At 39.8% G+C, this 131,436-nt stretch overlaps 1 protein-coding gene across 1 annotated transcript; it reads right to left on the bottom strand.

The window, feature by feature from the left end:
* Positions 1–10,359: 10,359 nt before the first annotated feature.
* Positions 10,360–95,552, bottom strand: per2 (period circadian clock 2). Its single transcript, XM_060834238.1, has 24 exons — positions 95,465–95,552; positions 90,265–90,526; positions 88,502–88,606; positions 84,734–84,832; positions 83,101–83,255; positions 82,191–82,312; positions 75,972–76,173; positions 72,992–73,043; positions 60,150–60,292; positions 57,709–57,787; positions 56,927–57,033; positions 55,126–55,279; positions 48,450–48,558; positions 48,223–48,354; positions 45,344–45,452; positions 38,516–38,684; positions 30,846–30,949; positions 30,031–30,222; positions 27,846–28,112; positions 23,130–23,950; positions 20,719–20,902; positions 17,773–17,962; positions 13,335–13,485; positions 10,360–10,617 (listed from the first exon to the last, which is right to left on the bottom strand). The coding sequence occupies exons 2-24, from the start codon at positions 90,510–90,512 to the stop codon at positions 10,405–10,407; spliced, it is 4,107 nt and encodes a 1,368-aa protein (XP_060690221.1). The 5' UTR covers positions 90,513–90,526; positions 95,465–95,552; the 3' UTR covers positions 10,360–10,404.
* Between the last annotated feature and the right edge of the window lie 35,884 nt (positions 95,553–131,436).

Raw genomic sequence — 131,436 nt, 5'->3', positions numbered from 1 at the left:
GTCTGTGTCGGGCTTGTCCATAGGGAATGGCTGTTTCAATATGTTTCGGGTGGAAGCTGGAGGACTGTAGCATCATGAGATTATCTGTGGGTTTGCAGTAGAGTAAGTTGCTGACGTGCCCATCCTTGATGGGGGTGTGCCCGTCCAAGAATGAGACAGATAGTAAAGAGCAGTCCATGGTGAGTTTGATGGTGGGATGAAACATGTTGATATCACTGTGTAGTTGTTTCAGTGACTCCTCGCCATGGGTCCAGAGAGAGAAAATGTCATCAATATACCTGGTGTGTAGTGTTGGTTGGACGTTCTGTGGAGAGAAGACGTCTTGTTCAAACCTGTGCATGAAAATGTTGGCATTTTGGGATGCAAATTTGGTCCCCATTGCTGTTCCATGTGTCTGGATAAAGATCTGGTTGTCAAAGGTGAAGACGTTGTGTTGGAGGATAAAGCTGATGAGTTGTAGGACGGTGCTTGGAGATTGGCACTATATACACACACACAGAGACACACACACACACTCAGACCCTCTCTCATATACTCATACATATACTTAATTTCAGTTATATCACACTGCAAGCTTTTGTTATAAATTCTGTGTCTTACAGTCTCATATTCCATAACCACCTGATGAAGGAGCAGCGCTCCAAAAGATAGTGCTTCCAATTAAACCTGTTGGACTACAGCCTGGTGTTGTGTGATTTTTAACTTTGTACACCCCAGTCCAACATCGGCATCTCCATATCTTGATTTTCCTTGTGAGTCATATTTGCTGATGAATTTAAATATTATCAACCTGCCTGGGGACCAACTGTCTGATTGCCAAGAAAGGCATGTAATTAGCTCTGATCTCCTGTCACCAGGTATATTGCCTTAAAACCAACCCTATCTCCAAGAAAATCCTGTTGATAGCTTCCTTTAAAAGATAGTCAAGTGATAATCTGAAAACAATGAATACAATTGTCCTCTTACTTTCATGGTGGTGAACAAGGATTCTCCTAATTATCCATTGTAAAACTTCAGATGACAGGTGGACCACTGGAAATGGAGCACAGTGTCATTTGCGAAGCTCTTCAGCTAAAAGTTATTGATTATGATTAGGAGAAGGCCTGAGTAAATTCAGCTTTGAGATGTCCATCTTAGCTCTGGTAGAAGAGCTGTACAAAACTTGGAAAAGCACCATAAGTACTGTTTATAGTGGAGAACGTGAGTAAATCCCTGAAGAGTGATCTTATTATCCGAAACAAGAAAACAATACATGAAGACTAAAAATCACATTGAAATCATGTCGCTTAAATTCAAAGACCAGATATTAATGATAAGATATATTATTCTTTAATTGTAACAACATTAGAATTCTCAGTTCATCTATCCCCTTGGCCAACTATTTCATCCTGGGTCACTTGAGGTAGGAGTTTGAGGCTGTCAGGGATACTTACAGTAGCTTTGTCTTGGCTGGCTCCTTTGTTGGAAAAATGATGATACAGTATGCTTTCAAACATGAAAGCTGAGAGTTTTGCTAGTCCTGTTCAGCTTTTAGAACATTTATTTCAAAAGATCCCATCTTACAGACATGTTTACGCCTCCTCATTGCTGTTTTGTTAATAACCAGGATTTAACAAATTCCTGTCGACTCAAGCGATTGTTTCTTCACCACTTGTGTCAGGAGTCTCACTTTCTCTCAAAGAACTGGAAAAGGGGAAAATTTCACAAGAGGCAAAGTGAATTAATTCATAAGACAGTTAAAGATACTCGACTGTTCTTATCTAAATAAAAGGTCTTGGAAGCCTTTGAAGAAAACATTTTTTTCAAAGAAAAGATAAACTTTTTTGATCGTTAATTGTAACACGTTTGTTAAAATTACATTTGTTACAGATAATAAAATGCCTGGCTGATAAAACCCTCATTTTGTACCAGTATCTACTGCAGTTTCAGGTATGTTGTTGATCAAGTTAATGATTAATCCAGTTAATACTTCGTTGGAATGCAGGTTAAATAATTACAATTCTGTGAGATTGCAATATGCTTTAAATATTGTGGGTAAAATTATATTGTCACAAATATACGAGTTGCCCTATGTGGAAATTGTGATTTGTGCTGTTGCATGACTTTTCCCTATGCTTGTATTACAGCATGGATTATTCTTACACAAGATGTAAAAGACACTTATCTTTTTCAGTTCTCTCCCAGTGGCAATTATTTGCTGAAACACAGTTGAGTACTATGGTTGTTTCTAAACCAAAGATAGGGTGAGGTAAGAAGCCAGACCTGAGTCCATTTCAGCCAGAACAGGGATTGAACCCCAGGCTGATGGTGTTAATCATGCGGAGCCAAACAACACCACCAATCCTTTTGCAGAGTATTTATATGGACTCTTTATTATTGATTTGTGTTAAAGTATAAAATCCAATTCAAAAGCTATTAATGCACCACAATTGGGGGTGCTACATTCTGAAATTCAGATTAACTCAAGTAAGATACACCAGCATCGCAAAATGCAGCAATCTGTTAAACAGCTATAAAAGCAGAGTTCATGGATCCCATTTTGTTTCCAATTTCATGTTTAAAAATGCTATAAAAGACACAACATATTAACTTTATACTCCAGCATTACAACAAGTGCTCCTTGTTAAATAAAGTATATATCCCTTAAAGCTGCTTTCCCCTGTGAAATTGATTTTTGCATTTGTTACATTTATTGAAATACTGTAACACAATGTACAAAAATGCATTCTTAATATCATTCCATCAATCATATTCATAAGAAATTATATCATTTTGAATATATTATCTACTGAAAAATAAATTCTTTCAAAGAATACACTAATTTTTAGAAACCGAAAAGCAGCCCACAAAGACCATTCTCTTCTGTATAGATGGCAGTGACTTGCTGAACATTTGAAGGCTTTTGACTTATTGATCCATGACAGTTCTGAAGAGCGAGTAACAAAGATGCTGACATCAGCCTAATGAGAAAAACCTGATCGTTTGGCTAATTGCCACATTAATCAGAAAAGAAGTACCAGGAGAAAGACACCCTATTCACACTGAAATCAGACTAAAGACGTCTGTTATAAAAATTTATGGAAGTCTGCACACATAGCCAATCTTATTATCCAGTCAAATGCTTAATGCTCAGTGCCACCAAGCTGTATTGATAGTCTTAATATTATACCCATCCCTAAGTGGAAAATAGTTTATTCATGTTTTCTTGAAGATCAAAATTAATTATGTAATGAATCAAAACAAACAAAAACAGCTTCAATATATTTAGGGTTATTCAAATTCTGTTATATTATTAAACTATGGACTACATAATTGTCTATCATTATGATCTATCATGATAATAATTGAATTTATCTATAATGTGAAATTATGTATAAAACCATATGGAAATTTAACCCTATAATTTTTCAGACTGAATTAAAATCCAGAGCTATACCTGCGATCCAAATTAACACTGTTTATCATGGTCAGTGGAACTTGTTTTGGAGGAAAGTCAGCATTGCCTAAGGAAATGACATGTCATAAAACACAAATAAATCTAATGAAGACTCATAAAAGTTGTGATGATGCTGAAAGGCACTTGAGTCTTAACTGAATACTTTGTCCAGGGTCATGACAGTTTATTAGGTGGTTCTCATCAACTCCTGCAAGACTGCTTTGTTGCAGGAATTGAGGCTGCTTTTTTTCTCGAGTTCATCACAACAAATTTCCTCTAAGGGTCCCCCATCTTAATTCTGCGCTTGCACCTTTCTCCAGACTCTCTCCTCTGCTTGTTTCTTATCACCTTATCCACAAGAGTCATATTTCTACTTCCTTGATCCAATTTCGATGAGGTTGCTAACTAACCAACTTCTCTACTTGGCCCATCTTAGCTGACATTGTCAACAGTACCCTCAGGTCAGGTACTGACACTTCCCCTTTCAATCTGTCAATGGTGCTGGTTAGTGAAACAACTTGTGACTCCTCTGTCTTTGCAAACTATGGCCCCAACAAGAGCCTCCCCTTCTTTACTAAAATCCTTGAACATGCGGTTGCCTGAATTTTTGGAATTCTTTATTGCATTAAGTTATGGATGCTTGGTTAGGCTGAATTCAACAGATTTCTGACCCTAAGGGTCCTAGGAAAAATGGAGCCTTAATGTGGAATTGATATTGAGGCCAAGGTTCACCTTTATTAAGTAGCTGAGCATACTTGACAGTCTATTTGGCTGACTCCTGCTCCAATTCATCCAACTGAGTACAGACAGCAAATGAGGTATGTTCACAAATAAGGGATATATACTTTATTTAACAAGGAGCACTTGTTGTAATGCTGGAGAATAAAGTTAATATGTTGTGTCTTTTATAGCATTTTTAAACATGAAATTGGAAACAAAATGGGATCCATGAACTCTGCTTTTATAGCTGTTTTACAGATTGCTGCTTTGGTTGTAGTCATGCTGCCAACATTCTGCAACAGTCTGCTGTGTCAAATGCACTTGGACCAGCACAGCTAAAATGAAGAGTGCCAACTGTGACAAGGCCTATCTTTTATTGACAAAGCACAAAACTCAATCATGCAACTCATACACAACTGCATGGCATGCACACATAGAAAAACCATGTTATCAAGTATCAGACCCTCATGTCCACCATGCAACAAATTATTACTAATCTTGACATCATCTTTGCTAGTATTACAGAAACCTTTCATAGTGGTGCAAGCAATCCAAGCCATGCTACCATACAAAGTATGATATATCAGATGATTGCTGTTGAAGAAGCACTTCAGCTGCCTGGACTACTCTGGAAGAATCCTGCAATATTTAGCAGAGATTATGGCAAACTTCATAGTAGCTTGTTGCATGGTAGACCTGAGGGCACAGTACATGTCACCAGATATTTGGAAATTAGTTGAGAAGCTGTAATATGAAGGAGAGGACAAAGGTGTTATCCTTGTTTCCTGCCTTGGCTGGAACACACTCTTTGGCCAGTGTCTCACCACTTCCCACATCCCATGTCAATGCTTCCTTTTGTGTAAAGCTTGTGGCTCTGGGCTGATGCTTGCTGGTGTAAAATGAAAGTTCATGTGTCATTATCCTTACTTTTTGCTGTTCCTCTAGTGACTGGACAAATTGCAATCCTTGTACATCTGAAAGGGGGAATGTGTAAGATTTTGAAAGGCAAAGAAAATGAGAGGTTTATGCTTAAAATCAGTAGCTTAAATCAGAAGACATTACTGGAAGTAGGATGAAATAAGATGAATTAGATGGTAACAATGAGGATGAGAAAGGTGCAATTGTTATAAACAAAGGCTCAATAATTCCCAAATAATGGAAGGGAACATGAACCCATGCACGTGAGGTCTTGGAATGGTACGGATGATTGAAGGCACCTTATTTTCAATAGTGTTTGCCAACTATTGGTGGAAAATATTTAAAGGTTTAGGCATTGACTTATGGCATCTGCAATATTTCTGAAACGGCATGATGCAGAAAGATCTGGGAAGTCTTAAGTACAACTCTTCATAGTCTTGCAATATAGCTTGTTTGCTCTTATGATATCTTCATAATTGGTACAAAGTGCTCAGTGAACAGAAATATATTATATACAGGAGGACCAGAACTGGGTCACTGATTTATGTGACTGTTAATAAAGTGGACCATATAACAAATATAACCAATGATTCATCTTGCCAGCTGAAAATGAGATAAACTCTTACCATAGAGTGGTTTCTTCAGATAACAAAAGGAATGACTAAACCATGGATTGAAGTATTTCCTAAAGCCATTTTGAAATAATGAACAGTTGCCACCATAGACATTCATGGAACCACCTGATAAAAATTGGTTTTCAATCTGAATATTAAGTTGAAAGTTCAGTACATTCAGTTTTTAAATACTCCAACTGTGTCACAATGCAGAATTGTGTCCATAACTAGTCCTTACAGGCTTGTTTTCTCAATTTTGTTTTACAACTACTTTTGTGGCTCTATAAATTGTAAGTGGAAACTATACAAGAAAGGTAACCAAAATTAGATTTTTTAGACAACCACCTGATGAAGGAGTGTGCTTTCAATTAAACTGTTGGACTATAACCTGGTGGTGTGAGATTTTTAACTTTGTACACCCCAATCCAACACCAGCATCTCCAAATCATAGATTTTTTAGATTAGATTTGATTCCCTACAGTGTGCAAACAGACCCTTTGGCCCAACAAGTCTACACCGACCCTGCGAAGAACAATCCACCTCCCCTCTAGCTAATGCACCTAACATTATGGACAAGTTAACAGGGCCAATTCACCTAACCTGCACATCTTTGGATTGTGGGAGGAAACCGGAGCACCTGGAGGAAACCCACGCAGACACAGGGAGAATGTGCAAATGCCACACAGTCACCAAAGGCTGGAATTGAACCTAGGATCCTGGTATTGTGAGGCAGCAGTGCTATTCACTGAGCCACCATGCCACCCCACCTACCTTAAAAGTGTCACAAAAGGTGCACAGACAAATCATTGCTTTTGATGTACTCTTCATTACTGACATTTTTACCTTTTAATCTTAATATATATATATATATATATTATGATAATAGGGCTTTTATTTTGCTTAAAGTCTCAACTCAAGGAATATACCCCAAGGAAAAAGTTACATTGACTTTAGGTGGTTTCTTTGGAGATAAGTCAAAAAGAATTGTACAGAATAGTCACTGAGTATTTGGGAATATTGTTCCATTGTAAAAGAACAGTGTGTGCAGAAGAATTAATAATACTTTTCACTGCAGTTTTGGGCTCAGCGTAGAGTGAAGATGTAAATGATATTGATCACAGGCCTTTGATTAAAGAACAGGTTTCCTTTCACAGCTTTCCTAAAGCTTCATCAAACAAAATAACTATCACCATTAACTACTGTTGACATCTCGAACTCTGAAGTGTGTTAACAATATGATGAACATTTACGAATTGTTAAAAAAAATAAAAACAGACAAGGATAATGAGACAAGGGTTGAAAGACACAACTATTAAGTTAATGACAAAACACCGCTTGTTAAATTATTTAGTTGCTAGGAAATCACTGTGCAAGACCTGCTGAAAGCTGTCTAGTTTGCATGTACAATGTTTTCATGTTTGTAGGCATTCCAAATGATATTTCGACACTATCATACCTTAAAATAAAAATACAGCAGTTTAAAATTGAACTGTAATAGTTTATTTGTTTTAAAAAATCTCAGTCAAGTATTTTCAACATAAAAGAACGAACATAAAGGTGCAACACAAATGGTAACCGTTAGTGTATTAAAAAGCGACCAAATATATATTTTTTCAACTTTTAATTGAATTCTCAACAGATTGAGGGGCTTGGTGCTACAGGTTTAGATGGCAGTAACCAATGCAGTCGGTCAATTTTCACAGATTTAGGAGTTTTTTTTTAAATCACCCTCCATTTTATGTGAAGAGCTATAAATTTTAAAGATCCCAACAGAAAAGGAAGCCAGTAGCAGAATTAAAGAATGCTACTAGGAAATTATTTGATTCATTTCTGAGATCCCAAAGATTAAGGGTAACAACAGTGTAAATTAAATATTTCTGATCTTTCTCCTTCAAAAAGAAAACAAGTTTACTGTAGAATTTAATTGAAGATGCATTCACGTCCAAGTTATAATATTAAAGACTTCTTCCTTACTTAAAGAGAAGCAAATTAATTATAAAACATACTTGTGATATCTTATGAGTAACTTATGTTAAACAGTGGGCTGATTATACTCTATGGGAATTTTTATTTATTGACTTGGACCAGCTATGCCATAGACTATTTACATTGTTGATGATAACTCTTGGGTGAATGGCCAACCCTCATGATGTCAAAGCTATTTTGTATTGTCGAGTTCAGCCAACATTACAATAAAGCCATCAGCACACATTCTGCAATCATTTATTCAGCAATAACAATTCGTGTGCAGGTGACATCCCACATAGAAATAAAAAAATTGAGCATTTTAAAAATAAAACTGGGCTCTTGCAGAAGACCTGTTACACAATCGATATTGACAAGATTAGGTTACTGTTTTTCCACAAGCCCAAAGAAATCTGGTCACTGTTAGCCATTAATAGGAAGGTGGCACAGTGTTAACATCACAATATAAACCTTCAATTAAGTTGTGCTAACAAATCTTTAAAATAGAGTAAATTTTTAATAAGCAGATTCATTTCTGTATTTCAGAAACTTGTGGACAGACCAATGATGCTTGAAATGAATCAAATGTGATACAGTAATGTGTTGGACCTAGGTTTATGGCTATGATTCTCAACACCTGTATACGCTTCTGATCATTAAAAGCTCAGGAGAGACTCCAGACAGAAATAAGGCACTGCTACATAACAGGCAGGCTATGACCTATGACAGATACAGAAGAGAAAGCCAAATTGCAGCTTTTTATTGATCAACATTTGCAAAGCTGGGAAACAGCTTTTAGTCCGGGAAAGATGTTGCAACCATATCAATTATTGAGCAACATGTGGCATACGAAACAAAATCAATGATATTCTAACAGGCAAAGTTGCTGGTTTGGACTGTGGGACATCATGTAGCTCTAAAGTTTCAAAACCAAAACATTCTGTAGAAGAAAATAAGAATGACTTGTATTCCCAAATCTTACACTTGCTGCACAACATGCTCCTTCACAGTAATATTATCTTTCTCCTTCACAGATAGACAAAGAGAGAAAGGAAAGGGGGGAAAAAATATACACTTTCTTTAATTTAGTTCGGCCAATTTATAAAGTAACTGGAGCTGAGATTTATTTCATGAAACAATTTGACTGGTGAGCCATGCTTTACCAATGCCTCTAAATATCACTCTGCAGAATTAAACTTATTCTCATCTTTTGCATCACAGACCCACCATTATTTTTTTGTGGGGCCACTGAAAATAACAGAGGAACTTCTAACTTGAGAATTCTGGGCAAAATAAGTTTCTCAATGAAAAAAAATCACATGGAAGGCAGGGGAGAAAAGTGAAGTCAGTAAACTGACCACAAGGATTATAGCAGCTAATAAAATAGTAGTAGTGCGTAATTCACATTCCTGTGTTTTGGTTATGTGACCAAGAGATAAAGCCCACACGACAGTAAAACTTCTAGCTTTATTGGACACCAGAAATCCTACAGATCACTACTCTGTGGAATTCTACCTTATATCAGCATTCCTACCTGGAAATCCCAATAAGGAGTATATAAATTTGAAACCAATATCTTAGTTTGCTACCCAGTGTCAAATAAGGCAAATAGTAGACACTATCATAAAATTATCACACTTCACATCACATTAAACATTATTTGAGAGAACCTTTAAAATATCTAGCATCAATGGATAACTTGTACATAAAGTTTAAATTTCCATAAGGAAAGCTGACAATTAGGATGTTTTATGAAAACAGGACTTCTTCAAAAAAAGTTTAAAAGTTTATAAATTGGTGAAATGTTGTCTACCTCTTGTATGTGATACTGCCAAGTAAATCCTGTATCACACATTCTCAAAAACATAACTCAAGAAAACTGTTAGTCTTTCACAACAGCTACAACACGGTACTGAGGAGAGAACGTAATGAAGCACTGGTCTGTCCCACGTTATATCGTTTCAAAGACTGGATAAGTTACATATACATTTCAATGTGGTTTACTTCAGCCTTTCTTGAGCACATTGTTTAATTCTTTGGTCCAGAGTTGGAATATGCTGTTGTAGTTTCACTTCTCCAAATAATTGTTGTATACTTTGACAGTCTACTTCAATGAGGTTCAATGTCAAAAATACCACCTTGCTGCATATTCCAATCAACATTCAGAAATTAGGATGACTCCATTTAAGGCTACAGTTGAACATCCATGTACACAGATCTGTTTGAATACTAACAGAGACTACAATTACTCTATAGGTCATCACCAAGTTACTAGTCTTTGTAGTGTTTCCAATCACTGGAATATTGTTAAAATATTTGAATTCATAGAACAAAGCTCCTTGCATACCACTATAAAATTTATACAGCTAGATAGCATGTTTGTAAAGGGATTACAAAATTCCACAAAGATATTTATCCATGATGACATTAGTACATAAAGTACAACTGACTGTCAAATCAGATTTATGATTAGAACAGCAAAAAACTGGATACATTCAGAAATCCTAATGTCATATTAACAATACACATATTTAAAGGTCTAACAAATACAACAAAACCAGACTCCATGAATACATGTTAAAAAGTGCAGATACATTTAGAAATCAGCTTGAAGCGACAATTTATGATATTAAATACACCCATTTAAAAAATAGTTCCATAAAATCCTTAATTTTTCTTGAAAACTCCAAAAAGGAGTTCTATGCATTCATAACTATTCAGTAGAAGTTTGTTTACAAAGTCAAAACACTTTCAACTTGCAGAGTTTCCAAATGTGGTTGTTGCTACTGCTAGATTAGAGGTTGCTATTTCTGCACGTTTTTGCTCTTCAATTGGAAAGTTCAAGGGTGGATAGCCAACATTGTGGCTTGGTTCCATCAACCCATTCAATTCTAGATTATGGATTTCCGCATCGAATATTGTTGAGTTGCTTTGTGATGCATTTTTCCCCCAGCAAGCCAAATCCTAAATTAACAAGAGTTAGAATCAATGTAAAACCAAAATCAGACTGGTGCAATTCCATATTCTGTAACCTCCAACACCAATCTAAACCATATTATGAAATAATAGATTACCAGCAAATCCCTTCAAAATGCTTTGTCTTCTTTGCCCCTCCTCCCACTGGGTACCCCCAGTCATTGCTCATTTTCTAATGCTTCAAAGAGAACATGCTTCCTAAAATTTGATAAGATCTGGCAGTTTTTTTTAAAAAACAAAACCCCAAATTAGTTCCATAATCAGGATTCCTGATTCCAAAATGCCTGTTGACACCAAGTTTACAGTCAATTTGAAAACAAACCCTTTATGGCCTTGCTGATAATTCATTTTCTTGTCTGTTTTCAAAAGCTGGAGAGCTGGTTGTTTATGCTTACCAGCTGTGTGGTGTTAGATTGAATCTAACAGCTAAATGCTAAAAGGATTCAACAGGAAAAGTGGATGGCTGTATCTCAAACAATGCAGTAAAATCCTATGTCTGTCTGAACCACATGAAGTTCTATTCGATCAGCACCATTCTTTTTCTGTAGATAGGTAAAATAACCTCTTTAGTATTCTGATATTCCATTATTTGTCATCATCCAACACAGTTGGTTTTAGAATCAATCTACTTTAATTATCAATATGCATTTCGTCCCCTTGATTTCTATCAGAAGCAGATCTAATTCTGAAAGTGAAGTTATTTTTATGCACTCAAACTACCTGAAATATGACCAGTTGCACTCAAAAAATAAATTGGGTGAAACTACAATTTTATTGCATTTTTGATTGAATTTCCTATAAAAACAAAATGGAGGATTTACTTTAGACCTATCTTTTTATTTATTTATTCACAGGATCAGGGTTTTCCATGGCTTAATCAGCATTTCCTGCTTCTTTAATTTCCCATTCAGAAGCTGATGGCCAGACACTTTCTTTAACTGCTGTAGCCCACAGGGTGAAAACAATCTCAAAGTGTGGTTAATGAGGGTCTTCAAGGACTTGGTCCAGTGACAATGAAGAAGGATTCATAAATAATCTTGTAAAATCTTAAATTCTTTTGAAAAAGGTAAGGCCTTTTAAGATCTTTCTTACATAAAAGAAATCTGAATGTTGCTGAAATCCTGCCACACAAAAGTGGAGCTAGGCCTGCAGCATCTTTATCAATGAAGATGGCCATAATTTGGGGATTAAAGAGTCTGTTTCAATGTTGTATAACTAAGTCATATTGTGCAACAACTTTAAATTTTAAAAACTGATCTTTATTTTCAACATTAAATCCCAACTAGAATTTTTCATCTGAATCCTTTCAGTCACATATAGTCTGTTAGGTGATCTGTTATTATTTTTCACTGGTGCTTTCTTTTCAAAAAAGGAAGTCGCAAAAGATGGCAAATTTTAATCTGAATCAGTAACCAAGTGGCAAAAACTACCAGTCAGTGCTTGGAAACTTCAGATTATTCTTTCTTTCAAGTTATTTTTAACAAAGTATGTTTATACTCTATTTAAGGCTCAATGTTTTTGGTGATAAAACAGCATTTTAGATTAAAGGCTTGTACTTCAAAGGCTAACCTTCAGCTTGGCAAGACCGAGAAGGGAAGCTTTATCAACAACTGAATTTAAAACATATTTGTCCACAAACCCAAGTACAGCTACCAAACTGGAGCACTGTCATAAAATAATGTCCATTAAAGAAAGTACAATTCGGCTTGTAGGCATTTTAGGAGGGCGGCACGGTGGCTCAGTGGTTAGCACTACTGCCTCACAGTGCCAGAGACCCAGGATCAATTCCCACCTCAGGCAACTGTCTGTGTGGAGTTTGCACATTCTCCCCAAGTCTGCGTGGGTTTCGTCTGGGTTCTCCGGTTTCCTTCCACTGTCCAAAAATGCGCATGAGGTGAATTGGCCTGCTAAATTGCCCCTAGTTTTAGGTGAAGGGGTAAGTGTAGGGGAATGGGTCTGGGTGAGTTGCGCTTCAGCGGATCGGTGTGGACTTGTTGGGCCGAAGGGCCTGTTTCCAAACTATAAGTAATCTAATCATTTTCTTCAGCACTCAATTTGATAGGAAATAAAATGGATACAACTGCTGCAGTCATATTTTCAATGGAACTTTTAAAAATGTGTCACAGGTCTCTCAAACCTGTTCAGGTGAAGCAGTTTTCAAATCTGTTGCTTATTATCACAACCGTGACTGAAAGTTTCTGGTACACAAATGGCATCCACATGAGCACTGTTCTAGCACTAGGCACCATGCTGGAAGGAGCTAGAAGTCTGCACCTGCCATTTTCAGGGCCTCTGGCTGCAAGGTGCCTGTAGAGTTATGAAGCAGCGTTTTGTAACCTTTGGTTTTCTTTTGGATACATTTTACTTCTGCATCTAAATTTAGCCCTAAAACTGAGAATCTAACAATTGTTTCAAACCGACATCCAAAACCTCAACCCGAGCTACAAATCTTCTCAAAACTTGCTAATTATTTCAATAATAAGGTAGCCTAATAATGTAGTGAATGATTGGATCTTGTGTGTTTGGATTTAAAATATATAATTGGGACAGGAAAGAGGGAATCATACTGAAATGATGGCGTACTATGCTTTATCTGAGCATACAGACTACAGACAGGTAAGAAAATGGATGAGGACATAATTTACTCCTGGTGCCAGGAGAGGAAATTTGGATGTGGAAAACTTGGAAAACTGTGCAATACTCACTGTGTTATCAAAGGTTTTTAGCAGTATATTTGTCTTAAACCAAGGGAAAACCTCGTAGAGTTCTTTTTTTTGATCCTCTGTGAATTTCGGTTGATTTCTCTGCATCATTTTCAGCTTTTCTCGGTCTTCTTTTAAAACAGTTTCAATGTCCCTAAAGTTGGAACAATTATGATTAGCAAGCTAATTGCATTTCTGAATAAAACTGCATAACAAAGTACTGAAATTAAACCCATTAGAGACAATTATACTTAACATACAAATCAAAGCACTCTCAACAAGATGACCAATAGAAATTTGCATATGTCAACAGAGGGGAAGTGGAAGTCACAATCCATTGCTTTAATTGCCATATTCAATCCTCATGAGTGATGCTTCATTTATTAGTTTATAACCCAGCCTTTCAGGGGAAAAAAAATTAGATGGGAACATTAACTTTTCATTAACTAATAATACTAATCAGTGTTGCAATGCTGAAGCATTTTTTGTAAGCGTACCTGAACCCATCCACCTTTGATGTTGTACTTTGTTATTTACTTCCCAATACCTGAAACAACTGAGGGTGAGGTGAAACTATACATGTATTTTATGGGTTGATTTTTATAGACGATTGGTAGGTTAGTGGAAATGATTATGGTGCATTAGGCAGTGTTTACTACTATTTCTGGCATTCCTATAAACCACTTGCTTTGATCTAATGCAATCTTTAACTTTTTGTTTGAATCATCTTTCCCTTTGCGTGTTTGTGCCGTAGAGAAATGTACATCTATTGCAGGCCTTTATGGGGAAGAAGCAGGAACAGAGTACTAAGTTGGATGATCAGCCATGATCATTCTGAACGATTGAGCAGGCTGTAAGGGCTGAATGGCCTACTCCTGCTCCTATGTCCTACATTTAAACGCTAGTCATTGCCAGTCCTTTCATGTATTTTCCTTACCTAACATGCCCAACTTGCCACTTGTAGTCTCATCTTCCTTAGCTAAACTTCAGACCCTAAATTCAGAATAAACTTTGTTGCTAGGTTGCTCTCTCAAGCTAGCAATATAAATAAGGCACACTATTTAAAAAAAGTATACACTAAAACAGAATGTACCTATATTCAATATGGATTATCTCCACAACACTTGGCATAATTAGCAAATTCCTTATCTTTATGTACAAGAATTATTTGATAACATGGAGGACAAATCAACAGTACAACTCTAACCACTTATGTAGGCACAAAAGCAGATCATAAATCAGGAACCCTTTGTATATAAAACATTTTACTGATACCAGGGAATGATTGAAAAATTACTCTCTTGTCGCAGAGGGAGGTCAGAGATTTATAAAATACTCAATGTGGTGCTGCCTTTTTGATATAACCTGAAACCCAAAATTAGACTATTGTACTGTCTCACACTCACCACCAGGTAACTTTTATTCTTTGGAGAAATGCATTCAGGAAACAATTATTTAACCATTGCCAGGAACACACTGCCCTAACAGATTAATACTGATTTAATCCCTAGTACAGAATCTGTTATCTCACCCAAAAGATTGGAGCACCAGAAAAAGAGCTCACCAGCTAAAGGCTTGGAATGGTGAGAGGGGAAAATAGTTTTTAAAAAAATCAGCTTGGAGTTACACCTCATAATTTCGATGTGGGGAGTCTGACACGTAGACATGTTGAGTGATGAGATCACTTGTGTCTGATGTCACCACTATTAACAAATTAAACTGTGACTTAAACAGTACCTAGTCAACACTAATGACCATTTTGAAGAATTAACAAAATTGCCCATAACTTTTAAATTACACTGCTGCATGAGTTCCCACCAACAATGAAAAAGAGAAATTTAAGAGAAAGCACAGGAATATAAACTACATTGCTTAGTGTTGTATTATGGAGACCACATTATAAAAAAAAAACCCATCCAGCATACACGGGCAATTCCAACTTTTTACACCCTAAGGACGAAAATGGATTTCGCTGCCACTTTTCCTTCTAATACGGTAATGTTTTGGAACACTGAGGTGACCCTGTTACAGTCAAGAGACAATGGCCAGACTTTCAATTTGTCAGCCCAGTGTGAAGCTGGCCTCGTGGACTAGCTGCCTGTTATGGAGACCACCTGATTTTTATTTTGAGGAAATCAACTGTAATAAGCACAGGGTGTTTCTCAGAAGCATTGAAAATTTGTTAGCAGTCTTTTCAGATCTTATGTTGTAAATCTACCTCAACCATGCAAAAGAAAATGGAATCAAACATATGTTAGGTTAATCCATTTCTTATGCCTTCAGTACAGGAATTAGCCTTCTTGTGAATGTTCTCTGCAACAGAGTACAGCTGCTTCAGGTTCTGATTTCTGCTTATAAGTTTCAGAAATTACCTTATTCCTTGCAGGTCCAATGCAGGTGTGTGTCTTTCACAAAGGAAATGTGTGCTGACATATTACACATGTGCAATATATGGTTGATGTGTAAAAATTCAACTTTTAAGTTTTGTCCTCTTCACAGATGTACATTGTCATGAATGGTTTTGAGCTTTTAGGCGTCTGTTGGATGTTTAACATTCTTTATTACTATTTTATTCCAGAGATTTTACTGTTACTGTGAATACTGCTGAGTGTTGGCAAATGCAGCTTTTCAAAAAAAGGTTCATCTTTACAGGCTGGAGGCAGGAAGTATTAACCAAGATAATTGGTCAACTGTATACCAATGAATGGTCAATATGCTAATTGGTTATAAAGAGGTGTTGTTTATTTATTCCTTAGCTATGTTTCTTAACAAGCTACTGGCCAAAGGCAGCTTGTTAATAAACAAGTGGAATCACTTCTGATGTATTTTAATTAAGTAGAATATTGCACAGAAGCCATCATTCCTCTCAGTGTGTCAATGCACAGACTTTCTGATGATCACAGCAGAATTTTGATACCAGCCAATATCATTCAATCTGATGCAAGGCAGTGGCCAAACAGAATTAAAGTCACAAGATACAGTAACATTGAAAAACATATGGATTAGTGTAACAACAATCATAATCCAATCAAGCAGAATCATCATGGTTTTATGAAAGGGAAATCATGTATGACTAGTTTATTATAAGTCTTTTGAGGAAGACTCAACCAGAGTGGATAGAGGGGAACCAGTAGATGTTTTGTATTTGAATTTCCAGAAGGTGTTCTACAAAATATCTCACAAAAGGCTAAGTTATAAGAACCCAAGATGTCAGAAATACCAAATTGGCATGGGTAGAGAATTGGCACATGGGCAAGAAACAATGAGTGGAGATAAGGGGTGCTTTTTCAGGTTGGTGACCTGTGGCTGGTGGGATTCCACAGGGATCAATGCTGGGACCACAACTGTTTACAATATATATTAATGGCGTGCAGAAAGGAGGCTATATACGGTTGCCAAATTTGCATATGACACAAAAATAGCTGGAATGGCAGATTGCAAGATGGACACATGATAGGTTAAGTTAGTGGACAAAAAGTTGGCAAATGGAGTAAAATATGGGAAAACGTGAATTGGTTTATTTTGGAAGGGAGAACAAAAGAAGAGGATATTATTTAAATGAAGAAAAGCTGCGACACAAAGGGTCTTGGGGGTATTTGTACATTTAGAAAAAAAGCTAACACATAGGTGCAGCCTGTAGTCAGGAAGACTAATGGAATGCTGGTCCTTATTTCAAGGGGCCTGGAATATAAGAGTATGGAAGTCTTACTGCAACTGTACAAGGTGCTGGTGAGATCACCTCCGAAGTTATGCGAACAGTTTTGGTCCCCTTAAGGAAAGATATCATTTCATTGGAAGCAGTTCAGAGAAGGTTAACGAGAATGATCCCTGACACAGAGGGATTATCTTATGAGCAAAGGTTACACAGGTGGGACTCCACTCACTAGAGCTTAGAAGAATGAGAGCTGAACTCATTAAAACATATGATTCTTAAGGAACCTCACAGGATAAATGCTGGGAGGGTGCTTCCTCCCATGAGAAAGTATGGAGCTATAAGAAAAAGGCTCAAAATAAAGAAATGTCAGACATGCTCTTTTGTGGCACAATAATAGTGTTCTTACCCCTGAACTAGAAGACGTGGGTTCAAGTCCCAAGGGTGTGTAATAACATCTCTGAACAGAGTTGATTAGGAATATAGTTTAAAGTGGCATTAATTTATTTCTCTCAGAGGATTAAATAGTTTTGGAATTCCTTCTCATTGAGAACTGTGAAGCGGAGTCCTTGTGTATCTTTAAAGGTGAGATCCATAGATTCTTGGTCAGTCAGTGAAATTGAGAGTTATGGGCAAAGCACGGGAAAGTGGATATGAGGAATGTTGGATCAGCCATGAGCCTACTGAATGGCGAAGCAGGCTTGACAGGCTGAAAGGCCTATTCCTGTTCCTATTTCTTAGGGTCTTTAATCCACAAATAAATTCTCCTGCTGGAGTTTCAGTACTCACCTGGATGGAAGTTGGTAGGTCATCATTGTTCTTTCATCTATATTTGCCATTGAGAGCCAGACTGGGTCCTGGAGTACACAATTAGCGAGGTGGTCAGTCTTCTTGGAGTTTCCGAGTTTTGACTTGTGATCATTCTCCGAGGAATCAATGCTTCCAAAATATTTACTGGTGTTGCTTAGATGACTGCTTCCTAATAATGATTTTTTAAAAAGTCTCAATTTAGTGAAGGAAAATAGTGAGAGGGTTAGACTAAAAAAAAAGAAACATGGTAGAAATCTGAGATAAAAACTGAAAATACCAGAAATACTCAGCAATTTAACATCTGTGGAAAGAGACATGTTAGAAATGCAATCGGTCTTCCACACAAGTGAAACAGGAGATGGGACAAAAGGGGGATGGCTGTGGTCAGGTGAAAGATGGGAGACATTAAATGACAAAAACATTAGTTGTCTATAGCCAAAAGACAAGTAAATAAACAAAAAAAGAGTATTCAGAGAAGATGCGAATAGCAGATGAAATGAACAAGAAGGAAAAGCAAGATTTAGATTGCACTATGCAAAGAAAGAGAGACAAGAGTGGATTTGAAATTGGTGAATTCAACATAGAGTCCAGAAGTCTGTGGAGTGCCTAACTGAACTGATGAGTCAAACTAATGATGAACTTCATTGAAACAGTGAATATTCCAAAAACAGAGAGGGCAGCAAATGAACAAGGTAGAGAATTAAATAGGTCAGTGGATACTTGGGTCGACGCTTGCAGATTGAGCAGAGATGGTTCACAAAGTGGTCGCCCAATTTCATCTCCCCAAATGTAAAGCAGGCCACATTGTTAGTGGTGAACATAGCAAATTGAAAGAAAACTGCATATGAATCCTAGTTTCACTTGTCAAGCGGATCTAGCACAATGAACGGTAAGGAGATCAAAGGTAAAAAGACAAATGCTGCATATCTTGCACTTTGCAGAATCACATTCTGTATTCTTCACCCAACCTGGTGAAAACTGGAGGCTCTGGGAATGGAAGCAGGAATCCCAGAATATATCCAGGCAGTCACCCCGAATGCCCAGACTGAGGTTTTCACACAAAAACGTTTCAACAGTTATGTCCAAGTTTCTCTATAACAGAATAAACAGCACTCTTTTCACCCATAAGTTTTAAAGAAAACTTGCATATCTATGTAAATGTTTTAAACTACAGGGAAGCCCAAAATATATTACAGATTTGAGGTGTCTTTGAAGTCTTGGATTATGCTATATAAAAACTTATTATGAATTTACTGGTTGAGTTTTTAAAAAGCATAAACCCACTTTCAAACAATTTGACATCACAACCAAGATGGTCAAACATTTGCCACACTGTGCTTTCAAGTTCCAAAGCCACCAAATGGAAACACCCTGACATTAAAGCCTAACTAAGAACGGTTACCTTGAAGAAGTATGAATGGGGCTATCTCCTATTCCATTAGGAAAACATCCAGATAATCACTTGCATAATCAACTAGATGCAAACCATTAGACATAAATCACTTAGAAACCAGGGCTCAGCTGTGAAAGGAATTTCTCCAGACATCATCTAACCATGTAAACTGTGCAAATGAAATCCACTATACTACAACCATATTTGGGATAATTTGGTCAGTTGGAGGAAGTATATATACCAAGCCACCTAACCCTCTAAGTACAGCACAAACAAATGAAGCAGTAAAGACGAAAGATCCTTATGTGGGTCAAATAAAAGCAAAATACTGTGGATGCTAAAAAGCTAAAGCAAGCACAGAAAATGCTGGAGAAACTCAGCAGGTCTGGCAGTATCTGCGAAGAAAGCAAAATAAATAATGTTAATTCTGCTTTTCTCTCCACAGATGCTGTCAGATCTGCTGAGTTTCTCCAGCATTTTCTGGTTGCCTTACATGGGTCCTTCTCTCTCTCTACATCCAATTTGCAAGCCTGTGGCATAAAAAACTCAACCCAGCAACTACTGACACCCCTGTCGAACAGCTAAATAGACCACACCGATGTCAAACTCAGAAAGATAATCAAGTCTGCAGCAAGACAAGACATCAAACTTCAATAGCGGGATTTGGTTAAACTGACAAGACTTTAACATGCTTAATCTATCCTCCCATTCCAAATTTGGGTGGCTTAAACTTCAAGGGTGCACGCTCCTTCAACCAGGTAAAGTACATATATATGATTATGTTAAATTTTTTAAAAGTAAAATCATGTTTCTGTGTCACAGCACACTGATATTCAGTGAACTGCCAAACCAAACTTTTGGAATTTAAAAAAAAAGGTTATACTCGAACGAGGTGTTGGAAAAGAGGGGAGCCATACTACCTCACATCCCTTACCATAACCAAAGCCACTGTTGTAATTTAGAGATAAAAAACAAAATTGGCAAAGACTGGAATCTATTTTTCAATGTATAATTTCAGTTACATCACACTGTAAATTTTTGCTATAAATTCTACGTGTTAGGATTGAGCCCTCCACTACCACCTGATGAAGGGGCGATGCTCCGAACGCTAGTGTGCTTCCATTAAACCTGTTGGACTATAACCTGGTGTTGTGTGATTTTTAACTAGAATCTAAGATAGACAAGATTGCTGGAAGAACACAGCAAGCGAGGAAGCATCAGGTAGTGGAGAAGGCAATGTTTCAGATGTAACCCGTCTTCAGTTCTAAAGAAGGGTTACACCAGAAACATCGGCTTCTCCATATCCTGATGCTGCCCAGCCTGCTGTGTTCTTCCAGCCTCCGGCCTGTCTTCTATTGTAATTTAGTCCATCAAATTAAATGTACTAGTGAATTGACACATGTTTGTATTACTTTTGACTTTTAGTCAGGCAGATTGGGAAGGAACATTGTTGGTAGTTATTCCTAATCTTTGATTGAAGAAAACGGATGTAAAAACTCTGCTAGAAGTGGAACCAATTACTTCTTTAATACCTGTGTCAGTTCCTGACATTCCACACCCATTCGAAGGAGAGCCTGAAGAGCCTGAGGCTGTTGATCTGGCACTCCCCGAGCCTGCAGATCCAGTGCCTGATAGTGAATCCTGAAGTAATAGATCCAAAAGATCAGTGGAAGTGGAGTGAGCATCACTGTTCTGAGGTTCATCAGGTGATACAGCCTTCAGAAAACAAAACACAAAAAATTCATTCATAAATATTGAGCCTCTTGGAGCCATTCATTTTATGAATAACATTTCAAACCGCAGCAACAGCCACAGTATTCAGTGGAATGTATTTCACACTGAATGCACACTGTTGTACAGCATGTGACCCACATGCTTACACTACAAAAATGGGCATACATTTAAAAACCCACATTTTAAATTCTGCAATCTGGTTTTGCTATCTTGTAAGTTATTAGCCCTGAACACAGTGTTCACAGAGGTCTAGACTTAGCCAACTCAAAAGACTGGCATTTCCCCAAAACCAACGGAATAGAAAAGTTTTAGTCAAGACCCGAATACACAAAAAGGCTTGGACGTGTTCAGATCTGTGACCAACGCTAGCATACAGGGCAAATACTGCTGTACTTTCAGATCCAGTAGCAGCTGCAAAGACTACTACAATGCTATAGAATTGGAATACACTCCCCTCCTTTGCATATTTCAGGAATATAGCGTTTTTCAGGAAGAGTACGTTCTTCACTTCTTTCGAATTTAAGGAGCAAAATTATTAATTTTAAAAGGACAGTAACATCATGAAAAACCCCCCCAAAACAACTAACCATTAATCAAATAAAACATAAGATTCTTCACCAATTTGTATATAGTAATGTAAGTCACTGCATTCTTCTTGTCCCCAAAATGTCCAATGTATCATTGCAACTCAGCACTGATGGGGTATTTTATAGAATAGTTCCTTGCACCCAACTGGTGCTGTCTCAATTCCTTCTTAAATCTCATCATCAACCCAATCTCAATCATCACTTGCAAAGCATCCTATGCACGGATAAAATTAATGTTCCCTTGGAAAGTGTTAACTTCTTCCTTTCCACTTTTAGTACTAATTTTAACTTTATATTTATCCATTTCAATAGACATTAGGATATTAATTTAAACCCAAATTGTCATCTCAATGTATAACAGTTTCTAAGTTTCCCTCCTTCAAGAGTTCTGCAACAATGAATAAAGTCCTCATTTTTCCAAGCCTCTCGGGTTTGCAAGGCGGTGATAGAGAAAGTTGAGTGCAGTTGTTAAAGGAAAAAATACCAATAGGCAGGATGTAATGATTGGTGTTCACCAGAGATCTAGACTAAGACCTCAGATTGCTATCAAATAAAATCAGTGTCTTTGTTAAAGAAAAGGGTTCTAAGTTTGCAGATGACACAAAGTTAGGAGGCACAGTGCATTGTTGCAAATTAAGTGAGTGGACCAACAGGGGAAAGCAAAATTTCAAAGTTTGAAAGTGCAGGTTTTTCTACTTTGGTTTGATATGAAATGTAAAATATGAAAGTTTTTTAAAAATGGCAACAAAGCTAACTCTAAAATGTCAAGTGGCAAATCTCTTTCTTCCCCTACCTCACAGAAATGTAAAACATAAATTTTGTCATTACGAAATTGTAAATCTTCCTAAGCATTTTTAAATGAAACTGCAATTCATTTGCTCACATTTGTTCCCACTGACTTATTTTAGATGATTTATATTCAAACAGGGAATGACAATGACATTGCCAGGAAGTTCCAGAATGTTGGATTACATTAAGACAAGCATGGTAACAGGACTGAATTGAAGGAAAAGTCAAAGCCGAAGGAATGTGTTTATTAATAACAAATACTTAGTCTACACTCAGGTCTATTGAATAGAAGAGGGTGTATCCAAAACTTCCTGTGGGGATTGTCAAATACAAACATTTCACATAATACTTTCATTTTTCTTTGAATTTCTGTAAACCAATTAAGAATTGGAGTGAAAAAAACCTAAGAATTATCTGATCATACATTGCCATATCCTTTCCAGTTTTCAGAATCAGCACTTTTAGAATAAATAACTGACTAAGATCTTAAGATTCAGAGTGTTTTTCACCTTTTTATTTTCTCTCATCCAAAGGCAACAGATATCTTTGGGTCAATGTGACCTTTGGCTGATTGAACCAGTTTCTATTTTTCTTGCCTCCTCTATTCTACTTTAAATAAAAATTCTGCCACAAGAAAGAATTTTGCACATTAGGTTCGGCTGACTGTTTAATGTATTCAGCATTTCCTTTAAAATTTGGAACTCAGACCGCAAAATATTGATATCAACAAGAAGAAAAACGTTTTGAGATATTTATGCCTTTAAAACAAAACTCTCAAAAATCCACACTGTTAATGAAATATCTTTTATGTTTTCAACCTATAAGTCATTTACCAGTTCTGCTTCATCTTTTACAATGTCCACATTCGCAATATTGGGAGTATTGTTCATCCCTCCTCCATCAACCATTGATCCACTTCCACCTACAAGTCCAACAACTGCAATTCCTTCTGATGATTTGGGCATTTCTTCCAGCTGCAGCAGATTTAGCTGTAAAGGCGAACTGCACCTGGACTGGAATAATGGAGGGGAACTGTGGCCTTGAGGGCCTACTGACTGTGGAGTACAGCAACACGATGGGGCACCTCGAGATTCTGGTGCAGCTGCCTTCTCACCTTCTCCTGGTGGATCATAATGTTGTGATGCAAACTGTGGCTGAGACTGGAATGAAGTCTGTGCAGGAAATGGCGTCTGTGGTAAAAAGGCAGATTGTGAAGGGAATGGTGCCTGACTTGCAAAGAAGGGCTGGTGCACACTGTCATTCATCTGAGGCAGCATGTAATTAGGAAGCACAAATGCTACCATAGGGGTTACCAGGGGTGCAGAGTATGCTGGAGGCTGTGTGGTACAGTGAACACCCTGGGCATTTTCAAAACTGGACAGAGAAGGGTCAGTGGTAGGAGGCATTCCTCCACGGGGAGAAAATACTGGCAGCTGACAGGGTGGCAAAACTGTTGTAAATGGTAAAGCTGAATATCTACTCTGAGAGACAGTGGACGGGGACCAGGAAGATGGTGTATGATGGTTGGTGTGAGACGGAGCACTGTCAGACAATTCTTGCTGTTTGATTCGTTTCGATTTCAGCTTCTTATTCTTTCCGCCTTTTTTGTACACAGGTTCAGCATGATTCCATCCAGGTTTGAATCCTTGAGAGCCTGTACAAAGAGGGAACAGTTACATACAGGTCACATGTGCTCAATTTTAAATTATGGTTTTGAGACAAATATTCTTACAGTCGAAAATAAGCAATTGAGGTAGGACCAAAGGATTGAAGCACATATTGATTGTATAACTGATGACAATGGTAATTTAAAAAAAAACAACCCCATAACACTTTCCTTAAAAAGTTAGTTAAAATTGTCAGAGATAGGTGTCCAACAGATCTCAGTAGCTATTTTGTCAGTGTATTGTGCTACACTTTATTGGAAGATCTGCCCTGACAGATGATACAGATATCTTTATTGGAAGGTTTTAATAAAAGAAAAATAACTTGTCAAATTAAGTGATTCAGCAATCCGTCTTACCCCCGGATTACAAAAGCAAATGGTACCATCCATACAAATATACCTTCTTTCTGGTTACTCATTTTGACTACTGGGATTGTTATTTAATGTTCAATATTTTGCTCAAAGGATGAGATTCTGATAAAAATTGGTAAAAAAAAATTGTCTCCAGATATGTCAGGCATGAAAAGGCCAAGATGGCATCGCAAGATGAAAGAAAAGCCTCTGACAACATTTAGTGAAAGACATGATCTAAGACAAGGAGCTGAACCTAATGCTCCACAAGGTTGAATTATGATAATCAGCAATTGGGTCCAAAATTGTTGCTTTTTAAAATATATCTTTACTAAAAATTGATTTTTAAATATTACAACAAATAAAAAATAATAGAATTCAAAACAAAACAAATGTAAAAAAACCCAAACTGCTCTCATGTACAAATGTATAAATATAAAAAACCCCAGATACTTAACTAAATAAATAATAACTAACAACAAACTAATAAATAACAATAATACACCTCAGCCAAACAAAACACTAACTCTCGAATATCAAGAACATTAATTTTCACCTATTCATACATTTGCAGGTCCCCAACTCTGGATATTGGACTCTTAAAGCACAATTGTTATTGTGCTTTATAATGCTAAATAAAAGCCCGTATTAGTGTGGCAGACAAATCTGTGTCCAGATATTCCAAAAAGGGCCATGTGAGGTATACCATACTTGTGAGAGAATCCAAGGCAGTATGCCGCCAACCCGACAGAGGACGAGGACGAGGACGGGATACTCAACCCAACAACATATTCTTTCTTGTGCAGAAAGTGAGGATGTTGAAAAGTTGTTTCCTTTCGTGCATCTACAGGGAATATACTGGGCAGGCCAAGAAGAAGAGAAGTTGGGCCCTTTTCCATCTTAACACCCAAAATGCCTCCACTGCACCCGCCACAGCGCTCAAGTATGTTTGAAGCCTATCACAGGACCAGAGACAATGGGTAAGAGTGCCTGTATCAACTTTACACCTGGGATGTGTCTAGATTTTGACAAACTGTCCAGAGCCAAGTAGACCCTGTGAAGAATCTTCTACTGTAAAGCATGGGTCCAATTGAGAACTGACATCCCAGAACCCAATTTCCCATACCACTGCCAATACTGCAGCCAGGGCATTTAAATACCTGAACCAGGCACAAATTGCCCGTAGGTTGGCATCTAGGCATCCCAACCAGATCTCTCCTCCTATCTAGAGCCGCACCGCAAACACAAGCAGAAAAGAAAGAAAATACACCTTGAAGTAACAATGTGAACAAAGTATATTTGGGAAAAAAAAAGGGTAAGTGCCCCATGCTTCCTTTGGTATAACTTAGAAATTGAAAGTGCACATCCCAACCGCCCCCGACCATAGTTTAGACCAGATTATTACCAATAAAAAAAAGAAAGCCCCGACCAGACTTCCTCTTTTTTTTAAAAAAGGAAAAACACAGACATAACCAAACAACACTACTATTTGTACATATTAAATTGTTCAGATTAAGTTAATTTGTCCACAAAGTCTCTTCCCTTCTCCAACATGTCAAACAGATGTACAGATCCATCTAAGGTGATGCGATGCACCACCAGATACCTCAGGATACTGGATCCTGAGCTCCCTCAGTCATCCCTAGACGCTGTCATAGGATTTTCTTTTCTGGATCACCGCCACTGAGAAGTCCTGGAAGAACATGATATTAGTGCCCTCATAAACTAGGGCCTTTGGATCCTTCCCCAGGATTCTGGAAACTTCCATGATTTCCTCCTCATCTCTATAGTGATGAAACCACACCAAGATAGCATGACGATGTTGGTCCAGACCTGACCTCTGCGCCATGACCCGGTGAACCCTCTCAATCTTCAAGCCTCTCATTCCAGTCTCCAAGTTAAGGAATTTTGGCAACCAGTCCTCAATAAATTCCACTTAGCTTCCTTACCCTCTGGCAGAGGGACGATCCAAATATTTTTTCTCTTGCCCCAGTCCTGGAGATATTCAACCTGGTCAAGCAAATTACACACCTGTTTCTCCAGGGCCTGGATCCTATCCTTGGAGGAACCAGTATCAGCTTCCACCACTGTGACTCTGTGTTCTACCTCATCTATCCTCTTTTCCAGGTCTCTCAGCTGCTGTTCATGTTTCTGCAGCATGATAGAGATCGGGGCCAGCTTCTCCTCTGTCTGCTTGCCCAACATCTCATGAAATTTTGCAAGTTCCTTCACCCAGGCCTGGTAAGAAATCGAGTCAGAGGATCCTGCAAACTGTGCCGTGGGCCCTGCCTTGGACATACCTCCTCCCCTCTTTGGCATCCTTGGATGGCGAAAACCAAGATAAGATGCTCTCTGACAGTTTCCTGGGACTGCATGACCTTTCCAGAGTCCCAGGACATCACAGTGGTCCAGGTAGACTTGTCCCGCTTGCGATGTGGTGCGGAGCTCTGCAAAGCAACCTTTATGGATTGCTACCATCTTGGATTCCCCCTCCCTACCCAAAAAATTGTTATTTTTTAATCAACCTCTTTAGAGATGTTATGGCACAGTTGTGGAGCAGATGCGACTTAAAACCAGGCCTCCAGCCTCAGAGGTAGGGAAACTACCACTCCAGCAGAATAGCCTCTGGGGTCCAAAATTGAATGCTAGGACCAGACTTTTATACAGGTGTATTTTATTATTAAATCACACAATTAGCACCTTTTTTTTGTTTCCCAGAAGGCCCAGGTTCAAATCCCACTTGCTTTAGAGGTATGTAATAACATTGCTGAACAGGTTAATGAAATTTCAAAAAAAATTTAGCAATTGTTTCCATCTTTAGTGACCTGGGAGCCCTGAGATACCAATCCATTCAACTCAAATTGCATAACAGTTTCATGGAGAAAAGAAATCAGTAAATAAAACAATAATACAGGGCAAACTGAAGTTCCAGTTTTAACTGTACTAGTTGGTTCATTTAGGACTGGGTTGAGAAGGAACTTCTTCACCCAGAGGGTTGTGAATCTACGGGATTCAACCAGTGGTTGAGACTTCCTCAGTAAATGTTTTCAAAGCTATGATAATACCTTTACTGTTCAAAAAATGATTTAAGGCCTATGGTGAGAGGGCAGGAGAGTGGAGCTGAGTCCACAAAAATATCTTATTGAATGGTGGAGCAGGCTCGAAGGGCGAAATGGCCTACTCCTGCTCCTCGTACTTATGTGTCTTTGCAGGTTTTACTGTTTTTCCATTCTGGAATACCAAATATGATATTACAATATAAGCTGCCATTGACTACAGGGCAATTTCCACCCATTAATCCATGTTCTGCTGTTTGTTACACTCATTGCATCCTTAAAAGTTGGTGTGTAAATGAAAGGTGTATTTTGTATTTAACAATATACTGCGTTTTAGCATACAAAAAATCCAACGGGCCATCAATCCACACTCTTTCCCATCTCACATGTCACGTCATTTGCAATAGATCTTATATCATATCACAATTTGGCTCTTGCAACTGAGGGGAGGAAGTTAAAAGTTTGTAGGTTCTTACCACAATCTCCTGAACAACCTTTGTACTGATCTTCTAAGTAGGATTTGCAGGAAGTCTCTATTGTTTTTAGTTTGCTTAGCTCCTTGAACTTGCTCAAAAATATCTGTTCTTCCTTTTGAGTGTGAGCAGCCAAAACCTCTTTGGTGAGGCCAAGTTTCTTGTATGGTTCCTTTTCCTGGCTCACAGAAGGCACAGCGGTGACCAATGTAGTAGATGTCATGTTCTCCGCAGAGTCAGTAGTACCAAGCCCATCCTCCAACAAGATTTCTATCAAATTTACAGTTGTAGTTTTAAGAAAGCACAACATTTTAGAACATTAAATGCATCAAAAAATAGATTTATAAATTCATTCATGGGATGAGGATGTCGCTACCTATGCCAACATTTATTGCCCATCTGGAATTGCCCGGAGGGCAGTTAAGAGTCAACCACATTGTTGTGGATCTGGAGTCACATGTAGGACTGACCAAGCAAAAATGGTAATTTCCTTCCCTAAGGGACATTAGTGAACCTGATAAGTTTTTCTCGCCAATGGATTCATGGTCATCATTAGATTCTTAATTCCAGATTTTTACTGAACTCAAATTCCACCATCTGTCATGGCGGATTTGAATCCAGGTCCCCAGATTATTACCTGGGTCTCTGGACTAACAGCTCACTATGTCCTTGCCTCCCCGACAGCTCGATCACTGTCAGTGGACAAAGACTAGGTTGCTGCGAACTCACATTAGGTTTTGTGTGATGTTTTCACTATTCTGTTAGATGTTGTTAGTCAGGATTGCAACAATTAAATCAGCTGGGCTGGGTGCAGAGGAAGAAGAAACATCTTTGTTACATATTGTGCATGTGTGTGGATATGATTATGTAACAACATAGCTATGGTGGCTTTTAATAGCTAAAAGCTTCAGTACTACGTGATGTATAACAGTTTTCAACATGAGTAGAACTGCTGAGAAAGAATTTATGCTTTTAGAAGGGGAAGCAAATGAAAGACAAATAAGCTTAATATTACAATAAAAACTTGCATTTGCCTAACAGAGTAAAGGATTCAGAAAGATATTTTTCAAAAAAATGATTATCAATTAAATCAAGAAATTGTTAAACTGATGATTGCTCGTGTATCACACCATAGAACCAAAATGTTTTCTAGAAAAATGATGCTTAACAAGTTGAGGCTGCATTTTTTAAGTTGATAAGAGTTGAAACAGTTTTAAAGAACCTTGTTTAATAAGAAGTAATATATTTTAATTAAGATTCACAGTTAGGTATAGTTAAATTGTCACCTCTAGAGTTTAAAGGACGTTACACCTTTTTTTCCATGTTTTGAACTTTGTTTACTGAATATGGTGGTGGTTAAGGTGATTAGGGTGGGGTGGGGAGTAAACAGCTGACATTTAAGTATCGTCATTAATGTAGTAAACCACAGAATTTCATAGACGTATTACAAAAATTTAATACTGAGTCATGTAGGGGTATTAAGACAGACGATCCAAAACATTCTCAAAGTTTTACATTGCACTTTAAAGGAAGGATTGGAGGATGTGAAGAAAAGGAGAGAATATGCAAGCATTTTAAAATTTGAGGCCACACTAACTAAAAAAAAACTTGCTGCTGATGGTGGAGCAATGAAACAAAAGGGAATGCACAAAATGATCAAACGGAGATCACAGAGGGCTGTTGGACTGAGTATAAGGAGAGCTGAGTCCACGTAGGAGTTAGCAAGGCTGAGCTAACATAGCTATTTAACATGAAACATCTGAAATAGGTTGTTAAATGCATCTCTAATAATGCTGAATTAATGTAGTGCATGCTTAGCAATTCTGAGAGATAGATGCACAAGGTTATACATTTCAGTTTAAGGAAGAAGGCATTCTTTACGTTCAGATCAAACAGTTTAAAAATAAAACAGTTTTAACATTACATGATTAGACAACTTTCTACACAGTGGGGTTAATTATGGCTTGGATTGATAAAGAGGCAACAGCTTCACAGCATACAACTGTCCTTGATTTTCATTCCACTGAACTCAGAAGTATAAATGCTGACTGATCGGAGGTCACACAAATCAAATGTATTTCCTCATATGCTCAGAATGTTCTTCCATATAAATATAAAAAAAACTAAACATTACTTTGGAAGCATATTATCCAAGCAATCATTTTATAATTCTACTGATATAAAATACCTGCATCTGCTTGTAGTTTCTTGTCTCCCACGTGGACAATAGTACTGCTGTAACTGCACTGGCTGGTGACACTTGCTGCCTTTCTTGGTAAGGAGAGTGGTGTTAAGGAAGTGCCAACAACCGTTCCAGTGGAGACCTCCTTTGCAACTTTAAAAGGAACTCGGACAGACTGTTGCGGTAACGGTGGTGCCTCTGTCAAATGAGCAAGAGAATTCATTATATTCCTGATGAAGGGATTTTGCCCAAAACATCAATTTTCCTGCTCCTCGGATGCTGCCTGACCTGCTGTGCTTTTCCAGCACTACTCTAATCCTGAATTCATGATGTACATATTCATCATTATAATGTTATTTATTCCTATTTGTCATCTACACTACAGGACAAAACCACGGTGAAGTATTCAACAGCTTAAGTTTCTAAATGTGCATCTTTCTAATTACAATTTTACATTAAGAATGCACAATTTGCATTGTTGTTTCCAGTAGCTAATAATTTCAAGGAAATTACTTCTCCGGTCAAGTAATTATATTTTGCTTGTGACTGATTACCATTGTGGAATAAACTCTTTATTTTACTGCTGTGAAAGGAATCATGAAAGTAAGGACTTGTTGTACAGAAAGCAAAACAAAATGATGGGTATCTACAGTAATTATGCACACAGAGACTTCATGTACAGTCAATCATCCTTGCTTATTAAACTGTTTACTGTTCAGTCAGAAATATTAACTTGTGCTACAACTTCTCCATTTTGTTGGGTTATTTTCAGAAAAACATTTCAAAGTCCCGTTTGTCAAAGTCAAAATAGCATGAAATACCTTTAGAAACCTGTATGTTATTTTTTTCTTTATCATCATCAGATGCTGATGAAGATTCACATTTCCTTTTCACAGAGCTTGGAATATTGTAGCTGTCCAAATACCTGCAAAATACCAGAGGCAGAAATTATAGGAAGTAAAAAGGATCATTATGATTTATATTGGACTCCACAGGCCCATCTTGAAAATAATCTGTTAATACCATATGACTGTCCACAAAATAAAGTGTATGACGATTACTGTGAAATTTCATAGGACTGCTTGATCGATGACGGAACAACTACATTTTAATAGGTTTTCAAGCATGATTCCATCTCTTGAACATAATCTGTGCTTAGCTCTGAAGAATGCAGCACTGTCAGAAATGATGTCTTTCAGATGAAATAATAAAAGAAATAGAAGTACAGAAGATGGAAATATTTAACAAGTCAGATAGCATTGGAGACAAAGACACCAAACAGGTGCTACATGACCTACAAAGTACTTCCAGCATTCTATGTTCTTATTATACATTTCCAGCCACCTGCAGCAATTCACTTTTGTGTTAATGTTAAATGGAACTCCAAAGAACAGAGAAATCTTCCAGTGTTCCTGTAGGCCATTATTCCTTAGCCAACACCAACAAATCAAAACAAATGGAGAGATGACAGTGCTCACTGCTGCCAGGACATTGCAACGTCCACACGGCTGGCACCAATTATTAACCATCAGCTGCACAGCACATCACACAGTAGTCTTGTCTACTATCCCAAAGGAAATGACAGTGAGAGAAGCCAGTTCGATCAGAGACATGGAGCAGCTACTTGATTAGGTCTGGAAATAAGGAAGACGGTATCAGGGCCATAAGGCTCCTCACCCCACATGAAGATATTGGATTTGGCAAAAGGAGAGCTCAACTGCTTATTGCAGTCACGGACACCTCAGGTAAGCTTTAGTAAGCTGTGCTGCACTACTTTCTTGTTAACTTCAAAGTTCACTCATTCTTAAACTGAATATGTTTAGTAGTCTCTTACACAACTATTTCCTTCCATCCTCTTATGTAGGTACAAGCAACAGTGAACCTCTGCCCCAGGGAGGTCAGCACCAGACATCTCAGCCCTACCTTTACCTCCGCCTCTCAAGTGGCAGGTCTTCAACCTTCAGAAGATGCATGAGCAAGACTTTCACCTATATCCTGTACCAGCTCAGAGGTTTCCACCTACTGACAGTCTACCTAGATTAGACTTGGGAACACAATCAGGTGAGTACATGACTGACCGGTCTCCACTGCTAGTTAAGAAAGAAACACTCCAGTCCCCTACACTCAAGAGGATTGCTGGAGATAGACACTTGCTCAGTTCTATGGGAAAGACGATACTGTGGTCTTGGCCACTAACTACTTTATCAAAATGCATAAGCAGGTATAGGGACAGCGGCAGTTGGGTAAACTGGATCAAAGGAGTGTACCAACTGACTCTAGATTGCATGTGTCTGGCTGCCTACTGCAATAGAGATCCAGACCCTCTGGGTCACACTTGGCATTTACCAGATATGCAGACAGACCTACACTCTATCACTCCAATCATAGGTGCTAAGCATCAATGACAAGGCTACAGAGTGATGGGGGAATTTAAATTCACTTGAAGATGCCCCTTTCTCTCAGGGAGACAGTACGGTATCAGTGGACACTCATTGGGAGGGGGAACCATATACAGCTTCCTCTCAGGATGCTCTCAGAGGTGCCCAACTCCTCCATCACTCCTTGCTGTGATGTTGAGGAGGGTGAGTCTGTGTCTGGCAGGGCACTCCCGGCAGACATAAACCACATAAAGTTAAAAATCACACAACACCAGGTTATAGTCCAACAGGTTTAACTGGAAGCACTAGCTTTTAGAGCGTCACTCCTTCATCAGATGGTTGTGGACAACCAACTGATGAAGGAGCGCCACTCCGAAAGCTAGTGCTTCCAGTTAAACCTGTTGGACTATAACCTGGTGTTGTGTGATTTTTAACTTTGTACACCCCAGTCCAACACTGGCATCTCCAAATCATAAACCACACAAAAGTCTTTCATGCTGCAAAGCTGGTCCCTTCCACTTTAGCTGTGGATGCTGGCACTGTCTCGTGGGAAGGAAAAAAAGAAAAAGCACCTTCAGGAATCCTAAGGATTAAAAGGTGTTTCACTGCAGATATAATTAGACTTTACGATTCTTGAACTGTGCCATTGCTGTCAGAGGAGGAGCACCTAGGGACAAGTTATCATAATGCTATTCGCTTAAGTAGGTATGGAAAAGGATAGAACTGATCAAAAAGTTAGAGTTCAAATTAGAATAAGGCCAATTTTGATGGTATTAGGTAAGAACTTTCAAAAGTTGATTGGGAGAGGCTATTCTCAGATAAAAAGACAATTGGGAAGAGAGACGAAAATGAGATGAGAATTCAGAGACAGTATGTTCCTGTTAGGGTGAAGAGCAAGGTTGGTAGGTGTAGGAAATGCTGGACATCTAGAAAAATTGAGGATCTGATCAAGAAAATGGTGTAGACAGCTGGGATCAGGTGAATCCCTAGAGAAGTATAAGAGCAGTAGGAGTATACTTAAGAAGGAAATCAGGAGGGCAAAAAGGGGACATGAGATAGCTTTCGCAAATAGAGTTAAGTAGAATCCAAAGAGATTTTCTAAATACCCAATGGGCAAAAGAGTAACTACACAGAGAATAAAGATCAATTTGGCTGACTATGTGTGGAACGTGAGATATCAAACAAATATGCCACACCAGTATTTACTGTGGAGAAGGACATGGATGCTAGGGAACTTGGAGAAATAAACAGTGATGTCTTGAGTTCATATTACAGAACAGGAGGGGCTGGAACTCCTAAAATGTATAAATCCACAGGACCTCATTAGGTGTTTCCCAGATCTTTGTGGAAAGTTGGTGAAGAGACTAACTTGATTGAGTTTTTTGACAAGATGACAATGAAGATTGATGAAGGCAAAGTGGTAATCATTGCCTATATGAACTTCAGCAGCATTCATCAAGGTTTTGTATGGTAGACTGGTTAGTAAGGTCAGGTCACATGATATCCAGGGAGATCTAGCCAATTGGATACAAAATTGGTTTGAAAATAGGAGACAGTGTGGTGGTCGAGGGTTGCCTTTCAGAATGAAGACCTGTGACCAGCAGTTTGCCACTAGGATCAGTGCTGTGTCCACTGCTTTTCACAATTTATATAAATGAGTTGGATGTGAATATGGTTATGAAGTTTGCAGATGATACCTAAATAGATGGTGTCGTGGACAATGAAGAACATTACCTCAGAGTACAATGCGACCTTGATCAGATGGGCCAAGGAGTGGCAGATAGACTTTAATTTAGAGGAATGTGAGGTGTTACATTTTGGTAAGGCAAACCAGGGCAAGACTTATGCACTTAATGGTAGGGCCCTGGGGAGTGTTTCCAAAGAGATCTCATAGGTGCTTGAAAGTAGATTTGCAGGTAGACTGGGTGGTGATGATGATGTTTGGCATCCTTGCCTTCATTAGTTAGAACACTGAGCATATGGTAGGAATGTTGTGTTGCAGCTGTACAAGACACCGATGAGGCCACTTTTAGTACACAATTATGGTTATCCTTCTATTGTAAGGATGGTGTTAAACTTGAGAGGGTGCAGGCAAGATTTAAAAAGGTGTTGCCAGTACTGGAGGGCTTGAGTTATGGGGAGAGATTGCATAGGCTGGGACTTTTTCCTTGAGAGAGTTAGAGGCTGAGGGGTTATCTTAAGGAAGTTTATAAAATCATTAGGGGCATGGATACGGTAAATAGCCAAGGTCTTTTTCCTAGGATGGGGGAATCTAAAACTGGAAAGTATAGTTTTAAGGTGAGAGGAGAAAGATTTGAAAAGGATCTGAGGGTTAACCTTTCATGCAGAGGGTGGTGCATCAATGGAACGAGCTGCCAGAGGAATTGGTGGGGACGGGTACAATTACAACATTTGAAAGGGACCTGGGTGGGTATATGAATAGGAAAGGTTTAGAAGGATATGGGCCAAATGCTGGAAAATGGGACTAAATCAGATTGGGGTGTCTGATCAGAGGGGATGAGTTGGACCAAAGGGTCTGTTTCCATGCTGTATGACTCAATATTGGCTGCAGCCAAGGTATTGCATTTTAAAGCGGAAAACTGTGAGGCTAAAGCAATGTTTAGGGATTGTGCTTGGGCCTGGCCCCTACACAAATTTTCCACATTAGTGCCCACCTTCTGAGTGAATGTGTGGAATCAGCAATGATTCCACATGTTTCTGGAGCTATCAAGGGAATGCACTGTCATTCATGGGTGGCAGGTATACAATATGCTGATCACACGTCCACATTCCCTCACAGCACAATGTCTGTTGAGAAAAGTTGCATAAACTGCTGCTTCTTTCATGGTAACTGCCATCCCACATTTCAGGTCAATTTAGTTGGCTACACAAATTCTGAAACATTGAAGGCTAACCAATCACGCAAGGGTCAAGAGGCAGTGCCTCAGGGTTGCTTTCAATCTGCTGCTCAGCACAAGTATGAACATCTGAAGATTTCTGCTGACTCCCTATTTTGACTGCATCCTGTATGTCCCCTCTTGTTTTTTACTAAATCCCCAGTCTTGAAGGGAACAGTATGGCACAATAATGCAGGACCTTTCTAGGGTATACTGCAAGGTTCTGCCAAAACAGTTCTGGCAACGAAGCTCCATCTTGAGGACGGTCTGGTCTAAAATAGTGTATGTGTGGGCAGCATTATGTCCTCATTCTGTATCAGTTGCAGGGCTTCGTGAAGGTGTCACAAGGCATATTTGGAGGGGATAGCCTTTGTCTCCTAGAACAAATAGCCCCAGGATCATGGAAGGAGGTAGGAAGCTAAAGATTTCACCCGTATGCATATATCGTTGCAACTCCTGGTGCAGACATCCAAAATCTGGAATCGATGATCACAGATAAATTTGAACATTAATGGATTGGAAACCATTTCTGTTGACAAACTCTGCAGGCTGGTAACAGGTGGGCTGGTAACAGGTGCTCTCGAAGCAGTAGCCATTGGGTGTTCCTGTGAGAAAGGCAACACCATTTCAATACTGAGCTCCCACATCAATCACAATGGAGTGTCATTTTATTCCCTGACACAGTATGCCATGGAGGTTTCCCAAAGAGGCCAATGTCAAGACTTGGTGAAAGAGCTCTGAAGTATGTCACCGTATCCACATGTATTTCATGAACCCAAGTGTTCACAAACACTGGGGGAAATAAAATTTAGGTATAAATCCACTGTGATATCTGATAACCCCTTCTCCAAAAAGCCAACTTTGACCATCTTAGTCCAGGTCCTTGCACATTTACAGTTCAATGTGCAAATGTGGAAGTTCCAAAGTATTTTCTTACAGTGTCAGGTATAAAAAGTGAATCTCAAATGGCAAACCCAGGTGAGACATTTAAGTTAGCATTTGAATAGATTTGCTTATCTGACATGATAAGGAGTCTATTAGTGCGAATGATGTCATTGTCATGATTGCTCGAGCTCATAATTTTTATGTTTGTTGTTGGAAGACGAATTACTTGCCAGTTAACTGTAATTTGAAGCCAGATGGGTGGCACTACTGAATCATTGAGGACACGATTAGTAAAATTGTCTACAGCAGGGCTACAGAATATTATACTCCATTTATGAAGAGGCAAACAGTAGCTTGTAACTTATTCGTACCTCTTAAGTCTCATTATAGTGCCATTAACTGGATTGAAGGCAGCAAGGTTTCAACTTTGGTGTCCTCGTGAGCGATTTCCAGACTCTACCTAAGATACCCAATTCCTTCCTGTTGCCATCTTAGTATTCCTGATAACGTTTCAGCCTCCTAACTTTTCTGATCATCCCTTTATAAAATTGATAAGGTTCCAAGTTTATCCTCCAGCCCATGGCTTTGTGAATTGCCATGTCCTTATTGTCTGTAATGCTCCTGAAGCAGAGTCCAGAGTGATTGTGACACATAAAACATCCAACTCCTGGAGCTCCCTCGCTCCATGAAATCACACCCTTCTATCTTGAATTGCTCTCTTTCAATGTATTCAGTCCCTCAGCAACGCAGCTGAATGAACCCCACCTTAAAACATGAGCTTCACACTTTCCTCAAACATCCATTGGCTGCCCCTCTGGTAAGCCTCCTGGCTATTAAAGTCCAAATCCTCAGGACCCTCGGCCTTCTGCCAAGTGACGTGGCAGGACGCTCTGATTGATCATGGTCCAGTCCTCAGACCAAAGTCTCCGCAACAGCCGAATGACTCAACTCTAATTCCACGATTGGTTGCACTTGGCCTACACGACTGGCCTACATGCAACTCTGGTAGATCAAACACTTGATCAATAATGGGCAACTTCCTGGAGTGCAATCATACAAGACCCTTGACCATCAGTAGAAGCACTCGCTGACTGACCAAGGTCCTACTCCCCTTTTTACCATGTGCTTGAAGCATATGCTGTGTATTTGTCACATAAGCAGCTGGCACATACTGCCGGTGTGATATTGCATGGTGCCATACAGTGGCATGCTCAACCCTTGAGTATTAAGCCTTCCACATTGTGATAGGCTGCCGGCCTCTTGCTCCACACTAAAAAACAACGCAAGCCATAGAGGTTGACAGCCTGCAACTTTGCACTGAAGAGCTTATGTGCTGAAAAACACGCAAGCCAGAGAACCTCAAAGTAAGTGCAAAGCAAGAGAGTATTTAAGTCAAGTCCTAAAATGCATCTTGTTTAGATGCATGAAATGTGTGCCCCCCTGCACAGAGCAACCTAGCAGAAACGTGCAAGTCAGTCACAGTTGTTCTGGAGTGAAGTTCTGAATGGTCGAAATGGAGTGAGAGTTGGTCCAAATGCACCCATGACAACATAGTGTGGCTGCTGGTTTGCTAGGATGTCAATGTGGACAGAGGGTGTTGGAGGACACTGTTCATGGAGTATGCAGCAATATTGTGGCGGAGACAAAGTTGGAAGAAGTCCTGAGAAGCAAATGATGAGCTGCTGTTGCTGCCAGGTATCTTTGACTTTCATGTAAGAAATTTCTCAGGGAAGAAGAGAATTGGAAGCTGCATAGAAATAGAGAGAGTTCAGTTAATAAAGAGATGCAAATGCATGGAAATAATATAGCCACCATTCATTTCCAAGATTCTAACTTTGCCATTTATGGGGAAAATCAGTCAAACCTTTCTTGATTTTGATGTTCTGAATTTTGTATTTTCACCATATTTTGTCAACTTCTTTGCTACTGGTCAAACCAATCACGGGAGCAGAAGACCTACTCATTGAAAATTTGACTCATAACACATTATTACAGCAAAACACTACTTTTTTAAAGAATGAAGACAGTACGCTTAGAATGAAATTAAACCACATCATCGACAGATTTTTAACGTATTCTTTTGTCAGTAATGTTCCATGATATAAAATTACTTTGTTTACATTTGTGACGATTTTATCATATGTAATTGATCATTTAATGATATCCAGGATTTGTTATTGCATTTCTCTGCAACTTGCACAGCATAGGTTTGTTTGACTTGTCCATTTCTAACAGTGTGTTTCTTCAAAGCACAACAATCAGCTACAATAGCCCTCCAAAAAGGAGCCAGGACCTGCATTACTGTGGGAGCAAAAGCAGGATCTCACTCACCTTATTACACTGTCCAAGCAGTTTATTTGCTGATAACAATATACTGGCTGTTCCTTGCATCTTGTATCATCCGACAGCATGTTTTTTACTGCATTGCTGGGTGCAGCACCCTTGGATGAGCTGGCTTTAAAGTCTTTGCTCTGGCCACAAGTTTCTTTTTGTTGTGTTACTGCAAAATATATGTACTTTTAAGAGTTAGAACAAGCTATTTCCAACATGCAGTTTAAAATAAACTTTAAAATAACCACACAGTCACTGACCTAAAAGTGATTATCATCCTAGAAACTGGATCTTAACATAATTGGATTGTTTCTAACATTACTGGGTTTAGTTTCAGCAAAATACTCAAAGGAAAAAAAAAGCGACACGATTTAAGAGGTTTTAAATAAATGAGTTAACAAATATGATATAAATCTCTTTATGCTTCTGCAAGTTAAAAACTGCACTTAAAAACTGTGTTTGAAGATGCTCACTAGCACTTTCACAATACAGTTGATATGTGATATGCAAACATTTGCGATGTTTCCAAGTATAAACACAAGAATAAGGAGCAGGACTGGGCCACTGACTCTTACGTCTGCTGTTATACAAAGCTGGTCCCTTTTTTTTGAAAAAATCTGTTTCTTTTCTCAAGGATACTGTGTCTTTAGTTTTTTTCAGAAGGGTCATAAATATCTCTTGGCTCAGAGATGACTAGTTTGGTACAGAAATGAAAGGATTTTGAGAGACCTTTTGTTTATATGCATACAGATGAGACTTCAGGCCAAAGTGATCATGATTAGAAGTGACTTGTATAATGAAAGGGGAGCGGTCAGCTCTCAAGCTGAGTGATTCAGTCCAGAACTAGTTAGGAGTTCAGCTGTGTAGAAATAGGCTCTCTCTCTCTCTCTCCCCTTCTGCCCTTCTAACTTCAACCTGTAAGCATCTGTTCTATTTTTACTGTTTTTTTTAAAAAAGGGGGTTTGCTTATTGGGACTGTTATGTATACTCAGAACAATATAATTAAGTCTAGTTTGGATAGACTGAATTCTATAGGGGCTCTTTATTCTGTTCTTAGTGTTTCATTGCATAATTTTGAGAATACATTTTTGTCTGTTTTAAAACCTAGTAGTCAGCCTTGCTAACTTAGAATAATTTTCACTGTACACTTACCAAAACAAATTGCAAAGTTATGGTCTGAGCTGCCTGCTTTAAGAATGTTTTGAGTGGTCTGGCCTATTCCGTAACAGACTGGGGGCTCGCCCATGATTTTAAACAGCGAGTGGTAGGTGCTAGTGTCTTTATTTTGGATGTTAGTTTAGTTGGGTAAACAAAACTTGGGATAGTAATGTCACCAAACGTTTTCTGGAAGTGGATGTGGTGACTTTGGAAGGATTTCAAAAGTGAATAAGACCAAGCTGCAGGAAATAGCAGATCAACTGGGATTGGAAATGCCTGCTTCTGTGAGGACAGGAGAGATAATTACAGCAGTACGTTAAGATTTAAACTTGCCGGAAAAATCATCAGAATCTATAGAGATGGCAAGAATTCAATTGCAAATGAAGCAGCTTGAGTTTGAGGTGAGAGATAAGGAAAGGGCAGCAGAAATGAAACAGTCCGAGTTATGATTAAAAGCAGAAGAGAGAGAAAAAGAGCAGCAGAAGATAAAGAAAATGACAGAGTGTGTTTGAACTTCAAAAACTGACATTTAAAAAGGAAAGTCGGCTCAAAAGGCTGGAGGTAAAGGCTGAAGGTAACCTTAGCGAGGAAGTATGTGAACTCATGTGGAAGAGCAGAGTAAAAATGGCAAGGTCAGCAGCTGAAGTGGCTGATGATAATGAGCTGGTCCATGAAACTCAGTTTGGCTTCCAGAATCAATTTCAGTCCATGAGGTAGAGAAATTGGGGCAAAGAGAAATCCTCATGTGGAAAGGAAAAGGTAGATCTCAGGGAAGGTCATAAGGATAACTCACCACAGGATAAAAATGAAACCCTTGACGTGGAACAAAGAAATTAAAAGGCCTGATGTTTTCATTGCAATAAAGTGGGCCACATGAAATCAGTGTCGGTATGCTAGGAGAAAGCCAAATGTAGGAAAACTGGACAAGCCTGGAAATTTTGGTGGACAAGTAACAAAAGCACAAGGGATGATTAAGGAGGAAATGCCAGATCTGCTTAAAAAATATAAATGCAAGGGCAAAGTTCACATAGGCCTGGAGTAATAGGCAAAGAGATTACAATATTGAGGAACACAGGATCCTCTCAGTCGGTAATGCTGGGAGATGAGGAGATATGTACTCCTGAGGGACTATTGCCAGAAAAGGTACTGGTAACAGGAATTCATGGTGAGAGAAAAAGCGCTCAATTATGTAAAGTGAGGCTAGAGAGGCCAGAGAAGAGTGGAGCATTTGTGGTAGGAGTACTGGGCAAACTCTCAGCTCCAGGAATACAATTTGTCCTTGTAAATGATAGAGCTGATTCACTGGTAGGTGTGCTGCCTACTCTAGTTGAAAAGCCAGTGAAGACACAGGCAACTGAAGAAATGAAGGATGTTTATCCATGAATTTTCTTGTGTGATCACAAGATCACAGAGGCAACAATTTGAAGCAACAGCAATCAAAAGACACAGATAATGAAGCTGACATAGTGTTATCTGAGACTTCTTTTGATCAGGTAAGTGGGACAGAGCAGGAGCAAATAGGTAAACATGCAAGTATCTTTAGCTCTGCTAAGCTGATCGAGTTATAGCAGAAAGATGAGAATTTAAAACAGTTCTATCAAAAGGCATATACAGAAGAGGAGAGTGACTGCATCCCTGTGTGTTATTACTTAACAAATGATATCTTCATGAAGAAATGGGGACCATCGCACATTCAAGCCGATGAGAAATGGTCAGAGATTGTTTTGTCAGTAGGGTACAGAAATGGCCTCACTTGGCGTATTGTGCACCATTCTGGTCACCCCATTACAGGAAAGATGTGGAAGCATTGGAAAAGGTGCAAGGAAGATTTACCAGGATGTTGCCTGGTCTGAAGCGAAGGTCTTATGAGAAAAGGCAGAAGGACTTGGGTCTGTTCTCATTGGAGAGAAGAAGGCTAAGAGGTGATTTAATAGAGACATACAAGATGATCAGAGAATTAGATAGGGTGGACAGTGAAAGTCTTTTTCCTAGGATGATGACCTCTGCATCTATGAGGGGGCAGAGTTGCAAATTGAGTGGTGATAGATTTAAAACAGATGTTAGAGGCAGATTCTTCACTCAGAGTGGTCAGGGCTTGGAATTCCCTGTCTGCCAATGCAGTCAACCCATTTCAACAGTCCTTGGATAAGCATATGGATGATGATGGGATAGTGTAGGGTAATGAGCGTACATTAGTTCACAGATCTGCACAACACCGGGGGCCAAAGAGCCTGTTCTGCGCTATATTGTTCTATGATCTTACTTCATGCCCAAATATTAATTCAAATGGATTGAATTTGGTCGATTTATTTGGTGCATCACTAAATCACAAAAAGTGTAATAGAACTCCATTATCCCAATCATCTGGATAATCTTGACCATAAGCCTTCAACATGGCCTTTAGTGTTCGATGCTATCTCTTTAGCGCTCCCTGTGATTCTGAATGGTACTCAATAGATTTGAATGGCTTTATTCCCAAGTGATCCATAAACTCCTTGAATAGTTTGGATGTGAAGTTTGATCCTTGATCCAATTGATAGTCCATCTCTAGTAAAAAAAATTAAGCAATTCTTCTACAAGGCTTTAACTGTGATGTTGCATAATGAGATTGCCTCTGGAAATCTAGTTGACACATCCATTATGGTTAATAAGTACTTATTCCCATTTTTTTTGTTTGAGGTAGGAGACCTTCACAATCAATTAAGACTTGTGTGAAAGGTTCCTCAAATGATAGAATAGATACTAAACATGCAGGTTTTATAACTGCCTTTGTGGCAAAATTCAACTTCATCCTTGTGTAGTCCAGGCCAGTAAAACTGTCTTTGTAACATAGCCTGTGTTTCCCTCACCCCTAAATGACCTCCAATTGGTAGCTCATGTGCCACTCACAGCAACTCATTTCTATATCCTATTGGCAAAACAATTTGATGATTCTCTGACCATTACTCATCGGCTTGAACGTGTGGTGGTCTCCATTTCTTCATGACGACATCATTTGTTAAGTAATAACACACAGTTTTACAACTGTTTTAAGTTATCTTTCTGCTATAACTTGATCAGCTTAGCAAATGTTTACCTATTTGCTCCTGCTCTGTGCCACTTACCTGACCAAAAAAAGTCTCAGATAAAGCTCTGTCAGCTTCCTTATTTGTGCCTTTTGATTTCTCCTGCTTCAGCTTGTGCCTCTGATCTTGTGATCACACAATCAGAGAAAATTCATGGATAAACATCCTTCATTTCTTCAGCTGCCTGTGTCTCCACTGGCTTTTCAAATAGAGTAGGCAGCACACCTACCGGTGAATCAGCTCTATCATTTACAAGGACAAATTGTATTCCTGGAGCTGAGAGTTTGTCCAGTACTCCTACCACAAACTCTCCACTCTTCTGTGGACTCTCTAGCCTCACTTTACATAATTGAGCACATTTTCTCTCACCATGAATTCCTGTTACCAGTACCTTTTCAGGCAATAGTCCCTCAGGAGTACATATCTCCTCATCCCTCAGCAGTACAGACTGAGAGAATTCAGTGTCCCTTAATACTGTAACCTCTTTACCTGCTACTCTTGACTATGTGAATAAACTTTACCCTTGCATTTATATTTTTTAAGCAGATCTGGCATTTCCTCCATAATTAATCTCTGATCATCTTGTACACTCTGAGGCAGTTGTCTAACTTCCCTTGTGCTTTTTGTTACTTGCCCAACAAAATTTCCAGGCTTGTCCAGTTTTCTTACATTTAGCTTTCCCCTAGCTCACCAACACTGATTTTGTGTGGCCTACTTTACTACAATGAAAACACCAGAGCTTTTTAACTTCTTTTAACCTCCATTACATTCATAATGTTAAGTCAGAACAACACGATGTAGCAATTTAAAATGAGGACATACTTAAAAGTTGATTTAAAACCCAACTAAAGTCACAGGAACAGACATTCAATGCCACTGGGGTGAAATGATCTATAAGTTGCAATAGAGGTCAAACATAGAGTGATTTTCTTCATTAATGTTACCACTGCTATCACTGGAAGAGACTACACTCATGAACTGTGTATGGGATCCATTACTTCCCAAACTTCCATATCAACTGGAACCATTACTGTACACTTACTGAAACAAATTGCAAAGTCATAGTCTGGGCTGCCTGCTTCAGAATGTTTTGAGTGGTCTAGTCTAGTCCATAGCGACTACACCATTCAATTATTTTATTGTTGATCTGACTATGACCTCAATACACTTTCTAAGGTAACCCTCTTACCTTCCGACTCCCTTTCTTGTGAAGAATCATGCTTCATGTGTGAATAGTTCAGCACAATCATTTCAAAATGACAAAAAGCCAAGTAATTACTTAGTTTACAAATTCAGGCTTTTGAATTATGGTAACTTATGTTACAAAGAATAGATGGTGACTTGTATTAGGCTTTGATTATCATATTGTTGACTATCTTTCAGTGTCTTAAAAAGAATGACCATTGCTCCAGCTTAGTCAGTGAGCACTGGCAGACGTATAATTCAACCATTACACATAGTGGAGGACCTAATCAAAAACCTAACTCCGTCTTAAAGGCACTCAATGACTTGGCCTCAGCAACCTTCCGCAGGAATGTGTCCCACAGATTCACCACCTTCTGGCTGAAGAAATTCCTCCTCATCTCAGTTCTAAGAGTCATCCCTTTTCTAAGGCAGTGTCCTCTTGTCCTAGTCTCTCCTACTGGTGGAATCTTTTCTATATCCACCCCTATCCAGGTCTCAGTATTCTGTAAATTTCAATGAGCCCCTCCCCCCCCACCCCCACCAGCCTCTTAAATGCTATCAAGTGCAGACCCAGAGTCCTCACCTGCTCCTCATATGACAAGCAAAAAAAAAGAAATAACATCAAAGGTTCGAACTGAACCCACAACAAATTAGCCACTGGCAAACTGGCACCATTGCAAAGCCATCATCTACACCACTATGCTATCATCTCTTGTGGTAGAGATTAAGATGTATGTTTACAATTTGAAAATGTTCTGCTTTTAAATAATTGAGTACTATGTGAGATCTGGCTAACATTCTATTAACAGTGTGCATTCGGCGGTCAGCACATGCACCTACTTTTGAAATGGTACTCACATTTTCACAGATTTTAAGAACTTGCACAATAAACTTTATATTTTTGTTATGGAAACATGTTGAGAGGTGAGGAGAAATCAAAAATCATTTTACATGTTTTAAAATATAAATTCAGATTTCCTCTTTAAAATGACTGCCTTTCAAATATGTGCCATCAAAATGTAGTCCCTCACGTTGCCAATTATACTTCCTTCCTCCCATTCTTCTTTTATGTTTGTACTTAGCCAGAATCAAATAACAGGAAATGAATGTTTATACACAAGATATTTACTTTGCACTGAGGTAGAACTATATTTCTGGAGCATTTAAAAATAAACTGCAGTCTTTTAAGTTGTTGCTTTTACAGTGACTAAACAAGTGATCCTCAAACTATTGCAACCTTTCTGCAGAATAACGTCACTCTGCGTAAACTACTACCATTATTACTAGAAATGAATAGCTACAACTCATAACAGATGTATTTGAGCTTGATACATGCACGAAGTCAAGGAAGTCAAAATTATTTCAAGTCAATTCATCACTCGTGTCTAGATAATGAAAGAAATTTAATTAAGCCTATTACCGCTTTTGTGTCTGCGTTTTGATTCACTCTTTCCTCTGTTCTCAATGAACATGGCTTGTCCTTGATTTTTGACCAAATGCACATCCTTACAAATTTTCTGAAACGTCATCTGAAAGAAACAAATGATTGAAGGCTGAAATTTTACAGACTGTTTTGTCTAGCTGCCAGAATCTGTTTTGGGACTTGACAAAACCAAATAGAGAATGAAACAAAAGGCTTTTCAAAATTCGGCAAACAACCCAAAAGAAAAAATACTTTGAAGGCACACAGTCATTAAATCATTAAAGCACACTTAATTACTTTACATTATTTGAATTCAACGTGCTAATATTTTTAACTAGAATATTTGATCAATGCAGCCAAGAATGAACTACTGTCTCGTCAATAACATTCTCAACTCAGCCAGAAGGTTGTGGGTTCCAGTTTCAGTCCAAAAATGGATTCCACAGGTAATACTTTGGATATGCTTAATTGTCATTGCTGATTCACAAGTTCTTTATAAGGCTATCCTGATCACAATCAGACATTTTCCAGTTTTTCAGAGTTTCATCCGAATTATTTCCATTTTCACTTAATCTGCATTTAATTAACTGGTTTTCAGTTTTATATGCTTAAAGTACAAAAGTTTAAGACTTGGAGATGGATAATGTCACCAACCTTTTAAACTGACTGGAGGTATTTGCAATCCATTAGTAACCATTCAGGTCCCACAAAAATAGAAATAATAGCAGCTTCTAATTAGAAGATGCCAATTTGCATAGGTGGTGTAAGTGAGGAATAAGATACAAGCATTCACTTATAAGTTCTTCTTCAGCTCGTTCACAATTGCATGGGAGATTGTGTCTCAAAAACTTGGTTGAGTTTTTAAAGGAGGAGACCAAGAATGTTGATGAGGGCAGGGCAGTAGATGTTGTCTATATGGACTTTAGCAAGGCATTTGACAAGATTCTGCATGATGGACTAATTAGTCAATTTAGATCACACGGGATTCAGGGACAGCTTGCCAAGTAGATACAAAATTGGCTTGATGGTAGAGACACAGGATGGTGGTAGAGGATTGTGTTCTGGTCTGGGGCCTGCGACCAGCAGTGTTCCGCAGAGATTGGTGCGGGGTTCCCTGTTGTTTATCATTTATATAAATGATAATATAGGAAGCATAGTTAACAAATTTGCAGATGACATCAAAATTGGCGGTATAATATACGGGGAAGAAGAGTATTTAAGAGTTCAAAGGGATCATTGATCAACTGGGCCTACAGGCCGAGAAGTGGCAGATGGAGTTTAATTTAGATAAATGTGAGGTGTTGCATTTTGGTAAGATGGACAAGGGTAGGGCTTACACAGTTAATGGGAGGGCCCTGGGGAATGTTGTCAAACAGAGACTTAGGGGTTCAAGTGCATAGTTCCTTAAAAGTTGCATCACAGGGTAGACAGGATGGTGAAGAAGGCATTTGGCATGTTTGTCTTCATTGCTCAGACCACTGATTATAAGGATTGGAAGTCATGTTGTGATTGTACAGAATGTTGGTTTGGCCACTTTTGGAATACTATGTACAGTTCTGGTCACCTTTCTACAGGAAGAACATTGTTAATTTTGAAAGGGTGCAGAAAAAGTTTACAAGGATGTTGCTGGGACAGGAGGGTCTGAGTTATAAGGAGAGGCTGGATAAGCTGGGACTTTTTTTTTCACTTGGAGCATGGGAGGTTGATGGGTGACCTTACAGAGGTTTATAAAATTATGAGAGGCACAGATCAGGTGAATAGCAAAGGTCTTCACCTAGCGTAGGGTAATTCAAAACTAGAGGACACAGGTTTAAGGTGAGATGGGAAAGATTTAAATGGGAAACGAGTGGCAGTTAATTTCTACACAGAGGGTTGTTCGTATGCGGAATGAATTGCCAGAGGAAGTGGTAGATGCAGGAACAGTGAAAATATTTAAAAGGTTTTCTCCCACAGCACCAAAAATGTGCAGGTTAGGTGAATTGACCATGCTAAATTGCCCTGTAGTGTTAGGGGGAGGGTAAATGTAGGGGAATGGGTCTGGGTGGGTTGCGCTTCGGCGGGTTGGTGTGGACTTATTGGGCTGAAGGGCCTGCTTCCACACTGTAAGTAATCTAATCTAATCTAACCTAACATCTGGACAGGTACATGAATAAGAAAGGTTAGAGAGAGATATGGGCCAAATGCAGGCAGGTGAGACTAGTTTAGGTTTGTAAAACTGGTTGGCATGGACACCTTGGTCTGAAGGGAGTGTTTCTGTGCTGTATGACATTTTGACTCTATGGCTCTAAATCAAAGTTCTGATTTAGCCCTAAACCATAGCTAAATTAGCAATCTCAGCTAGGTAGTAACATTCTCTCAATTAGCTTCAAATGATTTGGAACAAGTGGAGTTACGAGTGAGAGAGCTGGGTGGGAAAGTGGCGAGGAGGGAAACCACAATTGGTACAGAAGTAGGAAGCAAGACAATTGGAGAGCAGTGATTGAAGGGAATTGTGAGCAGGCCTCACGAAAGTCAAGTAAAGGATGCAAAATGAATAAATATTCCTTACAAAAAGAAGCTACAGCATTTTTAAAATAAGCGACTATGTTTTGAAAAGCAATCAAACAGAACTCCTCACACTAGATCTAAAATGGCACCAATTGCATCATATAACGCCAAATTGGTAGCCCTGATTTTAAGTATGTCGACTGCCTCCATTACATCCACAATGTTAAGTCAGAACAACACTGAATGTGGCATTTTAGAATGAGGACTTACTTAAAAGTTGAATTGAAACCCAACTAAAGTCACAGGGATAGACATTCAATGTCACTGGGGAACTGGCCCAACTTCAATTTGTATTACATTCAATAAGTTACAACAGAGATCAAACTTACAGGCTTATTCCAGTGACTTTCTTCATTAATGTTACCACTGCTATCACTGGAAGAGGCTACACTCATGAACTGTGCATGGGATCCATTACTTCCCAAACTTCCATATCCACTGGAACCATTATTGTAAACTGGCTAAAATGGAAAAGATAGAACAGTTTTAATAAGCAATGTGCTAACCAAATTATGTTTATATTAAAATACACAATGAAAATATCAATTAGCTTTACCTGTAGCAAAAGCTGACGAATTTGCTCAGTGATTGTCTGGATTTCAGGACTGAGCGTCTTTGTTTCAGTAATTCCCGGATTAGCAAATACATCTTCATTCAATGGTCCCCTGTAAGGATTGAGGGTTAAGTGAGAATTTTGTACATCTTTTCTATGTGATTACAATCACTTCTGTAAATTTTGACATTCTGTCAATGTTATTTTGAATATTTAATATTTTATAGGTTGTTATCATCATTTTATTTTAAGTATTCAAAAGATACATCGCAGCTAATTTGGTTTCATGGATAGTTGATGGCAACTTGGGTCAGAGTAACAGGACGTAGAGACAGCAATCATGATGAGTTTGGTCCCTAACCTAATCCCAAATGCATGGACCATCAATCAAGTATACAAACTATACTCCAAGAAGTTCACTTATTTTAGTGAGTTAGATTATCAAAGTTTTTTTTAAACTAACAGTTCAAATAGTTGATTATTCATTCTAGACATTCTGGAAATAGATGCAATTTTCCTTTCACTATGTCTAATTTCACCTTGTACTTATCTACAGTTTAGAATTTCTGCAATATGTGCAGCATGTGACCGACATACATACATGTGTTACAAAATTGCTAATGACTGAGCTGTAAACAACAAAGCAGCTGAGATGCTACATTGGTCAGGGAATCAAAAGCTGCCCAGGAGGTACAGATGAGGTAGATGTTATGTACCATTGATTTTAGACCAATACAGCTAATTTTGAGCTTGTCATTCCAGCTGACATTCTCACACACGCTCAGTTGAACAGCTATTCAGGAGTACAAAAGACTCCCCCACTACGGCTGTCTAAAGTGCTACCAATACTATCAAGTTAGCCACTGATGAATTTCTTTTGGCTCAGTTTGAGCTCGTGGAACTGCTTGGTGCTTTGAAGAATCAGATTAAGTTGAAGTCATAGAGTCACAGAGATGTAAAGCACGGAAACAGACTCTTCGGTCCAACTCATCCATGCTGACCAGATATCCTAAATAAATCAAAGACCCACTTGCCAGCATTTGTTCCAAATCCCTCTACCCCTTCCTATTCATAGACCCAGCTAGACGCCCTTTAATTGTTGTAATTGTACCAGCCTCTACCACTTCCTCTGGCATTGCATAAACGCACCACCCTCTGCTTGGTAAAGTTGCCCCTTAGGTCCCTTTTAAAACTTTTCTCCTCTCATCTTAAACCTATGCCCTCTACTTTTAGACTTCCCCTTCCTGAGGAAAAGACTTCGTTAGCAATTTTTGAGAAGATTTGCAGGTCAGGTTAATGATAAATATATAAGTTAGCTTGCTAAGCTTGAAGGTTTGTTTTCAGATGCTTCGTCACCATGCTAGGTAACATCATCAGGGAGAGTCTCTGGTGAAGCGCTGTTGGTATGTCCCACCTCTCTATTTATAGGTCTTGGTTTCTTAAGGTGGGTAATGTCATTTCTAGTTTTCAAGGGGAGGTAGACAGGATCTAAATCGATGTTTATTGATGGAATTCTTGTTAGAATGTCATGCACCTAAGAATTCTCATGCAGGGCTTTGTTTTGCCTGTCCTAGGATGTGTGTTTTGCCAATCAAAGTGGTATCCTTCTTTGTCTGTATGTATGGTAACTAGTGATAGTGGGTCGTGTCTTTTGGTGGCCAGTTGGTGTTCATGTATCCCAGTGGCAAGTTTCCTGCTAGTTTGTCCGATGTAGTGTTTTTTTACAATTCTCACATGGTACTTTGTAAATGACATTAGTTTAACTGGTAGTATCTAATGGATCCTTTAGGTTCATTAGTTGCTGTTTAAGTGTGTTGGTAGGTTTGTGGGCTACCATAATGCCAAGGGTCTGAGTAGTCTGGAAGTCATCTCTGATATGCTTTTGATGTAAGATAATGTGGCTATAGATTTTGTTGCGTTGTGTTTGCTAGTTTGGGTTTGTTTCTGAGGAATCGGCGGATTGTGTTTATTGGGTACCCTTCTATATATTTGTCTATTTACCATATCCATGTCCCTCATGATTTTATAAACCTCTATGAGGTCACCCTTTAGGCTCCGACATTCCAGGGAAAATAGCCCCATCCTATTCAGTCTCTCCCTATTACTCAAACCAGTCAACCCTGGCAACCTTGTCAAGTCAATAAGAAGTGGTTCCTGACATGGAGAATACCTTCTATGACTGTAACAGTTCTGGTCAGATCACTTTATCCCGTTCATAACATGTTACAGTTGCAATTCCCTTTGAGCTACAATGAGAGAGCAAAAACGAAGAGGCAGCAAAATAGATGTGTGGATGAATACTCAGTAGGAGGTTTTACCCACCATTAGTCCTCCAGGAATATTTCACTTGGAGCAGTGTTGACTTATCTACACTTCAGGAAGGAATTACCCACATAATCTGCAGCATCAGAGCAAGGCACGTTGTTACAAAAAGGTGGTTATGATCTGGAGTTCAAATGCCTCTCTCCTGCAGGAAGGTGACAAATGCACTTTGTGCAAGGAAAGGGGTGTTCACTGTGTTCTCTCTCTATACCAAAAGGCAAACAACATGTGCATGACTTTGTAGAGGTGATGAGATTTCCCAAGAACGCTCATGAGTGTGACATCTAAAATATGAAGAAGTACTATAACCATAATCATGTGCTGAATGTGCAATTAAATGAAACCATTTATGAAGGGAATGCTCACTGTGCTGACAACAGTCACAATGCTCTCATTCAGTCTTTCAGTCACCGTCACAAATCAGAGCGTGGTTCAAGGGAACAAAGGAAATCTTTAATTATGGCTAATGACTCGACATCAAAAGCTATCCCACACATGGTCAGCATATATAAAAAGGAAAGCTATGCTGCCATTCAAACAGCAGAGCAGACCACTGAGCCACTAAAGTAAAAGAAACAAAGAACTGTGGATGCCGGAAATGAGATAAAAAAAGCAAAAACAAAAACTGCTGGAAAAACTCAGCTGGTCTGACAGCATCAATGGACAGAAAGCAGAGTAAATGTTTTGGGTCCCATCATCCTTCTACAGAACAGGACTTTAAAGTAACTGCCCCGCTGACTGGACGACTCTGGAGAAGCTCACTGGAGCCTATGTTCTGCTACATTCTCCACAATGTGGTCATGATGTAGGCATAGCTCTGGTCAATAGGAATAACACAAAAAACTCAAGAGAAGCAGCAGCTGACACATCTCCTTAATAACTAGCCTGTCTGCGAGTGCTCATTCAACTACATTCCTCTCTACCTGCAACTCCACTTTCAAGGAGCTATGAATCTGTACTCCATGTTCTTTTCCACAGTAAATACTGATGCAAAATATTAATTTAGTATCTCCCCCATTTTCTGTGGTTCCATACAAAGGCCGCCTTGCTGATCTTGGAGGGGCCCTATTCTTTCCCTAGTTACCCTTTTGTCCTTCATGTATTTGTAAAAACCTTCTGGATTCTCCTTAATGCTATTTGCCAAAGCTAACTCATGTCCCCTTTTTGCCTACTGCCTTTATACTCTTCTAAAGGATTCACTCGATCTATCCTGCATAGACCTGACATATGCTTCCTTGTTTTTCTTAACCAAACCCTCAATTTCTTTATTCACCCAGCATTCCCTATACCTACCAGCCTTTGCTTCCCCCTCACAGGAATATACTGTCCCAGGACCCTCAATATCTAATTTCTGAAGACTTCGCATTTTTGCGAACATCTGCCCCCCACTCAGCTTTTGAAAGTTCTTGCCTCATGCTGTGAAAATTGGTCTTTCTCCAATTTAGAACTTCAACTTTTAGATCCGGTCTATCCTTTTCCATCACTATTTTAAAACGAATAGAATAATGGTCGCTGGTCCCAAAGTGTTCCCCCACTGATACCACAGTAACCTGCCCTGCCTTATTTCCAAACAGGAGGTCAAGTTTTGCACCTTCTCTAGTAGGTACATCCACATACTGAATCAGAAAATTGTCTTGTATACACTTAACAAATTCCTCTCCATCTAAACCCTTAACACTATGACAGTCCCAGTTAGTGTTTGGAAAGTTAAAATCCCCTACCATAACCACTCTACTATTCTTACAGACAAATGAAATCTCCTTACAAATATGTTTCTCTATTTCCCTGACTATTAGGGGTCTATAATACAATCCCAATAAAGGTGATCATCCCTTTCCTTTTTCTCAATTCCACCCAAATAACTCCCTGGATGTATTTCTGGGAATACCCTCCCTCAGTACAGCTGGAATGCTATCCCTTGTCAAAAACACCACTCCCCCTCCTCTCCTGCCTCCCTTTCTATCCTTCCTGTAGCATTTATATCCTGGAATATTAAGCTGCCAGTTCTGTCCATCCCTGAGCCACATTTCTGTAATTGCTGTGATATTCCAGTCCCATGTTCCTAACCATGTCCTGAGTTCATCTGCCTTCCCTGTTAGGCCTCTTGCATTGAAATAAATGCAGTTTAAACTTATTAGTCCTACCTTGTTCTCTGCTTTGTCCCTGCCTGCCCTGACTGTTTGACTTGCTTCTGTTCTCATCTGTACCAGTCATAGAGTGATCTCTTTCCTCACTAGCTCCTGGGGTACTCCCCTCCCCACCTTACTAGTTTAAATCCTGCCGAGTATCTCTAGCAAATCTCCCTGCCAGTATATTAGTCTCCTTCCAATTTAGGTGCAATACATCCTTCTTGTACAGGTCACTTCTAGTTCGAAAGAGATTCCAATGATCCAAAAATGTGAATCCTTCTCCCATACACCAGCTTCTCAGCTATGCATTCATCTACTCTATCCTCCTATTCCTGCCCTTACTAGCTCATAACACTGGGAGTAATCCAGATATTACTACTCTCGAGGACCTCCTTTTTAAATTCCTGCCTAACTCTCTCTATTCTCTATTTAGAATCTCAGCCTTTTCCCTTACTCTGTCATTGGTTCCAATGTGTACAATGACCTCCTGCTGTCCCCTCTTCCCCTTGAAAACATTCTGCATCCTCTCTGAGACATCCTTGATCCTGGCACCAGAAACGTCTGTCTATACCTCAGACTAGAGAGTCCCTTAACACAATTGATCTCTTGGAACCCGACACACCCCTCATTGCATTAGAGCAAGTCTCAATACTAGAAAGTTGGCTGTTCATGCTACATTCCCCTGAGAATCAAATCACCCATTTCAAAACAGTATACTTGTTTGAAATGGGGATAGCCACAGAAGACTCCTGCATTACCTGCCTACCTCTCTTACCTTTCCTGGAGTTAACCCATCAATGTGACTGTATCTGCGATATTTCCCCCTTTCCTAAAACTGCCAGCCATCATATCCCCTCGCTCTTGTAAATTCCTCATTACCTCTGTTTCTCCAACTGATCCATTTGATCTGATACGATTTGCAACCAATGGCATTTATTGCAGATATAATTCTCAGTAACACATAAACTCTCCCTTAACTCCCACATCTACATCACACTACTAAAGGCCATTTTTGCTTCTTTCAATCTACAGACCCAGAAAATAACACTGTCTTACTCCTCCACAAAACTGCTCCAGTTAAATTAATACTATTGGCTTATATTTTTCATTTTAACCAAGAGACATATCTCAGTATAATATATAATCAAGAAAGAACCCAATCTACAAACACCAAAGGCAGTAACTATGCAGGTTCAGTGCTATGTCAGTTAGCAGTGTGGGTCTCTTTTTCTGTCTCTCTCTCTCTCTCACACACACTGACCTCACCATGTGCTTTCTTTGTCTGTTCCTCTCCCTTTTAAAAGTGCTGTTGTTTTGACTTTGTTTTCGCCAAAGTTCCAAAACAATGCAACAGCTTATAAAACTGTAATTGCTGCTCCTGGAATTCGCAGAAATCACCTCCAATACCTAAAATATCTAAAAAAAAAGGAGTAGGCTGTTACAGCCAGAATTTTCCCCTTCCTCCCTCTTGGATTATCTAGAATCCACATGAAATCTTCAGCAGCGCCAAGTCTGCTTGACTGCACTGAAGCTATGAACATGAGGTATGACAGACATCATTAATAAGTAAGTGACGTGGATGTGGTGAATGCAGCAATGCATAAGCTTGTAGAGCAGTGAGTGGGAAACAGAATGTGAAGATGCATTTAGGTTTCAGCTACTATCATTAACCACAATGGTCATCGTCAACTCCAAATGTTTTCATAATATCACTCCTGATGGTATCCTGATCTCCTGCTGATTGAAGACATCTCAGCTCTGGTTAACTTCTAATGCTGCAGAGAACTGTGGAACATGCTCTAAACCTATTGTACTATTTCAATTCTTCTGTATTCTTACAGAGTCTTTGTGAACCAGCCCCAGCAAATAAACCAGCTGAAATGCACCTTACTGTTAATGAAGGTTGACTTGATGAAGCTCATTTGATGCTTTAAGTGCAGCTAGTCTTATGTGCATCTGGACCCCTTCCTTAGGCATGCACCAACTCTACATCATGTTAGGTATTGGCTACGCCCAAGATCAAGTAAATTAACAGGTTGCATGATATTTGCATGCTGCCTGCACCATTTTGAATAGGCACAGTTGCTTTGTGCATCATAATTCATGGGCTGATTACTGGTCAAATCTAGTTTACTTATCCTCAGATTAAATTTAACATTTAAAAAAAAATCATGTTCAAATTTCAAGTCTAATCAAATCAAACACTTTTACAAAAAAAAATTACTTACGTTCTGACTTTGTGCCTTCCAATTATGAAGGACACTTTTCTGCTCCATGGATTAACAAAGCTTGACCAACTGGTATCAATGGTGATGTATTCACCATTCTGAGAGCAGAATCGGAGAGGTGAATGTTCAAATGGTTGTCCAGCGTGTTTCAGTACTGAAATTTAAGAAAAGCCATGTTTAAAATTTTTAAAAAAAAGCTTTACCTGGTAACTCAATAACAACAATCCAATAAACATATGAACTATAATGCACAAAACATGGAATAATTGTATTCTATTACAGCATTAAAGACGCCATGAATTTAACAAGTCAATTCTTAGTGAAGCTACTACCTTAAACAATTATTAAAAATTTACAATTAAAAAAAAATCACAAATGGTTAATGAAGATTTGACAATTTCTGTACAAGCTGCACAAATGTAAAGACTATAATGGAGAATTTAGTCTGTCTACCCATTCCTTTTTTCTAAAATGCTGAATTTATGATCACTCATATGATTGGGAATAGCAACAACAGCAGGACATTCCGTTCCCTGAATTTCTTCTACCCATTAATAGGTCATGGCCGACAATCTGAACTGAAATAAAACTGGAATTTTACTTCCTTATATTTCATCTCCTTATGGAATTCAAGTTATCAATTCTCACAATTAGAGGAATTGATAAAACATGGAGCTGGAGAATGCACAACAGGTCAAGCAGCATCAGAAGACGAGGAGAGTTGACACTTTGGGCAGGACCCTTCATCAGGACTGGGGATGGGGAAGAAAGCTTTGAAATAAATAAAGGTGGGGTGGGACCGGGGTAAAGGTGGGTGCGATGGTGACAGGTGGATGCAGGTAGGAGGTGAATGGGATTGGTCAGTGGGAAGTGTGGAGCAGATAGATGGGAAGTAAGATGGATAGGTTAGGTCAGAAGAGGGAGGGCTGGACCTGGGATGAGGTGGGGATGGGGGAGATTTGGAAGCTGGTCAATTCTATGTTAAGGCCGTAAGGTTGTCAGCTCCTCAGGCAAAAGATGAGGTGTTCTTCCTCCAGTTTACATGTGGCCTTATTGTGACGCTGGAGAAGGCCCAGGAGGGACATGTCATTGGGAGAGTGGAAGGGGAGTTGAAATGGCTAGCAACCAGGAGGTGGGATTGATTGGCACGTGTGGACCACAGATGTTTCCTGAACTGATCCTGGTGTTTGCATTCAGTCTCTCTGATGTAGAGGAGACCACATCAAGAGCAATGGATGCAGTAAACCAGATGAGAGGAAATTATTTGGAGGACTGGCATTTCTGCTGGTAGCAAATGGCTGGAGGTGCTTAGTAATCATAAGGAATTGGAAAGAATGAAACAATCATTTTTCATGCTTCTTTGTGGACATAGATGTTTCCAGCAGTGATACAACCTCTAGCTTCTGATTGCAACAAACCGTAATGACATTAGAGTGAATAAAAAGTCATCACCACTCCTTCCAAAACAAGAAGAGGTTACCCAATGCAGCTCACTGGCCATTTTTAGGAACCCTCAGCTGAGATCTGAAGAATGTGAAATCTAGTTTATCTACCCCCAAGGTTGTTAAAGTTGGCATTTTGTTCCTTCGGTTATACTACTTCAGTTTTTCTTCACGCCGAGAAAAAAGATCAACATCTGACCAGATTAAAATAAAATAAAAATGTGGCTCATGCTGCAGTAGGCATCTATGATCTGTTCCTTCGGAAGCACAGCTGACATCCATAGCAGATAGTTAAACAAAGCATAGGGAAAAATCACATTGGACATTACAATAAAACGAGTTAGCATCAACAAACTTACTTTTCTTATGAATGCCTAGCATCAAAGGTTGATCATCTGGATGCAGATGCATCAGCACAGGCATTCCAATTAGATCTTGAGGCAAGTAACCCAACAAAGGAACAGCCCTTTGACAGAAAAATTGAAGATTCTGATGTTCTGCACAATAAAGTACATATCTACAATATTCTTAAAACTATGAAGTCCATGCTTTGCTGTACAAATAATGAACAAAAAGCACAAAAGACACACACACAGAACTGTAATCAAGAATATAGTAAGTGTAGATTGAAACAAAGGAAACACAAATTTGGTTTCCATGCCAATATTTTGTTTCCCTGTTTGGAATACTATACACCCCATTTTGCATCCTTCAAAATATATGCAACCACCTGTTTGCCCTTCATGATGTACTTTGTCATAAAACTTAAAGTAGGAGTATTCAACTGTTTGGGTAAGGAAAAGGAGAGGAATGTGGGAGAAACAATTAAATAAATTTTTCTTTGGAAATGATGGATAATTACATCTAAATTACTCAAGTTGATACCATTGTTATTAAAAATGCAAACACCCCAGATACACCATTTGGCCTGTAGGGGGCATCTCTCCCACAGACAGAGGTTTTCAGAGAGTGTTTTGGCAGGAGACCTATTTATTGGGAACTGCATTTCAAACAGTCTGGTAGGACTACAAAAATTTGGAATTTTCAGTTTTAACAAAAAAGCACTAGGCTCTCAAATTGCTGCAAACATTCTTTTTTACACAGGCATATTGTTTAGAAAACCAAAGTAGTGGACTCATACCTCTCATCAACATCCTGGAATACGCAGCTGGGAGTGTGTGTCGTGGTAAAAACTCTCTTATCATGAGGAATTCTTGGTGCTGAAAATAAATTACTTCTTCAGAGAGATTGGCAGGCATAACAAAGTCACTAATATTAAAATAAGTTTTATCTTGTAAAGTCCACTTGGCTAAATTAGCCTGGAATCAGAACTCTATGAATGTAATCTGCTTCCAAATGGCATTACTTAAAAACATACTTAATCCAGTAATTCACGTATCCATGGTTTTACACAAATATCTGGAAGGCATGTTAACAGACATGTCAATAGAGCATCTATATAAAACAACTTCTATAAGATTTTAGATCAGATCCCACTAAAACAACTTTGAACCTAAAATAATAATAATAATTTTAGAGAGCAAGTTAATGAACTGACAATATTGATGAAGTACAGAATGTAATACATCAATATTTGACAGAATATGACTAATAACAGGTACGTTTTCATTATACAGTCTTGTTAATAAGAAACTGTGTGACACTGAAAATGTTTTGGATGCTAAACTCTGCATACTAATTGTCCTTAGACAAAAAATAACTACTGAATTTACTCAGATATACCAAAGCAAAACTTCAAATTAAAGAGATACTTGTAGTTCACACATCTCTGCCGACCAGCTTCTTAGCCGATTCTATTTTCCTGGAGAATCTAACAGGACTTCCAACTATTTCAAATTGCTGCATATATTTGCACTCTATGTAAAAGTGATCCAGCTCAGAGTTCTGTGGGATTTCCCCCATAAACCCTTTCCCATGCTGCTACTCTCCAACTTCTGGTCTGGTATTTACAGACTCGCTGATGAAATGGTCAATGTAGGAGTCAGAACAGTTAGCAGGGATCTTCTATGTCAAGAGGGTCATTAAAAGGAAAGTCATGGTCCCAGTAAGAGCCATTTAAAAGAGGCTTTTTAAAATCAATATGGGACTAATGAGGTGTATAAGAATGTAGGAGACATAGCCCCATCAATTTACTATTGGAATTGCTGGGGACTTTAATATATTACAGCCACCACAGTAGATGCACTTTGATGTAAATCGAGATGGCTTTCCATCAGGGTCTGCATGCTGTTAACAAGGCTATGAATATTCAAATTAAACATGTGGTACAGAGCTAGAAACAAGTTAATGAATATAAAAGTAAAAAACAAGTAAAGTTGCCGAAGTCTTACCAGATGATATGGCTGCTCTATCATTACAGAGACACACCTGGTGGTAGTTAAACCCAATGGTCACCACACCTCAGACAAGGTGAGCAACTGTGAAGCAGAGTCTTTCATGGTGATTTCAGCCAGTGTAGGAACAGTACTGAAACTGAAAGAGAAAATGCTGGAAAATCTCAGCAGGTCTGGCAGCATCTGTAAGGAGAGTAAAGAAATGACGTTTTGAGTCTAACTGACCCTTTGTCAAAGCTTTGACAAAGGGTCAGTTAGAATTGAAACATCAGCTCTTTTCTCTCCTTACAGGTGCTACCAGACCTGCTGAGATTTTCTAGCATTTTCTCTCTTGGTTTCAGATTCCAACATCTGCAGTAATTTGCTTTTATTATTTTAGGAACAGCACTGGTTAGGTCAGTTGGTTTGATAGCTGGTAGGAACTCTGCAGAGAGACACAGTAGTTCTTGTTGAAGTTCGTCCTGAGCAGATCCATGACGCAGGACTCTGTGCTCTACAGTCTGTTCCCTGGGATGTACACCAAGACAAATATCGAATGCACCTGAAGGGCCATCAACCTAGTGGAAGATACTCTTTGGTCTACCTGAAACTTGTTGGTCTTCCAGAGCAAGGAGTTGACCTCAGTGTTGCAGACTGGCAAGGTCCAGAACTATGTGCTGAGGGGCACGTTAAAGCTTGGGAAAGCTGCCACCAAGGCTCATTGGGGAAATGCCACCATCTAAGATCTTTCGGCCAAAGTATAATGGGGAGGTGTTCATTTATTGAACTCTTCTGGTGCTTCAAAATATACGCAAGTAGTATCTTGCATAAGTTAGAAATGCCTTTGTGTTTGCTAGAACGGTCGGGAAACTTAACTCCAAATGTTTGTTTGTTCTCCATGTGCAAAGACTGCACAGAACTGAACTGCTTTAGTGGCTATGTATATGAAGAATTTTTATGAATAAAAGTATATTTTTAAAATAAAAGCTGGATGGCTGGTTTGAAATGCTAATGAATGGTCAAATGCAGTATGACACGTACGCCTTGTGCGCTTAGTTACGCGCATGCCATATGAAAAGTAATTGGTCCAAGTTGAGCAAAATAAGTTGGAAAATGTAATCTGTTCACTATTAAAATAATCAATGATTAATTAGGAAATTAATTAGGGGGGAGGAATCTGGCTCAGTGAGATGAACGAACCTGTCTCTTTTTATGTGCAGTATGTTATATAGAATCAGAAAGCTCTTACCTTCATAGCCTGAATGCACTCTTTCAGCAAGCAACAGACAGCAGAGTTGGTCATCATCATCTTCAGATAACCGCACCTTTGTGAGGTAAGTTGTCATACGAAAGGGATAGTAATGGATGCTGTGACCTCGCTGTCGATCTCCACTGTGAAACAAATACCAGTAAAAATATGAAGTGGACAACCAATAGAAGATGTAATAAAAAGTAAGAAATTTGTCAATGCTGTAACATTTTGTTTAGTTGTAGCTACTGTCGACTAAGACGAGGGGCAAATTTTTTTTTTTAAAAAAACACAGTGGGTCATGTTGGTCAACAGTGAGCTTCAGAACCAAAATATTACCAAATTAGTAAGACACGTTAAAAAAAAGGGGCTCAAAGTTCCAGAACAAAAGCAAACCCACAAATTTCTGTGTATATTTATTTATAACAAGGGGGTAAATAATATGTCAAACAAAGTCCAAGTGGTTTGTGATCTTAACTACAAAAGATTGCTGTTTCAATTTTCATTCCAACTCTATTGTATGTACAGTACTATATCAATGCTAAAAAGTCAACATAATTAGCAGTTTTACTTAATTTACAATGACGTTGAATGTCATCTAGTTACTCATCATCATTGCATAACATCACTAAACAAACATTGTTTCTGCACAGACAGCTACAACACTGGCATTCACCCAGCAATGTGGAACATCCTCCAGGTAAACCCTGTTTACAAAACTAAAAGGACAAATCTGCTCAGGGTAAATGCACCCGTTTACTTTCAATCACCAGTACTGGAACTGAATGTGTAATCGGATATAAAACACATTTGTTCAACAATTACATTAATATGGTTCTGCCAGGGTCACTCAACTCCAGACCTCATCATCCAGCCTTGGTCCAAACATGGTTTGAAGACCTGAATTCCACAAGGCGATGGGAGAATGGGAGCAGCACCTGAATGTTGCCCGCAAAACCATACAATCCTTACTTGGAATTACATCACCACTCCTTCATAGTAGTTAGGTAACAATACTTGACCATTCTCTCTATTACCATACACATGGACTGCGGTGACTAATGCAGTGACTGAATACCATCTGCTGAACATCAATAAAAACATGTGTATTAAGTAATGTGATTCATGATTCACGTATTTATCAAAACAATAAAATGCTTGGTCGATAAAGAGAAAGGGTCTGTGATTTTTGGACATATTTTAATAATACTTATATTGATCTTGAAATATAAATAAAAGAAAATTCTTTACATATTGTATTCCACAACTTCATTGCAAGAGTGACTCAATAGGCTTTGTAAGGTCATATTGGAAATTTAACAGCAAAGCTGTGCACTGTAAACTCTCACAAGCAATACTATGATAATGACGAGATAATAGGCTGAATTTCTTTTTGCCAAGTCTTCACTTGGGGTGATTCATGGAGGGTTTATTGCCATGGTGATTTTACTCATGTAATCTTCTGCTGGGATCCTCATTAAATTTTATGTTTGGGCTCGATAACGCCCTTCTCAAACAAACAATCAGGCGGTGGCAGCAGTTGAGTACTTGGGATTACCTTTTACCACTGGCGCCATACTTAAACCCCAGCAGAGCACCATGTCAAATGCTGAAAGCCAGGAACTCCACCAATTGGTGTGCCAACAATTCTGGCAACAAGGTATCATAGAGAGGGGATTGGCATTCTGCTTCAAATTAGGACCCAGATGTGCTGGTGGCCAGGATGGTGGAGAGGAGGGCCATCTTCTTCCTTGTGGATTGGCAAAGGGGTTGCACTACACAAGTGTAAGTGCCACTGTCTTCTGTTTCCTCAGACCCACTAACTGTCACTGCATAGGAACAAGCACTAAAAGTAAGACCAAAAGTCTGCAACTCTCACCGTTGCATGCAAAATCCCCACTTAATGACTCCCACCCAGCTGAACTACTAACCCCACCTGCCCTCTGCATTTCGTACTCGCATACCAGGGGTGTCTCATCACTTCTGCCGCTCCTGCGCCACCAATTACAGCTCTTGCGTCCAATTCCTCATTCAATCCCTACTTTTGTAGGAGGTAAGGTTAATAAAAGGAGATCGTGGAGGCCAAAGTTAATGTGAACACCTTGCTATAGGGCCTTGTCTCCATTCATGTTCCAAATTTACTATCACCTTGTATGTCTGACACTTCTCTGATGGCCAATTTCATTGCAGGAGGAAAATGTCTCGTATCCATGAGGAGAAGACCAAAAATGGGGTTGGTGTCGTCAATATTTGGCCTCTTGCCCTCCCTACAAGAGTATCTTTGAGACGGTTGGAGAGGATCGAGACCACTCCTGTGGGTCACTGAGCTGTCCATGTCAAAGAAGTCCACTTAAAAGCTTCATAATGCAGTGCTATTCTCCCATTACCACCATTGTTACCTTATTCTTAAAATTCTCCAAGACTGTCCATATTGCACTCAGCCAAAAGAAGGACAGTGCTTCACCTTTAACTTACTCCAACTTGTAGAAACAAGTCACATATCCTTCCAAGGATAGACAAGCTTAGAGATTGGGTAGGTTTTCTCTCTAGATTCGACTCAGGAACACAATCTGGTGATCACATCACTGGCGTCTCTCCGCAGTTGATTGGGGAAGAAATGACATTTAGAGAACTGCCAGAAATCTAACATCTGCTGAACCCCAGGCAGATGACGATCTATGTGCTGGCTGTTACTGACTTCATACAACAGGACAGTCACAGGAACAGTAGGCAGGCATGTCAGAAGCACTCAGTAAACTAGACTGAAGGTTGACCAATGTTTTCATTACTGTGCTGGGGTTCTGGAATGCATGCAACTGGAACCACACAGTAGTCATCCCAAATGCAACCCCCAAAACTGTACAAGTTTCAGTCAAGTCGGGGGGGAGGGGGGGAGCCAATGTTTGGGCTGGCCACTCTCAAGATACCTAGGCCCTCCAATCATATACACACCAGGGCTCCTCCACCCCAGCTGATGATTCTGGGACTGGACAAAAATGTAGTAGGAAAGCAAGGGAAGAAAAATGCTATGACAGCACAATGGAAGCATGGATGACACATGGTTGTAAGTAGACTTTCACATCCATGCAAACATATGCACATCAAGTAATTTTAGCTGTAAGGTCTGTTTATATGGTTAATCATTTCAGAGATAAACAGCCTCGTCCTACATGCCAAGGAGGCTGGAAGGTATATTTCTGTAGCATTGCTAATTGCGGAGAAGCATCCTAAATAGAAGTAGATTTTAGGGATTCCTCAACCCTTAAGTTACCAAGTGTAGCTAAGGCTTGGTAGGTTAATAAAATGAGATCATGGAGGCCAAAGTTAATGTGAACACCTTGCTGTGGGCCTTGTCTCCATTCATGTTCCAAATTTACTATCACCTTGTATGTCTGACACTTCTCTGGTGGCCAATTTCATTCTTAACAAAGATTCACACACTATTTCAATTAATGGGTGATGACCAAATGGCATTGAAACTCTGCCTCATTGTGCAAACAAAATCGATCTTACCCTCAGAGACTCCACTCACTGTATTAGATTAGATTAAATTAGCTACAGTGTGGAAACAGGTCCTTCGGCCCAAGTCCACACCGACCCTCCAAAGAACAACCCACCCAGACCCATTCCTCTACATTTATCCCTGCGCCTAACACTATGGGCAATTTAGTATGGCCAATTCACCGAACGTGCACATCTTTGGACTGGGAGGAAACCAGAGTACCCAGAGGAAACCAAAGCAGATACACGGAGAATGTGCAAACTCCACACAATTGCCAGAGGCGGGAATTGAACCCAGGTCCCTGGTGCTATAAGGCAACAGTGCTAACCACTGAGCCACTATGGTCACAGCACCAGGATCCTAGGTTCAATTCCAGCCTCGGGCGACTGTCTATGTGAAGTTTGCACATTCTCCCTGTGTCTGTGTGGGTTTCCTCCGGATGCTCCGGTTTCCTCCCACAGTCCAAAGATGTGCAAGAGAGGTGAACTGGCCTTGCTAACTTGCCCATAGTGTTAGGTGCATTAGTCAGAGGGGAAATGGGTCTGGGTGGGTTACTCTTCAGAGGGTTGGTGGACAGGTTGGGCCAAAGGGCCAACTGTAGCACACTGTTTCCACACTGTAGGAAATCCAATCTCACTGTATTACTGGCAACCATTTTGTTCCTTATTGTATAGTTGAGATTTGGTTGAAGATGTCACACTTTCCAGTTCACACTCCTGTGTTGGAACTTCAAGTTCTGCCTGATCATCAGGATTCCTCCACCTCCAAGGCCTTCACGTTCTGTTTTGCATTCCACTCCATGTCAATCCCATCAGTTTTCAGGATATCCATGTGCCCATCCAAATTTGTTATTTAATGGTTAATGTCCTCAATTTTCTTCTTTCAGCTCTTGGATTACTGCACACATATGTCCAGTGTAACTACAAGCCTGCTCCTTTGCAGTAGCAGATCTCAATTTACATCTGGAGTTTCCCCCTTCACCGTCATTATAGTAAAAAGTGAAAAACTCAAGGCTGGGGATGGGATGCTGTGACACTAGGGAATAAATTGCCCATAGTGTTAGGTGCATTAGTCACCTATTAACACCCTTTGTTGATGTTTACTGCTCAAATCCCCAGCACTGACTGTTGGCCAGCTCCAGATGGACTTATGAAGACAATCCTGATTGCTAAGATTCCAGCACCCTGACTGAGGTCTTCTCAACATTCAGATGGACCTACCAATGATCCTCAGACTGGATGTATGTGACCTCCCAGATTAGCTATGGCCAATCTCTAAACTACAAGGACTAGGATCATCATACTCAGGTTGTACCAAGCTCCTGATGGAGCATGGTCAACCGCTGGGTAATGTTCAGATAAAGCTCTTGGCAAAGTGTTGAAGCAAACCCCACTGATGGAATTCCCCTTCCAGTCCCCTTGGACTTTGAAACACATTGCGGTGTTTGCCAATAAAGCTGCTGGTACATTCTACAAGTGTGACACGGATGTAGCATTATGCTGAAGAGCAGTACATCTGCCCCCTTGAGTATTCAGTGCTGGTAACCATGACAAGATACTAATCTTTCTGTCTGTAATAAAAGGCAAGGCAGGCCAGATTTGCTTTGATTTATTACAGTCACGTGTACTGAAATACAGTGAGAAGTATTGGTTTGAAAGCTATTCAGGCAAATCATACCGTACGCAAGTACATCAGAGTCACAGAACAGAATGCAGAGTAGGCAGCCTTGTGGGGCACCAGCGTTGAGGATTATGCTGGAGGAGGTTTTGTCTCCTATCCTTAATTATTACAGTCTGTAAGTCAAAAAGTTGAGGATCCGGTTGCAGAGGGAGGAGCAGAGTCCTAGGCGATGGTACGTGAATTGTAATGGATCAAGGCAATCTGGGAGGCTGGAGTTGTTGTGCACCATTACGAACCTCTCAAAAGTACTGCATAGTGATGGATATCAGAGCCACCAGGCAGCAGTCATTACAGGTCAGGCAGCATCCAAGGAACAGGGGAAAAAAAAAAAATCAATGTTTCGGGCAGGAGCCCTTCATCAGGAATTCCTGGTAAAGGGCTCCTGCCCGAAATGTCGATTTTCCTGTTCCTCAGATGCTGCCTGACCTGCTGTGCTTTTCCAGAACCACTAATCTGGACTCTAATTTCCAGCATCTGCAGTCCTCACTTTTGCCTAGTAGTCATTACAGCACACTGCCTGATTTTTCTTTGGCACTAGGATGATAGTGGTCTTCGAAGCAGATGGGAACCTCACATCGTAGTAGGGAGAGGTTAAAAGATTTCTGCAAATACCCCTGTCAGCTGGTCCACGCAGGAGCGGAGTGCAGCATCGGGGACTCCAACCGGTTTAGTCACTTTCCATGGGTTTACCCTCAAGAAGGCTGATCTAATATCGGTATGGTAACTGTGGGTACAGATTCATCTGGGACTGTCGAAGCAGGTGACATTTCACTGATCTTCTGATCAAAACAAGCATAAAACGCACTGAGCTCATCAGGGAGGAATACACTGCTGTCAGCGATTCTACTCAATTTCACTTTTGTTTTGAAGTTGTGAGTGTACTGTACCTTTAAGGGAGCTGAAATTTCCAGCTAGCAGTGTTCTGAACAAGGTAACAATGTAACATTTGGTCTCACAACTAGCTAAGAGTGGTGTTGCCTGGATACAACAACAAATTCAAGTTCGGCCAGTTTAAGTTATGCCCCAAGATACCAAACTCCAAACAATTTTGAATTTAGTATTTTGACAATATTAAAACCAATGCCTTGGGGTATAGATATCAAACATTTTAAATAGTTACCCAGAGTGGCAAAGAGAACTGCCAAAAAAACCAACAAATACAGGCTGCCCGCAGAACAGCTTTCTTGAAAGATACCTTTATCTATCAACGACCTGTGAAACAGAGTCCCATAGAAGACGATGACAGAGGAAAATCTACAAAGGACACTCGGCAAGCTGACTGGTTTTGAAATGTGATAATTTTTTTTGTAAGCCGTAATCAGGATTTAAAAAAAATTGGACCAGTATTATAGAGGGAAAGAGATAGGTTTAGAGGACGGAATTGTAAGTAGTTGTTAGTTACTCTCTGTTAGACTTAAAAAAAAGTTAATTTTTACTTTAGATTGAGACTTTTGGGATAGTTCTTTGCCTCTTGAATTTTAACAGATTACAGCACAGGGTGAATCTTTTCTGTGTTGCTGGTTTAAATTAGCAGAGGGGTTTACAATATTTCGTAACACTTTGTTGCCCATTATATTGTGTAATCTTTACCACAATCAACAAGTGTTCGCGAAGTTAGTCCGGGACTCCAATTTATTTGAGTCATGTCTCTTGCCGTCCTTCATGGCCTTGTCAAGATTGACCTATACAGGAAATCTAGGTAGAGTCAGTAACTTGAAAGCCTCAGACCTGAACTTCAGTAGGGAGTGGATCTCCCAGTTCATCCATGGTTTCGGGTTGGGAAACACTTGGTTTAACTTCTTTGGAGTGCAGTCGTCTACATATTTAATGACCAAGTATGTGATGGTAGTGGCATGCTCATTTAGGTTGGCTGCTGAGTTGTTGAATATGGGCCAGTCCACTGACTTCAAGCTGTCACATAAGAGCTCATCTGTTACCTTGGACTAGCACTGTATGAGTTTCTGTATAAGATTCTCATGGTTCAGTTTCTGCTTGTAAGTAGGGAAAAGGAAGACAGCCTTACAGTATGGTTTCCCAAAATGCAGGCAGGAGATGGAGTGGTAGGTGTCTTTGATGATTGTGTAGCAATGGTCAAGCTATTTAGGTTGCTGGTGGGACTAGGAAATATGCTGATGGTCTCTTGGTAGCACATTCTGGACACTGTTTACAGTGACGTAGACCTTGGGTAGTCTGTCTCAAGGTTATCTGCAGCGGTGTATATTTCATCAAGTGCACTCTTCCTAATGGAGTTGGGATGTAAACTGCTGTTAGGATAGCAGAAGTGAACGCCTGCAGCAGGCTGTAGGGACAGCACTTCACTGTTAGTGATTCTCAGTCGGGGGAGCAGTAGATTATCAGGATTGACAGGTCTGAGCAACAGGAAACATTGATTGGGAGGCAGACCCGTCTGCCCTTTGCCTTGCCTAACTATGCATTTTGGTCCATCCAACAGATTGAGAAACTCTTAGGATGCAAGGCTGCAGACAGGTGAAGGAGTGAGCCATGTCTCTGTAAAACAGAACACACAGCAGTCTCTCAATTCTCTTTCGTAGTTGAATCTAGCTTCAAACTCCTCCAGCTTGTATTCAACAGCTTGGACATTTTGTCAGGCATAAGCTGGGAAGGGGAGACTTGAACCTCCATTGTTTCAGCCCCACGTGCAGGCCAGCATGTTTCTTGGATTAGTGGCTGCCTGTAGTCAGGCCTTGGAGTTGGTGTGGATAGTCTGCCGTTCCATAAGGTATGTGGGTGCGTCCGGTGGCAACCCGGACACAGGTCGTGGCCTCGGATGCTCCATCAGCCTTGTTCATGGTCTGGTTGCGCCTCAAATGTTCGGACTACATGAGATCGGGCATCTGGATCAGGAGTATTCAAGCAAACACAAAGTGAAACAATCTTGTGCTGATGCACAAGATGGATGGGTGTCCCTGAACAGAGATCAACCTGGCAGTAGCACTGCAATGTAAGAGTCCATGAGCTCATAAGTGTAATGGTGAGAAGTATCGTGAGTTAGGCAGAGATCAGCCATGACTACGTGAGAAGGCTGGTTTTTAGGTGACGCTGACTATTGCGTTTGAAGGGTGAAGGCAATCCCTAACCATGAAACACGCAATGAACTGCTGGTGAATCAACCTTCAAACAAAGACCCAAAGAAGCAACCAGTGAGCTGCATCCATGGGCTATCCACTGACTTTCAAGCCAGGAAATGGTGCTATCTACTGTGTCAGCAGTACGTAAAAGAATCACATATTACATACAAATGTGGCAATAAGCTATTAATGAGATAGATACAGAAATAGGCACCACTTGCTAATGAGACTCTGAATTTGCTATTAAAACCTCAAAAAGAAAAAACTGGACATTTCTTGACATTAGATTTTCAGACACTTTCCCACCATGTTTCAACTTGATCCACATTGCTCAAGGGCCAGGAAAACTCCAATTGTTCTTGCATGATGTTGACTGAAGGTTGAATATTGGTCAGGAATGAGAGATGTTAAGTGTTAAGCGATATCTTATGTCCACTTACAAGTACAGATTAGGCCTCAGTTTATTGTGTTGTCTGAAAGTCTCTGACAAGGAAACAATGGGTTTTCAGCCCAGATTTTGATGCTCAAAGTATGGGACTTGCACCCACAACCTTTTGACTTAAAGATGACCATACCACCGAGTGAGTCAAGGTTGGGACTGGCTGAAACTATTCTAGAACATAGAACAATACCGCGCAAAACAGGCCCTTCGGCCCTCGATGTTGTGCTGACCTGGGGGAGCGTTCCCCCCCCCCCCACACTATCCCAAAATCATCCATGTTCTTATCTAAAGGATTGTTTAAATCTCCCTAATGTGGCTGAGTTGACTACATTAGCAGGTATGGCATTCCACACCCTTACCACTCTCTGCATCAAGTACCTTCCTCTGTCATCTGTCTTAAATCTATCACCCCTCAATTTGTAGTTATGCCCTCTCATACAAGCTGACGTCATCATCCTAAGAAAAAGTATTTCACTGTCTACCCTATCTAATCCCCTGATCATCTTGTATGGCTCTATCAAATCCCCTCTTAGCCTTCTTCTTTCCAATGAGACCAGGCAACATCCTGGTAAATCTCCTCTGTACATTTTCCAAAGCTTCCATATCCTTCATGTAATAGGGTGACCAGAACTGTACACAATATTCCAACTGCGACCACACTAGTGTTTTGTATAGTTACAGCATGACATTACAGCTCCGGAATTCAATCCCTCTACCAATGAAACCTAACGCACTGTATGCCTTTTTCACAGCACTATCCACCTGAGTAGCAATTTTCAGGGATCTATGCACATGGACTCCAAGATCCCTCTGCACATCCACACTACCAAGAATCTTTCCAGTGACCCAGTACTCTGCCTTCCTGTTATTCTTCCCAAAATGCATCACCTCACATTTAGCTGCATTGACCTCCATTTGCCACCTCTCAGCCCAATTCTGCAGTTTATCCAAGTCGCCTTGCAACCTGTAACATTCTTCCAAACTGTCCACTACTCCACCGACTTTAGTGTCGTCTGCAAATTTACTAATCCATCCACCTATGCCTGCGTCTAAGTCATTTATAAAAATGACAAACAGCAATGGTCCCAAAACAGATCCTAGTGGCACACCTCTAATAACTGGACTCCAGACTGAATATTTTCCATCAACCACCACTCATTGCCTTCTTCCAGAAAGCCAGTTTCTAATCCAAACTGCTAAATCACCCTCAATCCCATGCCTCTGCATCTACTCCAACAGCCTACCATGTGGAACCTTATCACAGGCTTTACTGAAGTCCATGTATACCAAGTCAATTGCCATACCCTCATCTACATGCTTGGTCACCTTCTCAAAAAACTCAATGAGGTAGGTGAGACACAACCTGCCCTTGACGAAACCATGTTGACTGTCTGCAATCAAATTGTTGCTTGCTAAATGATTATAAATCTTATCTCTTATAGTCCTTTCCAAAACCTTTCCTAAAACAGAAGTAAGGCTCACTGGTCTATAATTACCTGGATCATCTCTGCTGCCCTTCTTAAACAATGGCACATTTGCAATCCTCCAGTCCTCAGGTACTAAACCTGTAGACAATGACGACTCAAATATCAAAGCCAATGGCTGTGCTATCTCCTCTCTAGCTTCCTAGAGGATCCTTGGATAAATCCCATTTGGCTCAAGGGACTTTTCTACTTTCACTCCTTCTAGAATTGATAACACCTGTGAGTAACTAACCTCGATTCTTTCTAGTTTAATATCTCATACCTCATGCTTCTCTTCTACAATATTCTCCATTTCCTCAGTGACCACCGATGAGAAATGTTCATTAAGCACCTCTCCGATCTCTACAGGGTCCACACTCAACTTCCCACTTCTGTCTTTGACTGGCCTTATTCCTACCCTAAATCATCCTTTTATGCCTCACATACCTATAGAAAGCTTTAGGGTTCTCCTTTATTCTATTTGCTAAAGACTGCTCGTGTCCTCTCTTTGCTCTTCTTAACTCTCTCTTTAAATCCTTCCTAACTGATCTGTAACTCTCCATCGCCTCATCTGTACCAGATTGCCTCATCAACACAAAAGCCTCCTTCTTCTGCTTAACAAGAGATGCAATTTCTGTAAACCACAGTTCCCTTACTTTATCACTTCTTCCCTGCCTGACAGGGACATACCTATCAAGGACACTCAATATCTGTTTCTTAAACCAGCTCCACCTTTCGATTGTCTGCATCCCCTGCATTTTGCTACCCCATTCTGTGCATCCTAACTCTTGCCTAATCGCATTATAATTGCTCTTGCCCCATCGATAACACTTGACCTGTGGCACGTACCTATCCCTTTCCATCGCTAAACTATGGTTACTCTCCCCAAAGTGCTTACCTAAAACTAAATCAAACACCTGGCCTAGTTCATGACCAAACACCAGATCCAGTGTGGCCTCCCTTCTTGTCGGCCCTTCAGCATACTGTGTCAGTAAACCTTCCTGTACATGTTAGACAAAAACTGGTCCACCGGACGTACTAGAGCTATAAAATTTCCAGTCAATGTTGGGGAAGTTCAAGTCCTCCATAATGACCATCCTGTTCCTTTCACTCCTACTCAGTATAATTTTGCTAATCCTCTCTTCCACCTCCCTGGAACTCTGCGGAGGGCTATAAAAAATTCCAAGCAGTGTGACCTCTCCTATCTTGTTTCTAACCTCAGCCCACACTACCTCAGTGGACGAGTCCTCATCAAAAATTCTCTCAGACACCATTATATTATCTTTGACTGACAAGGCCACGCCTCCCCCTCTTTTACCGCCTTGCCTGTTTTTAATGGAAGATCTAAATCCTGGAACCTACAACATCCATTCCTCACCGTGCTCTATCGATGTTTCTGAAACGGCCATAACATCGAAGTTCCAGGTACCTATCCATGCTACAAGCTCACCTACCTTATTTCGGATACTTCTGGCATTGAAGTAGACACACTTCAAACCAGTTTGCTGTCTGCCAGCACATTCCTGTGACCCTGAAATCTTGTCCCTGTCCTTCGTACTCTCATTCCTCTGTGCACTGCAAATACACCTCTGATTCCTATTCCCCTGCTGAGCTAGCTTAAACCCATCCGAATAGCACCAGCAAATTTCTCACCCAGGATATTAGTACCCCTCTGGTTCAAGTGAAGACCATCCTGTTTGTACAAGTCCCACATTCCCCAGAATGAGCCCCAATTATCCAAAAATCTGAAACCCTCCCTCCTGCGCCATCCTTGCAGCCACATGTTTAGCTGATATCTCTCCCTATTCATCAACTTGCTATCACGAGGCACGGGTAACAAACCAGAGATAACAACTCTTTGTTCTAGCTCTCAGCTTCCACCCTAGTTCCCCGAAATTCTGCCTTACATCCCTAACCCTCTTTCTAGCTATGTCGTTAGTACCTACATGGACAACGACCAGAGGCTGGTCACCCTCTCCCTTCAGGACCCCAAAGATATGATCAGAGACATCACAGACCCTGGCACCTGGGAGGCAACACAGCAACGGTGAGTCTCGTTCATTCTCAACAAACAAAAATACATTTAGTTCACAAGGTTAGTCAATGAAGATATAACTGCAAAGGGGCATGTGGTTCACAGTACAGGAGGTCAACATAAGACCTTATGAGGGGAGGAATGCAGAGCAAAAGCCAGGCTAACCTTACTTGGGATTCATAATCTTGCATGTTCAAGATGCTGTTGTATTATGTTAAAACTCGCACAACACCAGGTTATAGTTTAACAGGTTAATTTGGAAGAACTAGCTTTTGGAGTGCTGCTCCTTCATCAGGTGGTTGCCATCATCTAAATGAAGGAGGACTCTGAAAGCTAGTGATTCCATATAAACCTGTTGAACTATAACCTGGTGTTGCAATTTTTAACTCTGTACACCCCAACCCAACACCGGCATCTCCAAATCAGCCGTTGTATTATAAATGTAAATATTTCAGCATATAAAAGCTTTAGCACATTCCGAGGCAAAAGTGTCCATCAGCTGGTCGTGGTGTGAGTTTTCATGCTGAGCTTCACCACTCAAGGCTACATAACTGTCCACATGGAATTTTTTCACCACTCTTCACGTGTACATAATCCTCCATAACAAAACTCCAGCCTTTCAAGTACTCACCTAATACGGCAAAAGAAAGACTTCTCTTGCATGCAGTCCGGTGGTGATGAATCTGCAAGAATAACAATTTACAGAAATATGATAAAGTTATTGAAAGGAGAGACAGGATAGAAAGATCATCATAAAACTGCTGGTTTATTGAAATTGCACATTATGCATATAGTGAATAAAATCTGTTGATGTTTAAATGACTTGGTACAGAAGAATCAAAGTAAAAGCATCAAAATGGCCAATAGTTTTGTCAAATATTATTTTTCCTGTTTATTTTGTCATAGAAACAAAAAGTAAAAGTTACTAATCTTTTAAAATAAAAGAAACAAAAAAGTGAAAGAAAGCAGGGATTACCCCAGTTTACAGAAATCAGGAGAGGCAAAGTTAGTGAAACAGCTTTGATTTGCATTTTACTTAACATGGAAGTCAGGCAAGACTTGGAATATGATTTCTGTGTTAAGTTGAATACAACAGTTCCACACAGTCTGTCATTTGACATCAAAATCAAAATGACCTTTATAACATTATCCTCCTGTTTTGCTGCAGGGAAGAGGAAAAGTTATCCCAACAGACAGTAAATGGGGCAGTCATGAGATTTAACCAGCAGTTAAGTCTGTGCTACTCAATCCTGCTGACGTCGGAGTCTCTGTCATTTCATTGAGGACCTTGAAATGTCGACTTAAACTCTCTATGGAAACAGGATTTTGTTGGCATATAGAAATCAGTTTTCATAAAAAGGACCTTGATAATAATTTTTTTTTTAAATTAAGGGATGAGAGAGAACATACAGCATATAATTCTCCAAACCACAACTGGCAATAATCAGCCATCTCGAATGCAAACACGGCCGGTCACAAGTAGAGATGGAATACATAACTTTACTAAAAACTTTGTGGGCTGGCAATTCCTCCAAAAAACCTGCAGTGACCTGGCTCCACAAGGCACAATCCACTTATCACAGACATGTCAACTAACAGTCTGGTCACCAGAACAATATTAATAGGGCTACATTGTGATAACGTTTGGGCCTCAAACTTCTTAAATCGAGTGAGTGACAGGCTCATTCCACCTAATCTTCTGTCCAAGTGGCGACAGTTACAACCAGTCGCAAGGGTCATACTTGTACAAGAAGGCAGATTATACTTCAGGTCTGAAGTATAAAGCATTAAGTAAATCTTTATGAATGACGCACGAATGATTTAAATCACACACGATTCTAATCTCTACAATATGAATAGCCTCAATTAAGTATCACATTTAGAATAAAACATGTACAATTTTGGGCACCCATATTTAAGAACATATTAATAAGATTCAAAAAGTAGCTAGAATTACTGTGGAATCTAGGATCTATTTAAAAAGAAATTCAGAGCATGTTTATAGCTAAAGTAGACAAAAGCAGCCTATGTACTTGCGTCAGAACAGAATTTAAGACAAGGGTTAAAAATAATCAAAGAAGACAGGAGATTAGGATGAACCTCCTTCTCCCCATACAAGTAAATGCAGAACCTAATTCAGCTTTAGCAGCGTTAGGAGTAACTTCTCAATAAAAAAACTTGATAAAACGTCTCTTGGGGATGTTAATGAAGATTACAAGAACAAGGACAGATAAATAAATAAACAGATAGATAGATAGATAGATAGAATGTACAGCCCTGGAGTCCAAGTGACCCATGTTCCATGATTCTCTTTCCACAATTTTCATCTAACCCTATTTAGAGTATTTGATTCCTTTCTACTTGATGCTCATCTGATTTCCTTTTGCTATTGGGCTCCCTAACTCAGAAGTGCTGGAAAGCTTCACATTATAACTGCATTGATTAAAGAAGCTCTCTGAACTTTTAAAATAAAAAAAATTATGCATTCATGGCATCAGGCATCATTCACTAGACCAGCATTTGCTGCCCATTCATTACTGCCCTTGAAAGGGCTATAGTGAGCTACCTTTTCATAACTGGATTCCACAGTGTAGGTACACGCACCATGCTGTTAGGAAGTGATTATGATCCAGCAACAGTGAAGGAACAGTAATAAGTCAACATAGTGCAAGGCTTGAAAAGAAGCTTGTATGCGGTGGTGTTTCCATGCATCTGTTTCCCATGTCCTCCCAAGTGGTAGAAATCATGGATTTGGAAGCTGTTGTTGCATTGCTGCAGTGCACCTTGTGCATGGTGCTGTTATGCATCAGCAGTGGAGGGGGGATGAGTGTCTGAAGATTGCACATGGCATACCAATCAAACAGGTTGCTTTGTCCTGAATGATTTTGGACTTCAGTGTTCTTCGACTCCCCATCAGATGAATTAACCATTAAACTTAATTTATTAATCTTGCCACAGAATTTAACAAAACCACATTCAAGAGTGCTAGTTTCATAGTATGTAGTCTCTTTGTTCTTCCTCCTAAAATGCCCCAGCTCCTGTAAAACCCATACTGAAGTTTATTTGCCAATTATAGGCCCATTCGGCGAGATTACAACATGATAATATCAAATTTCGTTTGACATAGCGATTTCTGCATTCCTAAAACTGATTGCTGTGGGGACAGCAGGTTGATGGAGAAGAGTGGGGTGGGGAGGAGAAGGAAGGATTTGGGGGGAGTTGAATAAAAGATGTAGGAAATAAGTGTTGTCTATACAGGGCAGACAGACAGCCAGGGCTGAATAATAGAAATGTGAAGAATGATAATTAGTTTCAAAATCTACTTAACTTTTGGCAACAAAGGGAAAATTTGCACATGAATTCTCTCAGTGGAATAAATGGTTAAAATGGACTGGATAATATTATATATCCAAGAAAATCAGGGTTGACTTGCCTGTTGTTTTTGCATTCTCTCATGTTGTTAAGGTCATTTGGAAAATTGATTACTGATTACATGACTGGACAGCTGTGTTTTCTCAATCTGTGTACCAACCAACTGCTGGCAACCATTATGTAACAAACTATATCTAAAGAGCGGTGAAAGGATCTGTTTATATAATAAACTTACTCACCAGCAGCTGTGCACACACTCCACAGAGGCAGCTGAGATGGCTTTGTAAAGCTGTAGAAAACTCCAACATCTTGTGGAGCAAGGAGCTCTGTGAACTTGACATTTTTGAAGACATCTTTATTGCAATTCAGAACTGAGGAGGCTTGGTCAGAGATGTATACAATCTGTCCCGTAATCAGAGAAACAGTTACAGCGAAGATATCCTGAAAAACAGGGCCAAACTAGTGAGTTGTGGAAAAACAGAAATGAAGCAAATGGTTAGTATTACTACATTCAGTAAGTATCGATAGCGAAACAGTAAATGTAGTAAGTTTTTAATTTACCATTTCACATCAGACCTAAATTGTGAAGAATCCAAAGCATCACAAAAGGTGAATCGTATTGCAGTACCTATTATTGTTTTAAAACAGCTGTGAGAGGCTACCTTCTCCAGAATATCTCCCAATTTCCAATGTGATTTCACTTGAGGTTCATTGAACCTATAGTTATGTGAAACTGAATTCCTGTTGCCATGAAGATAGAACAGGAAATGCCCACCAAACTATTTGCCCACAGAGTATTTAGCAGCTTGAAAAAAACTCTGACTTAGAAGAAATAGGGGAACGAGTGTGCCAACACATTTCCATCTCTCCCTTCTCCTTCTCTCCCCACAGCTTCCAGCTCCTCTCCCCCTCCCACGTAGCCTCATGCTTCTCTTTCCCCCTTCCTGCTACCCCACAGCTGGCTCCTTCTTCTACCTCCCACCCCAAATTCCAAGCTGCTGGGACTAATCTGCAATTGATGAAATTTTAGATGATCACAAGCAGCACATTCTATGTGTCTGGAGACATCTCTTTCAGTACCCTTAGACCTGGTATCTGTCAGCTTTCAGTCCAGTTAATTTCTTCAGCTTTAAAAAAAAATTAATTAGTAAAAGTTCTTCACTTTGATAAAATCCTTAGTTCCTTTTATATCTGGGATGTTTTTGCACCTTCTGGCATGAAGACAAATAAAGTATATGTTTAATTTTCTGCCATTTCCTTAAACCCCATTATAATGTCTCCTATCTAAATGGCATGGTGGCTCAGTGGTTAGCACTGCAACCTCAATGGCAGGGACTCGGGTTCGATTCCAGCCTCAGGCAACTGTGCGTGGAGTTTGCACATTCTCCCCATGTCTGCCTGAGTTTCCTCTAGGTGCTTTGTTTTCCTCCCAAGATCCAAAAAAGATGTGCAGATCAGGTAGATTGGCCATGCTAAATTGCCCACAGTGTTCAGGGCATTAGTCAGAGGGAAATGGGTCTGGGTGCATTGCTCTTGGAGGATTGGTGTGGACTTGTTGGGCAGAAGAGCCTGTTTCCACATTACAGAGAATCTAATCTAATCTAAACCTCCAAGCAGCCTATGTACATTTCCCTACTCTTAGCCTTTATACCTACTTCTCAAAACTCTAATTACATCCTGTTTTAATACTTCTGGCCAGGTTACTCTCAGGACCAAGACAGGATGTTTTTTATTTTGGTCATCCTTGCTGATATCCAAAAATGTTTCCAATTGTCAATAACAAAGGCATTCCTGACAGAAGAATGATGGAGAAAGCACAGAACATTCCAGAAGACATGTAATCCGGCTGTAATTTTGAGACTATACTTTTGTGTTATATGAGTGGGGACTTGTATTTATTGGAACCACATACAATTAGAATCCCGTTTTATTTGGGAATAGTTAGTAGTCAGAAGGGATTTATTTGATTTGTTAATACTTTAGTTAATTTGTTCACTGCTAGAATTACGTAAATAAGTTGCTACCTGTTGATGTTAAAGTGAGTGTTGGGGATTTATTTTGTTTAACCAATAGAAGTTTTTGAGAAGCAGGTGAAACCACTTTCACACTATTTTTACAGATTATAGGGAGAAGTGCTCCTCTTGGATGTTTTGGTTTTAGTTCTCAGAGGAGGCGGGGTCAATCTCCGCTTTATAACAAATTTTCCACCACCAGGAAAGCACACACATAGTTATTGAAACAAAAACAAGCAAAGCCTGATACGGTAATGCTTATGTGAAAAAGGTAAAAGGTGTGGGGGGGGTGCGGTTTGGGAGATTAAGAGGGGACTAAATCAAAACAGAGTTGTAGGGGAAATAAAACACTCCATCCCCCAAGATGCTCAACTCTCCCCAAAAGCATTCAACACTCCTGCACCAGGTCAGATTCCTCCAACTCTGCTTCTGATATGAGCAGTATATAATGCACAGTAGCTTGCCTCTTGCACTTTAAAGAGTCTTGGAAAAAATAATTCCCTTCTTCAGGTGACAAAGGCATCAAGGGGTGATGCTTGCCATGTCCACCTCAGACTCTAAGGTATCGTCAAGGCTTGACAGAGCGGGAGTAGCCAAAAAGGTTCCGGAACATTTAGAAAGGTTGTTGATGAGCCAGGCATGTTTTGTTCCCAGGGAGTTTGAGCATTTGCGGCTTTCATATGGTCCACATGTTTGTTCAGGACCACCCGAAACTTTACACATCATTGGACCTTTTACCCATGCATGGCCATGCCTGTAGGTTCTGTAAATCTGTTTTTTTAGATTAGATTCAGTCTGAACGTTGTGAATCTAATCTAAGAAATAGATTTACAGAATCTTACTGGATAATTGCAGTTTCTGAGTAAAAAAAATTGCATGAATCCATGTGAGGTTCTGTAAATCCATTTCTTTGATTAGAATCAGTCTAAACATTGTGTCTGTGCCACAGTCTCACACAGGGCACCTCACACCTTTAAATACATTGTCTGGGCCGACATGGATCGAATTGCTAAAGTTCATTTGAGAACGCAACTTTAAAAAAGTTCTGTGATTTACATATGAAAGAACTGAAACCAACATGTTCATTCTAAAAGACGAGAGATTTATACAATCCAGGGTTTTTTTCCCAATATGTAATATCAGTTATATCACATTGTAAATTTTTGCTATAAATTCCACAACCACCAGATGAAGGAGCAGCACTCAGAAAGCTAGTGCTTCCAAAAAAAAATGTTGGACTATAACCTGGTGTTGTGTGATTTTTACCTTTGAAAGGTTAGTCATGGCTCACATTGACTCCAGTCTCCCAGCCTGCCTTGAGCCCTTGCAATTCACCTACTATCATAACAGGTCCATAGCAGAACCCACCACCCAGGCCTTACACCCATCCCTGGAACATCTGGATAACAAGGATACCCACTTCAGGTTCCTATTTATTGACTACAGTTTCACCTTCAACACCATAATTCCAACCAAACTCTGGAACAGGATCCCCGACTTCCTGACCCACAGACTGCAATCAGTGAGAATAAGAAACAGCACTTCCTCCATGGCAAGCCTCAACACCAGTGCTCCAAAAGGCTGCGTACTCAGCGTCTTACTATACGCTCTACACACCAATGACTATGTGGCCAAATTCTGTTCCAACTCCATCTACATTCACTGACGACACCACCGTCGTAGGCTGAATCTCAAACAATGAAGAAACAGAATAGAGGAAAGAGATAAAATGCTTGGTGGCATGGTATAAAGATAAAGATAACAATCTCTCCCTCAATGTCAGCAAAATGAAACAGCTGGTCATGGACTTCAGGAAGCAAGATGGAAGGCATGCCCCGGTCTACATCAATGGTGCTGAGGTGGAGATGGTCGAGAATGTCAAGTTCCTGGGAATGATGATCAGCCATAACCTGTCCTGGTATACCCACATGGACACGAAGGTCAAGAAAGTAAAACAAGCCTCTACTTCCTCAGGAGGCAAAGGAAATTTGGCATGTCCATAAAGACTCTTACCAACTTTTATAGATGCACCATGGAAAGCATTCTATCCAGATGCATCACTTGGCCTGGTGTGTTAACCTCTCTGTCCAGGACCATGAAAAACTGCGGAGAGTTCTGAACACAACCTAGGTCATCACACAAGCCAACCTTCCATCTGTTTATTCCAACTTTATTTCTCTCTGCTTGGGAAAGTTGGAGTCCATGGCAAATTTTGTTAAAAACGGTTTTGTGATCACTGATACTGCCGCGCTGGTACTGACCTCCATTAGAACTGGGTGACCATTTAACCAGACGTTTATTTTGCTTGTTCTGATTTGGATGCTGTTGAGCAATTTAACTGCTAAACCAGATGTACATGGACTTTCCAAGGTATGCAATCTCCTGGATACTGGCCTAAGTGCTCTCCTTTACAATGTAGGCTTAGTGGGACTCATTTGCTGTCTAAAGTCCAGCAGCAACCACAATGGTTTGCCAGCCTAAATCCTGAAGAAAATTTTAACCATTTGGCCAAGACTTGGCTTTGATTTGGGATTTTGCAGTGAGCTGACCTCGAGTCCTTCTGTTCAAGATATGAGCCGAGTGAGGCTATGCATTTGCCTTTGTTCAAATGGTGTTCCCCGAGCTCAGTTGGACTGGCAAGGGTATCTACTTCCATCGGAATACCCTGCAATTAATATATTCCACTTGCCGCATTTTTTAATGATAAATGAGTTGTAGTGCCTGTTTGAAGTGCAGCTGGGCCTCAGCTAGTAGATGCTTTTGTGTGGTTACATCATTAATCTCACATATGAAATGGTCTCATTAAGGATTAAACCAAAGTCACATATTTCTGCCAGTCGTGTTAACCTCATCAAAAATTCCAGTACAGATTTCCCTGGCTCTTGAATTGCCGAGTAAAACTGACAGCATCTCAGAATTAGAGGTGGCTTCGGCTTGTAATATTCCTTAACTAAATTCATCAACTCTTGAAAGGTTTTAGTATCTGGTGCCTCAGGGAAAACCACAGGCCCACAAGCAGTCAGGAAAATTACTTGTTGCTTTTCACCTGCTCCAATGTCTTTTGCTTAGAAAGCTTAATGCATTCTTTCCACATACTAGGCCGAATCTTTGATGGTGGAATGGAATGAGTCAAATTTCCCAAATAATGGCATGATGCCAAAAGCACTTACTCCAACGCAAAGACAACTGTTGCGAGCAAATTTCTTCAGGTGTGTGCTTTTCTTTCGTCACCACTGAAATAACCCCAGAGGCCAATATCCTTGACACTGATCTACCTCCCTCAGAGTCAGCTCTCAGAGTGAACAAGATGTCTGACATTCCTGTTCTTATCTGTCAGCCAGGGCTCTCGGAATGGACTGGGTTAATAGCCCCAATCAGCGAATTCATGTTCTACAACACCAAACAACATTTCATTAATCTTAGCACCAAGGGATCCAAATGAAAATAAAGTCAACGTGAATCATGTAAACACTTCACCATCTGGAGAACTGTTTAGCTAAAATGAAGGCAGCTGTGAGGCCAATGATCTAGGAATATTAAGTTCTTGAAATATTGCTTGACCCAAATTTAGGTAATTTCCACAGAAGATTTTTCAAAACTTCCCAGTTAAGTTCAGAGGCATTGTTGAGCAAATACAGTCCAAATCATTGTTATGAATTAATTGCATTAACAATGGAAAACCAGATGAGTTGTGCAATTCTATAAATTGTTTCAACAGAGTAATTCTTAAGAAGGCATGTTATATAGAGACTGTTCTCAAGCTCAACATATATATGGAGATAACTTGTTGCCAGTTTTGATGCATTGAGGAGAAATCTGACATATTTCAAAATAGTGTCTTGGAAGGCAAGTAAATCATAATTAGAAGGAGCACATTGGATGCATATTCTATTACAAAAATAGCACTGGGAAAAGAACATTTCAAGAGGGTTTTTTTCTTTTTCCCATTTTGTATGGATAAGTTTTATAAAATGTTGCACTTTAACCAGAATACTTAAGCTTTCCTTATAATACCACCAAGGAAAAGCGAGCAAGACTTAAAATAGAATAGGAAGTGCTATGCAGATCAACTAGTTAACTTGAGTGCACAGTTTGTTCTTCTGTGTTTCAAAACCATCAACAGCAACCAATACTTTTCAAAGACTACAAGGAAAAATACGCTAACTGCTAAAATGTAATAAATTTTGTGTTAAAATGAAAAGGTATCCTTACTACATTTGCTAAAGGCAGAGGATAAAATGTCACTTTGGTTGAACAGTCTGATCTGAATCATAACTCTACTTGTACATCTTAACTCTGTAATATATCATATATTTGGACAATCTAGAAGTTATTTGCTTTGCTTTAAGGAAGGAAGAGAAAATATTGACAGGAATAACATTTGATTGATTATTTTTGTATTAGCTGGGTTAAGAAAAGACCGATCTTAGTTTTTTCAGTACTTACAGTATTTTTCAATGTATATTCAGATGTGATGTTCTCGACCTCATCAATGGTGAAGGAGTTTATACTCAAGCTACTTGGTTCAGAGTTATCATTCATTCGAAACTTGTAATATTCTTCATTAGCTGCAACAAAAATAAAATGACAAACCTACAGTTATAATTAAATATTCACTGAATTAAAAATATACTCAAAACAGTTAAAAAAGACCAATTATATCTCCAAAAGAAAGACAAAACATTTATTATTCACATTCTGACTCAGAAAACAAAAAGGTCCCTAAAAGTGCTGGGCATATCATAAATACTTTCTCTTTAACCCTTTCTGTCAAATGGCCAACAGATATACAAGAATGTGCTGTGAAAATCATTCAGGTTACTAATCTACGCCCAAGCTGCCAGAACATGACCGGTCTTAACCTGCTTCACTAAGCAAGTAAATGCGGCCAAAAAGCACAAGCTCCTGTCATTTCATTAAGGCCTGGGTACAAATTTTAATATCAAAGGTCTCAGCAAGAAGTCTGAAGTTTGAAATTTTCTTTTAAAAATCTCCCTCCATATCATTTAAATCAGCTTTATTCATTTCATATACACAGTCAGTTCTTATATATGCAATTATTGCGTTTTTGTCCAACTCCATGTTATTGAAAAATCATGCTCTAGAAACACTGCTTAAAGTGTTGACTATGTAATCACATTACAGCCAACACAGTTTAAAAGTTTGCGCTTTATAAACAGTGTCCCCAATTCATCAATCGTATTATAATGAACTCGCATTAACAAAACGCACGTTACAGCAGAACGACCGGTATTCTAACATTATCAGTCAATGCAGGTTGGATACAAATGGGAGTACCTCTCTCACCCATCCTCACAAGTGTTATTCTCTTAAAAGTATAGCACAGTAAGCCTACCTCTGACTTGTTTTACACATCGTAGTGCATACTTCAGTGTAGAAAGTGTCCTGGATTTTCCTTTAGTCATCTTATCAGATGGAAGGTGTCTTTTTAAGACACTTAGGGCTTTTATCAACTCTTTCTGTGTCTTTGCTTTAGCAGATTGATCACTACTGTAATACAAATACAAACTCATAGCTTTAGCCCCATATTTTAAAAGTTATATCTATAGGCAACACTTATGGCCATAAGCTATAAGCCATGCAAATTAAATAGAAGAGTGTAAACAACTTAAAAACGAAACAACTTTTCACTAATCTTCAAAAGTCATTTTATTCATTAATTTTACTCAATAAATTTAAAATGTGAGACATGTACTGTGATTTCACTCTTGACTGTGGCCTATTGCCTTATTATAGAAAAAAAAAGTAACTGAATTTATTTGGAATAGTTACACTACAGAAAACAAAATGTCATTTTTGTTGCCCTGTCCATGCTAAAAGAATCTGAAGCCAGGCAGGATGAGTGATACAACTTAGCCCAGCTCCTGCACATGAAGGTTGGGTGGTAGGATCCTAATCATTATCTAGTGACCCTTACTAGAAATGTGCACATATGGTCATCAGGTGACTACATCAGTTCTACATGCCTGATTATGTAGTTGGCATACACTCAAGGCTCAAATAAAAGTCAATTGAATGACCTTTCATTGGACAAATGGAGATTGTAACACCATGTCTAACAAGTGACGAAAGAAGATTTGCTGGAAAAGGATGTGAAGAAAATAAACCTAAAATGCCCCCATAGTCCTGCTGCCAAATCTATTACATCCATAAGTAACTTGCAAAAGGAACAAACCTACTATTTCAGATGATTTGAAAAATTTTAAAACAGCAGTCATCATGCTAACTATACTGGATTATTAAGGCAGGCAGCAAAATGAAAATATCATGTATTCTTTATTTCTTGCAAATTACAGCAACAAAACAGACTGGACTGGAACTGTTCTGATAAAGAGAACCTGGACTTGAAACATTAACTCTGCTTTCTTTTGGCAGATGCTGTCACATCTGCTGAGTGTCTCCAGCAATTTCTGTTGTTGTTTGGAACCAGACAACTGTACTTGTAATAGAGCAGTATGCACATCTGCAACTGATACAATATCTTTAAATGTAACATATCAATGCATTGTCTTCACTAGTTTTGGAAGGGATTTAAATCTTTTAAACATTTGAGAGCTGGCAAAGAAAATTTTAGTATCATTAAAAATACTTGCACGTTTCATTTGTTTACTAACTAAGTGTTGAGATGGGAGAGAAACAAAAAACTTCAAATGAGAAGGTTTACTAGATGACCGGCTTATCAACAGGAGTCAGAATTGTTCCCACTCAAAAATTCCCATAGACAAAAATCAAACATGAACTGCCCACTCAGTATTAATTGACACCTTGTTCAGAAATGAAAAATATCTGTGCATTGAGATGTCAAACAGGTTGCAGTCAAAGTACATTGGTGGGCAGATTAGAGGGAGTTTATTATACATACATATGATGTGTCTCACCATCAAAAATCAGTACGAACAGACAAGTGATGTCAACATTCCTCATTTTAAGCAGAAAAAAAAGTGTTTTTAAAAATAACCAGCACCTACCTGCAACCACTTGTTGAGGGATTGTCTTGTTCTGAGCTAGCACTAATGAGACTGAATCCATTTGAGCTGCTGCGAAGGGACAGGCTCTGGGAGTTGGAACTAACAAAGAGAAATTGAATCACTTTTACCCTCTAGGACAGACATGATCTCTACACTAAATATCTAAAGTAACAACAATGTTTAAAAACACATTCGTTAGCTTCAGACATTCATCCAGTTTTGCATTGTTGATCAAAGTGTCTAAAGCTTTCAGGCAGGCTCACTTCGGCTATTGGCTGCAGGAGGAGGGAGCTGGTGAGAGGTGTGAACTTTAAATTACCAGGCAGCTGGAATACTTCAGCCAACAGCTGTGGTGGAAAGAACAATTCATTCAAAAATACATAGAAAATATGTGTAGGATTAGACCATTTGACCCTTTATCCTGGAATTTGTAAATATGACAGCAAGTAAAAGGACACTCTCAAAGCGTTTAGAAGGAATTTGGAAGCTATGAGCAAGCAGAATGACTGTAAAGTCAAGTTTCACTGAGCAGAACATTCTGAACTGACACACAGAGCTAGTCATGAGAATAGTTTCAGAGTTCTACCTACATCATAAAATCAGCATTTTTCAGACAGTGTCTTGGTAGTCTGTGAAAACCCCAGAAGATAATTTGAAAGCTGAATGCAGCCAAAACACCAAGTTGTCCACCACCACAATTTTAGCTATACCAGTGCCTGAACCATCAGGAGTAGGGCATTAAAAATAATACGGGATCTCTTGTTTCAATCGGCTGTATTAAAATGATGGAAACTGTCTTTGCTATTCCAATAAATGACACTAGTGGTGCTGAAATAAAATCAGAAAAGGAGTCTACTTTGTCGATAGTCAGCAATTAAACAAATAAAAGCAAAATACTGTGAATGCTAGAAATCTGAAATAAAAGCACAGAAAGTAATGGAAAAACTCGGCAAGTTTGACAGCATCTGTGAAGATAGAAAGAGAGTTAGCATTGAGAGTCTGATATGACTCTTATTGCTGTTGTGTTCTGATTAAAAAAAAAAGGTCATAACAGAATCGAAATGTCAACTCAAATTTTCCTTCCAAAGATGATGCCAGACTTGCTGAGTTTCTCCAATGCTTTGTTTTTATTTGATATTAAACACGAAGTAGAAAAAACATTTAAGAGAACTTCCATGAGTCAAAACACCGGGCAACACAGGCAGCCAGGAAAATTTACCATCCCACATAAGTTATATTAGGGTAGTCAATGTAAACATGTTCAGATAAACAATACAATAATAAAAAAGGAATTATTTAATTGGGATCTGATTTGTGCAGGAAGACTGAGCGCAAATGTGAAGTATACGTGTCACCAGCATTTCATGAAATAACACCTTAAAAATAGATAAAAATGTAAAACAAGGGGCTCCCATCAAAATGCCTAATGAGAACCACAAGAGTTTCCAAAAGATATATTGTTCAAATTTAGTAAAATCAATCCCTGATCCTAAAGTTCATCCAGCTTTTTCTGAAAAGCGAGAGAAGAAAAATACTCAAGTTATGATTGTCCGTGTACTACTTGCAATGAATCAGTGAAAAGTTTTCTGGAGATTCATGATTTTCCTGCAAAGAGCAAAGAACATTATCCTCAAGTAGCTTTATCTATCTTGCAACAGTTTGTCATTTATTTTGATGTTCTGTATACTTTGCCAGTTATATCTTGCTTCCATGCATTTAGAACTTTCTGCAAAAAGCAGAAGTAGTGAAGCCCACTGATCAGGATAGGGCAAGAGGTTGAAGAATGTCCATCAAAAATATATGTCCAACATCTGTGAACGTCCCAAATGCCCTTGAGAAGGTGACGGTGACCACCTATTTGAACCACAGCAATCCATGGCCAGATAGGTGCACTCAGTGCTGTTAGGAAGGCAGTTCCAACATATTGAATGAGTGACAATGAAGGAAAGGTTCTAAGTTGAGATAGTATGAGGCTTGGAGGGAAAGTTGCAGCTGGTTGCACCACCGCCATGCAACTCCTGCCTTTGTTCTTCTAAGTGAATATTTATCCACCTGTATCATTATCTGATCAACATTTTTAAAATGCTCTTGTACCAAAGTGCCCTCTTATTTTAAAGAAATAGAATTATCTAGTTTATTTTCTAGTTAAAAATCACAACACCAGGTTATTGTCCAACAGGTATATTTGCAAGTACAAGCAAGCTAGGACTGGCTATCTGACGAAGGATCAGCACTCTGAAAGCTTGTACTTCCAAATAAACCTGCTGGACTATAACTTGGAGTTGTGAGAGATTTTTAACTTTGTCCACTCCGATCCAACACTGTCACTTCCACATCATTATTTTCCAGTGATAGAGGAATTTTGTATGAACATAAGCAGCTACTGTACAGCCATTATGAATAACTTCTACTTGCAAAACACCTTTTGAAATGTTTGTGACTGCAAACTCCTTCAGTGGTTATATAATACTATTGCAGCATATATCTGGTCTTGAAATCCTGTCACAGGCACATGAAGCACATGTGATCAGTATCCTGTTATACAATCACAGTTACATGATCTTATGAATGCTTCATGGGCTAATACCTCCTCGATTCATTTTCATAAGGCTAACAAAACCTGTACCACTTCCTACTTGACAGGCCATTTCAATGAGATAGCAACTTACAAAGCAAGAAGAAAAAAATTCAACACATTTTCTGAAGAGAAAAGCATGAGGAAATTGTCATTTTCAGCGTTCCAGCAGCTCCCCTGCAATATGTTGACTTACTATAATACATGCAAGGAGCAGGAGAATCAACGTTTCGGGCCCGAAATGTCGATTCTCCTGCTCCTTGAATGCTGCCTGACCTGCTGCGCATTTCCAGCAACACATTTTCAGCTCTGATCTCCAGCACCTGCAGTCCTCACTTTCTGCTTACTATAATACATATTGTCCATTTAGACACTTGGTTCTTATTTGAGATCTTCTAAATAGGTGTTAAACAAAAAGCTTTATTTCAGGATATTTACTTCAATATTTCCAAAAACAAAAAGCAAGTGAATAGAGGTAATTCAATCCTGGAAAGACCTTTTTTCATATCATAATCTATGTCTGGTTAAGATCACAGCAGACAGAGTGTTGAAAAGCTCAGCAGCAGGTTAGACAGCAACAAGTCAGTCCAAGTTCTTGCAAATAATGTTCACCAACTTGACAATGCTTGTATGGGAGGTTAAAATGAGTCACAATTGTGATCCTTCTTACAGGAACTTGCTGACACTGTTCAGACTCAAAACTACACACCTTTGGGTGAAGTGCTGGATATACATGCACAGGGGGCCCTCTCACCATCCCTATAACTAATCAAATATCTTGAGGCATTGAAGGGAGAAATTTAAAAATGATGTTTGTAAAGAAAGGATATAGGTTGTATAAAACTAGGATTGTCAATATAACTCAATAGTTGAAAGTTATCAGTTGTCATTATAAAGATCTCTAAAAGGATAACTTCAAGAAAATAAACTGAGTAATATACTTATAAGAATGTAACGATTGAATTTATATCATCAAAAACAAGCTTAATCCCTAGAACATGCACTTTCAATATGAACTAGGATGATGCCTTCCCTCAAAATCATTAAAGAACTTCTTGGAACTGTTCTGGTTGTTGATATTAACATCAATATTGATAAATATATTAACCAAAAAGTAAAAGAAAAATGCCAAACCTCAATATTGTACATCCATATTACTTTAAATACATGAGTAGAAATTACTTGGAACCAACCTGTCAGTAGGATTACATTTTTCAAATGACAGAGGCATGAAAGGACGCCTCTTATTTCGGATATATACTTCATCAAATCTTCGTTTTCTTTTCTTTGTATTAGTACTTCAAAAATTACACAGCAAACATAAGAATGTCATATTGTACAACGCGACAAGATAAAACAAAGTATATATACTGTTTGATACATACAGCACAGGCATGCACCAGTTTATTTAAATAAGGTTAAACATTTAATTTGTACAAGTTATTCCCCTAAGTTATGAATGTGAATTTTTCAAATGACAGTTCAATTTACATTTAATTCAAATACATACAACATGTTCAATATTGCTTGAGTAACTTGGCAATGCTGGAAAGACAATTAAGGATAGAGTTCCAAGTTACTTGAATTTGCACATCTGAAACATTAAAAAAATGCAACTTGGTTCAAAGTGTCTAATGGAAGTACTGGATGATCAAATCATTTAATTCTCAACTAAAAAAAGTGGTCAAACAGCATAAGGAGTCAGAAAGGAGTGAAACGTTTATCTTGCTTCCTTGGTATCTCTTGCATTACATGCTGTTGAACTAGAGGGCCACCTATTCTTCTTCCTCCTCCAATTGGAAGTGTGAACAATCAACCAGACTACCTCTACCTAACTTTATTTTTATTCTGGACAAATACATGACCTCCATTCCACACAGACCAAAAGCTCATCAGGTAACTAACTGCACATTTGTTAGGAAGGAGAGTTGGAAATTTTATAGTTATGTAAAGCAACGTCACAGTAATCTATTTGAGCTAACCATGAAACTCCACAGCAATACAACTACAGTAATATATCATCAACAGGCATCAAACAGAACTTGACATATTGTCAACTGCTGATGCATATCAGATATGAGAAAGTGCATTTATCTTGATTTTACTAGTGACAACTTAAATTTCCATGTTTCTTGATTTTAGTAATTACATTGCACATAATGTGTGGGAAAGTAGGAAAGTAAGTATCACCTGAAATGCACATCACTGTCATCTAACACATTCAGCATGCATTAGAATATTGCAGGTGGTTTGACTGCACACAATTTTTTGCATGCAGCAAAAACACACAGCAATAAAAAGAAATTTTCAAAAAGACATGAACTTCAATGTGGTTCCTGCTCCATTATCATTATATTCTGCCATACGTAGTTTAAATTGTCTTCTAATAAGAATCCCATTATGGCATATCCATAATCAATGTGTTAGGAATGAAACGATAGTTTGTCACCTGTTTTAATTCAATATTAGAAGTTTTTCTGGAAGGGTTAAGAGACAAGATGGAACAGGAGGAAGAAGGTACTAGCTAATTTTTTTCAACAATTTTCCCACCTTTGGATTTGAATGCACCTGGACAAATGTAAAAGTGCTACTTTTAACTGATAAAATAAAACAAAGTAAGTCTAAAGTATGGAAGGACTATTGTTATGGCTAACTGCTTCAGTGGTTGTTCAGCTCAACGATCATCAGAAGTACCAAACCAAACCTTAGCAATTAATGAAGCAAGTCGCTTGACAAATCACATTTTTTGAAATGTATTCAGTGTGATTCCACAATGAAACATCTGACTAGTATAATTTTATTATAAAAAAGTTCAAAATCAATTGGTGATAGTATCAACATGGTTTACAAGGATTGACAGGCAAACACTGTACCGCTTATTTTAGAACAGCCCTTTTAAATACTGGAGCTGTAGCAGTACTTCTATTGCTCCAAATACATTTGTACAGTTTCCTACCTTTTGCTACTCTCTAATGAATCCAAAAGTAGAGCTGAATCTTTTCCATTTTGACTAGCACTACTGCTTGAGCTTTCTGAAAATTCATTCACATTTGAATCAGTTCCACTTGAGCCATTACTTTTCATCTCCACATCATCATGTAGCTGCTGTACTTCCCGATCTTGTGTCTGATCCTGAATATCGGCGCTACTTGAATGCAGGACCAACTCAGCCTCTTGGAAACCAGATTCTGAAAAGGTAGCCATTCTCTGATGTCAGTCTAAAGAACACAGAAGAAGAAATGCTTTTACCAAAACCAGAAATACACTAGTCAATGCCCTTCACTTGGCAACTTGACAAAACTTGCTTATTTTCCTTGCCAATAGTAAAATATAGTAATCAACTAAAGATATATTCTATTACCACTAAGATTAGCGATAACCTGTACAATCACAGAATCAACCTTAAAAAGTCAGATTTCCTCAATTTTTATCTTTTCAAACTATTGATTTGTGTGGTCAGCAGCTTTTGATTCTTGCCAAACACCATAAAACCATCATAGAACAAACAAATTGAAAACGATGAAGTACATTATTAATTCCAAAACAGTTTCAGTCAAAATCTGGAAACAAGAATAGGGTTCTGTGACATCGGAATGGAGTAGGATAGCACATGTGCAAACATGTCAAATCAATGGATCACTGCTTATCGAGCAAAGATCAGAGAAAGCTCCTTTTCATCTAATTTTACAATAGATCCCAACTCCCACAACAGCAGAGTACCTGGCTCCAGTGTGACATATCCTAATTTCCTATAACATTCATCCTTGTTCTGCTTGTATTTGTTCCACATTTTGGGAAGCTATTTTGGTGTGGTCCTTTCCTTTGCAACAGTATTGAGACTCATTTTGTACCACATGGAATTTTCAGCCCATCATGGTTACACACACAGGATTTTCCCATAACAGAACACAGCAGGCAAAATTAAAGCAGGAAGTCTTCATGTCCACACACAGTTTAAAAACTTTTAAATGCACATCTGGTAGAACACTATCCTGGAATTCAAGAAACCAGTTCAAGACAACACTGTTCCACTGAAATTATAGCACAGGATGTGCTTCTCAGTCAACAGTGCTGAGACAGGTGAAAACCTAGGGTTATCTATTTAATCTGCATTTTTCTACCCACTCCTTAAATAGCTTGCACATTTCTGTTTCAAACAAATACTTATTCAGGTTAAATAGGGAAAGGTCACAAACTAAGGCCTTCACATTATAATACACGGAGGGCTGGAACTCGTGAAAATCCACTTGGGGCTGTACATAGATAATGCTTGTCATGAGATACAAATGCAGATTCTTGCAATTCTCATAACTTGTAATTTTAAACAAAATAAATTTGACATTTCAGGGCCACATTACTCTACTGAGAAAATGAACTTTAATCATTGCACTTTTTGTTAAATTTGAACTGATGATGTAGTTTCAAAACAAAAATCAAGTTTACTTGTTCATTTAGTTACTTTTTAATTACGCCCCTTTAAAATGATATTAGTAGCAAGATGCAAATGTAACCTGAATTTTAAACGCTGGTTCAAGAGTCGTTTAAGGGAGATGGTGGCCTAATAGTAATGTTTTTGGTCTAAAAGGTATTGGCTGAAGGTATTTAGACACTGAAGTCATGGTTTCAAATTCGACACAGCTGGTAGTGTGTGAATTTAATAAATCTGGAACATGACTAGTCTTAGTAAAGGAGACAATGAAAACAACTTTGATTGTTGTTAAACCCATCTATTTCACAAATATCCTTTTAAAGAAAGGAAACTTTGCATCACCACCTGCTGTGGCCTACATGTAAGTCAAAGTCCACAGCACTCATTGACTCTTAACTGGTCTCTGAAATGACCGAGCAAGTTCAAGTCCAATTGGTAGGGACAATAAATGCTACTGGCACCCACATCCCAGAAAAAGGGGTAAAAGAAAAAGCCCAAAAAGAAATCAAACAAAACAGATGAACTGGGTAGGCACAGATATTTCATAAATTGCTATGTTTATTCCTACAGGAAAAAGGGAGGACTGCAGATGCTGGAGACCAGAGTCGAGAGTGTAGTGCTGGAAAAGCGCAGCAGGTCAGGCAGCATCTGAGGAATATGAGTATCGATGTTTCGGGCATAAGCCCCTCATCAGGAATGAGGTTTGCGGGTTGGGACTGAGAGATAAATGGGAGGGGGTGGGGTTGGGAAGGGAGGTAGCTGGGAAAGCTATAGGTGGAGGGAAAAGGTAATAGGTCAGAGGGGGCAGTAATGGATGGATCCTGAGGGCGGTGCCGAGTTGGTGGCTTGGGACTGGGACAATGTGGCGGAGGAAAAGTGAGGAAGCTGTCGAAATCCACATTTATCCCATGTGGTTGTGGGGTCCCAAGGTGGAATAGGAGGTGTTTCTCCTCCAGGCATCGAGTGGCAACGGTGGACGAGGCCCAGGACCTGCACGTCCTTGATGGAGTGGGAGGGGGAGCCACTGGATGGTGGGATTGGTGGGTGCAGGTGTCCCAGAGATGTGGTACAGTCTCCTCTACACTGGGGAGACCAGACGCCTTCTTGCGGATCGTTTCAGAGAACATCTCTAGGTCACCATTACCACCAGACGCCTAGAGGAGGAACGCCTCATATTCTGCCTTGCGACCCAGCAACCACATGGGATAAATGTGGATTTCAAAGCCTCCGACTTGGTACCACCCTCCGGACCCGTCCATCGCTGCCCCCTCTGACCTATCACCTTCTCCCTCACCTTCATCCACCTATCGTTTTCCAAACTACCTCCCTCCCAACCCCAGCCCCTCCCATTTATCTCTCAGCCCCAACCCACATTCTTTATGAAGGGCTTATGCCTGATACATTGATACTCCTCCTCCATGCTGCCTGACCTGACCTTTTCCAGCACCACACATTTATTCCTACACACCAATTAAAAAAGATGGATGTATTCCGGACATTTTTGCTGAACTAGTTTTCTTTCCAGCACTTATAAAATAATTAAAGTTCTCAAATTTATGAAGCAATATGCAATGGGTCATCTTTAAGTCTACTAGTTCACCTTGAAACAGACCACTGATGCAAAATTATTTCCAGTGCAACAGCCTTGTTAAATTAATTTATATTTCCTGCTTTGGCAGCAAAAGTTGAACATTAATATAACAACATAAAAAGAAGTCATTCCCAATATATCAGCGGATTCTGCAGTGACTGTCATAAAGACAAATGGAAGTTTGACATTTTGTAACCTTTCATCACAACCAGCCATTTGATTAAGCATTATAAGTGAAATGTCATGGTCTGGCTTTCCTCTTCACAGATGTAGATGGTCCAGCTGAATGCTTATTTTTGTAATCTAGGATTATTAAAGTACAAGTGCAGTTGGTTTGAGTACTGAAGTTTCAACAAAACTTTTTCTCCACTATCCCTCTCCACACCCCAAATCTCAGCAAATCACAGGCATGTTCAAATAGTATCATGAATATCAAAACAGATTTTTGACCACAGGTAAAAGTATTCCACTGGCGTAACATTTTCAGACATCAAGATCCACAATAATGTTTTACCATGATAGATTAGAACAAAACAGAAAAATACTGTTGGGACAATGATACAACACACATGTTTGATCAACAGGAAACTGACTTGTGTGTAACTTCTGACAACAATTCTAATATCTGGAAAATCCAGGAAAAAAGTAAACACCTTGAACAATACCTAGCAACATCTTCTGTTTTGGCAACAATACATTGTATTGGGTGTAACCTTAAATACCAAAAGTAGTTTTTAATATAACCGGAGAGAAAATTGCCATGCCAATACCCACCAACAGAGTGTATGATGACAACTATAGGTTTAATTCAAATGAAGGTATGACAAGACAAGTAAACCAAACACAGCCATCCAAACATAATCTTATCCTTCTGGATTAAGTGCTAAATCATGGAGATTAACTAATCCTGTCAAATTAATTTAATTGACATTTTGCTCTGGGTGTCTTCACCAATCATACATCATATTGAACTTAATATTTATAAGAATGAGTTGCTTCACTCTGAAAGTCCTCAAACTGTCAACACAATCTGATAATGATAGTTGGATAGAGAAATAAACCAAAATCAGATACAAAACCTTTAGATTTAGAACTGTACCTACAATCTGACCAACTTCATGGATCTATTGGATTACAGGCACATGGAATTCTAATTACCATAATTTAATAACTATATGCCTTCCGCTGTGAAAAAAGAGCAGTAATTTAGGAGGAAGTAGCACAACAGCTGTATGTGCCTGATATTATGCAATTATCACATGTACGATCATGGTGATCTGGACTGGGGAATAACTTCGAGCATCAAGCATTCCAAAATGTTATTGGCCAAATTTCCTTTTACTCTTGCACCAATTGGAGAAGAGTGGGACTATCTACACTGATAGCCCAACGACGTGCCAAATGGTTTCCTGCGTCCTGTGGGCTCTACTGAGTGACAATCTGGCTGTCTGACCAGAAGACTCTGTAAAAAGTACTTTTACATTTTAGAGTGAAAAGGTTTCAGGTGTCACACACAAAAAAAACACTCGAAAAAAACCTAACAGTTTAATTTTTAAAAGCACTATGTTTAAAGAAAACAAACTGCGTAACACGAATCATAATTTTAGATTCAAACAGTTGTAAACAAGAAAACCCTGTACTTCGTCGAAGCGAAATGAATGTTGACAAGCACAGCTGGATTGTTTCTTCCTCTGCCTTAGTTGAAATAACGACAGCAGAACTCAACGTACTGTAATTCAAATAAAAAACTTTGGGATCGCAACTGATCCAAAAAATATTTGCAAGAGCCCAGAACGTAGCTGCATCTTACCTGGGCGTGTGCTTCCAGACAAGCAAATGTAACCAATGCACAGATTTTGACTGCACGATTTTCCTCGGCTCGCATCAACACACTTATCGAGCACTGATTCGGATTATGTAACCGCTCTCTAAAACACAGAGACCCAATCCCTGCACTGGAGGACAAATACCTGTCTGCTTACACCGGATTTACTCTGCATAAAGTGCAAAACACACCGACCAGAATCATCAGGTGCACGGTTAATTCGAGAATTTACAGTGTTGGGAAGGAAGAATAACTCCCCCCACCCCCGAAAATCTGCATATGTTAAGGTTAATCAAAAGGAAACACTTCACCTTACTCCGCCGTGATCCCCTTACTGCCAATAAAGCACGATCCAGTCTCGCTCGCAATGTTGCACTTGGTTCGCAAGGCTGCACGCATCATGGAACGTGACAAGTCCAGCCCTCGACTTCTCCCATTGGCTGACAGCGCCCGTGTCCTGAGAGCCAGGCCATTGTCACGTCAGGAGACCGGCAGGTCAGCGCGCTACCATTGGCCGCATCGGTTATCAATCATACGCCCTCGCTACACAACCTTCACGTGGATCCCAATGTGTCTGTCCTCGGGCTGCATCGCGTTCCAAAGGCTCACCGCTGCCAGTGGTAGAGTGTGAGCTATCTGTCATCTTTCTTAATTGCTTTCTGCTCCGGAGAGCTGGCTCCGCAAATGCATGCTTTATGCAAGCGTGACTTGCACAAGGTGTGGCTTATGTCAGGCGGTTGGCAGTGCAATGAAAGGTGCACAGTAGGAGAGAGAGAAAAAGCTTAGAATTTGCTACGTAACAGCGTGTTGTTTATGCATTAAAAATACAGCAATATACTGTACAGCTAATAAGTCATGCGCAATGGGAGAAGTTATGTATATAATCACCATGATAGTTACTACACTGATGCTGCCTTATCCATATTTCAACAGATTGCTGCCCGAATGTTAAATTGCCGAACTTGCCCAGTGAAAATTTTACTCTGGAAGGCGACCATTACTTTGGATCATTTCTATTTTATTGGTAAAGCCATTAACTGATCTGATGTAACTATCACTTAGACGTTCAAAACAAAAGCATTTGCAACTCGACTGTTACTCGTGCAGTTAGTATTATTCCTAAAGATTTTTAAAAAAATTTCTGATTTGCTTCTCTGCTTCATCCAATATTTATTTTACCCAATCTCTATTTAATTTTACTGTGTTACACCCTGTTACCTTCGTGGTTTGGTCCAATTCCTTACTCTTGATCTGTTATGTGTATGGACGATTGATCTGGTGTTTCACAGGGTTACAGGTTACCTCTACATTATTGTTTAGCAGTCTTTCTACTTATCCCAAAATAGATCCAAGATAGTTTTTAAATGTATAAAAAAAAACTCTTTAGGCTTCAGAGCAAGTTAAATACCAGAGGATTCTGTCTATTACTTAATGCTGGTAAGAATCCTGAACATAGATTGATTTAACGTCTTCATTTCTGCATACAATCTTGAAAGATCTACCAAAGATAAACTTGACTTCTATCCAAAAGTTCTATTTTTAACAGCTTCTGTTAGAGAAGTAATCTAAGAAAGGTATTTTGATCCCATATTGTATAATTCTTTTGTATTGAAGTATTATGGTGACTTAGCATCTTGCCATATTATGTGACAACAAGGCATTATTTAATCTGTAAATAAATCTAACTAATGAGCTTTGGCATGTACATAGTGCTCTCGTAAGGTATTTTCTGTCATATGGGAGAGGCCAAAGAATGCAGAAGGCCCTTAAATTACCTCTGATGTACAATGCAGATAATTAAGGGCCATTGTTAAGCATAGATATTCTGTTCCATGCAGAGCATGTGCTTCAGCTTTGTAGAACATGGTCTACAAATGGAAACTGCCTTCGTGGAATACAAGGAAAATGTATTTATGGCATGTGGAACTGATTTCACTTTCCCCTGTGAACAGATTTGTGAGGTTGAGAGGTATAAAAAATCCCTGGAGAACATTGCCACTACTCTCCACAAATGGTTTGCAATTTTAGAACGAAACAAGAGAAGTGGAGGACAGCATACCCATCCTTGACTTAGTTAAGATAATTAATTTCATAATTTAAGTGCCAGTTCCCATCAACCTCAATTTCAGGCAAGTGAGAGAAGCTCAGGAGCAGGAGGGAAGCCCTAAAACAAATCACTTTGCTAACACCTCAGGCAGAAAAATGTGGTGGGGTGGGAGGGGAAGGGGTAAAGGATTTGGAACACTTTGTTTAACAGCCTCTTTTCCACATTGGACACGTCTCCCCATCCCAAGATCTGACCCGTCAGGAGCTTCCCCTTTCTCTTTGGTTCTCTCCATCATGAATACCAACCTGTTTTCCCATCTGCTCAAACCTCACCTCTTCTCCCCATTGTTAGATTATCTGCTAGCAATTATAGTACCATTTGAAGCTACTGAACTGCCATTAGTAGTGCCTAAATGCCAAGATTGGCAGCTCTCTGAGATGGGTCTTGCGTCTGAGCAATGAGTGGAAGTTTCATCTCTAGCCAATTAATGTTTCGAGGTAGCGATGAATTCTCTGCTGGCTTTTCAGGTGGCCAGAGAAGAAATGTTGTCTTCCGTAAAATCCTACCAATTAGAAAACTTAATAATTTTTTTATCATTAAGTCTCAACCGTTGTTGGATGGTTTGTCTATGAGTATGTTAATTGACCTGTGTTTGCACTTCCACCTTCTTCTGGTGCAGCTTCTCCAACCATTGCTGGAGTGTTTCCGGCTGCTGAAGAAACTAGACAGCAATCCACTTAGTGTGCAATCAGCAACTGTGCTGATCCATTCTGATTAAGCAGAGGATTAAGGAAGATACTGCCAAATATGAGAAAGAAATCACCAAAACTTTTAACTCTTAAGTTCGATTGTGGTGCTGGTTGAAGTTTATTAGAATTCTCGCAGTCCAAAGAGGACCTTACATCAGGCAAAGTAGTGTAGTTAGCTAGTTAACTATTCAATGAAAGGATGGGAAAGAAGTGCAATACTTTCTAGACATTAGCTTGACCTTTCCAGAAAAGGTGGGAGAGAATGAGAATCAATATGCCACTGAAATTTACAATTTATCGCAGGAAGACATCCTGAACCTTATTTTACCATTGGAAGATGAGGTCAGCCCTGATGTCTTTATTGAGAGGGATCAGTATGGTTTTCAAAAAAAGTAACAAAGATGCAGATCAGTCAGTACATTCTGCTGAGGTCTGCCAAAAGATAGAGACTTTGATTGGCCTTCACCCACCTCTTGGTGAAACCAAACTAGGTTTTAGCTGTTGTGTTTGACTGTACTTTGACTAAAATAAAGCCAGACAAGATTGTTACTGCAGACAGTAGGTCAGGAAAAGCATATTTCTTTTTTATTCATTCATGAGTTTTATTGCCTTTAATTGCCCTTGTGAAGATGGTGGTGAGATAGCTTCTGGTTGCACTGTATTATGAGAGCTGAATGCACTCCCAGAGTACTATTAGGTAGTCAGTTCCAAAACTTGAGCTAATAACAAAGGTAAAGCAATTACATGACATAAAAACAGAAATTGCTGGAAAAGCTCAGCAGGTCTGGCAGCATCTGTGGAGAGTCAAAGAGTCATAGAGATGTACGGCACGGAAACAGACCCTTCGGTCCAATTCGTTCATGCCGACCAGATATCTTGACCCAATCAAGTCCTTCCTGCCGCATCCGGCCCATATTCCTCCAAACCTTTCCTATTCATCTACCCATCCAAATGCCTCTTAAATGTTGTTATTGTACCAGCCTCCACCACTTCTTCTGGTAGCCCATTCCACACATGCACCACCCTCTGCGTGAAAAAGTTGCCCCTTAGGTCTCTTTTATATCTTTTCCTTCTCACCTTAAACCGATGCTCTCTAGTTCAGCACTCCTCCATCCCAGGGAAAAGACCTTGTCTATTTACCCTATCCATGCCCCTCCTAATTTTGTAAACTTCTATAAGGTCTCCCCTCAGCCTCCGATGCTCCAGGGAAAACAGCCCCAGCCTGTTCAGACTCTCCCTGTAGCTCAAATCCTCCAACCCTGGCAACATCCTTGTAAATCTTTTCTGAACCCTTTCAAGTTTCACAACATCCTTCTGATAGGAAGGAGACCAGAATTGCACGCAATATCCCAAAAGTGGCCGAACCAATGTCCTGTACAGCAGCAACATGACCTCCCAACTCCTGTACTCAATACTCTGACCAATAAAGGAAAACATACCAAACGCACTCTTCACTATCCTATCTACCTGCAACTCCACTTTCAAGGAGCTATGAACCTGCACTACAGGTCTCTTTGTTCAGCAACATTCCCTAGGATCTTAACATTAAGTGTATAAGTCCTGCTAAGATTTGCTTTTCCAAAATGCAGCACCTCTGAATTAAACTTCGTCTGCTACTGCTCAGCCCATTGGCCCATCTGATCAAGATCCTGTTGTACGCTGAGGTAACCTTCTTCACTGTCCACTGCACCTTCAATTTTGGTGTCATCTGCAAACTTACTAACTATACCTCTCATGCTCATATCCAAATCAGAGAAATCAGATGTTAAAATTTTGAGATGAGTGAGTGAGTGACTTTTCCTCAGAACTGGTGCTGTGTGATTTGGAGGAGAACTTGCAGATTGTGGTGTTCCATGCAAAATAACATAGAAGATTAGAAGCAGGGGGAGGCCATTTGACTCTTCAAGCCTCCTCTGCCGTTCATTATGATCATGGCTATTTCTGCTGCTTGGCCTGGAAATAGTACTTTGTTGTGCAGCCTTAATTTTCTATCTTGTTTTCCTATTATCTATGCATTTTTGCCACTCATGTCCACTCATATGTAATATAATGCATCTGTCTCATGGTCATCCTCGCCTTCAGTCACTTGTATGTGGAAAAGAGAGTACAAAACACAAATGAAAGGGGACAGGAAGTGGAAGCTAAAAGGAAGCCCTAGAAATAAGAAGCACCTTTGAGCCTTTCAGGAAATATAGGAAGCTCACAGATGGCTATTGACAGAATAACAATTATCTCAAATTCATATGCTGACTCAATTTCATTAATGATTGAACCGAGGGGAGACTCGAGGCTGGTGATTGCCAAGGTTGTGATTTTCCGCATCTAAATAATTTACATTTAGACTTCTACGGCCAGCATGAGTGCAGCAAATATTTCAAGACATTAGAAAAAAGGTGGTGGCAATTTGGTTCCTCAGGTTTGCTTCACCATTCAGTGACAATATGGCTGATCTAAATGTGTCCATTACCCTCATTCAGTTGAGAACCTCTGGATGCGTGACAGAAAGGAAATTCTGTCATGCATCCATCCATGTACTCATACTTCAATCCATCCATTTAGAAAGTTACTTCAGTTCTCACCTGATGAGTCAGCTCTCACGAGCAAGAATGATCAGATACTGGTGGCAGGGCCAGCTGTGGAAAGTCCCTATTAGAAGACATAATCCCAATCTAGTTTTGATCAATTAGACATAGAGACTCATGCAGATTCAGAATCCTACAGGCACATCAGCTCTGTAGCCAAACACATACTCATAGTCTAATCAGTAGATTAGACTAGAGATTTATTTTGATATTGCCAAAAATGGCTAGCTGACTGCTTTCTGTGCAAAAAATATTTCTGTCTTTCTGATAGAGAGAAGCTTGAATATACAATTCAATAGTGAGTGGTTTTACAGAGCAGTGAATTGTAAAACTAGCTGCCACGGTGAATCACTGCCTTCATGAAACTTCAAGAAAGGTTCTTGGTAAGTTCACAGAGGTCATGACCACAGCCTTTGTAAAGCCTTTAAACAAGATGCCACATGTCTGATCCATGGCTTCACAGCCATCACTGATCTGCACCAAGCTATTTGGAAACAGAATGGTAGGAATGAGGTGCCACTGGGCAAGGTGGGAGATAGTAGCAAAAAAGGTCATAAGGGGTGCTTTCAAAATGTACTCTGTTCTCAGATGTTGCACCATCACTTAGTACGTTTACAGAGATGAGTACAGCTGCAGATAATGAAGAGGATTGTCAGAGGTTTCAGCAGGATATAAATCAGTTGGAGGCATGGCAGATAAATGGCAAATGGACTTTAATCTGGACAAGTGTGAGGTGGTGGATTTTGGAAGGTCAAGTACAGATGGAAATTATATAGTGAATGGCAGAATCTTTAGGAGTATTGATATGCAGAAGGATCTGGGTATGTTGGAACACAGATCACTGAATGTGGCAGCGCTGGTAGATAAGGTAGTGAAAAAGAAGGCATGATGTGGAGGAGCTGGTGTTGGACTGGGGTGGACAAAGTTAAAAATCACACAACACCAGGTTATAGTCCAACAAGTGTATTTGGAAGCACTAGCGTTTGAAGCATTGCTCCTTCATCAGGTATCTGTGAAACAGGACCATAAGACACAGAATTTATAGCGAAAGATTACAGTGTAATGCAACTGAAATGATAGGTTGAACACACCTAGATTGCTGATAAGTCTTTCATCTTTTAGAATGGTTGCAGGTTTCGCTTCATTAATGTGAGGTTTAATAATTCATGTAATTATTTTATAACAAAAAAGTGACATCTCAACTCAGACAATGCATTAAAGATGTGAGGTTAGAGTCTGTATCCCAATGTTGAATCAGACTGGTTCTATTTCCAAAGTAGGAATTTATAAAATATTACATGGACTGATTGCCTTCATTGACTGCCTGCAGATTGTGCACTTTTTCAGCAAAATAGAATGTATTGGCAAATACAATTCTGCAAATACAAATTCACCCCACAGACGCGCGCGCGCACGTGTGTGTCAGTGTGTGCATGTGAGTGTGTGCATATGAGTGTGAGTGCACATGAGAGAGTGTGTTTGCATGCTTGGTATAGTGTGTGCATGAGTGTGATGGACATAAGCCTGTGAGAGTGTGCGTGAGTGTGTGTAGTGTAGTGTAGTAGTGACCTGTAATGTGACATGAACCCAAGGTCCCGCTTGAGGCTTTCCTCATGGGTTCCAGCTTCTCCTCGGCCACTTTGCGTTGTTGCATATCCTGAAATCCGATTTGGAGGATGATCACCCGAAGATCCGAGGCCAATGTCCCTGACCGCTGAAGGGTTCCCTGACTGAGGGAACACTCCAGCCTGGTAATTGTTGCACAGTGTCCATTTATCCATTGTCATTGCATCTGCTCGGTCTCGCCAATGTATTATGCGACACGGCTTCCTTGCCTGCAACATATGTGTAGACAATGTTGGCCGAGTAATATGAGTAACTGCTGCATGCATGGTGGGTTGTGATCCCATGTGTAATGGCAGTATACATGTCGGCACTCTGACATGTCTAGCAGTGGTTGCCATGACAGGGTTGTACGTTGTTGTGGTTGATGTCCTGAAGGCTGGACAATTTGCTGCGAATAATGGTCTGTTTAAGTTTTGGCGGTTGTTTAAGGATGAAAAGTGGAGGCGTAAGGAAGGTCTTTGTGAGGTGCTCATCCTCATTGATAATGTGTTGCAGGCTATGAAGAACAAGGCGTAGTTTCTCCGCTTCCAGGAAGTACTCGACAACGAAAGGTCCCCTATCGGTTGCATCCTGCATCTGTCTCCTGAGGATGTCATTATGGTTTCTCATTGTGGCAGTGGTGATCAATGAGTTGAGCATCATATCCGGATCTTGTGAGGGCATCCTTGAGCACCGTCAGGTGTCCATTGTGTTCCTCCTTATCTGAACAGACCCTGTGTATACACAGAGCTTGTCCATAGGGGATGGCTGTTTTAATATGTTTAGGGTGGAAACTAGAGATGTGTACCATTGTGAGGTTATCTGTGGGTTTGCAGTAGACTGAGGTGCTGAGGTGCCCATTCTTATTGGAGATGTGCCTGTCCAAGAATGAGACAGATAGTAAAGGGTAGTCCCTGGTAAGTCTGATGATGCGATGAAACTTGTTAATATCACTGTGTAGTTGCTTCATTGACTACTCGCCATGGGTCCAGAGGAAGAAAGTGGTGCTGGTTGGAGCTTCTGTGCATCAAATAAGTCTTGTTCGAACTTGTGCATGAAAATGTTGGCATATTGGGGGTGCAAATTTGGTCCCCATGGCTATTCTATGCGTCTGGATGAAGAACTGGTTGTCAAATGTGAAAGTGTTGTGGTCGAGGATGAAGCAGTTGAGTTGAAGCAAGGTAGTCCGAGATTAGCTGTTGTTGGTTGCAGTGATGCCATCATTGTAGGGGATGCTGGTGTAGAGTGCTGACCCATCCATTGTAACGAGGAATGTTCCCAGTTTGACTAGTCTGTGGGTGCTGAGTTTCCCTGAGAAATATGTAGTGTCACAACAGAATCTGGAGATCCCCTGTTCGATGGATTTCAAGATGCCCTCGACATAACGAGAGAGGCCATTGGAAGGGGCATTGAGTGTGAGTATAGACAATTTATGTTGCAGCTTTTTAGACCTTTAGTTAGACCATACTTGGTATATTGCATACAATTCTGATCACCACACTACCAGAAGGATGTGGATGCTTTGGAGAGGGTACAGAAAATGTTTACTAGCATATTGCCTGGTATGGGGGAAATTAGCTATGAAGAAAGGTTGGCTAGACTGGGATCGTTTTTACTGGAATGCAGGATGTTGAGGGGAAATCTGACAGATGTTTAGAAGATTGTGAATGTCGTGATTAGAGTGGAAAATATGAGGCTTTCTGCCAGGGTGGAGAGATCAATTACTACAGGACACAGGATCAAGGTGCAGAGTGGTGGGGGAAAGTTTAAAAGAGGTATTCAAGGCAAGTTTTTCACACAAAGGGTGATGAGTGCCTGGAATGTTCTGCTACAGGAGCACAATGGCAGCATTCAAGAAACATCTGGATAAATACATGAATAGGAAAGAGAATAGAGGGACACAGATCCTATAAGTAAAAAGACATTTTTAGTGGAGAAGGGCAAAACAGGTTGGTGCAGGCTTAGATGACCGAAGAGCCTGATTCTGTGCTGTATTGTTCTATGTTCTTTGTACCCTCACTCAGCTTCTGGCCCTGCATAGATTCAGGTGGAATAGTCTCTGTACAAATAGCCTTATAGATTAGATTAGATTACTTACAGTGTGGAAACAGGCCCTTTGGCCCAACAAATCCACACCGACCCGCAACCCACCCAGAACCATTCCCCTATCCCTTCACTTAACACTACGGGCAATTTAGCACGGCCAATTCACCTAACCTGCACATTTTTGGACTGTGGGAGGAAACCGGAGCAAACCCACGCAGACACAGGGAGAATGTGCAAACTCCACACAGTCAGTTGCCTGAGGTAGGAACTGAACCCGGGTCTCTGGCACTATGAGGCAGCAGTGCTAACCACTGTGCTACCCCGCCGCTCATGTACAGAATAAGTACCCAGAATCCATTTCAAAGTAGCTTCAGTGAGGACATGCCATTAGGAAGTAACATATTGAACTTAGATGATGTAATTAAATCAAGTCAAAGCAAATTGAAGCTCCATGCTAAATACAGATCTAAAACAAAACTAGGATATAAATGAATAAGTTCTCAGGTAATCTGTGATGGGAAAAAAATCACACTGTTCTATTTTTAACACTTTGCTTCCTTACTGTACACAATTGCCATGTGAGTTTTGTTTAATCTTTTAAGCATGTCACAATTACAATTAATTCTTTGTGAGTTATCAACGATAAGTTCTGCAAGGCTCTGCTGCTGAACGAAGGTCATGCCATCCAATTCATAAGGCCATAATTTTCTGTTGATTAAGATTAGTGGAAGCAAATCAATTAATTGAAATTCATCTTCAGAAAGCATGCATCTCTCTGCTCCTGTAAAGAATAGCAAAACTTGCCCGAGAGGATCGTCACATATCTGTGATGGAAATAATATAATTTGAGTTTTCATAATGTATTTTCTTGACTTATTATGTGTATCAATCCATTGGTAAACATTGCCATCTGTAAACAAATATGTATATGTAGATCGTGGATACCCAAATCACTTTACAAGACAGTGTCAGGTAGGTTGTGACATCAGGCAGCTACATGATGAGTGGATTAAAAAAAATTCTCCTTCAAGTCTATTGCTGCAATAGTGTTTCTGTTTTGCAAATTTATCTTTTACATCTAATTTCTGTTTCATTTTGACTTGTAATTAAACCTGATCTAGACCGAATTATTGCTTATTAAATGCTGATTTAACATGAGTGATTATGCTTTGATTAAGTCAAAATTAAACAATAAGGTAGTCAGCAACAATATTATTTGATTTTAGGATTTGGCCTTGGTCCCAAAAATATTTCCCCCAGCTGTTTACCCCCCATAGATGGTTTTTCACTGTTCAAAGAGAAGATTTTGATGTTCCATGAACTATATGCAAACCCTACTTCCATGGGATGATGAATGAAATGGAATTTGATTGTTGGACACCATACATTTGAAAGATATATTCAAGGATAGATCAACAACCAGATGAATCAGATATATCAGTGTTACAATTGAGTAAAGACAACTGCAAAGACATAAGGAAGGAACTAGCCAGAGTTGATTAGAAGAGAACCCTAACTGGGAAGACGACGGACATTAGACTGGAAAATAAGGCTAGAGAAGTATAAATGGGGAACAAAAAATTTATGGAGGAACTGAATAGGGACTTTGCATTAGTCTCAACAGTGGCAGACACCAGCAACATACTAAAGCTTCAAGAGAGTTAGGGGCCGGAGGTGAGTATTGTGGCCATTACTACGGAGAAGGTGCTGGGGAAGCTTGAAAATTGTTGTGGTTCTGTTCGCCAAGCAACATGAATTTGACTGGGACAATACTATTATAGGACAAGCCAAACAGAGAACAGCCAGGGAATTCCTAGAGGCTTGGCACTCATCCACAGATTCAATCAATGAGCACATCGATCTGGACCCAATATACTGGCCACTGCAACGGACAGCTGGAACTGACAACCAGAAGTGGCAGATTCAAACCACTACAAATGCTGAAGGAAAGATCACAGAAGCACTTCACAGGAGGCTCCCAAGCACTGAGGATGTCACCTAGACAGGGGACGAAATGTCTGCAACACAAATTCCCAGCTCGGCGAACAGAACCACAACAATGAGCACCCAAGCTACAAATCTTCTCACAAACTTTGAAGCTTGAAAGTTTAGAGATGAATAAATTACCCAGACTGGATTGACTATATCTCAGGTGTTGGTAGTGATCTTTCAAGAATTAGTGAGTTTTGAGAAGACTTGAAGTTCAGGTTGAGGATTTCGATGTAGGTTTCCTTGCTGAGTTGGAAGACCCAAAGACAAAAACACCAAACACCACCAACTTCATCACCAAAACAGTATCATTAAGCTAGTGGATCTATGACTTACCACCCACTTCACCTTCAACTGCAAAAATGACAGACAACCAATGGAACATCCATTGGTTCTCCAATATCAGGATTCTTAGCAGAGACAGTAATGCAGAGACTCCAACGAACAGCTCTGCCAACCATCCAACCCAAACTTTGGGTCCGCTACATGGATGACAGTTTTGTCATCACTAAACGAAACAAATTAGAAGAAACCTTCAAGACCATCAATAAGACCCTTACTGGCATAAAATTCACTAAAGAAGAGGAAAATAAAAACAAGCTGCCATTCCTAGATGTCACAGTCGACCGAACAGATAATGGGGAACTTCAAACCAGCGTCTACAGGAAAACAACACATACAGACCAAATATTGAAATACAGAAGCAATTATCCCAAATGAAACTGTATGAGAACATTATTTCAACAAGCCACCACACACTGCAGCACAGAAGAACCATGCAAGCAGAGGAAAATCACCCATACAGTGTATTTCAAAAAGAATGGATACCCAATGAACACAGTCCACTGATTTCTCAGTGACAAACCTAAACAAGCACACACAACGTGTCCAGAAACCCTAGCCACTCTCCCCAACGTCAAAGACTTCTTGGAAATGACTGCCAGACTATTCAGACCCCTTGGCATCATGGTAGCCCATAAACCCACTAACACGCTAAAACAGCAGCTAATGTATTTCGAAGACCGTACACAGACAACAAGCAAAACAAATATCATTTACAAAGTGCTGTGCAAGAACTGTAACAATTACTACATTGGACAAACAAGTAGAAAACTAGTCACCAGGATGCATGAACATCAACTAGCTACAAAATAACATGACCCTCTCTCACTTATATGCTTACATACAGATAAGGAAGGATACCACTTCGACTGGGACAACACATCCATCCTAGGACAAGCCGAACAGAGACATGCACGAGAATTCCTAGAAGCATGACATTCCAACCAGAACTCGTATCAACAAACACATTGACTTGGATCCCATATACCACCCCCTGAGAAAAAGAACTGGAAATGGCATCACCAGTGGAAATGATGTCACCACAGGAAATGACATCACCAGCCCAAGGAAACCCAAACATATAAATAGAAAGCAGGAAACACCAGCATTGCTCTGTCCAGAGGCTCAGTGAAAATGTTACCTAGTCATGGTGATGAAATGTCTGAAAATGAGCCTTCCAGCTCAGCGAGCAAATTTACATCCAGATCTTTCAGGAATCATTGGAGTGAAAGAAGGTTGCAGAGGACTGGAAAATGTTGAATATATCACCTTTATTTAAGAGTGGAGGGAGGCAGAGAATGGCAAATTCTAGACCAGTTAACCTGACCTCAGTTGTTGGTAAGATTTTAGAGTTCATTATTAAGAATGAGATTGCAGAATACTTGGAAGTGCATGGTAATATAGGGTCAAGAAATGTGGTGCAGAAAAAGTGTAGCAGGTCAGGCAGCATTCAGGAGCAGAAGAGTCGATAAGCCTTTCATCAGAAATGGTGTTTGGGGGGGCGGGGGGTGGCAAAGGAGGCTGAGAGATAAAATGGGAAGGGGATGGAGCTGGGGATAAGGTAGCTTGGAAGGTGATAGGTAAACAATAGTAGAGAGTGATGGTGATAGGTCAGAGAGGAGGGTGGGGCAGATACATGGGAAGGAAGATGGATAGGTAGGATGGTTCAAGAGGGCAGTGTCGCATTAGAGGGGTGGATCTGGGATAGGGTGGGTGGAGAGGAGATGAGGAAACTGGTGAAGTCGATGTTCATGCTGTGTGGTTGGATAGTCCCAAGGCAGAAAATGAGGCGTTCCTCCTCTAGGCATTGGGTGGCTTGGATTTGGCGGTGGAGTAAGCCCAGAACTTACATGGCCCTGGTGAAATGGGAGGGGAAGTTGAAGTGGTCAGCCACAGGGTGGTGGGGTTGTTAGGTGCACAGAGATGTTCCCTGAACAGTTCTGCAAGTTGGCACCCTGTCTGCCCAATGTAGAGGAGACTACATCAGGAGCAATGGACACTGTAAATAAGGTGTTTGTATGTGCAGGACAACCTCTGCTGGATGTGGAAGAATCCTTTGGGGCATTGGATGAAGGTGAGGGGAAGGAGGTATGGGCGTATGTTTTACACCTCTTGTGGTAGCAAGAGAAGTTCCTGGGTGTGGAGGGTGGGTTGGTGGGGGCCATCTACATACCCAGAGTAATATAGGGCTGAGTCAGCATAGCCTTATCATGGGGAGATCACTTCTGACAAATTTGGTGGAATTCTTTGAGGATGTAACAGGTAAGTTAGACCAAGGAGAGCCAGTGTATGTGAGTTGTTTGGATTTCCCAAAGGCCTTTGACAAGGAGACGCAGAGGAGATTGCTAAATAAACTAAGAGTCCATGGTGTTATGGGTAAGGTAATAGAATGGATAGAGGATTGGCTAACTGGCAGAAGGCAGAAAGTTAAGATAAAAGGGTCTTTATCAGGATGGCAGCAGGTGACGACTGGTGTTCTTCAAGATTCCATGTTGGGACCACAACTATTCATGTTATACACTAATGATTTAAATGAAGGAATTGAAGGCATCATTACGAAGTTTATAGATGACACAAAGATAGGTGCAGAAATAGGTAGTGTTTAGGAATGGGGTAGACGCAGGAGGACTTCAATATGCTAGGTGAGTGGGCAAAGAAATGACAGATGGATACAATGTGGCAAAGTGTGAGGTTATATGTTTCGGTCAGAAGAATAGAGGCATAGACTATTATCTAAATGGGGAAAGGCTTCAGAAATCTGAAACACAAAGGGACTTGGGAAGTCCTGGTTCAGCATTCTCTTAAGATGAACATCCAGGTTCAATTGGCAGTTAGGAAGGCAAATGCAATGATGCATTCATTTTGAGAGGGCTAGAATACAAGAACAGAGATGTGCTGTTGATGCTGTATAAACCTCTGGTAAGACCACGTTTAGAATATTGTTATTAGTTTTGGGCCCAGTATCTGGGCCCAGGAGGGATGTGCTGGGCATTGAAGTAGGTCCAATGGAAATATACAAGAAAGATCCCGGCGTTGAAGGGCTTGCCATATAAGGAATGGTTGAGGACTCAATTTGTACTCAATGGTGTTTTGAAAGATTAGGCGGGAACTCATTGAAATATATGGAATACTGAGAGGTCTGTTAGAATGGATATGGAGAAAATATTTCCACTAGCAGGAGAGATTAGAAACCGGGAGCACAGACTCTGGGTGAAGGAATAAACCTTTAGAACTGAGGTGAGGAGAAATTTCTTCAACCAAACAGTGATGACTCTGTGGAACTCGTTGCTGCAGTGGACTAGGGAGGTCAAGTCATTGAGTGCTTTTCAGACAGAGATTGATAGGTTCTTGTTTGGTAAGAGGAATAAGGGTCACGGGGAGGATCCAAAAGAGTGGGTTTGAGAAACATATCAGCCATGATCAAATTGTGAAGCAGATAGGATGGGCTGAATGGTATAATTCTGATCCTACATCTTATGATCTTATGGTATAACAACCAGAGCTTTGTAATGCATGGAAATTTTGAAAAATCAGTGTGAGATAAGACTCCTGTTTTGTTCAGATTTTCTGATTTAAAAAAAACTTTGATGGATGCCTTGACAGGCCTGAATGTGTCAGAAATTTTCTTAAAAGACACAATGCTTCAAAACTTGCTACTGCAGCTGAGTGGTAAACAGTCAACCATTGAAAACTAGAGGGAAAAGACATTGACTGACTGGAGGTCTATTCTTGTGTAAAGCAAGTTGAAAATGTGATGATATAAATGTTAAAGATTATTGTACCATTCGTGTGTGTGTGTGTGTGTGATCATATTATTGACAATATTATCATTATATTTAATAATATTGTTCTTTTACCATTCATGGGTATTGCCATTCATTTCATTTTTGCCCACAATATGGTTCCACATCTAGCTGAGACTGCAGGGATTCTCACCCAACACCACCTACCTGTAAATGCAGTGCCTCTCCAATTTTGTTAAGTGAAGTAATTTTTTGAAGTCCTTTGAATAGCTCACAAGTGAGGAACTGCATTAACCCATTTAAGAAATCTGAATAACCCTGTTCAGAAATTTTCATCTTGCTACAATTTCTATTTTTGTACAGGGCATGTTCCACTCACCTAAATCCAGAATGCTTAGGTACAGATTAATGGAGACATGTTTAAACCCCATATATTTGTACAGGGATAAATAGATAAAGCCAAGTAGCTGACCAATATTGAGAACAAGTAAGTATTCCAAATCTTGGTAAACTCAAACCAATCACTATGAAATATGATGTCAAAATGTTAATCAAGATTCTGAAATCCAATGAAATAATAACATATTTTACGTACCTAATTATCTTGAGGTAACAACCTTTTATTCGGGGTCAGTTTTCAACTCGACATTGTTTCAGTCACTTCTAATGTTTTCAAAGTTTTTCTTGAGTTTTTTCAAGTTATGCTATTTTATAAAGCTGCTACAAAAACAACAGTTGCTGAAAAAGCTCAGCAGGTCTGGCAGCATCTGTGAAGAGAAATCCGTTAACGTTTTGGGTCCAGTGACCCTTCCTCAGAACTGATGGTAGCTTTGTTTCCCCAATGTAGCGGAGACCACATTATGAGCAGCAAATGCAGTAGAGTCGATTGTGTGAAGTGCAGGTAAGGTGCTGTTTCACTTGGAAGGTGTGTTTGGGCCCTTGGATATTGAGGAGGGAGGAGGTAAATGGGAAGGTGTTACACCTTTGGCGTTGCAGGGGAAGGTGCTGTGGGACTGTGGGGTGATATTGGGAGTGAAGAAAGAGTGGACCAGGGTGTTCCGAAGGAAAAAGTCCATGCGAAAGGTAGACAAGGGAAGGGTGGGTAATATCTGTCTGGTGGTGGCATCTTGCGGGAGGTGGCAGAAATGATGACTGGATGTGGATGCTTGTGGGATGGAGGGTAAGGACAAGGGGAGCCCTGTTGCTGTTGCAGGAGGGAAGAGAGGGGGTGAGGGCAGAAGTGTGGGAGATGGGTCAGACCCAGTTGAGGGCCCTATCGACAGTAGTGCTGGGAATCCTTAGTTGCCATTGTAGGTTGGTATACTGACCTCTACATTGCAGAGGCTGAGTATCAGCTGTCAGATACCTCCTCCTATCTTTCCCTGAACCGTGACTCTACCATGGCACATCAGGCCATTGTAATGACTACAGTCACTGACGTCATTTCATCTGGCAATCTCATCCCCACTGCCTCCAACTGATAAACACCCAGTCCCACATAGCTCGCTTCCACCTCCTTGTGAAAATCCACAAGCAGGACTACCTGGGCCAACCATTGTTTCAGCCTGCTCCTGCCCCATAGCACCCATCTATTCCTACCTTGACTCAGTATTTTCTCACTGGTCCAGTCCCTGCACACTTATATTCATGATTCCTTTGATGCTTTACACCAGTTTCCGATATTTCCAGTTTGCAAGCTCCAGCCGCCTCCTCGTCACCATGGACGTGCAATCCTTTTGCGCATCTACCCCCCACCAGGATGGTCTCAGGGCTCTCCACTTTTTTCTGGAAAAAAGGCCTGAACTGTTCCCGCCCACCACCCCCCTCCGCCTGGCCGAACTCGTTCTGACTCTCAACAACTTCTCTTTTAATTCCTCTCATTTTCTTCAGGCCAGAGGGGTGGGCATGCTTACTTGCCTGGGCCCCAGTTATCCCTCTCTTCGAGGGATATGTAGAACATTCCTTATTCCAGTCCTATTCTGGACCCCACCCACAACTCTTTCTCTGATATATCGATGATATCATCGGTGCTGCTTCTATCTTTCATCTGGAATTGGAAAGGTTCATCGACTTAACTTCCGATTTCCTCCTGCCTTTACTTGCACCTGGTGTATCTCTGACTCCTCCCTTCCTTGACATCTCTGTTTCCATTTCTGGGGATAGACTGACCACTCATATGAACCCAGCGACTCCCACAGCTACTTGGACTATACATCCTTGCACCCTGTTTCCTTAAACACTCCATTCCACTCTCCTAGTTCCTCTGTCTCCATCACCTATGTTCCGATGAGACCAACTTTGACAAGGGAGTCTGCAAAATGTCCACCTTTTTCCTCAACCGAGGATTCCCACAGCACTGTTGCCGACAGGACTCAAAACCGGGTCCAACCCATCCCCTGCACATCAGTCCTCACCCCCTCTCTTCCCTCCTGCACCGCGACAGGGTTCTCCTTGTCCTTACCTATCAGCATTCACATCCAGAAGATCATCGGCCAGCATTTCCATCATCTCCAGTGAGATACATATGCCCCTCCCTTCCCTTGCCTACCTTTCTTAGGGACTCTTCCCTTCAGGATACCCTGGTCCAATCTTCCTTCCCTCCCAAAACCAAACCCCCCACCCCCCATACCCCTACTGCTCACAATGCGGTCTCCTCTACACTGGGGAATAGAAGCGTAAGCTGGGTGATCACTTCGCAGAACATCTACATTCTGCCTGCAAAAAATATCCTGAGCGTCCAGTTGCCTGTCACTTTAACACATCACCCTGTTCCTTCTGTCTCAGGCATGCTGCAGTGCTCCAGCCAAGCTCAGCATATGCTGGACGAGCAACTTTTCATTTTCTATTTGGGGATTCTGCAGCCCTCCAGATTCAATATCAAGTTCAATAATTTTAGGGCCAGAACTCCCCCATGTCTTAGGCCCCGATTACACACACACACATACACACGCAAACACACTCTCTCGCTCTCTCTCTTTCTCGGCCTTGTTATCACATAGTCTGCCACTACTGACTTGTTAGCCACTAACTGTCTGCATTAACAGCTATTCAGCCACCCAGCCAGATCGTTATCGAATCCTTTGTCTGTCCAACTGCTCTTATCTCTCTTTGGGCTCTATCCCCATCTATCAATTACTCCTCCCCCTGCTCTGTTTTTTGCATATAAGCTGATATTTTCCTTGCTACCATCAGGTATGAGGAAGAGTACCCAAACCCAAGACATTAACTCTGATTTCTCTTCACAGATACTGGTAGACATGCTGAGCTTTTCCAGCAACTTCTGTTTGTGTTTCTGATTTACGGTATCTGCAGTTCATTTTTTGGAGGTGCCGGTGTTGGACTGGGGTGTACAAAGTTAAAAATCACACAACACCAGGTTATAATCCAACAGATTTATTTGGAAGCATTAGCTTTCAAAGCTCTGTTCTTTCATCAGGTGGTTGATAAAGGAGCAGCACTCCGCAAGCTAGTGCTTCCATTTAGACCTGTTGGACTATAACCTGATGTTGTGTGATTTTTAACTTTGTAGTTCATTTTTTTTTTATTGATAAAGGTGCTATTGTGTGATGCGGTTTTCGCAATAGGAGGAAATAAGGAAGCATATATATTTTATGGCAGTGTATACATTGGGTTCCACAGACCCATGTATTTGTGTTCTCACTCTGACGTTTGTACACCTGTGATTCATCCTAATGCAACCTGCTTGCTTTCATTTGTGCTAATTTGGCTTATACTATTGGTTTTAGGTATTTCAATCAACTAGTCCTGAGGGCTTGGAACATTCTGTTCAGAATGTACTGGCCTTATTCCAAGGAAAGAAGATTGTTTTGTCATAAAGTCAATAACAATAACTTGTATCATTTATTAGCATTTCACTTCCAGGAAAGTTGTAAAATAAAACTTGGCACCAAGCCACATAAGGCAGATGATCAAATCCTTCCTCCAAAGAAGTAGTTTTAAGGAGTGTCTTGAAAGAGAAAATATTATTGAGGGGTGGCAAGATTTATGGAGGGAATTCCAGAGTTTAGGGTGTTGGCAGTTGATGGCAAGGCTACTGTTTTGGAGATAATAAAATGAGAATGTTCAAAAGGTTAAAGTTGGAGGAGTACAAGTATCCAAGAGGCTTCTGTAGCTGGAGGGAACTACATGGGTAGAGAGAGGTGAATTCATTTAATGATTTGAATTTCAAAAAGCAAAGTATTGCTTAACTGGGAGCTAATGTAGATTAGCAAACACAGAGGTAATGGGTGAATGAAATTGGTGCAAATGAGAACTTTGACACCGAGTTTTTCAATGACCTTGAGTTAATGAAGAGTAGAAGCTTGGAGGTTAGCCAGGAGAAAGTTGAAATAGCAAACTCTAGATGTTTAGGGCTTTGTCAGTAGATGAACTGAGGCAAGGAAGGAATCTGTGAATCTAGACAGGTGGAATTTGGAAGTCTTTGTGACTTTGTTAATATGTGAATGTAAGATTATCTTCGAGTAAGGTAAGACCTGGTTCATCACACAGGATATAGACTTTCACCAGAGACTGAACACCATAGATTCGGTCTTCTTAATCTTTGGTTAGGGATTAGTACTACATGTGTGTGGAAACAGCAAACTGTAGAGAGAGCTAAATGATTCCATACCAATTGATTTATATCAAAACTCTTTTCCTGCACATGTTGTGAATGGTGGTAGACGATTGACTAACTGGAAGACTAAGCTCCACAAAATTTTTCTACTCTCAGTGACAGAGAGCCAATAGATTAGTGCGAAAGACAAGGCTGAAGGATTTGCAATTATCTTCCACCTTGAGTAGATCATCAATCTTGGCCTCTTCATGATGCACCTGTAGCATTAAAGAATCCGGTCTTAAGCCAATTTGAATCAAATAAAATGAAATCAAGAAATAGCTGATCACATAAGATAGTGCAAAGTTTATGGGCCTTGATAACTTTCTGTCTATAATGCCAAAGTCATGTGCTCCAGATCTAGCTGTGCGCATAACCAAACGTCTCCTATATAACGGCATCAGTGGCAGCAAAGAGAGGATCTCACTAAATAAATATATTGAGAGTATGATGTGAGCAAACTGTAGAATATATAAAGATTTTTTTCAATAATTCATTAGGAAAAGATGTAGTGCCAGAAGAATAATGAATACTTTATGGTATTTAAGCAGGGGCACAGAACATGTCTGGGAATTATAGATCTGACAGCTTCACATCTGTGGAAAGAAAAATAATATATCCTTTGCTAAAACAAATAAGCAAACAGAGTTAACAGAGAGAGTAGGCAATTGTAATCAGGTAGAAATAATATGTCTGTATTATCAAAAAGGTTTTGGTAAGGTGCCCTATTTACAACAATGAATAAGGTCAGAGAATGTAGAGACAGAGGCAAGTGCCAGAGTGTAGTATCAGCTGGCTTCAAAATGGAAAACAACAAATGGGAATTTAGGGCATTTTTACTATGGAATCAAAAACAAAATTTCTAAATTTAAATTTCTTAAAAGGTGACTGGATAGGGGAAAGTCAGTACAAAGAAGGAATGCAACAAATTACCAAAAGACATTAATAATGCAACGTTTTCTAATAATGATACAATAATTAATCATTGCAGAATGGACAAATTATTAGTAAATTAATTCCAGCTCCAATACATGTGAGGTGGTACATTTTGGTAGGAAGAATAGGCAGTCAGTTATTACTCAGTTATTGCAGGGAAGGTCATGTCTTACCAACTTAATCAAATTTTTTGAGGAAGTGACAAAGTTAATTGATGAGGAAAGGGCTATAGATGTCATATTCATGGACTTCAGCAAGGCGTTTGATAAGGTTCCCCGTAGTAGGCTGCTGAGGAAGGCGAAGTCGCATGGGATCCAGGGTATACTAGCTAGATGGATAAAGACCTGGCTGGGCAATAGGCGACAGAGAGAAGGAGTGCAAGGGAGTTTCTCAAAATGGAGACCTGTGACCAGTGGTGTTCTACTGGTGTCCATGCTGGAACCAGTGTTGTTTGTGATATGCATAAATGATTTGAAGGAAGCTAGAGGGGATCTGATAAGCAAGTTTGCAGATGACACTAATATTGATGGAGTAGCAGATAGTGAAGGGGACTGTCAGAGAATACAGCAGAATATAGATAGATTGGAGAATTGGGCAGAGAAATAGCAGATGCAGTTCAATCCGGGCAAATGCGAGGTGATGCATTTTGGAAGATCCAATTCAAGAGCGAACTATACAGTAAAAGTCCTGGGGAAAACAGAGAAAGCTGGGTGTTCCGGTCTATTGTTCCCTGAAGGTGGCAACGCAGGTCAATAGGTATTCAAGAATAGGCATGCTTTCTTTCAAAAGACAGGGCATTGAGTACAAGAGTTGGCAGTCATGTTACAGTTGTATAAGACTTTAGTTCTGAAGTTCCTGAAGAAGGGCTTATGCTCGAAATGTCAATTCTCCTGTTCCTTGGATGCTGCCTGACCTGCTGCGCTTTTCCAGCAACACATTTTTCAGCTCTGATCTCCAGTATCTGCAGTCCTCACTTTCTCCTAAGACTTTAGTTCGGCCACATTTGGAATACTGTGTACAGTTCTGGTCATCACATTACCAAAAGGATGTGGATGCTTTGCAGAGGATGCAGAGAAGCTTCATTAGGATGTTGTCTGGTATGGCAGGCGCTAGCTATGAAGAGAGATTGAGTAGGTTAGGATTATTTTTGTTCGAAAGACGGAGGTTGAGGAGGGACCTGATTGAGGATGATAAGATTGTGACAGGTACAGACAAGGTAGATAGCAAGTAACCTTTTCCCAGAGTAGGGGATTCAATTACTCGGGATCACTGATTCAAGGTGAGAGGGGAAAAGTTTAGGGGAGATTTGCGTGGAAAGTTCTTTATGCAGAGGGTGGTGGGTGCCTTGAACATGTGATCAGTGGAGGTGGTAGAGGCAGGCACAATAGCGTCATTTAAGATGTATCCAGACAGACACATGAATGGACAGGGAGCACCAAATGTAAACTTAGGGAACAGTTCACCGAGCATCTCAGCCAAGCCCGCGGGGGCTGACTGGACCTCTCTGTTACCGGCCATTTAATTCTCCTTCCCACTCCCTTTCTGACATGGCCATCCTTGGCCTCCCCCATCACCACAATGAGCCACACTGCAAATTGGAGGAACAACACCTCCTCTTCTGCAGCCTGGAGGACTCAACATTGTGTTCTCATGTTTTAAATAACCTCCCTTCCCTTTCCTGACTCCTTTCATAGTTCCTCCCACTCTCTTCCACTCCTTCCAGCCACCAACCGGATTCATTCTTCCCATTGACCAACCAGGTTGTATCCTCTGCCTGTCTTTACCTATCCCCAGTTCACATCCTGCACCCTCCCCATCTCCTTTATCAGTAGCTCCCCTACACCCACCCTTAGTGCTGAAGAAGGTTTACACCCGAGACATCATCTTCTCCACCTCCTGATGCTGCCTGACTTGCTGTGTTTTCTCAGCCTCCTGCTTGTCTATCATTAATATAAAACCTCCCTTTTCCATCCTTCCAGGTGAGACATAGGTTCACCTGCCTCTCTTCCAACCTAGTTTAATACATCTGGTGCTCCCAATGTGGTCTTCTAAACTCAGGGAATGGTTCGCCGAGCATCTCAACTGGGCCGGTAAGGGCTGACCAGACCTCCCAGTCACTGGCCATTTAATCCTCCTTCCCACTCCCTTTCCAACATGACCATCCTTGGCCTCCTCCATTGCCACAACAAACCAAACTGCAAATTGGAGGAACAACACCTCATCTTCCACCTGGGCAGCCTACAGCCTGGAGATGAAAGGCTTATGCCCGAAATGTCAACTCTTTTGCTCCTTGGATGCTGCCTGACCTGACCTGTGCCACACTTATCAATTCAGAAATGAAGCCCTCATAAGTAAGATTGATCCTATCTGCTAGGATCACTCTTGTGCCAAGAGGATAGATTATTCAGAAAGCCTAATGCAGCAATAAAAATGAAGATCTGGTGTTGCAAGTCATAGACAACAAGCTAAAAGCCACTCACCTCAGCTTGGAGTGGTAACCTTCAACATAATAAAGGAGATTTCCAACTTGTTGCAGCACACTAAACTACTGATTGTGGAACACATTTTAGAGGAATACAATGACATGTTTACAGGTTTAGGATGTCTTCTGCAGTGCATGATTTCAAAGGCATTGAGAATGCAAGATAAATTCAGCATCAGCTGAGGAAATGCCCAGCTGCTCGCAAAGCCAGAGTGAAAGACAAGATTGAAGTGCTGGAAAAGAAGAAACTAATCAAGAAAGTGAAAACTCCATTAGAATGGACTAACAGCCGGGTAAGTAAAGCTCTGACAAGATCTCACTATCCCATGCAAACCATTGAAGAAATGTTGTCATAACTTGCAAAGGCACAAGCCTCCAGTATCTTTGATGCAAAGGATAATTACTGCAAATAAAGCTGGATGAAAGCAACAGCTTTCTGACTTCATCCTGGATGCTGTTTAGACGATTTAGATGGTTGCTCATGTGATTTGGCATTTCCGTGGCTCCAGAGTTGTTTCAATATAGACAGCATGAGACAGTTGGTGATCTCCTTGGAGTGCAAGATATCGTGGATGTTCTGCTGATTTATAGATGAAGAAACGTAATGGAAAAAGCCACTGCTGACCATGACAAAAATCAATTGCCACTAGTAGACAAGGCTGAGCTGACAACTGAAGCAGGAAAAAAATTCAAATTAAAGATGCTGACAGTCAAAAATGTGTTGCCTGGCTACTGTCTCTGCTTGTGAAGATTTTCATCAACTCCTATTTGGGAGAGATAAAATGACAGTCGAGATCAACCAGGAGCCAGATTATAGTATTATCCACAAGTCGATACTATCTGCTCCAATGTGTCTGCAAAGAATGTTACTCCTATTACTAAGATATTATCTGAAAATGATGTACAAGTGGGGAAACACACATATCATTGATATCCTGTTGAGAGTAGCACTCCCTGCGAAGAAAGTCGAAGCTGCTAGGATAGAGTGTGAAATCTTCCAGATCCAACAAAGCAGCAACTTGATATTGAATATCTTGCTCAAATCTAGTGATCTACCTCTAAGTGTTGCAAGAAGTGGTGATGAACGGATGGTTTGAAAGCATCAAAGCTACTGTATGGTCTCAAGGTTGTAATGGAGATAGAGATATGAGTTGACAGCCCAAGATGATATATTGTACATTGGAAATAGAATCATTATTCCAAAGGAATTGAGAGGAGATTTGCTGAAGTCTGAGTGACAAAATGAAAGTGAAATAGAACAAAGAAAAATTTCACTTTGACAAAACTGTCAAACCATTGTTAGATTTGAGAATTGGAAATCCAATCAGGATGCATAACTTCATCACTCTCAACAAGAGTCAGCCCAAATAGCAGCTTGAGATTGGTGTATGACATTTGTCACTTTGATCCCATGCAGTGGAAGTGAATCACCAGATATACCACTTATTAACTTTGATAAAGCCTCTTGAAGTCATATCCATTGGCGGGTTCTGATATACTGAAGCTTATTATATGCTAAGGAAAGTTTGGATGATTAAAATGTACACTAACTCCTGGGTAATTATAAATGTATTCCCAAAAAACGTGCGGACACCAATGACTACCAGTACCTGACCCAACATCATGCCTGCTCCACTATCTCCTCACCCATCATACCCTACCAACCAGATCTGACACACCGCATGCCCCAATCTGACTTAACTGGACCTGGCACTGCCCCCATGATTTGATCCAGTATGCCTCCTGATCGGACCCAAATAGCGCCAACACCTAAATTCACTAAATCAAGTCTGACCCTGGCACTTCATGACCCAATCATGCCTTTCCAAACTAACAGTCCCTTCCCTCTCCCTCTCTACTTTGACCTGACCTCTCAACCTACCCTAAGCACTCATTCACTTACTTGGAACCTTACCTCACACCCACCTGGAACCCTACTCCTCTCACCCACCTGGCACCCTTCCTCACTCACCCACCTGGCACTCTACCTCACTCAGCTACCTAGCATCCTATTCCTCTAATCCACATGACACTCCATCTCACTCACCCACCTGGCACCCTATTCCTCTCACCCACTTGGTATACTACCTCACTCGCCTACCTGGCACCCACATCATTCACCTACCTGGAGCCCTACCTCATTTATCCATGTGGCACTCCACTCCTCACCCATCATTTTTTCTACTTATTTATTCATGGAATGTGGGCATCACTTGCTAGGCTACCATTTATTGCCCAGAGGGCAGTTAAGAGACAACCCCATTCATGTGGATCTGGAGTCACATGCAGGCCAGACGAGGCTGATTTCTTTCCATAAAGGATGTTAGTAAACCAGTTGGCTTTCTTGTCAATCAACAACAGTTTTATGGTCCTCTATAGTCAGTTTTTTAAAATTGAATTCAAATTCTACCATCTTGCCATCTATCTAATTCATCCATTCCCTGATCATCCCATCCATCTCCCACCTTATCCTGTCACTTACCTTACATACTTATCCTTTTATGTTAGTTTCCAAAGGTCTGCTGGACATTTCAACTTCAGAATACAATACTCAATACTGCAAAAGGAAGTGTGGGTTTGCCAATTGTTTTCTTCATTGTTGGGTTCGAGAAGTCCTGAATAGGTTCATAATAGAAAGCTGCTATCCGTATGTCTCCACTACAGAAACAATCAAAAGGTTACTAGGTGACCTTTAATCTGTTCAGGCACAGGTATAACATTTCCAATGGAAATTCTTGGCCATGTACAGAGACTAAACCAATACATGAGCTTGTCTAGTTGGTAACTCTAAATTATAATGCATGCAATGTTTCTCTTGTAATTTTTGTATGAAAAAGAAAACATTTAAGTTAGAAATGCAATATGATACTAATATACCTTCTGATTTGCTGTAGTTAGGTGACCTCAACCATGCATGCACCCATCTTACAATAGTTCATTAAAAACACTGTACAAGCCTTAACAAAAAACCAAAAGAAATCAGAAACAAAAACATAAATTGTTGAAAAGGCTCAGCTAGTCTGGCAGCATCTGTGAAGAGAAGTCAGAGTTAATGCTTTGGGTCTAGTGACCCTTCCTCAGAACTGATGGAAGCTACCATCAGCTCTGAGGAAGGGTCACTGGTCCTGAAACATTAACTCTAATTTCTATCCATTGTACAAGCCTTGAGTGTTGTGCTGTAAGTTCATAAACAAAGATGGTAATCAGTCAAAACCAGCTACGCAGGATGGGATTTCTCAATTGCATTCCTGACAACAGGTTCACAAAGCAACCGTTCTCTCAGAACTTGCTTGTGGCAAGAGACTCCAGGAAGACAGCCAAATCTTTTATAGATGTCTTCAAAGCATCCTTTCTGATATCAAATGTATCCATCAACTAACAGGACATACTGGCTTGTGACAAACTAAAATGGAGAAGCCTTATTGAGGAAAGGACCACTCATATCAAGAGCCTTTGTCAGAAATGTGCAGATGCAAAGTCGAGATGTTTTCAGGGAGTGCACCAAATCTCTGCCCAATTCATATGCCTTGCATATGACAGAGCTTGCCGATCATACAATGGACTTCTCAGACATCTCAGAATCATTCAAAATACAACAGAAGCCAGTCATTTTTGATCCCAAACTGCCGAAGAAGAAACTTCCAATCAAATTCAAAGAATAGTATGTACATCATCTTTTGCTCAGGCACTTTCTAACTTTCTAGACTCAAAGTTGAGCTCAATTTCTGATTTTAACCTCTGCTCCTTTTCTTGAATGGTAGCTATTGTTTATTATTTTCCTAATCCTCGACCACTCAACTCACCTTTCATTTCTTCACTTGTCCCATTACCCTCTCATTCCACCTTGCATCATAATATCTTTATTATTTAATCTCTACCATATAGTAGACATTTCTTTTTTTTACTTTGTCATCCTTGTCCTGAATTTGGTTAAAACCTGTTGCGGCTGATTCCTTTTCCAATCCTGTTGTAAGATTATCAAGCTAAACTGATAAATGTTTCCCCCTCTACAGATGCAGCCTGATTGATGAAGTACTTCTAACAGTTTTTGGTTATATTGCAGAAGTTAGTAGCTTCTGTTATGCTTGCCAGTGTCAGTCAGATTCCCAATTCTTCAGACATTGAAGTAATATGACCACATGCAGCAAGACCCATATCACACAAACAGGCTTAAACTAACATGTAGCAAGGAAGATTTTCTTCACAGGTATTAACTATCTATAAAATGAGAAAGTCTAACTACCCTCCGTTGAAACTCAACAGCATCTGTACATCCCTTATCATCAACATCCTGGAGGTCACCATTGATCAGAAACTTAATGGCATGAGTACATGAGTACTGTGACTACAAGAGCAAGTCAGTGTTTGGATATTCTGTGGCTGGTGTGTCTTCACTGAAAAGGTGCAAGTATGTTGGAACACACACCTCCCTCACTAGGATGAATATAGTCACTCAAAGAGCTCAATATCATTGACACAAAGCAGCCTGCTTGATCAATACTCCATCCAACGCAACAAGTCACACTCTCCACCATCAGTGCACAGTAGCAGCAGTGAATATGATTTACAAAATGTACTGTAGAAACTCGCCAAGATTTTAACAACGCTAATTCCAATACCGCTGACTCTATTAGCTAGAAGGACTAAGACAGCAGATGTACAGAAACATCATCAGAAAAGTTCGCCTCCAAGTCGTGGGCAATTCTTGTTTGAAAATATATCACTGTTCCTTCATTGTTCTTAAGTCAAATTATGGAACTCCCAACCAACAGCCATTCTCCTTCCCTAATATCAAGTGACATACCTCCAACACATGGACCACACAAGTTGAAGAAGGCAGTTCATTGTATGGTTCATAGTGACCATATCTGTAGCAAGTGTTGTTACTTGAGGAACTCCAGTTCGGAGTTGATGAGCTGGCGTCTAAGCTTCAAACACTGCAATACATAACTAGTGTTAGCTGAAAACTGAGTTTCAGGAGGCAGTCACCAATGCTTAAATTAACTACATCAAATTCGATCAGTGTTCAGGGACACGAGGATGTGACCAGGAGTGAGGTTGGTAGAGGGATCCAGGAGGTGGTGCAGAAGGAGTCTCAGCACTTGAGCTTGTCTAACAAGTTTGAGATTCTCTTCTGTGTGGATGAGATAGGGGCTGTAGGGAAGATGAACAAACTGACCATACTGCTGAGGTACATGGAGCCATTCAAGAGGAAGGGAAGAAGAGAAATGTAGTTGTAATCAGAGATAGTACAGTTAGGGGAGTAGACACTGTTCTCTTATGGTCAGGATTGAGAGTATCAAAGGTCAGGATATCTCATCTGGGCAGCAAAAGAATGGGGAGCGGGAAGCAGAAGATCTGGTTGCCAACGTCTACAGTAGGTACCCACAATTATCGGGAATAAGAGGTAACTGAGGGCGCTAGTTCAAAAGTTAATCAAATTGGAAAGGGCAAATCTGACAACAAATTCATAGAGTGCATTAGAGATAGATTACTCAAGCAATGTTCATGGAGCCAACCAGAGAGTAGGCCATCTTGCACCTGGTAATGGATAATGAGGCAGGTTTAATAAATGACCTTTGAGTTAAAGGTCCCCTTGGAAGTATTGAGATTTTTTTTCTTTGAGATTCTGGTTTTGTAACTAAGACGGCACCGGAAAATGGTACATTTTTCACTGTACAGCCAGTTCAGCCATTACACGTCTTTCGTTAACGTGAATTGGCTGTAAAACAATTTATGAATAGGGAATGCTGTTTCTAAAATAAGATCTTATAAAACATGTGCTGGCTAAAACGCAATTACATCACCAACACTTTTAAGTGTTATTTTTATTGCGTGATTATTATATAGTTTGGGGTGGAGAAGAATGCAACTATTGCTTTATAGAAGAAATGATTGTATGCACGGATTCCTATACTTGAGTACATGTGACAATAAAAGCTAATTCTAATTCTGACATGATAGAACTTGACATTCAGCTTGAGGGTGAGAAACTTGATTTGGAAACAACGATGTTTAACTTAAACAAAGGGAATTATAATGAAATGAGGATAGAGTTAGTCAAAGTGAGCTGGGGTGGAAAGACAGTTAGCAAGTGGTGGCAGACAATTAAGGAAGTTATTTGTGACTCTTGGCCAAAATACATCCCAGCAAGAAGGAAAGATTTTCAGAGAGGAATAAACCAACCACAGCTAACTAAGGAAGTTAAGGAGAGTATCAAGTTGAAAGAAAAAATATATAAGGAGGCCTAAGTTAGTGATACCCCTGAAGATGAGGATGAATCCAGAATCCAGCAATGGAGAACTAAGAAGACAGTAAAGACCGAGAAAATTAACAGCGAGCTTGCAAGGATTATAAAACCTGACAATGAGAACTTCCATAAATATACAAAAAAAGGTCAAAGCGAACATAAGCCCCTGAGAGAATGAATCTGGGAGCTGATTTTGGGGAAGAAGAAAATGGCAAAAAAATTAAAGACATATTTTGCATTATGGTGGAAGATTAATTAATGTTAAAGTGTACAGGGGAAGAAATTAGGTACCATCACCATCACTAGAGAAGTAGTATTAGACAAACTAATGGGGCTAAAGGCATATAAACTCTCTGGTCCTGATAGCTTGCATCCTGGGATTTCAAAGAGGTGGCTGCAGAAATAGTGGATGCATTGGTTGTAATTTTCGAAAAAACGTTGGATTCTGGCAAATATCAAAGGATGGGAAAACTGCTCATTTGACATCTCTGTTCAAAAAGAGAGGGAGGCAAAATTTGGGCAACCATAGGCCGAATGGACTAATATCTATTATTGGAAAATCAATTATTAAGTGTGTAACAGCAGCACATTTGTTAAATCATAATCCAATCAAGCAGAATCAGGGAAGGGAAATTGTGTCTAACTAATTTATTGTTTTTCAAGAAAGTTTCAACCAGAGAGGATTGAGGTTCAACTATTAGATGCATTTTATTTGGAATTCCAGAAAGCCTTTGACAAGATACTTCACAAAAGATTAGGTCATAAAAACACCGTCTCATTTTTACCGTATCAGTTGTATATGGTAAAAATGACTAATAAAAAGCTACTCTACTTAAGAGCCCATTGTGTGGGAGGTAGTATATTAGCATGGAGAGAGAATTGGTACATGGGTAGGAAACAACAACTGGGGAGAAGGGTTCTTTTTCAGGTTTGCACCCCATGACCAGTGGGGTTCTACGGGGCTCATGCTGGGTGTGCAAACATTGAAAAGCAATATAAATTTATTATAAATATTAATGACTTGGAGGAAAGAGGTGAAGGTACTGCCACCAAATTTGCTCATAACAGAAAATACATGGAAAGGCAGGTTGCGAGAGGGATAAAACAGTTCACAGAAAGCTATTGATAGGTTAAGTAAGTCAGCAAAAACTTTGCAAATGGCAAATATCTCTAAGAAGAGGGTGGTTATGGTAGGGGATTTTAACTTTCCAAACCTAAACTTGGACTGCCATAGTGTGAAGGGTTTAGATGGAGAGGAATTTGTTAAGTGTGTATAAGAACATTTTCTGAATTAGTATGTGGATGTACTTACTAGAGAAGGTGCAAAACTTGACCTGCTCTTGGGAAATAAAGCCGGACAAGTGAGTGAGGTATCAGTGGGGGAGCACTTTGGGGCCAGCGACCATAATTCTATTAGTTTTAAAATATGATGGAAAAAGAGAGACAGGATCTAAAAGTTGAAGTTCTAAATTGGAGAAAGGCTTATTTTGATGGTATTGGGTAAGAACTTTCAAAAGCTGATTGGGGGAGGATGTTTGGAGGTAAAGAGACAACTGGAAAATAGGAAGCCTTCAAAAATGAGGTGAGAGTCCAGAGACAGTATAGTCCTGTTAGGGTGAAAGGCAAGACTGGTAGGTGTAGGGAATGCTGGATGACTAAAGAAATTGAGGGTTTGGTTAAGAAAAAGAAGGAAGCATATGTCAGGTACAGACAGGATAGATTGAGTGAATCCTTGAAAGAGTATAAAGGCAGTAGGAGTATACTTAAGAGAGAAATCAGGAGGGCTGAAAGGGGACATGAGATAACTTTGGCAAATAGAATTAAGGAGAATCTAAAGAATTTTTACAAATACATAAAGGACAAAAGGGTAACTAGGGAGGGAATAGGGCCCCTCAAAGATCAGCAAGGCGGCCTTTGTGTGGAGCCACAGAAAATGGGGGAGATACTAAATGAGTATTTTGCATCAGTATTTACTGTGGAAAAGGATGTGGAAGATATAGACTGTAGGGAAATAGATGATGACATCTTGGAAAATGTCCATATTACAGAGGAGGAAGTGCTGGATGTCTTGAAATGCATAAAAATGGATAAATCCCCAGGACCTGATCAGGTGTACCCTAGAACTCTGTGGGAAACTAGGGAAGTGATTGCTCAGCCCCTTACTGAGATATTTGTATCATCGATAGTCACAGGTGAGGTGCCGGAAAACTGGAGGTTAGCTAACGTGATGCCATTATTTAAGAAAGGTGTTAAGGAAAAGCCAGGGAACTATAGACCGGTGAGTCTGACATCGGTATGGGTAAGTTGTTGGAGGGAATGCTGAGGGACAGGATGTAGATGTATTTGGCAAGGCAAGGGCTGATTATGGATAGTCAACATGGCTTTATGTGTGGAAAATCATGTCTCATGAATTTGACTTTTTAAGAAATAACAATGAGGATTGATGAGGGCAGAGTGATAGACATGATCTATATTGACTTCAGTAATGTGTTTGACAAGGTTCCTCATGGGAGACTGGTTAGCAAGGTTAGATCTCATGGAATACAGGGACAACTAGCCAGTTAGATAGAGAGCTGGCTTGAAGGTAGAAGATAGAGGATGGTGGTAAAGGGTTGTTTTTCAGACTGGAGGCCTGTGACCAGTGGAGTCCCACAAGGATCGGTGCTGGGTTCACTAACTTTTCGTCATTTACTGCAATTATTTGAATGTAAACGTAGGAGGTATAGTTAGTAAGTTTCCAGATGACACCAGAATTGGAGGTGTAGTGGACGGTGAAGAAAGTTACCTCAGAGTACAATGAGATCTTGATCAGATAGGCAAATGGGTAGAGGATGGCAGGTGAAGTATAATTCTGATAAATGCACGGTGATGCTTTTTGGAAAAACAAATCAAAGCGGGACTTACACACTTAATGGTAAGGTCCTGGGGAGTGTGGTTGAACAAAGAGACCTTGGTGTATTGATTCATTGTTCCTTGAAAGTAGAGTCGCAGGTAGTTAGGATAGTGAAGAAAGCACTTGATATGCTTTCCTTTATTGGTTAGAGCACTGAGTATAGGAGTTGGGAGGTCATGTTGCGGCTGCACAGGACATTGGTTAGGCCACTTTTGGAATACTATGTGCAATTTTGGTCTCCTTCTTATCAGTTTAATCCAAACTCTTATGACACGGGGTAAACTCTCCAGCATAATTTAAAACCAGCAACACAGAAAAGATTTATCCTGTGCAGCAGACTGAAAATTCGAGTGCCCAAGAACTAAAGTAAAAATTAACAACTTTATTTCTTAAAGTATAACAGAGAATAATTAACTCACAACTATTTACAATTCCTTCCTCTAACCTATCTTTTACCTTCCCTTCTATAATACTAGCCCAATAAAACTCCCAATTAAGATTTACAAAACAACACTTCTTATCTCAAAACCAGGCAGCTTTCAGTTTTCTCTGAATTGCTGTCTTCTTTTCTTCTTGGGGAGCCTGTCTCACAGGTTACTGATTGATAAAGTTACCTTTTAAGAGAACTATTTTTCTGGGCAGTGTGCAGATGTCTTTAGCTTGACAGTTCTACTCTCAACTGTTCAATTTTCCCTGATCTTATACCCACAAAGCATCGGATTGTGTCATTGGCTTTTAAGATTGTCGCTATACTTAATTCAAACGGGGTTGGAGTCTGGTATTTCTCGGGATATAATTTAAACTGATTGGCCTAATTTGAATCTGTTTTGTCATTTCCAGGAAACCAGCTAATTTAGCTTTCGACCAAGTGTTACATTGTTACCTTATTGAGAACACTTGGTGCTGTCAGGTAGCTCTACAAGCTTTTAACTCTCTTAAAGGTACAGTACACCCACATCTTTATAACACTGGCAAGCAAGTCCAAAATATTTAGCAATATTTTTTATCAGTGTTTCAAAGGAGAATCAATCACAGAAACCTGCAGTTGTGTACATTTTATACATTCAGTTGATTGACCTATTCTGGTCATTCTGTTCACCCGCCATCAGACAATACCTTCAAAAGCTTTTATTTTGTGTCCTTTTACCATGCCCTATTTCTCTTTTATAACTTGTATGTTGTCTGTATTTTCTTAGTGTTGTGATTTCTCTTTTTCTCTGTCCCTTTTTTTTGTGCAAAGCATTGATAAACAAAATTCTAAAGATTACATCCAGAAAGAAAAGTATTCCTTACAGGGTGGTAATAAAACCACACCAAAAATAAGAATTTCCAACAAATGCAGGAAATGGCGAGTCTGAGTTGAATTCCTCAAAGTAGTTTTACAAAGCCTGTGATCCATCCAAAACCATGACATTTTCCAGCTTCCAAAAATAGCAGCCCATATACCCACCACAATTTCGAGTAGATACTGACTGATCATCATTAATACAGGCAAATTGCTAAATAACATATAGAGCAAGCTACATGAAATTAAATCCAATTGGAGTTTTAAATTTGGTTCCAAAAAAACATCAAGCTAATTTCTTTTCAAATTATTTTTGTCAAAATAAATTTTGGTGTAGCCCATTGCAGAATTGAAATCATTTACCTGGTTTCACAAATAACATCGGAATAAAGAAAGATTTTGTTTGGTTGAGATTTATTGTCGAATCACAAATTATAATTTAATACAGAACCTGAGATGTGCATATTTCAGAAATTATGCTGCTGTTGCTGGGCAATTTAGCAGATTATATTTTGCAACTATGTTTTAGCGCTTAAGCTCCAATTGTAATCTTAAGTGAGGTCAGCGTCAGCTAGCAAGAAGCCCTCATGCATTTGTTGGGGTGAGGCCCAGGCAATTTATAATGCAGCAGACATATCTCTGGGCCAAAGCTGACAGGAGTGGCATCATGGCTCTTAGATGGGAGGTTAAACTAGCAAAGAAGCTGGTCATCGCATGAGATGCTAGGAAATGGTCCCTTGCATTCTTAAAGTGACAGAATGGGAGTATGAGAAAAGTTGCAGAATAGGTGCATTCCAAATCTAAATCTATGCATTTGCCTGGGACAAATATATTATTGCAACTTCAATGCTGTTATTGGGCTATGATCACCATAATTTGATTAAGCCCAGACAGATTTTCTGTGCTGGGTAGCACCATGTAGTGGAGTCATAGCAGCAAATATGGCTGAGCAGAAGAAATGCTCTCAAAATACATCAGCTTTCCCAGGCTATCAATTTAACCTACCCCCATTCCTAACTTCAATTGAAATTTCTGTTTCTTCTTCGGCTAAAACATTCGAAGGAAATTAAACCTGACATGACACCCACTTATTTGATTTAATCGATAAATTGCATTTACAGGTTTAAATCCCTGTGTGCATTCTTGTTGGAATGTTGATATAAAATTTTGAATGATTGAGCACCTACGATGAAATAATATAAAACAGACTGGTCTGCAAAAATATATTCATTTTCTTGTAAACCAACAATAGTTTAGAAGAAAAGAAACCAACCACATAAAGTTCTGGATATAAACTTTTAATAATTAACAAAATTTATTCACCAAAATTGGACTTAATATATTTTTTCTTGTCATCATTTGTTTTTGTCTTCTGACATAGTTACGAAAAGGAGGTGAACTAAGTCAACAGCCAGAAAAGCTTGCCTCACCTCGTAATCTGTTAAAATATGAGTGACAGAGAACTCCCAAATTCTATGATTTAAAGGAAATAATATAAATTTTTTTTAAATCCTAAAAGTGAACATTAAGCAACAACTATTCATAACTCTAAGCCCCTTTTTCTCTTAGCTGCTTACTATCAACCTTCAACTCTATAACAATATGCTGTTTTAATAAGACACTTATTAAAATTATATCAACATTATTTTGGAACTGCACAGACACTGTTGTCTTCTGTGTCTTTCTTTTTCCAGCTGAGGATCTCCCTCGGTCATCTTCTTTCTTTTTACTGCAAGTATGTTTCATATGAAAAGGTACCTTTGATAGAGAGTGTTTCCTATTTTCTTGGAGAGCAAGATATTAGCTCTCCATGCAATTCTCTCTCAACAGTAGTTGCTCTCTGACCAATTTTCAAAAGGTCCGCATTTTATATCTCCCCAACATCGGATTGTCTCATTGGTTCAATGTTGGCAATACAATAAAATTCAAACTCAATTGGATTTTATTATCCTGGGATATAATTTAAACTGGTTAAATTCAAATTGTTGTGAAAACAGCACCCAAAACCTAGGTATCCATTTCACAGCCAAGTGTTACATATTTTCAATTTTCCAATAGACTCTGCGATTGCCATCTAGCCATATACACAAGTGCTGGTAATCTCTCAGTTCAGAGCAGCATTCTCTCTTTCTCTTCAAGGTACAGTACATGTCTTCAACTTCATAATAATATCAAGAACTGGAATTTAATTTTGTGTAGTGAATTTTTTGACTATGACTGATTTTTGCTTGGAGTAAATGCCTGTGGATTGAACAGTGTTGACATGAAATGTATCACTTTGGAATTCTTTCAATTTTCACATGAATATTCCTTGACTGGCAATTACATTCAGCATCAATCGTCCTAAGGTAAGAAAATGTCTTCATGGATGAGTTTGGTCATGTTTTCTTATGTTGTCAGCTTTTTATAAAAAACCCCTTCAGTTTCTAGGATCATGTCATCTGACCCTCATGTCATTCATACAGAATCCCAACAGTGCAGAAGGAGGCCCATCATGTCTGCACCGACATTCCAAAAAGCATCTTGCCCTAGCCCCCAACCTTGCATAAACCATGCATTTACTGTAGTTAACCCACCTAGCCCACACATCCCTGGACTCTGCAGAGCAATTTAGAACAGTCAGTCCACCTAACCTGCACATCTTTGGACTGTGGCAAAAACCTACACAGACACAGAGAACATGCAAACTCCACACAGTCATCTGAGGCTGGAATTGAAC

This window comes from Hemiscyllium ocellatum, chromosome 13 (genome assembly GCF_020745735.1).
Source record: "Hemiscyllium ocellatum isolate sHemOce1 chromosome 13, sHemOce1.pat.X.cur, whole genome shotgun sequence".
In the NCBI taxonomy this organism is placed as follows: Eukaryota; Metazoa; Chordata; class Chondrichthyes; order Orectolobiformes; family Hemiscylliidae; genus Hemiscyllium; species Hemiscyllium ocellatum.
Note: the sequence above shows the minus strand (reverse complement) of the source record. Positions and strands in the feature narration are given on the sequence as shown.

Excerpts from the sequence above, each read along its gene's own strand:
- per2 (XM_060834238.1), bottom strand. The coding sequence starts at position 90,512 with ATGGCTACCTTTTCAGAATCTGGTTTCCAAGAGGCTGAGTTGGTCCTG. Across the intron at positions 88,607-90,264 it reads TCATTAGAGAGTAGCAAAAG|TACTAATACAAAGAAAAGAA; the intron begins GTAGGAAACTGT and ends TAATTTTTGAAG. Across the intron at positions 30,223-30,845 it reads TAACATACAGGTTTCTAAAG|AGGCACCACCGTTACCGCAA; the intron begins GTATTTCATGCT and ends CTCATTTGACAG.